The sequence below is a fragment of the Acipenser ruthenus genome, chromosome 1 (genome assembly GCF_902713425.1).
Source record: "Acipenser ruthenus chromosome 1, fAciRut3.2 maternal haplotype, whole genome shotgun sequence".
Classification (NCBI taxonomy): Eukaryota; Metazoa; Chordata; class Actinopteri; order Acipenseriformes; family Acipenseridae; genus Acipenser; species Acipenser ruthenus.
Genome location: NC_081189.1, coordinates 9918540 through 10062718, shown reverse-complemented (window position 1 = coordinate 10062718; position 144179 = coordinate 9918540). Strand labels below are relative to the sequence as shown.

At 40.2% G+C, this 144179-nt stretch overlaps 5 protein-coding genes across 9 annotated transcripts in view; 4 read left to right on the top strand and 1 right to left on the bottom strand.

Moving 5' to 3' along the window:
* Positions 1-16292: 16292 nt before the first annotated feature.
* LOC117404140 (repulsive guidance molecule B) lies at positions 16293-35598 on the top strand. Its single transcript, XM_034006897.3, has 3 exons — positions 16293-16901; positions 26855-27372; positions 34565-35598. Exons 1-3 carry the CDS (start codon positions 16790-16792, stop codon positions 35276-35278), a joined length of 1344 nt encoding a protein of 447 aa, XP_033862788.3. The 5' UTR covers positions 16293-16789; the 3' UTR covers positions 35279-35598.
* An 11948-nt stretch (positions 35599-47546) lies between these two features.
* LOC117404051 (endoplasmic reticulum aminopeptidase 2-like) lies at positions 47547-66758 on the top strand. Its single transcript, XM_058996553.1, has 19 exons — positions 47547-47662; positions 48471-49134; positions 50386-50524; positions 51390-51524; positions 52600-52720; positions 53369-53523; positions 54557-54670; positions 55350-55481; positions 56273-56404; positions 56790-56858; positions 57390-57565; positions 57665-57744; positions 57994-58177; positions 62032-62188; positions 62491-62675; positions 63130-63291; positions 63948-64088; positions 64280-64361; positions 64906-66758. The coding sequence occupies exons 2-19, from the start codon at positions 48641-48643 to the stop codon at positions 65050-65052; spliced, it is 2805 nt and encodes a 934-aa protein (XP_058852536.1). The 5' UTR covers positions 47547-47662; positions 48471-48640; the 3' UTR covers positions 65053-66758.
* A 2298-nt stretch (positions 66759-69056) lies between these two features.
* Positions 69057-82792, top strand: LOC117963047 (endoplasmic reticulum aminopeptidase 2-like). 3 transcript variants are annotated; one of them, XM_058996205.1, is made up of 19 exons: positions 69057-69390; positions 70538-71210; positions 71588-71726; positions 71843-71977; positions 72409-72529; positions 73053-73207; positions 74065-74178; positions 74474-74605; positions 75026-75157; positions 75388-75453; positions 75729-75904; positions 76252-76331; positions 76450-76633; positions 77671-77827; positions 78951-79135; positions 80414-80575; positions 81238-81378; positions 81507-81588; positions 82248-82792. In XM_058996205.1, the coding sequence occupies exons 2-19, from the start codon at positions 70705-70707 to the stop codon at positions 82398-82400; spliced, it is 2820 nt and encodes a 939-aa protein (XP_058852188.1). In that variant the 5' UTR covers positions 69057-69390; positions 70538-70704; the 3' UTR covers positions 82401-82792. The 3 variants fall into 3 exon arrangements, with proteins under 3 accessions (XP_058852188.1, XP_058852232.1, XP_058852300.1); XM_058996249.1 differs by having other exon boundaries at positions 69057-69430; XM_058996317.1 differs by lacking the exon at positions 75388-75453.
* A 2081-nt stretch (positions 82793-84873) lies between these two features.
* On the top strand, positions 84874-120306 carry LOC117403961 (leucyl-cystinyl aminopeptidase). Of its 2 annotated transcripts, none has more exons than XM_058996125.1 (19): positions 84874-85304; positions 96736-97585; positions 98621-98759; positions 99494-99625; positions 100709-100829; positions 101367-101518; positions 102311-102424; positions 104723-104854; positions 105443-105574; positions 106055-106206; positions 106885-106976; positions 107508-107691; positions 108484-108640; positions 109443-109627; positions 112606-112767; positions 113493-113633; positions 115076-115157; positions 116147-118151; positions 118308-120306. In XM_058996125.1, the coding sequence occupies exons 1-18, from the start codon at positions 85286-85288 to the stop codon at positions 116276-116278; spliced, it is 3078 nt and encodes a 1025-aa protein (XP_058852108.1). In that variant the 5' UTR covers positions 84874-85285; the 3' UTR covers positions 116279-118151; positions 118308-120306. The 2 variants fall into 2 exon arrangements, with proteins under 2 accessions (XP_058852108.1, XP_058852061.1); XM_058996078.1 differs by having other exon boundaries at positions 106882-106976.
* Positions 120307-134116: 13810 nt separating this feature from the next.
* Positions 134117-144179, bottom strand: part of LOC117403918 (urea transporter 2) — an 18323-nt gene continuing 8260 nt past the window's right edge. For both annotated transcript variants that reach the window (XM_034006411.3, XM_034006412.3), the window contains exons 6-9: positions 143924-144071; positions 143401-143535; positions 143166-143215; positions 134117-134836 (exon numbers count right to left, since the gene is read on the bottom strand). In XM_034006411.3, coding sequence (XP_033862302.2) covers positions 134654-134836; positions 143166-143215; positions 143401-143535; positions 143924-144071 — 516 coding nt within the window. In that variant the 3' untranslated portion in view covers positions 134117-134653. The remainder of the gene's footprint in view (positions 134837-143165; positions 143216-143400; positions 143536-143923; positions 144072-144179) is intronic.

Sequence of the window (144179 nt, the reverse complement as noted above, 5' to 3'; positions counted from 1 at the left end):
ACTGGAAACAATTGCTCTAAGCGTACTGTGAATCTGAAATAAGAACTGTGGAAGATTTTCCATTTTACAATTGGCCATAGTGTCAGACATCTAATCTTAATGATCTTACTAAAGATGGCTGTGTACGTATACTAGTAAAATCCCAATGAAACCATACCTGTTCATTAGATTGGAAATTTGATAGGAGTCCTTTCACGTGTAGGTCGCCGGATTGTCATTTCAATCAGGTGGATGTCTCAGATAGATAGGTAGGCTATTTATATGGTGGCGGCTGTCAAGCAGGTGTAAGAGCTACACATAAATGAAATCATGCATCCCCTAATCCTTCCTTGATACTAAAGAGAGTTAACCTAATCTAATAGGAAATCAGAGGCAGCGAAACACATGTAACTTCTGCTGATTACATCAACACAGCTGCTTTTGTGTCTTTTCAAGGTGCCTTTCTCGAGTTGAGGGAACACTATGGGAGCGGAGTGACGGCAGCCCCATTCAGGGCAGTGCAGTCAGAGACAGCAGCTGCAGCAGGAGCAGGGGGGCGTGGCCCCTGGACTGTGCACTGAGTGTGTTCATTCTCATTGCTTGTGTTATCAGGGGGGCGTGGCCAATTTACACCAACCATCAGCAGTGTTTATCAGTGCAGTTACAGCACAGTATTGTTTGAAGCTAAAAACACACTTTTATAAAATGGCTTTCTTATCTTAGTGGGTTTTAATGTAACTTTAAAATTGCTGCTTTTGTATTATTATGTGTATACTGTTATGTAAATGGTCTGACTGTGGCAGTTTTATGTGTGACATGCTATAGAAATGCATTGTGGTTTGTTTCTGTTATGTACTGTACAGTGCTTTGCGATACTTTTGTATAAAAAACGCTATATAAATGCATTATTATTATTATTATTATTATTATTATTATTATTATTATTATTATTAATTCTCCACTTTGAGGATTTAGCTACATATTATCCTAAAACACAATGTAGGTGATCAGTCCAAGGAAAGTATTATGGTTTTATGTCCTAACCACAAGAGTGAATAAATGTAATAAAATGTGGGACAATACTGGCTCAATAGACTGTAAAAAGGGTTAATAATTGGGAGCCCCTCGTGGATCACCCAGTAACGGCACTACTGCACGACTGCAGGATGAGAAACATTGGAGTCGCTGGTTCTTGGCTGGGGGCTTTGGGCTCCTGCGGGTTGGGAGTCCAGGATGCGTTTTGGTGCTTTATAAATTTGGAGTGGTTCACTATAATACTCTACAGATACTGATTTCAATGGATATTTTTCATATGTTAAACAAAGACAGCATGCCGTCAAGTTTTCAACACACGCAGGTAAACATACATTTGTGTGGTCGACTAGAAAACCCTGCTGGAACCCACTGCCTGTCCTGGCTATTGTTAAAGGGAAGTAAATGTCAGCAATGAGAATATTATTACAACACAATGTCCTGCAAGGCTTTATTTAAGCTTGTTGAATATGGCACAAGAGCAAATGAGAACTTTTTAATGGAAAAATGCAAAGCATTCCATCACTAAAACAGTGCTCTTGAAATATGCGCTTAGGCAAGAACCTTGTTTTTTTCAGTGCTGGCAATTAAAGACAAGTGCATCTTCCAACTCTGTCAAACACCTAACAATTATATTCCCTGAGAGGAGACATTTGTTTTCTTTTAAGTACCAGGCTTCAGTTTTCCATTTTGTTCTGGATAAAGTTTTAAACTAGAAACACTACACTACTGGTAAAGCATAGTTAAGCATTGTAAATGCCAGAGAGGAATGGAAAATCATATTAAAAAGCATGGCAAACCATGGTAAACAATTTTAAATAATATAGCAATGAAAAAAGAATGGGAAAACTACAAATGTACTGCACAGATTTAGCCATGGTAGACTTTTATAAGGGTCAAACCACAAATAGTGTTGGGGCCCATTTTATTGAGCTGGTTGACGTTCCCTTGATATCATTTACTGTACACAAAGTCTACATTTAGAATTCATTTAATTTAGCAAGATTTAAACTATCAGAATCCATTTGTTACACCACATCTTAAAAGACCTGCCATTTTCTTCTCAGTGTTGAAATATTACTGCACAAGTATCGGTTTGTCTTTTCCAATGCAGTGAAATGGCTGGCTTGCCGTTGACAAGCCCTGCTGATAAGGCGGTGCCCCTGTGCATGCATTGTTAAATGTACAGCGCAATCTATCAAAGCGCTTAGATCTTTACAGGCAATGCATATTGCTGAATGCCAGCACTTAGCACTGTTTGTTCATGTCAGTTAGGACAGAAAACCAAATAAAGCTCTCAAGGAGCTGCCTTTACACAATTCTTCTTCCTGCTAATGCAATGCCACCTAAAAGCCTTGACACCAAAGACCTACTGTGTATTCAAATACAGTGCATTGTTGTTATTGATTTAATTAGATGCCTTGAATTTCTAAAATGCATATCTCATCCCACATAGATATGACTAATTGTGGATGGGCTGGATCAAGAGATATTTTAAAATGGTATGCTTTACAACAAAATGTTAGTTTTAGCAACTTAAACATGTAAACACATAACAGTTATAAATTGACCTCTGCAAAACTATAAATTATGTTAATCAGTTTGCATTGTGTGCACAAGATATTAAGGGGTGAGCGTGAGCATTAGGTTAAGTGGTGCGTACAATATACTTATTGGTGAGCACAAGATAACAGTACCTCATTTCCAAGCACCACTCAACCCAGGTTGAGAACCCTGCTGCCCCTGATACTGCGCTTCCATGTTCATTCAGCAGACCCGCATTGGCAGCCAAGCCGAGCTGGCTTTTTTCAGACCCTTTCCCAAAGTGAAGGGCTTTTTTCAGACTCTTTCCCAAAGTGAAGGGCTTTTTTCAGACGCTTTCCCAAAGTGAAAAAGACGATTTTACATAAAACACGTTGTAGGTTTTAGTTTTTTTAATACAATTTTATAACTCTGCTGTACGGTTACTGACTCAGGTACGTGATCGTACACGCATATAACACTCTGTGCCAGAAATGGAAAGAGAGGAAAATGGGTTTAACACCAGAATTGTGCACTATGATGTAAGCAATAGATTCTACGTTAACCTCCATAAACAACAAATCTACACACAGTATGTGAATCAGACAGGGATGTCGATAATTCACAGTATATGAATCAGACAGGGATGTCGATAATTCACAGTATATGAATCAGACAGGGATGTCGATAATTCACAGTATATGAATCAGACAGGGATGTTGATAATTCACTGTATATGAATCAGACAGGGATGATGATAATTCACAGTATATGAATCAGACAGGGATGTCGATAATTCACAGTATATGAATCAGACAGGGATGATGATAATTCACAGTATATGAATCAGACAGGGATGTCGATAATTCACAGTATATGAATCAGACAGGGATGATGATAATTCACAGTATATGAATCAGACAGGGATGTCGATAATTCACAGTATATGAATCAGACAGGGATGATGATAATTCACAGTATATGAATCAGACATGGATGATGATAATTCACAGTATATGAATCAGACAGGGATGATGATAATTCACAGTATATGAATCAGACATGGATGATGATAATTCACAGTATATGAATCAGACAGGGATGATGATAATTCACAGTATATGAATCAGACAGGGATGTCGATAATTCACAGTATATGAATCAGACAGGGATGACGATAATTCACAGTATATGAATCAGACAGGGATGATGATAATTCACAGTATATGAATCAGACATGGATGATGATAATTCACAGTATATGAATCAGACAGGGATGATGATAATTCACAGTATGTGAATCAGACAGGGATGTCGATAATTCACAGTATATGAATCAGACAGGGATGTCGATAATTCACAGTATATGAATCAGACAGGGATGATGATAATTCACAGTATATGAATCAGACAGGGATGATGATAATTCACAGTATATGAATCAGACAGGGATGACGATAATTCACAGTATGTGAATCAGACAGGGATGATGATAATTCACAGTATGTGAATCAGACAGGGATGTCGATAATTCACAGTATGTGAATCAGACAGGGATGATGATAATTCACAGTATGTGAATCAGACAGGGATGTCGATAATTCACAGTATATGAATCAGACAGGGATGATGATAATTCACAGTATATGAATCAGACAGGGATGATGATAATTCACAGTATATGAATCAGACAGGGATGTCGATAATTCACAGTATATGAATCAGACAGGGATGATGATAATTCACAGTATATGAATCAGACAGGGATGATGATAATTCACAGTATATGAATCAGACAGGGATGACGATAATTCACAGTATATGAATCAGACAGGGATGACGATAATTCACAGTATATGAATCAGACAGGGATGTCGATAATTCACAGTATATGAATCAGACAGGGATGATGATAATTCACAGTATATGAATCAGACAGGGATGACGATAATTCACAGTATATGAATCAGACAGGGATGTCTCACAGTTAATTGACTGTTTTTTTTTAATTTTAAACGTTTTGACACACGTTTCAACATCTCATTTCATAGGATTGCAATACAGAGTGATTGACATTATTGACAGGCTTTACTTTTAGCTGTGTTTATGGATTATAGTTTTAAGCAGATTAAGAGGGAGAAGGCAGATGATGGGACAAAACCCCAAACATTCAATTTCCCAAAGTAATTACACCTATAAATAACTTACCTGTAATGTCCATCTCTGAAGCAATGAGGTTTTTCATTTCTGGTGATGACACCTAGGTGTTGACTGCTATTGGTCGAGTCTAGACACGTTGGACGAGCAGGCCGTCAAAAATTGCTTTGGGAGAAATCTGGATGTGCCACTCCTAGACGGGATGCTAAGCAACGCCCTAGTGTGTGAGGGTACATAGGAACCATTATATCAAAAAGTGACTCTAGGTGAAGCGAAGCCTTCAGTAATGTCTAGAGAATCAGTCATCTAATTGTAGATAGACTTGGTTGGGACATTCATTACTGCAAGCTGATAGTTCATTGATAGCATTCGATGTGTATGCGTGTTCATGAGCAATGGCTTGTTGTTTATGGCACTCATATTAGTCTGACAACATGTTTAAAGATATGGCATTGACTGTCCAACAATGCAGCTTTGAACAGAAACTTGGCTATGGCAGCTGGACAAAACTGAATGTTTTTATAGTTATAGATCATAAACACCTTAAACGGGTTACTTAATTTACAAAGCAATTTGACAGAACCATTATTTGCTTTTTAGTTACATTACCATTTATATTTCCTGGCCCTGAGTTCTCTGCAACTAATACTAAGCAGATCTCTGGAAGCCTAAGACTGTTAGTTAAATTACCATTGGACATCATCCATAACTTTAGTCAAAAATAGATTAGAAGGTAAAATGAAGTCAAGTAAACAAGCATTTCAGCTGAAGGGTTACCATTGGACAGTTGGTGGCCCAAGCTCAATTTCAAAATCAATAAACAGCTTATTAAATGTCCAGCATATAATAAGATGGGGATTTGTGGTGCACAAAGAACAGTTTTAATAACCTATGCATTACTGCGACTCATACATATTTAAATACATCATTACAAAAGTAACAGTGATTGCAGTGGTCTTTAAGTTAACAGCAGCTGTGCTTTAAACATTGATAAGCTACTGAAAGATCTGATTGCTTCAGGCTGGTTTGCTACAATTCATCTGCATGCAGAAAGGAAGTGCAAAACCCCTGGACGTTTGGAAGCGAGAGCTGACGTGGGCTGTTACTAAAATAACAGAAGAATTCCATCAATCTTACCTGTCGGGTCCTTCCATTTGCTATTTATAGGTCTCAGATGTGTAGTTTTGAAAGAGACCCATGCTATAGTAAACATGTATTTTAATCTGTTACTACACTAGGTTTAGAAATGTTTGCACACCATGTTTCAGGTAGTGTTGCACTAGAGGTCCTTTCACCTAGAGTGTGAAATTGTCCCCCATTCCTTCAACGCCTTCTTTTCTGTCATTAACCAATCGGCTGCTGCTTCCCCTAATGACTGACATGCTGTCAGCCAGTAAAGTGCTTTGACCCCGTGCACCACATGAGGTGAAATGACTTAAGAAGTAAAACAGTAACAGACTTCCTGAGAGGCGTGGAAACTAAGAGCGGTTTTAACCCTGCTGTTGTGTAATACCAGATATATGGGTTAAAATCAGAAAGACGTGCCTGTTATAACAGGTGTAATTATGGACTTGTTTTATTAGCTACAAACATATAAAAAGTTTGTTCATTTATTAATACTTTTAGGAAACTCTAGTACATTGTGACATGACATTCCACTTTACAAATCAAGCTGGAGCAGTTAATTATTGCTTTGCATTGTTTAAACTGGATGGGCTACTGCTTTGAACAATTGTCTTTAATCATTTTGCAGTACTGGACCATTCATTTAAAAAAAAAAAAAAAGATAATCTTGTCCATCAAAAGTCTCCTGATAATGACAGAAAAAATTTATTATTATTATTATTATTATTATTATTATTATTATTATTATTATTATTATTATTATTATAACGCTGTGAATAAAACCCAGACGGAAATTAAACAAAGATGGAAATTATGTTAGTTAGCGAGAAAACTGAATCACATTTTTGTATGTTTTGTGTAACTAATGTTTAACAGTACTGTAATCATAAATCATCTCTCCCATTGTTGGTAGCATTTTCTAAGAAGCTTTCACAGCCTGCTTGATGCACTTTTCAGGAGGCTCATCCTCTTCCTGACGCCCCTTTGAACCCTTCATCTTTTTTCATGTGCTGAAACTTCTCCCTGCTTAAAATAAAGTCTGCCTTTAGCTTTCCTGTCAAATCCAAGACAGTGTTTTCAGTTCTGCATTTCAAACGATGGAATGTCTCATGCCCTTCTGCACTTAGCAGTGAGGAGTCTTCATTATCATTAAAAGCGTATGCTGTTTGCAATGGGAGAACATCCTTGGCTACACTTACTGTATCTGCTGCATGCATGATAATTGCAATTCCAAATGTCAGATCTAAGGGCTGTAATAAGGCAGCTCCACTTCAGAAGCCCAACATACTCCTGTCCCTGAGCTGTACATCAAAAATCCTCCTCATTATAACACCACTTTTTTTAGAGACAAGCATGTATTATAAAATGTCATTTTCTTACCTATCAGCCTCTTTAGTTCGTTTCTTTCTATAAAAATCTATGAAAAAAAAACTCAAAGATTCATACTGTAATTGAATGATTTAAATGAGAAACAGTATTTAGATCCAAAGCTGTTTTGATCAATTGAATACACCCCTTGTATTTTGTATTACTCTTGGTGCACTTGCACTGAGGAAAAGCTTTCCTCACACTCCCTCCAAATACATGTAGCTACCTCCGAGCATGTCTGTTCAAAAGTAAATGACACTCATAAGAAATTCCAGAACGAGTAAAAGCCATTCAGCCCACCTATGGTCGCTCGCTTTGGTACCAGTGTGGTCTGTTAGCACTCAGGAGAAGAAAAACAAAAAACTCTAACCATTTAGTTAGTAGGGAAAATGAAACCTCTGGGAATCCATGGCTAGACGGACCACCTTTCCTCCAGGCAGCTAGCTAAAGGTCTTATTGGGGTCACAGAGAGGGTTATACAATATTGTTCATGACAGAATCCAGTCTTTTCTTGCAGGATCCGATAGTCTCTGCTTCAACAACTCTGTCTGGCAGCCTGTTCCAATGGTTCACCGCCCTTTCTGTGAAAAAGCTCCTTCTCCCCTCGGCTCTGAATATGCCCTTCTTCAGCTTCCAGATGTGGCTCCTAGTTCTGTTCTCTGTGACCTGTGAAAAATAATTCTCAGCAATTACTTTGTTAAAACCCTTGACCATTTTAAATACAGTACCTCTATTAAGTTGCCTCTGACTCTCCTTTTTTCTAGGCTATATAGATTCAGCTCTTTCAGTCTATCTTCATATGCCTTTTAATCCTGGAATTAATCGTGTTGCTCTCCTCTGTACTCTTCCCAATGCCTCTATGTCTTTCTTATGATATGGGGACCAGAACTGTACACAATATTCTAGGTGTGCTCATACTAGTGCATTATATAATTGTAATATAACCTCTAGATTTGAATTAAACTGTCTTATCTATATAACCTAACATTCTATTTGCCTTTTTTTATAGCTTCTCCCTACTGTCTAGTTGGTTTAAGAGATTAATCCAGTACTACCCCCGGCCTTCTCACACATTGCTTCCTCTATTTCATTAATATTCATACTGTACTTGCCTCTAATGTTTTTCTGCCCTATGTGCGAGACTACATTTATTCACATAAAATGTCATCTGCCATGTGTCAGCCCAAGCTTGAATCTTGTCTAAATCTCTTTGTATTACTAAATTTGCTGATAGGGAGTTGGCTACCCCTCCCAGTTTTTGTGTCGTCTGCAAATTTGCATAGTTTACTGATTATGTCTTGGTTCAAGTCATTTACATAGATTATGAATAACAGGGTCCCAATACTGATCCCTGTGGTACCACACTTGTTATGTTACTCCAGTTTGATGCCTGGCCTCTAATTATAACTCTCTGCTTTCTGTCTTCTAACCAGTTATGAATCCATGCTGCTACTTTACCATTTATTCCAAACTGATTTAATCTTTAAGTATAGTCATTTGTGCGATACTTTGTCAAATGCTTTTTGAAAATCATAAATATATTTGTAAAACATAAATAATTGGACAAAAAGTTTGAACCTGTATATACTGTAGAGCCACTGTAGATTTTCTACACCCATCATTCTAGTCACAATCCTGAGATTCCTAGATGGTCTATTTTACAGCAAGACAAAGGACCCCAAAGGTACAGGGGGAGTTTTCCCCAAGTACTTACAGTGGGAACATACTTGAACACTACCTATCGTATTGTGCAGGGAATCCCAGATGTTGGAGGTATGAACCACCTCAATATTTGGCAGGTGTTGCCTCTTTCACCCCAATACCTAATACCTTGGCATCCCTGATTAGATCCTCCTCCTCTATTGAAATGTATGCAGAAGATTCATGAGCAAGCCTTCTCATAATTGCATGGACCCATTGGGTTATTTCATTTCATTGTCATCATTGCAGAAACCCACTGGGTTATTTCATTTCATTCGGGAGAGGAGTAAGTCAATATGCATCCTGTAATAATATTTTGGAACCGGTACTGCCACACTTGTAGGTTGGTTTACACAATAAAATAAATATCCCTGTTCTGCATACCCCAAATACACTACCCAATCCCCAGTCAAAAATGATAGCATTCTGTATTCGTAAAAAATGACAACATTTCGGGTACCTCCAGTGCACTGGTGAGATGGATGGTTCATTAAAATCTTTTGCATATATTTAATGAGGCGTTGATTACTGTTACTGTGTCTTTATCTGAAATTGTAGGCAGTTCTCATGTTGTTCTTAAAGATTATAGGTAAAAATCAATACAGCCGCAATGGTTTGACAAAGCATGTGAACAAAATGCTGAAACTTAGACACAAATTAGAACCTATGGGGTCAATTGACAAATTCCATTGATAGATGTTCCTTGAAGTAATGGAAAGGGCCGAAGGGCAAACAGGAAATTTAATCATTAACGTTATAAAGCATCAATAACCCACTGAAGAAACAGCAGTTCAATTGTTCTTTAATGCCACAGCTGGGTGATTCCTTCTCAAGTGGATCCAGTTCTGGGGAGGTGCCTCTCTCATTTGGCTGACGACACATATAAATGGTGCCAGGGCAGATGTCATGTGCTTGCAAAGGAAGAGCTGTGTATGGGGGGGCAATACCCACTTGGATGACCTTTGAACTCATTTTGTATATATGTGGGGGATAATGTTTTTCTAATTTGAAAGCATGTTTGAAGGGATTTCCAAAGATATTGAAATGATATCAGTCATTGATGTAAGAGGTTGAATAACCTCATGTGCTAACCTGAGTTCGTATTCACATTTTGCACTAGTTTTATACCACGATAATACTTGTATTCCACACAGTTCATTTGCTTTTGCACTTGCTTCAAAATAGGGTGCATAAAATGGAGACTACAGATTCAATGAAAAAAATAAATGTACGTGTAAAGGTAATTTTGAAATGTATAAATACAATCTAGAAGCTGGAGTTAAAACAAATATAGCAAATTATAAATTCCTGGATTTACCAGTGTGTTTGGTACACATGCATGCATTTTACATGCATGCAAAATATCTTACTAGCTGTGTCCGCTTTCTGCTTATTTACAGCATAGCTTTACCTCAAATCTGGAAATTCATCACACTGTTTAGTTCTGTTGTCTCGTTTTTCATGAAAGATTCATGGAAGAACGAATCAAAGCATTGTATTCATTACTGCGTCAAAATATTTTAATAATGATGCACCGAATGACCTTATTAAAATATCATTCTTTGTGAAAAACGAGGATATTTAGTATAATATTATTTACACAGTCGGTCCCCAACCCTACTCGTTCCAGCAGTAGCCTTGGCAACCACAGTTTCAGTAGTGGCTTGCCCTTACTGACACAGACCGTCATGTGAAGAATGTGCACCCTTAATTGGAATGTGGACCTTGGGGATCGCTAACTTCAGAATGTTATTGTTATTTTGTGCAGTGCTCTGGGGGTGGACGGGTGGGGGGGGGCTCTTATTTTCCTAATATTGCAAACAACTGAAACAGCTTAAAATGACCGTCGTCCATCAATGGTGATGCTTCTTGATTCTTAAAAGGAAACTTAATGGAACAAAATAAATAAGACAAGTTGCATTGCGCAGGACATACGTGCATGGTGCAGATAACAGAGAACAAGGCATAATGGTGCCCTAGGACTGGAATAAGTAGGAAAGATAAGAAACACAAGAGAAGTTTTTCAGCATAATGTGGTTAAGTTTAGAGTAATCAAGTGGCTCCACCCAGGAAGATTTTCTGGAGCTTTGTACGCTGCTTTTTCCACATAAACGGAATTCAAGACCTCACTAATCCAGGCAAAGGGGTGGCGTAAAGGCTTTACTAGGCTCACTCAACTTTTTTGAAGGTTTAAAAAAATGCTAACATTAAAAAAGCTTCATTGTACAGAACTTCAGGTTCCATGACATATCAATAAGTGGAAAGTTTTATTTTCTCTCCAGCTGTGGTCTTGGAGATGACAGTCCTCATCTCTCTTGCTGATTATAAACATGGACTTCATCTCAACATGCAGGAGGCACAATGCTTGGTGCTGATATTTAATTAACCAGTTTGATAAAGCGTTGTGAATGAGGAATGGAAGCGCTACACAATTACCACATCAGCTTGTATTAGATGTGCAAAACAATTGCTTAGGGGATCAAACATTTGTTTTTTTTTCCACTGGTAGACTCCTTAGAGAATTAATACAGATGATGAAAGAATGATGAAAAACACAGAAAGGTGTCATCCAGATTTAACTGACAGCTTTTATTCTAGGAACTAAGCATCCTGAAAGCTAAATATAATGAAATGATGCAGCTGTACGCTTTATCAGAAAGAGCAGCCAAACATTATGATTAAAGAAATACTGCACATCATTTTGTGAAGTGGTTTGGTAATGATCAGCAGAGCTAGATTGATAGCACATGAAACTTTCTCTTTATTTTCTTTGAACAGTCACAGAGGACTGCCTGGCACAGGGCTCTGTGTTATGATCCTGGTCTGAGTTTGGCTTTGATCTCTACATCCAGAGCCAGAACATTCACATTTCATTTGACACTGGTATTCACCATTAGAAAACGTGTATGAAATTGTTAGCATGGGCATCAAAAACCCATCAATAAAAGACTTGTTCCGTTATTAAATACAATGCAATAGTAGACAGAGGCTAGTGCTTTAGTAGCCAGATCCTGATACTCGTGATGGGGATCTGTGGGTGAAACCCACATCTATAATATCACCTTCTTCAATGACAGATAATTCAATGCTGCCTCACTGTTGCACCTCACTTACCGATCAGGATGCCTGAGTATCAAAGCTCCACTCCCGCTGTCACACCAGCCGCTTCGTTCCACCAGCTGAACCCATGCTACCAAGCTACTGAGCCCTGGGAAGTCCCTGGCCAGCAGTGGTTGCTGGAGCGTGGTGAACTTGGCCATTAGGTTTCCCTCCCTAACCTTGTGGGAACGCAAAGGCCAATGCTGCTCTCATGACTTATCTGCCATTCAGGGAACCCATGATGTAATGGCTGCTATTATATATGTTTAGCTCCAGTATAAACTTATTTTATATAAGCTGCTTCCTAATACCAGTTAAAGCAATGAGCGTTGGCTCTCATTACAACCTAAATGAGTAAGAAGCTATGCATATTGCTAGAGCAGGATATGGGTCTACACTTGAGGCTGTAAATGATACTGGTGTTTGGCTTGATACCCCCATTGTCTTTTGGTTATTGAGAATATCTTAACACAATTAACCAGGGTTCTTGTACAGAAACAAAGCTTGCTTTAACTATCAGGCAATATTGTCCCTTACAAGATACCACAATGTAACAACATGTATTACAGTAGATTACTGTAGCATATCCACCTTGGCATGGCTCAGTCTTTGGAACAACTGGAACAATTCTATTTTTAAATGATAACCTCACTGATACTACAGTAGATGTGGATTAAGATCAGGCGGTGTGCTTACTCTATCTGTCACCCAGCTCAAAACCTCAGACAAAGAGCTTTGGCTTGTAAAGCCCTCATAATTGCCTGCAAGCTGGATACTTTTGCCATTGACTGTATGGCACAGTCTCAAACAAGGAGGTAATGGTTTGTTTAGGTGTACTTTTAACTAGTGCTGGTGCTGTTGCTCTGAAATGTGTAGCTTATTTGTGGTTTTAATGATTAGATTAAAAGACTGTGTGATTGTGTGCTGAAATGAACAGAAAGAAACCTCTGTACAGCCCCGCAAACTGATATTCCCAATAACTGCTACTGAATAATCTTAATACCAAGTTTCATCCCATTTTAATAAGTGGTTACGCAGATATACAGACATACGCATGTACATCACTAGGGATAAAGATGTATGCTAGGTCATCCAACCCTATAATACCTCTTAGTCCAAGGGCAGTGGTATAAAAGAGGCTTCACAAAGATTCATTGCATTCCCTGGAACACAGAATGCTTCTAATTTGTAAATGTGCAAAATGAGGCAGCTCATTAACCAAGCTGTCTTCCTCTGAGCAAGAATATGTTTTCAGAGGCACAAATTAGATCACCATTAACCTCTAATGATACCAATAAAATGTTAATGTCCATTGGAACAGCAACTAATTTACACAGATAGTGCCATGTATTGCACAGACAGCACCATCTAGCCAATACGGTGTGTTTGAAGTGCGGTAAATAGGAGAGGTGGTCCTGGAAGCTGTAGTGTCCCCCTGGTAAGTGTTCACGTCTGGGCAGTTACATGTGTACAGCTGAACCAGGCAACCACGAAAAGCAAACACCAGGAATTAGCATTGGTCGGTATAGGGATGACTTTAATGTATTCTAGGGCTTTAGGCCATCCAACAGCACCAGATATGCAGCATAAACTATATAAGAGGGGGTGATTAGCCCTTTAAGGGTGCATGTGTCACACATATACAATGATGCAAACGTTCTTATTTATGCAGTGAGGTGCACCAAACAGTGTTTAAAATGTTCAGGTTGGATCTGCTCATCCAAATGGTCAGTTTCCTCTTGGTAGTCGAGTCAAATGTGTTTTAAGAAGAACCCGTTTTCAGAAGAAACCGTTTGATCAAGCGCTCAATTCCTTGTGTACCTTAAGGGGTTAACCCACTCTGTTAAAGAACAAAACGGTTCTTTGCACAACCCCAATCTCTGCCTTCACCACAGCTGTTGTGTACTTGTGCAGTCCCGTGGGAACTTTCGAAACAGTCTGTCTACTAATAATACAAAAGGATTACAAAAAGAAATGTATTCTACAAAAACATGTAGAAATGAAATGTAGTTCAAATCAATTCAACGACTCAGTCATGAGCGATACAGGAGAGAGACAAAGAAACAAAAACATAACCTGCATGAAAACAGCAGCTGGACTGAGCAGGATGCTTACAGAAGTGGTTAGGGAAATGGGCCTCAACATAATAGTGAGATTCTTTTACAAAGCAGTGTATAGAAACTGTGGTTTGTATTAGAAGGATGAAGCAATAGATTTGTGATAAGAGTTAGTGTGTCTTTATCAACTGTCAAGATAAGTAATAGAATATATTACCAAATTTAATAGCTGAGATTTCAATCAAATGTAGCCTCTTTCTTTATCATGTATTAGTTAATAATGTCCTAATACATTAGTATAATAAATAAGTGCTAACTATAGATGCACTGTACTGATGAGGATAACATTCAATCTACAGTTTCTTCTAAACTGTAATTATGAAGGGCAGAGTTAAAACATAATGAAACCCTTGGGCTGAAAATCAGTCATTCTTTTGGCTATGCCTCTTCCACATGAACCTAGAAACAAAGCGAGACAAGGTCTAATAGTTTCAAACTGAACAGCAAGCTGAGACCGTTTTAATTTAGGCTGCTCATACCCTTCCCATCTACGCTGCGGCTGTCTGATGACGCTTTTGTGCCCCCTGTAGGCTGAAACAGTCATTACATGTCACTGTCTGTGCTTTGCAGAACTGGTTGAAGTACTGCATTGTACAGCCTGTTTGTTTTTCGATAAGATGGTAAGATAAGATGTACAATTGTACCACGTACTATGATCATCTGTATCTTTTTAGTGCAGTGGAAGAGCGTCTAAGTTTTACTCGCATGTGGTCGAACTAAACGTGATGCCAATAGCTGCGTTGTTGTGCAAATTCATTTTCAAATATGTAATCCATATGCTGTGATGAGAGAGCACTTCGCACCCAATCACGATAACTATTCACTGTTATTACAGATAACTATTTATTATCTCAGTTTAAAGTACAGTAACCCCATATTAAAAACACCCTACTCTATTGTGTCCCTCTTTTAACAAAGCCGATTGTTCGTGTGGGATATAGTTTAATAGTTTATTGCCACTAGATAAAATACACTTAAATTTCATTCACACGCCGCCCAAAATATCCAGTTAATATTAAAAAGAAAACGAATTTGCAATACTCAGGTGTAATTATAAGAATATTATAAATACTACTTTATTAGTTGCCAGTTTATTCTGTCACACTGTTTGCTATGTAGATGTCTCGACTGTTTATAAAGCCTACAGTAGTAGCTGTGTTATTGACTGGTAAGTTTGTGATTAACTTTAAAAGGATGCTGGATTGATTCAGTTTCTCAAGTTATCACTGCTTTGTATCGGTAACTGCGCAACCTACCTTGATAGTCCAGTTGCGGATGAGGGGAGTGATGACTGGCATTTACTTCAACCAATCGCGAAATGCGGACAATATCGATCCATTGTTCATATTCTGAACCCTGGTTCGTCCTGTTGGCGTGTGTGGCGCAAGTAATGGGGGCATTGTATTATTCAGTGTCAGTGGAGATGTTTTATACAGCAACGCATGACTGTAGCTATTGCTGATACAATATATCAAAGTGAGTATTTTACAGGTCGGGCAATGTATTTACAATGGATATTGAGTTGTACAGTATCTCTGATATCAACTCAATTCAGCTATTTCATTATTAACTATGTGCGTCACTTGGTATAAAGTCCCACAGTTGCCCAATAATATAATCGTATATGAGACATATATGAAAGGGGCCACTGTCTTTTGTGCAGGCTGCAATTTTTTTCCAAAATGTAGCACTTACATTTAGGCAACATGTTAGTTTTCCATATGCCTAAGGCTAATTAGCCTGCAGTAGCCTATGTCTCCCACACACAGCCACGTCTACCCAGGCAGAGTGGGTAATATGTGGCAACTTCTAGTTAAGGATTACATTGTGAGATTTATACCCTCAGATTGCCCCCACACTTTCTTTAAACGGCACTCATGTGTTTCTAGTTAATCTTTGGGCGTGAAAAAAGATCGGAATATACGTAGATATATGTCAGATATAACATGTTTCACCTGCTCGGTATGCAATATGCAATGTGTGTTTATTTATGCATTTATGGATTTGTTTACATGTTCAGTTCTATTCATTTATCTATGTTTTGTTGTTTTGGGGGATAATATTATCTCTGTGTTTTTGATAGTAGACTGGGGATGTTAAAATAAATAAACCATGTTGTAGAAATCAAATCACGCAATATCATCCGCTATCAATATAATCTCATGTAATATTCCCACTAAGGAGATACAGTCTGCTTGCTCCGCTGACACCGGCCTCCAAGGAATTGTCAGTCTGTGGCTGGGCGTTGCCTTGTGTTTGCGGGCGGGTGTTCCGTTCAAGTGTCAGATATGGTTTGGTAGATTTGCAAGTGATCACTAGGAAAAGGGGATGGATTTTGCAAGTGTGCATGCCAGAGAGAGAAAGAGAGTTAGTGCACAACTGAGATTGACCGCAGTAAGAGAGGTTCGGTCGGATTAAACAGCAACGAAAAACAGGCTCAGAATACTTCTGGAGAACCGATACAATAAGAAGTAAACCCGAGAGCTCAGACGCGCAGTGCTGTCGATTGGGATTTCAACAAGCATTCGCGTTTTGTTAGTATTGTTTTACTTTCCTTTCCGTCTGTTTATGCCATTGCGCGATCGCTTACAGAGAAAGCGGAGAGCAGAGGCCCGATTTCCCGGCACTGTCGCAGCTCCAGCTCTGTCCCTCCCGTGGTGTATTTGAGTCCCGCAACGCGACCTGGATGGATGGGTATGGGGAAAGCAGGATTTTACTACCCCGGGGCTGAACGCCTCCGCTCCCCGCCTCCTGTCCTAACTCTTCTGGTCCTGATCGTCGTCTCCTCTTGGGTCCACATAGGTAACTTGATTTTTTTATTAATAATTTATAGCCGCTTAACACTATTGAAATATATTTCAAAAGAGATCATTTTGCGAAGTTAAGTGCTATCGAGCTAGAGGCATACTCCACCAACTAGCACGGATCAAAACGGCATGTGCGTTAAAATTATGCTATTTAGAGATAAATTGTATATACAGACATCAAAGTTACTTGACTGGCTTCATTGTGTCCTAACATAGCCGTTTATCTGTTTTATATATTAACATATTGAAATGTGCACTTGTGTACCGGTATTTTTTGTTTGTTACTGTAATGGATTTGCGTCCTGGTTTTCTGGTCGCCGATGCTGTTTACTGAAAGTCAGGGCTGGGATCAAGTTACCATCCCCAACCTACACAGACAGACTCGTGTGTGTTAGTGGAGGAAGCATTTCAACTAAATCAGCCTTGCGCGTTCCTTTCAAGGTTTTAGTATTTCTGTACAAAGTAATGGTTTTCAAGCCAGTAAAAGGCATTTCGCTTCAGCATATACATCATGCGTTGTATCCGACATACCCTGGCTTGTAATAACCAATAAGTCTGCCACGTTATAGTAAACTTACTTTTCACGGTTACGTTTCGATATAAAGTCTAGCATTTTAATTTTTAAAAAATTATTTCAGATGCACATTATTGAATGTAGAAAATAGCTGCAGTGTTAACTGTTTGAGAAAGTATTTAAGATTTTAAAAGTACACATTTTCCCTGAATGTTTCAATTAAAATATGAACACCCATATAATTTACTATACTAAGGAAACCCTATTATATTGGTAGTCTAGGGTTAGAAGATTTAGTGATGATAGACTTTATTGTTTTTACTTACCTGCTGAAAGGAGCGTTTTGTACCCATTTCAATCCACTGCATTCCTAAACTCTCCGAGGTGACATCGTGTATCCTGCAAATTGTAGCCCTTATTCTGGACACTTTAAATAACATGCTTTAAGTGGAGCTGACTGGATTCAATGTATCTATTTGAAAGTGTCCCCAGTTAAAAGATGGATTCAATGTATCTATTTGAAAGTGTCCCCAGTTAAAAGATGGATTCAATATATCTATTTGAAAGTGTCCCCAGTTAAAAGATGGATTCAATGTATCTATTTGAAAGTGTCCCCAGTTAAAAGATGGATTCAATGTATCTATTTGAAAGTGTCCCCAGTTAAAAGATGGATTCAATGAATCTATTTGAAAGTGTCCCCAGTTAAAAGATGGATTCAATGTATCTATTGAAAGTGTCCCCAGTTAAAAGATGGATTCAATGTATCTATTTGAAAGTGTCCCCAGTTAAAAGATGGATTCAATGTATCTATTTGAAAGTGTCCCCAGTTAAAAGATGGATTCAATGAATCTATTTGAAAGTGTCCCCAGTTAAAAGATGGATTCAATGTATCTATTGAAAGTGTCCCCAGTTAAAAGATGGATTCAATGTATCTATTTGAAAGTGTCCCCAGTTAAAAGATGGATTCAATGTATCTATTTGAAAGTGTCCCCAGTTAAAAGATGGATTCAATGTATCTATTTGAAAGTGTCCCCAGTTAAAAGATGGATTCAATGTATCTATTTGAAAGTGTCCCCAGTTAAAAGATGGATTCAATGTATCTATTTGAAAGTGTCCTCAGTTAAAAGATGGATTCAATGTATCTATTTGAAAGTGTCCTCAGTTAAAAGGTGGATTCAATGTATCTATTTGAAAGTGTCCTCAGTTAAAAGATGGATTCAATGTATCTATTTGAAAGTGTCCCCAGTTAAAAGATGGATTCAATGTATCTATTTGAAAGTGTCCTCAGTTAAAAGATGGATTCAATGTATCTATTTGAAAGTGTCCTCAGTTAAAAGGTGGATTCAATGTATTCATTCAAGACGACATGGAACAAATCGGATACAATGGATGTATTCCTCGAATGTGAAACAGGAGGCAATGCACGGGACCGATTTATTTATTTTTGTTAGCATCTGATTGTTAATCCCTGTTGTGTTAAACCTATTCCTAACCCTGTCCTTATCCCTATCCCTCACCCTAACTCTGTCCCTCACCCTCACCCTAACTCTGTCCCTCACCCTACTAACCCTGACCCTATCCCTCACCCTCACCCTGTCCCTCACCCTACTAACCCTGACCCTATCCCTCACCCTAACCCTGTCCCTCACACTAACCCTGTTGTATTATCTTGTTTCATTTACTCCTGTGCTTTCCTATTTTATTGGCTACCCTAACATCTTTTTACAGAATACAAATAAAAAAGAATAAAAAGCGCCATGCTCATCAGCAGTGATTTATCTTAGCACTGTTTTTTTATGTCTGATGCTCTATTACACCCTACTAAACGACTCCCCTCGGGTTGAAGTGGCTTGTGAATAAGACTCTCTTGTTATTTGTACAGATGTGGTGTCCAGTTTTCACCTGGCCTCTTGACAGCTGCTCCACTCTGGTATCCTCACCATTAGATGGAATGGTGCTGGGTGTCTGTCGAATGCTCGCACCTTCATATTGAATATTCAACATGGTCTCGGGCAGCTGAGCATAATGGACTTTGATTAGTTTCACTTTTAATGAAGAAACACCCTCTTGATTTGAGAGCCCAGCGGATACTCCCAACTAAACATTAGAGGAGTCGTTTTAATCGGGCTTAATAATAACCATGCCCCCCCTCCCCCCGGTTGTCCTTTCCAAATGCCTAAGGAAAGGCTTCTCAAAGCTGCTGAATCTTGTGAAGACCGAATGAGCAATGATGACACAGTAAAATGCAAGTCGGTCACCAGTGCATTGTAGAAAAGAAGACAGTTGAGGTGTATGATTATAGGTTGTGATGATTATATGAAGATTTCTAGTTGAAAGATTCTCGCAGTAATAGAAACCTGAGTCTGAAATGCATTACCCCCCCCCCCCCCCCACGCTCATTTTTTAAAAATGCAATCCATCAAGTACCATCATATTTTGTACACAACTGAGCATTAGGGTTACATGCCTACAGCATGCTGCTAGCCTTGCTTTCTGATTCCTAGAGGAAGGCGTCTAGTCATTTTCCTCTTGTCTGCAGACCTTCACAGTCTGGTTTACTTTTCTGCATCCATCTCTGCATCCCACAATCTCTTTAAGTACGCTTGTGTGGTGTTGCACAGTGAAAGAGAAAGACACCATTTATTTATTTATTTTTTTTAATCATGGATACCACTATTCTGCCCTAAAATGGAGAGGGGGGGGGGGGGGGACTGAAGATTTTAATTTTTCAATGCCCAGTTTAATCCTGTAATGCCCATTTCTGTAGCAGATATGATCCCTATGTATTATTTTTTTTTAAATCCAGCTTTACAAGTCAGAATTGTTCATATACAGTACATTGCGTGTTGCCAGACAAAAAAAAAAGAAATGAGAGAGAGAGAGAGAGAGAGAGAGAGAGAGAGAGAGAGAGAGAGAGAGAGAGAGAGAGAGAGAGAGAGAGAGAGAGAGAGAGAGAGAGAGAGAGAGAGAGGAACATTTGCGCTTCAGATGACTGTCAGAAGATTACCGCAGATAATACATCTGATCATCATTTCAGTGCAATGAATAATCGGAACTAAACAAATGATCAACACTGTCATGATCATGTGTTGTTCTAACCTTACCTTGAGTAAGATGGCAGTTAGGCATCCAGATCTCCTCCATGAAGTGACGGAGAGCTGTAACTCAGTGAAGCTTTGCATAGGGCAATGATCACTCAGAAACGGAGCTCTGCATTAACACTGGATCTCTGTCTTATTAGTGTCATTTAGGATACTTGGGAGAAAATTGCTCTGCCGATGCTCCTGGTGTATATTTTTAAATAGCTTGCAGCTTCATGGTACAGGGACTTAGACTGACCTAGGAAGAAATAGGACAGCTATTTAAAAAAAAAGCTGTTAAAGGAGATCAGGGGATGGAAGTTATGGCTTTGGCATTGTGGGCACAATAGCTGTGGACTGTCCCAGTTTAAACAGGGTTGCAATAGCAGTGGACTGTCCCAATTTAAACATGGTTACAATAGCAGTGTACAGCACAGCTGGTGGTCATTCCAATGGTTTTAATAGAAGACTGTCTTCATTTTTTAACCCAAGCACTTGACTGTCGAATGAGTGTGATAGGAAGAGATAATCGAGTGCAAAGCCATTTGCTGTTTTTAATAGGATGGTAAAGAGAGATGTGGAGCAAGGTGCAGAACAGGGTCCCTGTGTCCCAGGGCAGAGTGTGGAGCTAGGTGCAGAGCACAGTTTGTTATTTCCTAATTGCTTATGCCTCAAAAGTATAGAAAATGGCTATTATTCCCCACAAACTTTGCTTTTGTGACCAGGACAGTGATATTTTGAAATTTACCTATTTTCCAGAACATTCCAGATAGATTCAGTGCTGAGTAAACTTGGAGTAACTTCTAGAACTTTCTAGAACTTTCCAGTAATATAAATAGTAGTATAAATACAGGGGCCTTAAGCCCACCAGTTCAGTTTAGTTCCAGCTACCTAAGTGGATACATATCTGCATTTTTCTGAGATGGCATCAAGGTCATAGGAGACTTCAAAATGGTGGCATTCCTGATGGGTCTCCAAGGCGGTTTTACCAAGTTTCCCTGCTATCTTTGCCTTTGGGACAGCAGGGACACCAAGGCGCACTACCACAGGCGGGACTGGCCACAGCGGACCGAGTTCTCTGTGGGGAGGAACAACGTCAAGTGGGATCCACTGGTGGACCCCCGGAAAGTGCTGATGCCACCACTGCACATCAAATTGGGCCTTATGAAACAATTTGTCAGAGCTCTAGATAAGGAGTCGGCAGCCTTCAAGTACCTTCAAGACTTCTTCCCTAAGCTGTCTGAGGCAAAGGTCAAAGCCGGTGTCTTCGTCGGACCACAGATAAAGAAGATCCTGGAGTGCAATAAATTCCCCAAGAAGCTCACTAGTAAGGAGAAAGCGGCTTGGAAGAGCTTTGTCGCAGTGGTTCGGGGCTTCCTGGGCAATCACAAGGCCGAAAACTATGTGGAGCTGATTGAGACTCTGGTGAAGAACTACGGCACAATAGGCTGTAGGATGTCCCTCAAAGTCCATATCCTTGATGCTCATCTTGATAAATTCAAGGAGAACATGGGAGCGTACTCGGAGGAGCAAGGCGAGCGCTTCCACCAGGATATACTGGACTTTGAACGCCGCTACCAAGGACAGTATAACGAGAACATGATGGGAGACTACATTTGGGGGCTGATTCGTGAAAGTGATTTACAGTATAATCGTAAATCTCGAAAAACTACTCACTTCTAAATCTTTTGTAGTCATTTTTGTATTACTTTAGTATAAATACATGTTAATTTGGATACATATGTTGTTTTTTTCTGACTTTATGTGAACGAAAAGACACAAATTCGCCGGTTTTCTCATTGGAAATAGATAAATTTCAAAATATCACTGTCCTGGTCACAAAAGCAAAGTTTGTGGGGAATAATAGTCATTTTCTATACTTTTGAGGCATAAGCAATTAGGAAATAACACTTACTACCCAGGAACAAAAATTGTGTTACATAGTGCTATTAAAGTTAAACTTGGTCCAGCAGACACATGTTGTGTCTTTTTGACAAATTCTTATTTTTATGATCAAGTGTTCAGGACACACATATACTGTACTTGGATATTCACAGGTTGAAACTGTTTAAGGGAGGGAGATCAGGATAAATAAAAGCATTCATGTTTTTGTGTATGAGTGTGTGTCTGTCTGGCAGTAACCTTGGTAACTAATAAAGTTAGATCCAGTATAATCCTGCAGGAGGGGGAAAAAAATTGCCTTTTTTCTTTATTCTCAATTAACATGTGGTTCCTGCTTTTGGGATGGGGTCTGTGCACAGAGCACGCCTTAATGCAATTAGCTTACTGGAGATATTTACACAGGCTAGCGCTTTGAACAGTCATGCTCCTTTCCAAAGGGGCCCAGTCAGTTACTGTGTGCTGGAGTGAAATTTCAAGATGTGGAATTTGGTCAGGGCACCAGGGGTCAAGAACCGTACAGAGTGAATTTTAACAACTGTGAAACAGGAGGGGGTTGGGTTTTACAGGGAGGTTCATCCCAAAGCCATCTCCTCCAGCAGAACACTGGCCCCAAACACCATGGCGCTGGGAAACAAAGGGCATTATTTCAAGACCCTCTCTCTGCATTAGTACTGTAGGGATGTGACCCTTCAGCGTTGGAAGGTGAGCATTTTACAGGACAGAACCAACCCTGGGGCATTTGGTGGATATACAGTAGTGTGTACGTTTACAATAACTAGTGTAATTATAATAACATTCATAAAAGAATTCCCAGCTCAAAAAAGAGACCTTGGGTGTTAATAATGTGTTTCCACAATACAACAAGTCGCAAGTATATTATATACAGTAGTGTGCAAAACCGTGATTCCAACTTCATTGTGACCCGAATCCCACCAGCATGTCTTCAGAACTGACAAAACCGTGATTCTAACTTCATTGTGACCCGAATCCAACCAGCATGTCTTCAGAACTGACAAAACCGTGATTCTAACTTCATTGTGACCCGAATCCCACCAGCATGTCTTCAGAACTGACAAAACCCTGATTCCAACTTCATTGTGACCCAACTTGTGTCTGATTCGGGTTTTTTTCAAGAGCTCGAACAATTTTCAACTTTGTGTAGCAGGAGAAACAGCGGTGCATTTTGCTGTTTGTTTACATGCCGTTTTGTAGCGATCGAGGTGCACTCGTGGAAATCAGAATACAAAACGAAAGATTGAATAAACCAATCCGGGTGCCTAAAGACACTCTTGTGATGATAAGTCACTTTTGAAAAGAATGTAAAAAACATTTTAATTTAAGTTTGTTGATGAGGAGTTATCAGGTTACAAAACAGTACTGTATCCGTTGTGAATGAATTGCTGTTGGTGCCAAGGTGTTCTTTTAAGTGAAGTTCCTGTTCCTTTAGCCGGTGCATTTACAATGGGAAAAAATCAGTTTCACCACAGGGATGTTCTCTTAGGCAAAGTGGTCTATTAGGAAGTGTTCCTATACGCGGTAACTACTGTATTAATAAAGCACTACCACTCAAGTCACTTGTTTCTGACTATGACTGTGAGGATTTCTGTAGTAATTATAGTGTGTTATGTTTCTGCTGCCACCTTCTGGTCTGCTGCTTAAATTACATGTTACATTCTGTATAGATTGGTTCCAGTAGGTAGAGTTTATTCCTCATCAGATTTCAAATAGTGTGTTGGCTGAGAGGAGAATGGGGTACTGTATCTACAAAAACATAAAAACAATTGTGAAATGATGTAGCGTTTGGGTTTATTCCTCTAACCATTCCCCAGTTGCAGTGTTGTATTTGATCACAAGTTCTGAAATAGTTGATGATGTAAGTCCAAAAAAAATAAAAATAAATAAATAAATCTGCTGGTCTACAAGTAAGTGTTCCAGAAACAAACGGCAGTGTTATTGATTGCAGGGCATGTCTAATGTGCGGCTCGACTCAAGCTTTGTGATATAACTGCATTACAAGTCAATAAGTGAGTAAGTATGCTAGTGACGGAAGGCAATGAAGTGCACTTTACCCTCGTTAAAAGCTTCTCTCTTCAGTTCCTGCCTCTGATAAAGCTGCACTAGCTTGCCCTCGAACCATAGCTTGGGTTTCATGCACATCAAAACCTATTTGGGTCTCATTTGTTATCTGTAGTTTCAGTTAAATGCAATACAGGTTCTGTTTCTGCACTGTATCTAGATCTCTATATACTAATGGTTCTCTTTGTGTTGTTTGTCTTGGCTAATCAGCGACTGGATATTGCCTGCAATGGTGGGGGTTAGCTAGCAATAAAGAGGTGGGTTTGTTAGTCACTAAAACAGTAATTTGCTTAATATGGAAGATAAGGTAACTGAAAGAGTGTGAAATACATAATCTATAGAAGGAGTTTATTCTCTAGTGTATTTCTGCAGCTGTGTAGCTGTGGGAGTTTAAATGGGAGTTTTCTGCATGTGGTTTCCTAGCAGTCAGTTGATACCGCACTGCAAGAGATGTTAACGACTTCATACCTTCTCTTGCTTGAAATGACTTTCATGTTCTTAGTCAAACAAAAATGGTGGGGGGGCTGCATATGAACAAGTGGTCCAGATATAGCTTTCTTGTGGGGAGGCGTTTTAGAATGGGCTTTGCTGGGCGCTTTTTATTCATAAAACCCCAGCTGCAATCTGCTGACTGTCATTTTATTCATTTTATTTATCTGCAATTCATTCATTCATTCATTCATTCTTTTTTATGAGCTTGTGTATTGAAGCTGGAAGTCATTTGGACTCATTTTTACTGCTGCTCATTTAGATTAAAGAGGATTTCACAACCACTTTGAAGAGATGTTGTAAACATGTCGAGCTTCTGAAGGTATTGCTGTCGAGATGAAAACTTGAGTGCTGTTAGACTGAATTGCCGCTGAAAAGCCTGTGTGAATAAGTCTAAAGCTTCCTTGGTCCCATTAAAAAGTGGTAAAGCACATAAAAGATGGGTAGCATTTTCTCCACTGCATATGGAAATGAATGTGTCAGGCTGTTATGTGACACACTGTCACGTTAATTATTTATTTAAAGTGCAGAGTATAACACTACTTTTTTGCACAGACTTCCAGGTATTACAACTGTACATTGCCGTCTAAGAATTGTTTTTGGCAGACACCAATGACAAACTCAAGATAGTAGCATTATCTACCAAAGATGTAACCCAGGCCCTGACTTCTAAATTAAAGAAGTGGAAAACAAAAACAGCTTCTTGCTGCAGCCATTGATCCCAGGCATGCTACCCATGGATATTTAGTCCTAACATAGGCAGAGTGCTACATTTCTTTCTCTTTTGGATGCTTTAATGTTCGTGCGATCTGCCAAATATATCCGATTTCGTGAAGTTTCTTCTTGGCTGGAGTGACCATAGGTTTGAAGGTAGTCTCCTGGGCTGACAGCAATAGGATCTTCCACTTTTTTTAAAGCAGCCCTCTGAATTATTGGATTGCTTGTCACTGCAGGACACTTCCACAAACACAAACTGGACAGCCAAAAGGAAGTGCAGATGAACAAAAACACACCAGTAAGACCGGGTTCTGACATTAACAGCCAGTGAATGAGTCAGTCCAGCAATGGCACTTGCAAGGGATCCAAGGAAGTGCAGGAGCCAGGTAATCCAACCCCGGGTTCACTCGGGTAGTTCCATGTAACAAGTCTGAAGCAGGATTGATGTCCTTGCAAACACTGTTCACAACACAAGGGCTGGCAGAAAACAATTTATATATCTCTGTGTGTGGCTCCGCGCCTCTCTCCTGGCATCCCCTAGCACGACTAACTCCCGAACACGCACACCTCCCATATATACTCCAGACTCCACCCCTTGAACTAGTTCTGCACCGATCCCTAAGGAACAGGTGCAGTTAATCCAACAATGACTCATGGAAATGGTGTCTGTAGCACATGCGGTTTTCCTCTACCAAGATGGCCACCTCAGACACTAGACTTAAGGTCCACATCATCACTGGTAAGGAATAGGAGTTAGTGAACACAGCATCCCCACCTGTCGGGAGGCCGAACTCCACCAGTAACTGAGGGAGAATACTTTACCGTGCCATGGCTGTTTGATGCTACACAATATTTAAAAAAAAAAAAAAAAAAAAAAACTAACTGGGCCTACCACTTTATTACCTTGTCATATGTGATTTATATGCATCTATTTTCCTTTTTGTAAATTATGATTGTGGATAAACTGATACTAGTTTAACTTTCTATTCTTGTGTGTTGTTTCTATGACTAAATATCCCTTAGTGGGTAGCATGCCTGGGATCAACGACTGTATTAAGCCTTAATCTGCCTTACCTGAGAAACCTTTTAAAGTGTTGACAGTTAAGACATGTTAACTGGAAGTATCTACTAGTTTATTATTTATGTTTATTTTCTCTTGTTGGTTCTCAGGAGAGTGTCAGCCACAGGCTACGCAGTGTCGAATCTCGAAGTGCACGTCGGACTTCGTCTCCCTGACGTCCCATCTCAACTCGGCCTTGGATGGATTCGACACGGAGTTCTGCAAAGCACTCCGGGCCTACTCGGCCTGCACCCACCGCAACACCAAGACGTGCCGCGGGAACCTCGTCTATCACTCCGCCGTGCTGGGCATCAGCGACCTCATGATGCAACGCAACTGCTCCAAGGATGGGCCTACCTCCTCCACCCACCCCGAGACAGCCCCAGAGTCCTGCAACTATCACAGCCGTCACCATGGAAGCGGAAGGGAGTTCCGGGCAGGGGACCCAGGGCAGCCCACCTACCTCTTCTGTGGCCTTTTCGGGGACCCCCACCTCAGGACTTTCAAGGACCAATTCCAGACCTGCAAGGTGGAGGGAGCCTGGCCCCTGATTGATAACAACTACTTGTCTGTGCAAGTCACAAACGTGCCTGTTGTGCCAGGCTCCACTGCTACAGCAACTAATAAGGTGAGCTTCATGTTTTGACTTCATTTTATTTTATTTTTGGTGGTTTCCTGAAGCTTCTGTTACAGCTCCTTCATTAGAGTTCCCATATGACTCCATGTACACCAGGACAGTTCAGGCTTTTCAACTCGCATTGCAATGCATTCTTTTATGTTGTACCTGTCTCGGGTACCTTTCACAGCAGGACTACACTTCCCAGAATGTGAAATGAACTGTCCCACACTGTCCTAGTGTACGCTGAGTCTTATGGTAACCCTATGCTTCACTGACCACAAGCTGTCCTGTGTTTGACCAAAGCGCTAACAGTTCTGAAATGTATCCATTGAGTGAAATGAGTTGTAACTGTTGATTTCTCAAGTGTTTTATTTGAGTCGTTGAACTGTACAGCCTGCAGTGGTGATCTTCAGTCTCTGTAAAACAGTACAATCCATTGCCACGAGGGGGCCGATCCAGAAGCACCTGCTCTAATCTCTGAGCTGTTTGGTTGATGTCTTGATGGCACCAGAGCATTTCAAAACCTCCTGATTGCATCTGGTGGTAAGCGGGGCTTAAAAGTCATGCCTTGTTAGCATTTACTGTTGCTAAGCTTTATGATCCATTTCCTGTGTGCACTGTAGCAGAACTTAAATAAAAAAAAATAGAAAAGATTAGATATGGGTTAGAATCTTTACCGCCCAAGGGAAATAAATGTATCTCAAGTAAGTGTACTTCTATTAACATTCATTAGCATAATACATTCTCGCAGGTCTCTCCTTGTTTTTGCTGCTGCTGGTTTTGTTTTCCAAGCATTTTATGTTGACATTTTTAAACCACAGTGAGGTGTTATTCTTTATACAAGTTCCCATCTAAGTCTGCAGTTGAATGGTCAGTTCCTACAGTGTGTCAGGGCTTGACCCAGTGACCCACAGCATCCCCACTTGGTCACAAATAATGAAAAGCCCTTTTGAGACCAGTCCCCACTCCATTTGAATATTGTCACTGGGTACAAGTTTCTCCAGTAACAACTTGGAGGAAAATAGTAGGTGATAAATTACAAAGAGTAGTCTGTACTTTTATGACTTGTGATTTAAGGGAAAAAACTGTGAGAGGGCACCCTAGGCTTGAACACCTGGGAGCCCCGAGCCCCTCCCCTACCAGCCTGTTCAGACTCCACAAGCCTGCAAGATGCTCCAAGTTCAGCTCCACTGTACAGTGCTTTATTGCTGGAGTGCTTGGCTTTGACTCGTACTGACTAGCCTAGATCCGGATGTGAATCACCAGGGCTTGGAGGCTACATTTGCATCTTGCAATGGGACTGATCTGAAAGAGATTTGAAGCGAGTCCAGGTTGCTTCCTTGTGTGGCTGAAGAAGATGAGGCTGATTTGGAATCTTTCACCTCCCATTAGGATTGAGGACTGACAGAAGTCAGCCTCTCCTAATTGCTTTAATAGAGGATGGGACCGAGTGAGCCTCCACTTGCCAAAGACAGGCCTCCACAGGAGGACTGAACTGGACTGAACTAGTGTAGAAGTGGTCTGCTTCTTGTATTGGCTTTTGCATTTGGAATGCACAGCAATCACTTATAGTAGTGCTATTAGTCAGTGGCAGCTTGTGGCCAAAATATTGGGGTGTTCACACCTGAGATGCAGGTGAGGGTGTGGGGTCCAGGGGACCAACCTCAGCGGTAGAAGCACTGTCCAGTGGATCTGTTTCTTGTTGGAAGCGATGCAAAAAGTTTGCTCTGTGATGTCTTATCATGGCAAGTTTTTCGATTTACTTTACTTTATTATTTAAATTTAAGTTGTTAAATGTGACAGTTGAAGTTAAAGAGTAAGTAGCGTGGTTCAGAAAAATATAGCGTTACATGTTCCCAAATGTTACCTCAGCTGTTTAAATAATGTACCTGCAATTTTTCTTTTCATTAACATCCTGACAACCTTTTACACTGTTTCTAAGCTCTTTTCAAAATGTCCGCTCTGATAGTGTAAGGATTATTGCCCACATTGTCAAACAGGTAACACAGCAATAACGATTCCTGATGTGACACAGAATAGAAAAGCCAGAGCCCTTACGTTTTTTTTAATTTTTTTTTTTTAATTGCACTTCCTGATTTGGAGGACAGCTCTCAAACCCCAGCTAGAGCAGACATTTTGAAAATTGAAAGTTACACACAATTAATTTTGAGTTGTTCAAATCAACAGCATATCAGAATCTCATTAACACATGTACAGTATTTAAAGGAGTGGGGTTGATGCTCTTACACACAGTCCATGCCTGTCCTTCCTAGTGCTTAATGGGGCCAGATCTTGGGAAATGATAACAAAGCAGTCCTACTGTATTAGTGGCTGCTGGTTATAGCCAGCCTCATCCTCAATCAGTTTATGTCACCGGATGGCAATTGAATGCAGGCAAACTGCCAGTGAAGTGTAAACCTCTTTGCAGCATTTGTGTTATTTTATTACCCCAGTTGTATAACGCAACTCCATTCCATTTAAAGCTGGAGTGTCCATCAATGCGTATTTAACGTAGTCTGTTTACACCATCCTTCCTCGAGTTATCCTTCTCTGCACTCATTTAGCACAATGACAGCCTTGTTAATAGTCTAGGCTCTTCACATTCCCCAAATGTAGGTTTACTGGAGCTGTGGGACACCAGCTTTCTCCCTAGGTTTGGCCTGGACATCAATTAGTAACCTTTATTTTGACTAAAAAACTAGTAGTTTACATCAGTGCTTGTCTGAATCCTCTTAGCTAGTAGATCTCAAAACATTGTCGTCGAGTCTTCAAGGATCCTAGTGATTCAGTGTGAACAACATGACTTGGTAACCCATTCCATCCCCTCACCACTCTGTTTAAAGAAGTGTCTGCTATGCTCTGTCCTATAGTCTCCACTTCCAGTTCCAACTGTGTCCTTTGGTTCTGGTTACTGTACTGAGCTTAAAGTATTGGTTATGGTTAACTTTTTCAACTCCTTTTAAGATTTTAAAGACTTCAGTCAACCCCCCCTCCCTTTCTCCCTCCCTCCCTCCATCCCTTAATCCTTTGGTTCCTGTTTAGTTGTGCCTGATTAAGCCGATAGTGAACCCTTTATTCCCTGCAAGTCCCTGTTGGTGTCGGTATGAAACGGGTCTGGCACCGTGCTAGGGTTAACAGTTTTATCTTCTCATTCTTCACAGCTGTTGTACAGTACATGTAGGAACCTTTTCTTTTATCTTGCTGATAGGGTTCGAGTTCATATTGCATGCTAAAGGAGAAACAAACAAAAAAAACTAAGTGTAACAATGAATGCTTTGTTCTCTGTAGCGCAGGTGTATTTGTTGCTTGAGTTGGTCTCCTTATAGATAGTCATATTGACTTAAACCTGTTTTTTATGGCACAGTATTACTCTTTTGGTACTTTTATACTGCATCAGCTTTTTTGAATGATGAATGTAGTCATTTGCTGTGAAATATTAGTTTGCATTGTTGATTTCTGTTTGTTTTTTTGACTTTGCACTTCTAATATCGTCTCTAAGAATCACATGTGCAGATTTTATGACTTGGACTCAAACAGCTAGAGCCATTTCTTGGAGATGCTGGTTAAATGCATGCCTATTGCTTAAAAATGAAGACTATTGTACTCCATGCATTCCCTATTCTTTCTCAGTTTTAACACTGTCATTCTGCCCAATGGAACGCACCCTATTCCAACGTGGCCTCACAGCTGGTGACCTTTCTTCCTGCGGCCAAGCTTCTCTTTCCTCTGGCAGTGGTTATTTGTTAATGGACGTTATTCTATATACTGTAGGTACAGGACATGGTGACCTGCTTTGTATGGTATATTTTCCTAGTGTTATTTACAGAATACTCTTGAACGGGGTCAGATGTACTGTATGGTACTAACTGACATACTGTAATCTAGTCTGTGTCAAGCTATTTTTAGTGTTGCCAACAAATCGTACATGCTACTTACATGTTACTGTAAAGTGCTTTGAGATTAAAAAAAATCAGCTCTACTGGGGATTCCAGTCAGATATTCAACAAGGCCTTAAGTGTGCACGTGAAGCTCCAGGAGGCCTGGGGTGTTCTGCCCACGTGAAACTCCAGGAGGCCTGGGGTGTTCTGCCCACGTGAAACTCCAGGAGGCCTGGGGTGTTCTGCCCACGTGAAACTCCAGGAGGCCTGGGGTGTTCTGCCCACGTGAAACTCCAGGAGGCCTGGGGTGTTCTGTCTATGTGAAACTCCAGGAGGCCTGGGGTGTTCTGTCTATGTGAAACTCCAGGAGGTCTGGGGTGTTCTGTGCACGTGAAACTCCAGGAGGCCTGGGGTGTTCTGTCTATGTGAAGCTCCAGGAGGCCTGGGGTGTTCTGTGCACGTGAAACTCCAGGAGGCCTGGGGTGTTCTGTGCACGTGAAACTCCAGGAGGCCTGGGGTGTTCTGTGCACATGAAACTCCAGGAGGACACAGAATGGCCTGGAATGCAGCATATGGTTCTCTTAATCTAGTCTCTGACTAGTATTTTCAGACAGTATATATCTTTGTTGTACAAACATCACAGAGTGGTCATTTTACTGTCCCAAATTGAATAAGCTTTGGTCTATTAATGGGATTAACGTCTCTGATTGTAGAATGGTCCCATGCTACATGTTTGAAGTAAATTGGTTTAACTGAAGAGTGCCGCTGATAGGAATGTTTTCAGCACTGATCCATTGGTGCGTGTGGCATTGCTATTTGTAATTTCAGTATGTAATTGTCTGCATGCCATGTTTTAACTGACTGCTCCCCGGTCCTGCTATCTGTACAATAGCCTGTTTGTCTGAATCACAGAATCTGTAACCTTATGACAAAGACAAAGCAGATGAAACCCATTACTTAAGCAAAAAGTCTCATGATGCCACTCAGGTCATTTTGGCTTTCAGGCATACTTTGACTGCATCATTTGTTTTGTTGCATTATTACAATTAGCTGATGCTAAAGGGTCAGCGGACCAGACTTTTCTTAATGTACTGTATGCTGTCCAGGGATTTGGATTAGAGGCCTACAGGAGATCACTGATGAGAACATAGAGCCTTTCTGGATATCAGCCACAGCTGAAAATGTATTAGCTAGATTTGCTTTATATACTGTATATATAATATATATTAGTGTGCAATGTATTAGAACACCCAATTGCTTCTGTTTTGATTTGTTGTGCATATGAAATCAAACCACTGGAACTGAAAGCCTTGAAAAATTGTTAAAATAGGCAAATTGGTGATAGTCTAATTTTAATTGATGACTGTAATATGCCGCACATGCAATTAATTTAAAATAGTAAGAGAAAAGGAACACACAGCCACAAATGGTAACTTTTAGAAGTTGTTTAAGATGCCTAATTAAACACAAAGTGGTCTTTCCACACTAGTGCTTATTGTTTCTACTGTATATCACTGATGACCAGTGCTCCAGATAAGGCTGTGGGTCTGCGAATAACTTGCCCTCTAATTTTAACACTGAGAGATTAAAATTTTCAAAGAGTAAAGTGCGACATTACCTTGCAGTCATGAGTAATCTCGATAAATACTGTACAATCTGTAATGGTAATGGGGTAGGCATTAACAAAGAGCCTTCCATTTTAACTGCAATATTGCTTTGAACTCCTGTACAACCACGCGTGTGCTGAGTTCTTTATCGGCTCAGCACATTTTTTTCGAGGTATCACACTGACTCTGCAAATATTAATTACGTTACTTATATTTTAACATTAAATTCTTAAACTCAGTGAACATGTTAAAACTTCAATATAAAGCCAGAGAGATAAATAAACTAAGGACATGCATTAATAAGTTATGAAACAGTTGGTTTAATATTATAGCTGGACTGGGGTGTTTACGCTTCATCCTGTGTAGCTTTGAATTATTCTTATTCTTACTGTGATTGGCTGCAAAGACAACAGGGCTAGCCAGAGACTGAATCATGTTTGTTGGCTTGGTTTTGCTTGTGTACAGTTTCCTAGTAACTGAAGACATTGTATTCTGAGAGATGAAGTTTTAGGGGAGGCAGACAAGTTGTTCAAATATGCGATGCATATTTTTACTCATTAAATTTAATTGACTGACCAAAAATGTTAATTCTCGGGGGCTCCCGAGTGGCGCATCCAGTAAAGGCGCTCTGCGTGGAGTGCAGGATGCGCTCTATAGTCTGGACGTCGTGAGTTCGAGTCCAGGCTATTCCACAGCCGACCGTGGACGGGAGCTCCCAGGGGGCGGTGCACAATTGGCCGAGCGTTGTCCGGGGGGAGGGAGGGTTAGGTCGGCCAGGGTGTCCTCGGCTCACCGTACACCAGCGACCCCTGTAGTCTTGCCGGGCACCTGCAGGCTTGCCTGTAAGCTGCCCGAGAGCTGCGTTGTCCTCCGACACTGAAGCTCTTGGGTGGCTGCATGGTGAATTCTTACATCCAGAGGTTTTCATGCAGGTAGGTATATAAATGGCAAATCTTGAGATGTTCTAATAAATTTGCACGGTACTGTATATATACCTCCCCAAGTTATCACACCACAATGCTGACCTGAGAAGCCGACCTTTAGTTTCATTCTCAAAAAAATAAACAAGGCTTCAATTCCTGAAATCCTTTTCAGTATTGCTGAACCTTTATTACTTCCTGCTGGGGTCCATAGAGACTAAGAGCAGTGTTCTGAAGTAAACTTGCGACGTACACAAAATAATGTTCATTTCAGTTATAAAAAACAGTAACAAGCCATTGAATTAACCTGTCTGGCCAATTGGTGCTGCTCTTGGTCCATTGAGAGTTGGCTGAATTCCTACATACTGCTTTACAGTATGGTGTGTGTGTGTGAAATCCTCACACAAACGCAGTGTCTGAGGAGAAACAAGGACCCCATTCACTCTACATACAGTAATGTGCACAGCAAGTCTGACAACAATTTAGGAAATAAATTCCTAGAATTCTGTATGTTGTGCCTTCGTTTACAGTATAGCAACTCATGTTTGAATTCCAATTCCATACAACAATAATATTCTATAGCTTAATAGAGGACTGTGTTCATTGCAGATAAAAAAAAAAAAAAATTCTTCAAATTATGTTTGGTAGTAACTTTTGATGTGAGGGGAGAAAGCAGCCAGCTCATTTTTTATCCAACACCCTTCACCCTGCCAGTAGCCCGAACTACTGGTAATAGTAATAGTGAATACGATTAATACAGTAAAAATAAACACCTTTTTATCATTGTGTTTCTCAGATAACGATTATCTTCAAACCTTACCAAGAGTGCACAGAGCAGAAGGTGTACCAGGCGGTGACGGACGACCTCCCTGCTGCCTTCGTGGACGGCACCACCAGCGGAGGCGACGGCGACACCAAGAGCCTGCGGATCGTGGAAAAGGAAGCCGGGCAGCACGCGGAGATCCACGCCCGCTACATCGGGGCCACCGTCATCGTGAGGCAGGTGGGCCGCTACCTGACCCTGGCCGTGCGCATGCCCGAGGAGCTGGCCTTGGCCTACGATGAGACCCAGGACCTGCAGCTTTGCATGAACGGATGCCCCATGGCGGAGCGCATTGACGAGGATGGGTACCTCCCTCTGCCAGTCCTGGGGCTGCACCACCCCAAACACCAACACCAACACCAACACCACCAACAGCAGCAGCCACACAATATCCCACAGCATCCACGTGGGAGCTTCTCTCTGGGAAGTGCCACAGCCAAGTGCCGGGAGAAACTCAAAGTGAAGGACATCTACTTCCACTCCTGTGTCTTTGACCTCCTCACCACTGGGGATGCCAACTTCACCTCTGCCGCCTATAGCGCCCTGCAGGATCTGGAGGCACTGCACCCGCAGAGGGAACGCTGGCACATTTTCCCCAACCAGGCAAACGGCGGACCTTGTTCCTTTCCCCGCACTCCTGTCTTCAAACTTGGACTCCTTTGCTTTATCATTGTGTTGCTTTTGTAGTTGTTGTTTTTTGTTGTTGTCTATAGACAAAAAAATAAATATATATTGTCATAATATATTGAGGAAGTAAAAAAAAAAAAAAAAAAGAAAAAAGTAAATATGTATATACCGTGTATATGAAGGGATATCCAATCCTGAAAAAGAAACAAAACAAAGAAGCTCCACATTTGGACTGGACTTGGGTGTGTACAATTTATTTTCAGGTATGCTGGATGTGGTAGAATTGTTCTGTATGATTTTATTTTGTTTTTTGTTTTTTTGTTTTACGTCCCTAAAATAGGGTTGTTGTTTTTTTAAGCAAATAAAAGCACTTTATTTAATTTTTTATTTTTATTTTGCAACTACAAAAGTGTTCTCTCTAGGTAAAAAAATGATTTTGTGGTTGTAAACGGTTATGATTTATTTGTTTTTGAAAATGGGGGAAGAGAGCACTTAACAGCAAGTGGATGCTAGTTCTGTTTCATGGTAGTTTGTCGCACGATTGGGGTGGTGTCAGGCCAATTTTTAGTGGACAGCTGCTGATGTCAACAACTTTGTCCCTTTTGGCAAGAAGGTTCAAGATATATATAAGCAATACGTGGCTGACCTATTCCAAGACTCCTGGAAACTCTTCATCTGAAAGAGGTTGCTTTGGTACAGTATCTACCTTCATGTTTTATTTTCCATTGTTCTGGACCTGTCCTGAAGTGCAATGGTTCAATACTAGGCAGTTAGTAAGTCCCTGTACCCCTTTACATTTTTCCCCCTCTGCACCCCTGACTCAATTTCACTTTGAACCACATTCTAGACTGTAATCCTTTGAACAGAATTAGACCAGTAGAACCAGAGGAAAACTGCCACAGAGATCTAATCCAGTATGAAGTGAAGCAGTGCAGGGCCCACAGTAACCCTGTTCCACAGAGAAAGAGGTGTTGGAATGACAGTGCTGAGGTGTGTGAGTGCATGTGTCTGTGTGTGTGTCTCGAAGCTGAGACTGCAGCTACCTCTGCAGGACCAGCACATTTCACAAGCACACATTCTCAATATAAAGAGAACAGTCCAGGTGCAGTCCAGTGGATTGCCCTTACAGGTAACAGTGTTCAAGTCCTCACATACCAGTCGCTTGGATTTCTAACAACGTGCTGCTTAGATCCATGTTTTCTAAGCGGTGGGTGTCTGATACGTTAACGAGACTGTTTACTGAATACTAGGTCTTGGTTATCATGTTGTTTACTGTGTCTTGAGTTATTTAGATGCTAGCTGTGCACGCCCCACTTCAACGCTTTGGTTCAGCTTTGCTCATAAAGGAATGTCAGGTTTTGATAGTTTTCACCCTCTTCCCCAGGCTAAAATGTTTATTCCTTACTGTAACATTCTGGAAATACTTTCTTTATATTGTCTCATTCATCTACTGTATAAAGAACCCATGCATCGACCTGGGCATTCATTTTAGTATAGAAAATGATGCTGCAGTGATATATACAATTAAATTTGTAAACAGAAGCACTGGACTTCATCCACTTAAGCAAAAGGTGTATCTGTTAGTTCTGCAGTAAAACCAGGTAGTCTTTTTCAATTGATCATTTAGGTTTACTGTGCAGTCTTTTCTTTCATGCAATGTGAAGGTCATTGCGTGCCAATTCTAAACTCAAAACTCTGCTCAGTAGCAAGGGGTAGTGTATTAAATATGTGATTTCTTTTGTATTAATATTTTGCACTGGCTGCAAAGTAGTAATAATAATGTATATGAATATGTATATTGTGTACTTGGGAACATCAAAAGTTGCTGTTAAGTTTTGAGAAAGGCAGAAGCTAAAATGCTGTGAAAGTTTATTAGGTGAATTGATCTATTTCTTAAAGGTCTGTTGTCAAGGGCTTTACCTGTTGCAGCCACCCTTCAGTTTCACATGTATTTACACTGCCATCAATAGCAGGTACTTGCAGGGTGCAGACTAGTCTTGCTCAGCATGTGCTGCTGTACACAGGGCTGGAATCCGAGTCCTGCTGCTCTTCCACTCATGCAGACATGCAACCGTGTTGTGAGAAGAGTTCTGTGCAGCTTTTCTTGGAGGGGACACTGGTAAGGAAAAGCACAGACAATGACTGCCTGTAGAAGCCTTTGGTTTTTCAGTGCAATTTACCGCTTCTTACGCCTTCATGCCTGTGTGTCTCCCACTGTTCTTTTATTCTTTATTGTGGCGTATGGATATTCATGATCTGTTTTTGTGTAAAGAGTGACTGCTCAGTGTGTAAATACTTAAATTATTTATAAACATGGTGTCCTGTTAGAGCAGGGGTGGGCAATCCTGGTCCTGGAGGGCCGGTGTTCCTCCTGGCTTTTGTTCCAACTGTGCTCTAAATTACTTAATTGTACTGATTATTACCAATTATTGGTCTAATTAAGTAATTTAGAGCACAGTTGGAACAAAAGCCAGGAGGGACACCGGCCCTCCAGGACCAGGATTGCCCACCCCTGTGTTAGAGGATTCAGAACTCCTTAATCTTGCTGTTGGAACATGTTTCAGATGTGATTGTACTGCCACCTAGTGGACCGCAGTTGTTACTTAAGTGTTGCTATTTTACTGGCTGCAGTTTCAAAAAAATGGAGTGTGCAAGTGTTTTATTTAAAACATAATAATAAATAATAAAAAAAACAAGATTTTGAGCTTGCTTTTCTTCATTTTGAACCCTTTACTGTTCTGGTTCTGTTCTGCCCATGTTTAATTTAAGGTTTAGCCTTCACTCTCTTGATTAACAATTACTTGGGCCATCTCATTTTGTAATCTGTCTTTCATCTCATTCAACTCCAAAGACAGAATGCCTGGACGAATCACACTGTTCCAAATCCCAGCACTTCAGCAAGCAGATATTGATCCAAGGAAAGTAACCCCCTGAATTCAATGTGGGTTTAACATACTTCTCCTTCCATACATGGTCCTTGTTTCAGAGTACTAGAATACTCCTGGGCTGTGGGATGCAGTGTGTTGCACATTTGAACCCCTGTTTGTGATATGAGGTTAAAAAGTGGACGTTAGTGAGAAAGCGTTATATTTCTGGTTCAGTGAGGCACACATCCTGGTGCAATGCAGTTCTTCATGTTGTAAATATCCAAATTGTGACGGATGGCTTTTAAATACACCATCTGGGGTGCAGGAGGGGTCTGGACATTAACAAACATTAACAAAGATGTAATCATTCATATTTGTGTTTATTAAATTATTTGTGCTGTGTAAAGCCACTGGGACGTGTGTCCACTTGAGAGCCTCTTCTCAACAGCAGCACACATTATTCACATTGCACTGATGAAATAAAACAGACAGGCTAATTGCATCAAATAATGAATCGGTAATACCATCACCAGTATTCCATAGTTCACAGTTCAAGCAAATGAGACCTGGTTGCTACTAAAAGTAATGAATCTGCCTTCTCACATGATCATATATTAGAATGAGACCTTGTGAGACAACAATTATTTCTAGAAACTCGTTTTACCTAGTACAGCCTCTGACTGAAAATACCACTTTGCTTATTTGGCAGGTACTGTAATACGGTTCACTCCTTGGCTAACTCCCCTTAGTGCTGAGTCCACTTGTGAGAGACACGCTGCCCTCTAGTGAGAGACTCTATGACCAGCATGTACAGCAAGGGTCCAATCACACATGCTTCATTCAGGCAGTTAACTTTGAGCTTTGAGTTAGCACTCACAGAACAGGTGATTTATAGAGTTATGTTTTCTTAAAGGAAGTTTCAGACACCTGAATGGTCTTACTTACTAAAGTGATGGCATGAAACCCTATTATCAGTGAGAGAGCTGTAGTGACCAAAAATAAGACTCTTAAACACAGCAGTCTGCTGGAAAATAAAAGTCCACTGTAATAACAATGACATTAATAATAATGCACACAGGGTCCCAGTGCTTGCTGCATCGCTAGTCAAAGGGAAAATGAAGTCTGGAACGCAAAACAATCCACAGTGAATACAATTATAGGAGTATAGACATTTTTTAAAGGCTTGACTTTTTGAAACATGGCCCCCATCCCAGGTTAATGCCACAGAGGGACCTCACTGGAAAGAGAGCAACATACTGTCAAAGCAAGCCTGTTCAAGGTGCTCAACATACATTCAGCATCTCTGAACCTCTGCGATAAGACTGTACATAGCCTCTGTCCATAATAACAAACCCTTTCATCCTACATACACTGCCTTCACTGACAGCCCCAAACCAGAAGGACAAGCCTGCCATATCTGACAAGTTAGATAGTTGAGTCGAACTGGAAACTATAGCAAAAACAAGGACTGCACTACAAACCAATCCCGTTTGATAATGTCCGACTCTGCACATGGCTGTGGTATTGATTAGAAGCAGCACTCTTGTCCCCTCTTTGAAGAGAGGGGCTCAGGTTTGATAATGTCAGACTCTGCACATGGCTGTGGTATTGATTAGAAGCAGCGCTCTTGTCCCCTCTTTGAAGAGAGGGGCTCAGGTTTGATAATGTCAGACTCTGCACATGGCTGTGGTATTGATTAGAAGCAGCGCTCTCGTCCCCTCTTTGAAGAGAGGGGCTCAGGTTTGATAATGTCAGACACTGCACATGGCTGTGGTACTGATTAGAAGCAGCGCTCTCGTCCCCTCTTTGAAGAGAGGGGCTCAGGTTTGATAATGTCAGACTCTGCACATGGCTGTGGTATTGATTAGAAGCAGTGCTCTCGTCCCCTCTTTGAAGAGGGGCTCAGGTTTGATAATGTCAGACTCTGCACATGGCTGTGGTATTGATTAGAAGCAGCGCTCTCATCCCCTCTTTGAAGAGAGGGGCTCAGGTTTGATAATGTCAGACTCTGCACATGGCTGTGGTATTGATTAGAAGCAGCACTCTTGTCCCCTCTTTGAAGAGAGGGGCTCATGTTTGATAATGTCAGACTGCACATGGCTGTGGTATTGATTAGAAGCAGCGCTCTCGTCCCCTCTTTGAAGAGAGGGGCTCAGGTTTGATAATGTCAGACGATGCACATGACTGTACTATTGATTAGAAGCAGCGCTCTCATCCCCTCTTTGAAGAGAGGGGCTCAGGTTTGATAATGTCAGACTCTGCACATGACTGTGGTATTGATTAGAAGCAGCGCTCTCATACCCTTTTTGAAGAGAGGGGCTCAGGTTTGATAATGTCAGACACTGCACATGGCTGTGGTATTGATTAGAAGCAGCACTCTTGTCCCCTCTTTGAAGAGAGGGGCTCAGGTTTGATAATGTCAGACTCTGCACATGGCTGTGGTATTGATTAGAAGCAGCGCTCTTGTCCCCTCTTTGAAGAGGGGCTCAGGTGGCAGGTTTCATGAGGTCACAGCCTTTCACATGCAATGACCTTTCCTGGGGTCATTTTTTCAAAGCTTGTCATCTGGATAACAGTGATCCAGATTTTGTAATCCTTTATTTTGTAATCCTAGATTTTGTCATTGAGATTACTTTTATCTGGATTGTTTTGATCCGGTTTTTCAGAAAATGTCGCTGCTGGATTACATTTTTTTTTTTTTAAGTAATTTTGATTAGAAAATATAGAGATTACAAGATTTGAAAAAACATCCCCTGGTGATTTCTTTGATTGTCACATGTTTTAGAGTCACTGGATTCAAGGAGGAGATGAAATTAACACTAGAACGACCGCGTTTATACACATACCTAGAACAACCATGAGCGGTCAATTTGACCGGCATATTAAAAACAACATAAATATTATAATGAAAGGACAAACAATTGTCTTATATACATAACAAAGCGCATATACACAACCAAAGCTATGCGTTTATACACAGACATACTATAATCAAAATTACATGAATAAATAAGCATTTGAACAGAATGGGCTTCATTTACAATCATTACAATCTAAGTGCTGGCACAAATCACACACATGTTGCTCTTTACAAAATGCAGTGCACTTACCAATAAACTGTCTATGCGTATTTGGCACAGCTATCAACAGTAACCCAGGCTTCTGGCACCAAATGCTCCACGGGCATATACTAATTCCTCCAAAGGCATTGACCAGGAATCATCTTGTAGTTGTTGGTGGGCTTCTGCTTCAGTGCATCGTTGTACATGGTGAAGCGTATGCATGTCACTCAAAAGGTGAAAAGCACTCAATGCGCTCTCATCAATGTTACGTTTTGCATATGCCATGGGCCCTGGAACTTCCCTCACAATATTATGTTCACCCCTTCTACCTGGATTTATAGTGTTCCAAACAGTGCCATCATTACCAGCCTCTTGAGCCTCTTGACTTCACTAAGGCATGTCACCACAGTAGCTTTCCTCTAGATGTTGACAGATCTAGTAGTGACTTCACTAAGGCATGTCACCACAGTAGCTTTGCTCCGCATGTTGTGATGATTTCTTGCACTTTACCTTTACCTCTGTAGCCCTCGACCGGGGGAAGCTTGGGCTTCATGTTTGCAGACCTGATAGGTGCTCAGGATACAAACAGTACTGCAGCCAATCTTATGTCAGCCTACCTGCAGGCATGTATGGGAAAGCATGTTATGTATAATGTGTTACTCCTCTTATGTAGGGATGATAAAGGCAGTGAGTGTGCCTTCCTGAACCACAGGTGTCAGTCACTCCCACTGATGGATCACAGTAGGGGACCATCACAATTTAAAGCAGTACATGGTGTCCTTTTTTTTAAATACAGCTTTATTTGTTGTTACTTGTTCGGTCTGTTTAATCATATTGAAATAACTGCATTTGGTATTGTATTTATATGCCATGGTTCTGTATCAACAGCTTGAAAAAAGTTTTTTCTAAGAACTTCAAAACATAAGGGCAGCAGTGTGGAGTAGTGGTTAGGGCTCTGGACTCTTGACCGGAGGGTTGTGGGTTCAATCCTAGGTGGGGGACACTGCTGCTGTACCCTTGAGCAAGATACTTTACCTAGATTGCTCCAGTAAAAACCCAACTGTATAAATGGGTAATTGTATGTAAAAATAATGTGATATGTAACAATTGTAAGTCGCCCTGGATAAGGGCGTCTGCTAAGAAATAAAGAAGAAGAAGAAGAACTTGCACTACATCAGAATAGTCAACTGTGGTGCATAGGGTTAAAAACAATATCCAAATAAATTAAAGAAAACCCCACAATTCACATATCAAAAAAATACTTTATTGGTTAAAAAAACATTTTAAAAAAACAAGCGTTTCGGTTTAGCATGAACCTTCACCAGGGTAAAAAACATTTATCCATTCCCACCAGTGTAAATGTGTTACTCAAACAAAAAACAATTTATACTGCTAGTGTTTTAAACAATCAATTACTTAGAACAGTAGATCTTTAGATAACAATGAATGAAGTGTTACATGCCAGCCTGGCATCTCATTTGCAAACACAGAAGAATAAGGTGCAGCTACACAGAATTGGCTGTTACAATGTGTGCAGCTCTGCGTTTAAACACCTGCAATTCAATATCCAGCTGCTGTGGTTCCCCTTGTAATCTGTATGCTGGCTTTAACACTAACTGAACAAGTCTTAAAACCACAGCCGGTGTTGAGCAGCTTGTCATGCATACATGAGGGGGTATGAAATGAATCGAACAACACTGACTTTCTGTTTGGTAGGCCAGAGTATATTGTTCTTGGTACTTCTAAAGTATTCAGTCTTTAACTCCACCGCTTTCACACAAGAAAGTACCAGCCTGTTCCGTATTCTTCTGTCATGGCACTCTATGAACACTGGTGGAATTCAGATGTTAACAAAACCATGCACTATACAGTACTGCCAGGCTTCAAGAGCTTGCTTTGATAAATGAAGTGTTGTCAAACTTGCTTTCTGCATAGTCCTCTCAGTTTGGAAACTGCTTGTTCATGTTTCATACAGGTAGCCTTTTGGGATTTGTTCAACCATAAACTGGCACAGTCTTCAGCTTAGAACCGTCTTCAATATGAAAACTCAGCGCTGAAGAATAACACTTGACCATCGCAGATGTAGTCTTTTTGAGGCTTTCTATCAAGATAATAAATAAACCATACACTGAGTAGCTATACAGTTCATATTGTATAACCTAGTACCTCACCCACAGAATTCAGCAGTATCTACAGTATAGCAGTGCCATGCTTTCAGAAATACACTGCTAACAAACAAACCCCGTTAGTAAAGTGTACCATAGAGTGCTTCTGTTTCTTCTAGCTGTGTTTTGTGTCTCGTATATTAACAGGAAAGCTACATTAAAGAGAGGTATAGGCCTGCCACCAGGTATAACAAGATCATAATAGAAAACACTTTTCTGGTGCCTATAAACGTATCTTTCTTTGCATACACAGCAATGACTGAGTTTAAAAATACAAGATATGACAAACACATTCTAGAATAAGCGTCTCTCCTTACTCCTTACCATTGTATAGTAAGTTTCAAAGTCATCAAAAAGTTAAAGACAGTGGTCTTCACAAGCACAATTCGGAGCACCAACAGTACCGCTGCATCTGTCTGATTCTCAATCTCTGTGAAGAACATTGTATTGCTATGGGTTATAACAGGGTACTGTGCTGTTCGACATCAAGCTGTGGTCTGAATGAAAATACGAGTTCTCACCATTCAGTATGCATTTACAATAACTAGTGTAATTATAATAAAGGAATTCCCAGCTCAGAAGAAAGACCTTGGGTGTTAATAACGTGTTACCACAAGAGAACAAGTAGAAGTATATTATATACAGTAGTGTGCACATGTATTCAACACTTCAGTATGTGTCATTGTATCCTTTATATACCTGCCTGCATGAAAACCTCAGGGTGTGAAAATGTACATTTTTGATCAGTAATCAGTGATATAAAAACAACAGGCACTCATGTGAAAATGTTAGACCACTTTGTGCTTTAATTAGGCATCGTAAAACAACTTTTACTCTTACTATTTTAAATTAATTGCATGCTATTAAAGTCATCAATTAAATTAGACAATCACTAATCTGCCTATTTTGACAATTTAATATTGTCAAAATAGATTCAATATGCACGGCAAATCCAAACTACAGAAGCAATGGGGTGTTCTAATAAATGTGCACACTACTGTATAAAACAGCCCCTCACACTATTTAAGTATAAGTCAGGAGATTGTATTACGCTGGGTGTTAGGGTATATCAGATAAAATCAAAACACAAACAAACACAGGGTGTTTACCTCCAGTGCCAATGCTGTTATCTTCATAGCAAGTGTTTTCCAAGTCTTCATCTTGTAAAGCTAAAACAATGTTACAGTGTTTGTATTGTGCATTGTTAAAATCCCTTATACATGACTTACTTTAATATGTGTTTTTTTATTTTTTATACTAGTTCACATTTTGAATTTACATTGTAAGAAAGATTATCTCTCATGTGTGTTTTCTGAATGTATGAGTGTTAGACTGTGCTTTCTGTTTTAGGTATTTTCTTAATTAGATTGCTGTGAAAATAATCTTCAAATGAACAATTAAAGTTTCCTTGCACTTCCTTGTATTTTAAACACGCCTCCACCTAAGACATCTCACAAGATTGTTCCCAACAAGGTCAAAACCAACCCCCAAGTGGCCAGCAGGGGGCAGTGTGTTTTTTTAAGAGAACAAACTTGTTTTTTGTATTTTGCACCCTGTTATAACCTTTACGTTTAACAATATATATTATGACACAGAGACATCTCATCATTGGTACATTACAAGCTATGGTAATATGATAAGGTCTTTCGTTAAAAGCAGTGAAAAGGTCAAACAGAATTTCTTACCAGCCATATCCAAGTAACTCTTGCTGATGACCATTGCTGTGCTCCTGTGGTTCACCCGGCAGGAATATAACTCCCATTCCTTCGAGGGGACTGATATGAGAGAAATAGCACTGTGGGTCTCGTCATCCTCCTTAGCAACATTGTAGGTTATGTACTCGGAGGAAGTCTCTGTTCCATTGGACAGCCACTTCACTTCCACGTCGTCCAGCAGGAAGTCACTGACCAGGCACACCAGGAGGGTTTTACTGCTGCCATACCCATAGTACTGGACAGGGGGCGCTAGTGTGGCAAAAGGCACAGCACCCAGTCTCACTGGTTGAACAGATTAATGTTAACATCTCCATGTTTGCATGAAAAATGTTTTAACTGAGATTTAAGTCCACTGTTGAGTAGATCCAGTCAGAAAATACTGCATCACTTAATGGCCCATGCTATTTCCTTGTTTTATTGGCATTATTCAATTAAACTTGTAAATTTTGGCATTGCAGGCCTATTGTAGAGTTCATGAGACAGCACTGCTAATGCGAGAAGAGGCTTCTCAGCAACATGTATGCAGATATACAAGTACATGCTCCAAACACATCCATGGGCAGAAAAACATCTCATTTTTATGGTAACATTTAATAAGATCTTAATTGAAAACATGTAGGCTGATATTTCCAGAAATCATACTGGATACAGTCGATCGGTTTGATGGATAGACGGCTGCTTTCACAGACCTGATTAGCACTAATCTTTTGCTTCTTTCCAATGGTACAGTAAGGCAGTCCAAGATAAGTGCTAATCAGGGCCTGTAAAATTGGGTGAATAGCCACATTTGATGTAATACTGTAGTAACAACAGAATTAAAAGGAAAAGGTAAATGCTCTTTAAGTAAAGATAATCCTGTAAGGGTTCATTCAGCAAATCCTAAAATACAAATACAAGTTTCAATATAACAGCAATCAGTACTCACTTGCCATTAGTTGAATGGTGAGGAGGTAAAGAAGCATCCTGCTGAACCATGCAGGTTTATTGAATGCCGGAGCCACAGCCAGTGAGCAGTGATGTCATCGAGTCAGGGTTAGGGGATGTCACTCCAGATACCGTGCAAACTCCACAGAGAGCAGCTCAACCAGGCAGTCTGCCAGCTTCATACATCTGCTGAACTTGTTGTGGGCACAGATGTTAGGCATCACCAGTCTGATCAGAGGTAAGCCCTCTTTACCTTGTGACCTTGTGATCCCCCCCACCCCACACACACACCACAACACCTGCTCCTTCTTCAACTGTACACATTCTACAAGCCAGTGTCTTCACTGGAGGAATGGCCCTTGTTGTATAATGGTCTGCCGTTAAGGATATTCCTGACCCCTGCACATGAGATGAGATCATGGGTTGCAAGCTCGACCAAAAAACTTGTCCAGTTGGATCGACTGACTCCTTTGTACTGCGGTTACAGCAGATCGACTGATCCCTTTGTACTGCAGATTGACTGATCCCTTTGTACTGCAGCTACAGCAGATAGACTGACCCCTTTGTACTGCAGCTACAGCAGATCGGCTGATCCCTTTGTGTTGTGGTTACAGCAGATCGACTGATCCCTTTGTACTGCAGCTACAGCAGATCGGCTGATCCCTTTGTACTGCAATTACAGCAGATCGACTGATCCCTTTGTACTGCAGCTACAGCAGATCGGCTGATCCCTTTGTGTTGTGGTTACAGCAGATCGACTGATCCCTTTGTACTGTGGTTACAGCAGATCGACTGACCCCTTTGTATTGCAGTTACAGCAGATCGACTGATCCCTTTTGTACTGTGGTTACAGCAGATCGACTGACCCCTTTGTATTGCAGTTACAGCAGATCGACTGATCCCTTTGTATTGCTGTTACAGCAGATCGACTGATCCCTTTGTATTGCGATTACAGCAGATCGACTGATCCCTTTGTACTGCAGATTGACTGATCCCTTTGTACTGCGTTTAAAGCACTCACATGGGAACCCCAAGATTGCCCGTTCATGGGAAACTTGAACTGAAAAATATTTACAGAAGAAGAATCCAGAAAGAAAAAACAAACAGGGACATAGCCAAGACACAATAAATGCAGGTGTGAAAAAGTGGGTATTATCAAGTCCTGTCTGTACAGCATGCATAGAGTGAATCAGACTATACAGTACTTGGTTTCCTCACTGGTGTTTTTATATTGACTCTGGTCTCATCTCAGACACCTGAGATATACAGTACATATGTTATGGTAAATGTCTGAATATTGCTAAATGTCGACATTTATAAAGTAAAGCAGCAAATGTCAGAAATAAATATACCACTTTACTAGGGACATTTACCGGTACATCTCAAGAATAACCAAAAAGCTTCAGTAAATGTCTGAAAAGCAATATTTTTCTTCATAATCCGGACATTTATCACCTTACTTGGTACATGTTGACAGTTACCGTTAAAACTTAATATTTACCAGAGCTGAACTTTTACCGTAACACATCCCTTTATAACATCAAATAATACAATAAAGACGTGCATGTTTATTCATTCTTCATTCATACGAGCCAGGAGCAACAGATTAGAAGCTCAATGGATTGTGGGTCACAGAAATGAAAGTGAAAATAAAAGCAGGACACACTGAGAGGAGAGAGTGCAGGGCCTGAATGATGCAGCACAAATAAAGGTAATTTGGTTCCTAACATGGTGCTTTCTACACGATAAGAAGCCGATTTCACATGCACTGCATGTTGTTGCTAACAGCGTTGTGCACGTGCTTTAGAACAACAGTGTTTCATGTTTTATTTTCTTACGTGGTGTCTGAGGCACTTGTGATAATAGCTTGTCAATGCAGCCTACTGTTACCTTGAAAATGGAGGCTATTTAGCAGGTCAGCTATTCAGTATGCATATAATTATTACAGTAATGTAAGATACATTGTTTTGAATTGCTATTGCATATAATTTAAGTACTGTGTATTGCTATTACATTCTAGCTTGGAATGCACTGACAGTGTACTGTTGTACAGTACAAGGCCAACCATTAATAAGAAAGTTGTATACAGCAATCAATAACGCTCCATCCTTTCACAAATTTAAAAATGTCAAACTTGCAATGCTGTCATGTCGTTGAACATTGTTTTTTACTGTCCTGCAATATTACTTGCATTTTCGCCCCTATTTTAAATGTAAGCTCCTGCAGCTGAAAGATTATATTCCTGAAAAGAAAAGGTATTCTGTTATTTCAGCAACAATGCAAAATCTCTGACTACAGTAAATGCAAAATGAATAGTATGTAGGCTGAACATGAATGCTGCCAATTGAAAACAAGTTTTTTTACATGTTGCATATCAGTTTCTCTGGCAGACATTTACCTTTATTCCATCCACACTCTTTTTTTAATTTTATGACTTTTAACAATCTTTTTGAATCCACAACAGTTCAACAGTTGTGTTTTTTAGGTTAATTTTCTGTTTCTTTGTTTCTTTTTTTCAGGCTGCACACACTTCACTGTCAAGTATTCTTAATTACCATAACTGGGCTCTTCAGTCGGTCAAGAAACACAAATACGCAGCAACATCTCCACGTGACTGCAAAGCTGTTTAGATCTTTTTTTTTAACCACTTATTTCATAGATATATTTTTGAATCCTAACGATAGTGTTAATGGTAGTATTGGCTTTTGTTCTGTGTTCTGTAATTGCCCCAAATTATGCCCAAGGCAGTCAAAGATTGTTTCAGGGACTGGCTCCTGTGGCTACAAACGGTGAGCCATTTCCCTGGAACATGCTGAGACTCCCAGATACTGTCATTCCTGCCCACTATCACCTCCTTGTGCACCCCAACCTCACCACTCTGAACTTCAGCGCCTCGGTCAGAATTGAAGTGGATGTCATGCAGAGCACCGACTCCATCATCCTGCACAGTAAAGATCTCCTAATCACCAAGGCAACCATTGAGGAAGAGACTGGAGCCAGCCAATCAAGAAAGCCGCTGCAGGTGCTGGAGTACCCGCCCCACGAACAGATAGCCCTCGTTTCATCTGACATGTTGCTTCCTGGAGGAAAGTACTTTATTTGTATCGATTATGCAGCCAACTTATCTGATGGCTTTTATGGTTTCTATAAAAGTACTTACCGCTCAAAAGACGGCGAAACACGGTAAAGCTAAAACCTTTAATGAATTACACCACTTATAAAATGTAAAAGGCTCTAGGCATTAGTTAAAACGAGAATCCGTTACCATAGTTTTGGCGTACAGTCAGAATTAGGTATTAAAAATCAGTATGAATATCAAAATGTGCTTTCTATCTGTGTACTTTTGCAGTTGGGATGAAATTGTAAAATTGAGTTGACTTTTATCACAGCAGTGCATAACAGTCATATAATAATATTTCTTGGCACATGCAGTAGCTGCTGGTGGCCCCAAAAATTGGGGAGGCATAAAATATTGGCAGCGGGTCCGACTTTTTTGCTATTACATTTCACTATTTCATTATTCTTTAGAGTTCTGTTAAAGTGACCTCATGGGTTTTCACTATTCTTTAGTGTTCTGTTAGTGACCTCATGGGTTTTCATTATTCTTTAGTGTTCTTTTAGTGACCTCATGGGTTTTCATTATTCTTTAGTGTTCTGTTAGTGACCTCATTGTTTTTGATTATTCTTTAGTGTTCTGTTACAGTGACCTCATGGGTTTTCATTATTCTTTAGTGTTCTGTTAGTGACCTCATTGTTTTTGATTATTCTTTAGTGTTCTGTTACAGTGACCTCATGGGTTTTCATTATTCTTTAGTGTTCTGTTAGTGACCTCATGGGTTTTCATTATTCTTTAGTGTTCTGTTACAGTGACCTCATGAGTTTTCATTATTCTTTAGTGTTCTGTTAGTGACCTCATGGGTTTTCATTATTCTTTAGTGTTCTGTTAGTGACCTCATGGGTTTTCATTATTCTTCAGTGTTCTGTTAAAGTGACCTCATGGGTTTTCATTATTCTTTAGTGTTCTGTTAGTGACCTCATGGGTTTTCATTATTCTTTAGAGTTCTGTTAAAGTGATCTCATGGGTTTTCATTTTTCTTTAGTGTTCTGTTAGTGACCTCATGGGTTTTCATTATTCTTTAGTGTTCTGTTAAAGTGACCTCATGGGTTTTCATTATTCTTTAGAGTTCTGTTAAAGTGACCTCATGGGTTTCCATTATTCTTTAGAGTTCTGTTAAAGTGATCTCATGGGTTTTCATTTTTCTTTAGTGTTCTGTTACAGTGACCTCATGGGTTTTCATTATTCTTTAGTGTTCTGTTACAGTGACCTCATGGGTTTTCATTTTTCTTTAGTGTTCTCTTAAAGTGACCTCATGGGTTTTCATTTTTCTTTAGTGTTCTGTTAAAGTGACCTCATGGGTTTTCATTATTCTTTAGAGTTCTGGCATCTACTCACTTCGAACCCACATCAGCACGGATGGCTTTCCCCTGCTTTGATGAACCTGTGTTTAAGGCAAACTACTCAGTGGTAATAAGAAGAGGCGATAAACACATCGCCCTTTCCAACATGCCCAAGGTATTTGCTGTTGAACTCCAGGATTGCGTTTTGTTTATCTGGAAATAATCCCATATATGCAGGAGAGTAACTGAATGGATTCACAAAGCGTATCTCTTTTCTCTTTCACAGTTTGTGCAGGCTTTTACAGCACATATGTATGTAACGCTTGAAAGTATTTGTACAACAAACTGTACACACACACACACATACAGACTGTGCACAGTTGTACAGTCTAAACATATTTTTATTTGGTTACATTTTATCAGTGATTGGTTAATTTGAGTATTTTATCATTTGGTAACATTGGGTAAATAATGTTGAAACCTGTTTTTTTTTTTATTGTATTCTGTGATATGTGTAGTCCTGTAGATTGCTGGTTTTGGTACTGTATATAGAAATGGGTACAGTACAGTACAGCTGTCTAATCTGGAGGCTAGTTAGGGACCTCCTGGGATATTCTCACGGAGCACAGTTTGGGAAATTTAAGATTAGGCAGGGTCTATTAGGTTTTGTGCTGTGTAGCGTTTTAAAAACTTGGGTCCCAGTTCCCCCCGGCTGTTAAATACACTGGAAGCTCTGTTTCAAGAGAGTGTTTTGTGTGTTAGATTATGTGAACCAGCATCAATAACAGTACTTGTGAGTCTCCTCAGTGTATGTCTTTCTGTTAAATAGCTTCAGATGCCTCTGTGATGTTTACTGATCTGTTGCTCCTGTTCTGAATTTGAATAGTTTTTCAGTGCCTGTAGAATCCTAGTTGCAAGCACATCTTTGACCTAACAAATCTGCCATGCACTCCTTCTATTACTGTGAGTCCAGCATTACTGTTGGAGTTGAAAAGTCACATCATCAGATACTAATGTTAACTTTGTCTTTTTTCCAATAGTTGAAAACAGTGGAGTTGGGGGGTGGAATATTTGAAGATCACTTTGATGTGAGCGTGAGGATGAGCACCTATCTAGTGGCCTTTATTGTGTGTGACTTCAAGTCAGTCAGTCAGATAACTTCAACTGGAATAGAGGTGGGTTTTTTACAGCACTGAACTCTAACATCCATTTCTAATGTAATGCTTGTGAAGACAAAGGGTTTATTGAGTTCCATTGGAAGCATCATCAGTGTCAACCTCACCCTCCAATAAGGCTATTGTCTGTTCTATTTGTACACATTCTAGTCCTTCTGGCGATTGCTGGGATGGCTTATTCCACACATGCAGCCAATGCGTTTGTTCTCTGTGTGTAGCCAGTGCTACAGTGTTTGTAACCGCTACAGAATACGCTTTATTTACATCTAGTTTGACATTGGCATGCGAAGACATTGAGTTTTACAAAAGGAAATGTGCTTAAAGAGGTACGAGCAGTCTTGAATAACATGTTTATTAAGAAGTATAATTCTTTGAAAAGCTTTTGATAGGGATAGTAAGTATTTGATCTACAACACATTTTCATTCAGCTTGAAGAAAACTGAGCTACAGTGTTTAAAAATAAATTTTAAAGTGGGGAAAACCTAGCACTGATATACAGAGAGTGCAGCTTTATCGGGACATGTAAAAATATCCTGAATAAGTGGCTGTCCCAATTAAATGAGAGGCATTTGAGAGGACCTTAGTCACACTTACATTCATAATTTACAACATGTGCAAGAGTGGAGAAGTATTTGTACTGTTTTTTTATTTCTAAATGAAAAGAAACAGAATGAAATTACATCATATTATCAATAAATATTAAATAAATAATGTAAAACACGTCAATTGTTCTTAAACAAAATGAATCGCTGTTTTTAATTTCTAAATTAAATGAAATGAAAAAGAATGAAATCACATCTTATCACAAGGCAAGACACGCCAACTTTCTTTGCCACAGCAGCCTGAGAAACCACAGGAGACTCCAGCTCCTTCAAGAGTTCAACGTGGTTTACATAATTTCACACCATTTGAAAATACTGTATTCCAATTAAATGAATTAAATTAAATTGAACAACATAAATAGCATAGGGAAGAACCGTCTCCCAGAGTTGTATCCCATTTAAGCAGACATCCCGATTAGGCAGCGCTGACTGTACCACCTTCATCTAACAAAGTTTTGAACTTCCTTATGCAGGTTTCCATTTATGCTGTGCCAGACAAGTGGGACCAAACCCATTATGCTCTGGAAGCAGCAGTGAAACTCCTGGAGTTCTACGAGCAGTACTTCAATATCTACTACCCTCTGCCCAAACAGGGTAAGCTGCGATTCGCCAGGCTGGGCCAGCTGGCACACAATGCTGTTTTTCATCTTAGTACCTAAATCATTAAGGCAGCCACTGGAATGTGCCTTTAAATGTAATTTAAATTGTATATAAATGCTAGAGTTCTAACATTCCCCAATGTTGACCAACCCCAGCACTCCTTCATTTACTGTACTATACTGTCTCTAAGTAAAAGAAAAAGATACATGTGAAATAGAGTAAGAAGCAGAGTTGGCTGTGTATTTTGTGAAACTAGCACAAGCATGTGTATTCGTTTTGTACAGAAATATAAAGCGCAGATGGAACTGACAAGGCGCTAACCTAGATTTCCAGCATTGCCTGCTCCTCTGAGCTCAGTGATCTCAACATACTGTATTGTGCATTTAATTCTAACTCATCTTTAGATCCTGTTATATTTAGGGTTTGTTATACCACCCCCCCCCCCCCCCTCCACTTATAAAACAAGGGGTCATGGAATAAATACAGAAAGACATAGACATACTGTTTAAAGCACCTGCTGGCCAAAGTGTATGTGTGTAAAGCATGTATTTATGTGTGTTATTGCTGGATAAGATGGGTACAGAGGTTTGTTCTGTGATTTGCAAGCCGTATCTACAGAAAGCCACCTATTGTATTTATTAGATCTGGTTGCTATTCCTGACTTCCAGTCCGGTGCTATGGAGAACTGGGGCTTAACCACTTACAGGGAGACCTCCCTGCTGTTCGATGCTGAGACCTCCTCGGCCTCAGATAAGCTCTGGGTCACCATGGTGATCGGCCACGAACTGGCCCATCAGGTAAACATCTCCTGTGTCTTCTAGCTGTGCTGTTAAGAGCTTGTGAAAAATGACACTGTCAGGATAGAATACGGGGTAATGGTTTACAGTAGGTGTCTGTAATTACTGAGTATTTACATAGTAGTTACATAGTGCATACATGTGTACTTGTATATGATTACAATGTTTTTGTGCATAGTTACAATGTACTTAACGCGTCAATCTTTTTGCATGATATATGTAAGTACACAATTGTATCAGAAAAGAGTTAGGCTTAGAGTTCGGGTTAGGGGGTTAGGTTCAGAGTTAGGGTTAGTGGGGTTAGGGTTAGATCATGTAGCTATGCATAATAACATTGTAAGTATGTGTAAGTACACATGTGTTTATTAAATAACTACTATGTAAATACACAGTGATTAGAGACACTTACTGTAAAGTGTTACTGTATGGAAAGGCAGTTTGTGAATGGTCTTGTATTGTCAACACTGCATAGTGACTTGGATTCATCCGTATATGGTACAAATATGCTGATTCCTCTGAGGTACCAGTAAAAAAAAAACAAGTTTAGACAGAAATGTACACTTTAAAAATATAATAAAGTATTTAATAAAGGTACAGCATAGGTCAGGACCAGCCAGGTTTGTAATGCATTAGCATCAGGATAACTGCATAATAGTCTGTTGTTTTTGCTGGTGAACTGATACTAAATAAATTCACCAAAGTTGACCAAAGTTGTCCCTTCAGGGGCTGTGTAATTTGCAATTCCTCAACACATGGTTACAGTTAGCAGCACGAAAGTCCTTTCTCTTTGCAACATGTTCACAATTGATTTTTTGCCTTTTCTCATGTTTTTGTATTTTCTGCAAAAAGCCATCTATAGTACATTGTTACACTGGGTGGTGACTTTGTCGCTAAATAAAACAGATTCATTCTTTCCTGTTTTTAGAGCCGTCAGAAGTGATTTTCAAGAATTGTTGCTTCTGTTTCTAGAAGCATTTGTAGAAAGCCCTTTCCTTTGGGTATAACCCCCTCCGTTTCCTTTGTTCCCCTCCAGTGGTTCGGTAACCTGGTGACCATGCAATGGTGGAATGACATCTGGTTAAATGAGGGGTTTGCCAGATACATGGAGTTTGTCTCAGTGGATGCCACTTATCCTGAACTGCAAGTGGTCAGTACTACTACCCTTTACTTGGTGATCTTTTGTCTTTTTAAACCCGAAGGACAAGAACAATAATTGGGAATGGATAGCACTACATAACAATTAAACTTCAAGTCTGTATACTGGTTGTGTCACACCATACTACACCTGCTCAGTGAATAAGAACATAAGAAAGTTTATAAACGAGAGGAGGCCATTCAGCCCATCTTGCTCGTTTGGTTGTTAGTAGCTTATTGATCCCAGAATATCATCAAGCAGCTTCTTGAAGGATCCCAGACACAATTCTCTGTGTAAAAAAAAATGCCTCCTATTTTCTGCTCTGAATGCCTCTTTATATAATCTCCATTTGTGACCCCTGGTCCTTGTTTCTTTTTTCAGGTTGAAAAAGTTCCCTGGGTTGACATTGTCAATACCTTTTTAGAATTTTGAAAGCTTGAATCAGATCGCTGTGTAGTCTTCTTTGTTCAAGACTGAACAGATTCAATTCTTTTAGGGATCTGACCTCGAGGATGGAAGCGTTTAACTTGTAAGAAATGAATTAGAACAATCTGTGTCAGTTATGTATCGTGTCAGCAGCAGATCCGTTGTGTATAGTGTATGCATGTATGTTCTGTATAGTAACACAATGGGCTGTGGAATCTAGATGATACAAAGTAACCCTAACTTCCAAGGCTCTCTTCTCTTTCAGGGGGACTACTTGCTGGACACCTGCTTTGCGGCCATTGGAAGGGATTCCATGAACTCGTCCCGCCCCATATCCAGCGCAGCAGAGAACCCCACGCAGATAAAGGAAATGTTCGATACTGTCTCATATGACAAGGTGCGGTCACTGTTTCCATGCAGCTGGCATGGAAGCCAGAGCATGCATGATTGTAGGGTGTTGTACGATACAAGCTGATCCACATACCAGGGGTCCACGGCTGGACACTCTGACCTTGAGTGGGGTACACATAATCTTGTGTGTTACAGCACAATGTATGGTCTATATGTGTATCCAGAATTAAACACAAAGAAATAAACAGTATAGCTAATCTTAGTGTAATGCCATTTCCATCTGATACAAACTATCTGATTCCAGTCTGTTCGGGATTATGTTGCAGTTCCCAGTCACTCTTTAACACTGTTTAATACAGCTTTCGCTGCATGCAGGAGATGGCACTATTGGGTATAGATATATGTGTGACAGGTCTGCACAATACACAGCTTTGATTCAGCAGCAGTGAAGTGTGCATCTCTTTATGTTGTCAATGCATCAATCTACTACACAAGCCTTCTGATTCAAAGACATTTCAGACTGCTGTAGCACACCAATGTCAAGGTTATATATATATATATATATATATATATATATATATATATATATATATATATATATGTGTATATATATATATATGTGTATATATATATATATATGTGTGTATATATATGTGTATATATATATATATATGTGTGTGTGTATATATGTGTGTGTATATATATATGTGTGTGTATATATATGTGTATATATATGTATGTGTGTATATATATAAAATTACAGAACTGTTATATAACTTGTTTATGAAACTGTATCAATATACTTAATTGAATATCTTGTTGTATTTGACAACCCAGGGGGCCTGTATTCTACACATGCTGAGGAGCTTTCTCACTGAAGACATTTTCCAGAGTGGGATCGTTCGCTATCTGAAGAAGTTCAGCTACAGAAATGCCAAGAATGAAGACTTGTGGAACAGCATTGCAAATGTACTGGAAACCCTTTTTATATCCTCAGTCACCACACGCCCTCTCCACCAATACACAGCCACTTCTCTCACTGTCTGGAAACCCTTTTTATATCCTCACCACACGCCCTCTCCATCAACACACAGCCACTTCTCTCACTGTCCCCATTCTAAACAGACTAACCTGATTTGACAAAATTGTTTGTAAAATACTGAATGGATGAATACAAAAGTCAGAATTACAAAAATATTGAAAGTAACTGAATTCAAAAGTGTCATTGAATCTAGCAACAGATTCCACATATTAAAGTTTAGAAACATGCCATTTAAAAATGTATGCCTAAAGTTGATGAAATGATCAGATACAACACTTTAAATATTGACTGTTATGTGTCTTTTATTACCAGACCTGCAGTGAAGAAGACTTCACATCAGGTGAATTCTGCTATAGCAGCAGTCAGGCTTCAAAAAATGCAGTAAGTATACTGATACATTTGTTTAATCAGTTTTCAGACAGATACATGGTTGTATCTCTGTGATTCAAGTCAGTTTTCAGACAGAAACACGGTTGTATCTCCCTGATTCAAGTCAGTTTTCAGTCATGCTGGAACCTGATCAAATAGGTTCTGAAACTGGGGGTCCAAGGACCACTGGAAGGCAGCAGCAGGTGACCAGGGGGTCCCCAGGAAAATCTAGAAACTTCTCTTTTGTAAAACAACATATTTAATGTACAGAAATATGTTCTTTGACTGTCGCGGTGAGAGACAGGCTTTATGATACTTACAACCAATATTATACTTAAACATTTACACTTACTCGGTTTTCATTTGGTGGTCCCTATTCATAAAGGGGTGCCCTAGACAAAAACAAAAAGTGTGAGAACCTCTGATTAATAGGCTGTTCAGATTGTGAAAATGAACGAGGTTTAAAATTGAACTGTGTCAAAAGGGATGGAGATTCACTGAGAGAGAACAGAACGTTGTTCATGTCTGTTTGTACTTGTGCAGTACCAGTATGCTGGGGAGCACCTGGATTTGAAGGCGATGATGAACACCTGGACTCTTCAGAAAGGAATCCCTCTGATCATTGTGGAGCGCAAGGGGAGCTCAGTCACACTGAGACAGGAGAGGTTCCTGAAGGCTGTTCTCCACAGTGACCCTGTGTGGTCCTCACTGCAGCAAGGGTACAATCCAGCCTGCCACTCTCTGCATTGCTGCTGTGGTTCTGAAGGGCCACATGCTGTTTAATAATCTTCATCTGTCTTTTAACTTCTGTGTTCCAGCTACCTTTGGCATGTTCCTTTGACCTACATCACAAGTAACTCAAAAAACATTGGTAGACATCTGCTGCAGACACAGTCAGGTATTCCATCAATGTAACTGTGTACAGTAAATGGTTTATTCACACTGGTAACACTTAGATTGCTTCTGCCATAAATTGACTTACATTTTGAAGGAAAGCACACTTTGTTAAATTGGTCAATGTACAAAAGTAACTAACATACTGTGTATGTAAAAATTGAGAGCATAATCCGTGCCATTTTAAAGAGCTTTGTAAGAATGCTTCTCCGTGATTGTCACTGCCTGTATTCTTCTAATTGTTGTAATGCAGATACCATTGAGCTGGAGGGAGAGGTGAGCTGGGTGAAGTTCAATGCTGATATGAATGGATATTATGTTGTACATTATGAGGGAGATGGATGGGACTCGCTGATTCACTTACTGGATCGGAACCACACTGCTCTGAGCCACAAGGACAGAAGCAACCTCATCCACAATGCATTCCAGCTGGTCAGGTAACACTGTCTTGCAGTCTGCTCTGTGTTGTGTTGTTGCAATGGATTGAGTCTGCAAGCTCGTTTCCTTATAGGACTTCACCTTCATAATAAGGAATTGGAGAGTCCTGTGATATTTCCTGCAAGGGTCCATGCTCTTAATTCCAAACCGAAAGCCATGCATTGGAAAATACAGAATAATGCAAACCGGTTAAACCACAGAAAATATATATTTTCTCTCCCTGGCTTTCATTTTAAAATAGCACTTTGGCGCCACCAGCTGGAGGTTGTTGAAACCAAAAAAACAGAGAACTTGCACTAAATATTCCATAAGAACCTAGGGAGAAGAAATAACACCATGTAGTACAATAACCAGTGTGCTTGGAAAGACAGGCAGTCGGGTATCTCTGAAACGATTTTATCATAACAGCCTTTCACAAATATATTGTTTTCTAATCCTGTTAAATGATTGTCACAAAGACGGCCAGAGTGGGTGGCGTCAGACCAGACAGGAATTCAAACACAGACAGTGGTTGTGATGAGCTGAGTGCAATGGCTGCACTCAGCGTTTATTAACAAATAAAAGGTTTTAAACGGTACACAAAACACAGGACACGGCACTTGTAGCCAAAATAAAAAGACAGACAAAACGGACTAACACTAAACAAACGGTGCACGGAGAGACAAACAAACACGGTGAGAACAAACACTTTACGTTTACTTTTAATGATTTTAACTCTCCTCTCTCTCTCTCTCTCTCACCCGTTCTCCTCTCTCGAACACCTAACCCCGACTGAGTAAAAATGTGCATCTATATATACTGTTGTGCTGGGATTCAATTACTAATTAATTATTCACTTGAATCCCAGCACGTGAATTAATTCTGTGCAACCCCGTGCTCACATATTACATTTTAAATGCACATGCGTGATGTGCAATCCCGTGCCTACAATTTAAACACACGTGAAACACAGACCTGTTTATATCCCGTGTACCAATCTATACACCAACATTAACATACGCACGCATACATACAACATAGAACACACAAATGCACACAGGGGCGGGGCACTTTGCCACATATACCCCCCCTTGTGCGCAGCACACATGGCCTCAACGGCCACCTCCCCCCTTAAAAATCCAGCAGTCCAGGACAAAGTCTCTGGCTGGGAAGGGAGGCTTCAGTAGGCCCATGGCTGGCAATGCTGTCAGCTCCCCTGCCGGTAGTGGCACGGCTGACAGCATGCTGGTCCCGTCCTGCAGCGAAAAAGCTGCGGGGGCGGGTGGTCCCCCGACCTCCCCCTTCTTCGTAGCCGGCAGCTCCCTCCTGTGGGGCTCCGGCCACAAGACCTCCTGCAGCGAAACTGCTGCTGGGGAAAGTGGTCTCCAGACCTCCTCCCCCTTCTTCGTGGCCGGCAGCTCCCCTTTCTGGGGCTCCGGCCACCGTACTCCCTGCGGAGGTACGGGCAGCAGAGGCAGCTCCTGCTCCTCTGCTCCGGGCGGTGGCGGAGGCAGAGGCAGCTCCTGCTCCTCTGCTCCGGGCGGTGGTGGAGGCAGAGGCAGCTCCAGCTCCTCTGCTCCTGGCGGTGGTGGAGGCAGAGGCAGCTCCAGCTCCTCTGCTCCTGGCGGTGGTGGAGGCAGAGGCAGCTCCAGCTCCTCTGCTCCTGGTGGTGGTGGAGGCAGAGGCAGCTCCAGCTCCTCTGCTCCTGGCGGTGCTGGCTCCCTCTGCTGTGGCGGCTGGGCATGTGCGCGCCATGCTGCCTTCAGCAGCATAGCGAGAGGCTGCTGGGGGACACCAGCATCCTGCCCTTCTCCCCCCCAAAAATTTTCAGGGGGTTGAGCCTGTAACCCCTCCCCTTCCGGCTCTTGGGGCTGAACCAGCAGGCATTTTCCCTCTGCTGGTGGCTTGGGTCCCAGGGCTGTGGAAGCCCCGACTTGCCTCCCTTTGGGCTGTGGACGCACCGACTCCTCCCTTTTGGGCTGTGGACGCACCGACTCCTCCCTTTTGGGCTGTGGACGCACCGACTCCTCCCTTTTGGGCTGTGGACGCACCGACTCCTCCCTTTTGGGCTGTGGACGCACCGACTCCCCCCTCTTGGGCTGTGGACGTTCGGGCTCCCCCCACTCAGGCGTAGGACGTTCGGGCTCCTCCCACTCAGGCGTAGGACGTTCGGGCTCCTCCCACTCAGGCGTAGGATGTTCGGGCTCCTCCCACTCAGGCGTAGGATGTTCGGGCTCCTCCCACTCAGGCGTAGGATGTTCGGGCTCCTTCCACTCAGGCGTAGGACGTTCAGGCTCCTCCCGCTTGGGCTGTGAAGGCAAAACCAGCAGGCATTCACCCTCTGCTGGTGGAGATGGGGACAGCAGGTACTCACCCTCTGCTGGTGGAGATGGGGACAGCAGGTACTCACCCTCTGCTGGTGGAGATGGGGACAGCAGGTACTCCTCTGCTGGTGGTCCTGCTACCTGGGCTGCTGTTCCATTTATGGTTGCCTCCAGGTAGCTGAGGACAAACTCCACACCTTCCTCCAAGGTGTTTGGGGTGTGTTCCTCCTGATAGGCCTCCCATCTCTCACTGTCCATCATCCACAGGGCCCGGACGACTATGGGCAGAGACTGGGCCTCCAGCCCAGCATTCTCCAGGAACCAGCCCCGCAGTTTGATGGCGTCTTCTGCCATTGGCTTTTTTCTTCTTTTTTTTTTCCCCCAAAAACAATATTTGTAATCCTTTATATATATATATATATATATATATATATATATATATATATATATATATATATATATATATATATATATATATTTTTTTTTTTTTTAATCCAGACCCCTCCTGGTCTGACGCTTGGAGGCGCGGCTATCCCACGAAGACACCACGTGTCACAAAGACGGCCAGAGTGGGTGGCGTCAGACCAGACAGGAATTCAAACACAGACAGTGGTTGTGATGAGCTGAGTACAATGGCTGCACTCAGCGTTTATTAACAAATAAAAGGTTTTAAACGGTACACAAAACACAGGACACGGCACTTGTAGCCAAAATAAAAAGACAGACAAAACGGACTAACACTAAACAAACGGTGCACGGAGAGACAAACAAACACGGTGAGAACAAACACTTTACGTTTACTTTTAATGATTTTAACTCTCCTCTCTCTCTCTCACCCGTTCTCCTCTCTCGAACACCTAACCCCGACTGAGTAATAATGTGCATCTATATATACTGTTGTGCTGGGATTCAATTACTAATTAATTATTCACTTGAATCCCAGCACGTGAATTAATTCTGTGCAACCCCGTGCTCACACATTACATTTTAAATGCACATGCGTGATGTGCAATCCCGTGCCTACAATTTAAACACACGTGAAACACAGACCTGTTTATATCCCGTGTACCAATCTATACACCAACATTAACATACGCACGCATACATACAACATAGAACACACAAATGCACACAGGGGCGGGGCACTTTGCCACAATGATATAAAGATTTCATTTATGTTTACTACCATTTACACATTGTGATTGATCAAGTCATTTATTTAAACTAATCTTTTGTTTAAAAACTACAAACTAGGGGCCTATTTTAATAGGGACTTCTTTAAATGCAGTAAAGTGGTCAGGTTATACGCAGTAGTCACAGTAAATTACCAAACAAATTAGTTTCAATATGTGATACGAATTATTGCACTTTGCTGCAGATCATGGTCATCTTTGGGAACTGTTTTCCAGAGTCTTGGGGTATAGTACCTATGTGCCTGGTTGTGGTATTTTCTGTAAGGTGTAAAATGAGCAAAGAACGAGTGTTCATTAATCAATGAAAACATTCTAATCAGACTTGTGGTGAGGCTTCAAGAAGTTTCTTGTCTCCAGTGCAGGGAGGCTGACTCTGGACCGAGCCCTTGATCTGAGTCGCTACCTCAGACACGAAGCCCATAACATCCCCCTGCTGCAAGGACTGGGCTACCTGGAGGCCTTCTACCGAATGATAGAGAAGAGAAACATCACAGACGTGGCTCAAAACTTAAAGGCATGTTTAAATCAGTTTGCAAAATATACACACAGTCTGTGTAATGTTAACCATTGAAACTCACAGGGGTTTGTTTAATAATGCAAACAGGTTTTGGGTCTTAATACTGCCACCCTAAATCTCTTCCCACTCTATTGTATTGTATTTAGTGGCTTTTATAAATGGGTCAATTGCTAGGAAACTTCAGATGGTTTCAATCTTGGCTAGATGCACCATTGATTTGCTCATTAAAATAGACCCCAGCATATGAAAAACCACCATTGATGTCTTCACTGATTAATCTGAGTACTGCATGTGTCCAGAATTATATCCTGCAGTACTTCAAGGCTGTGATCGACAAGCAGACCTGGAGCGACGAAGGCTCAGTGTCAGACAGAAGGCTTCGCTCTGAGGTCCTGGGACTGGCCTGTGACCTCGGCTACCCTCCTCGTGTTAAAAAGGCACACCAGCTCTTCACTGATTGGGTTGAATCCAACAGCACTCTCAGGTTCTTGGACTTGTACTCTTGTTTTCTCTCACTGTATCTGTATCTAGCTCTGCAGGCTGAGCTTCTTTGATTCCAAACTGCTGGCAGCATTTAGAAGATCTCCTGTAGGAGATACTGAACATGTGGCTTTATGCCTTTAAATAATATGGCGATAATATTTACATCAAACCTACAAGCATATTATTTAAAGACCTAATGCTTCTGATAAAAACATACAATAAAACAAAGTGTCATTTCTTCAGGGAGCGATTCTGCTTGGGCACTAGGAGTAAAATCCACAATTCACAAGCAGTTGGTAAATGCATAGGGGATAGCACACATTGGCACGTATATGAAATAAGTGAGTGTAACTGCTGCTGTAGTAAAGCAATGCTATATGGATCTGTATTGCATTTCTACAACTGCAGTAAAACCCTTTTGTGGCATGATCCCCAGTAGCCTCTTGTGCTTGCAGTTTACCCACGGATGTGATTGAGACAGTGTATTCTATTGGAGCTCAGAGTGCTGAGGGATGGGCTTACCTGCTGGAGAAGTACCAGGTCTCAATGTCGGGGGCCGAGAAGAATAAAATCTTGGGAGCCTTAACAAGCAGCAAGGACACCGGGAAGCTGTTAAGGTATGTACAGCAGGGTACAAATACAATCCACTCTGGTTTTGACGAACATGGATCAAATGCAAACAAGTTGATTTTTTTTTGTTGTATGTGTGGCTGAATTCAAACTTAAGGTGTATGTTGTTGTTTTTTTTTTTAACTGTCCCCTTAGCCTTTTCTGATGTTTCAATCATTCCGAGTGGTTCTTCTTGAAATTGCTGATATGCTGTGTTTTTCACAGGATCTGCTGATATACTGTGTTTTTCACTGGCTAACCTGATATACTGTGTTTTTCACAGGATCTGCTGATATACTGTGTTTTTCACTGGCTAACCTGATATACTGTGTTTTTCACAGGCTCTGCTGATATGCTGTGTTTTTGAGCAGTTATTACCTTAACACACACTTAAAAACAAAACACTTTAAGAACACAAAAGAAACAAACAATAACTGAGTTATATTTAAGACCACTCGTACTGATTGCAAATTAATAGTACAGAAATAAATAATGAAAATGTAATTGGGAGAAGCTGATTACTCTTTAAGGACAAGCGTCACGTCTTCATTCTGGGTGAGCCCTAGAGATCGATGGCTATGCTGGTCTATGGGAACCTGCAGGCCCTATCAGCCCTGAACAGGCTAGTCTTGTTCATTCATTCTGAATGTTTTTCCCATTCCAGATTGCTGGAGCTGGGAATGGAGGGGGATGTGATCAGGACACAGGATCTGTCCACAGTTATCTACAGCGTGAGCAGGAATCCCATCGGACATTTCCTAGCATGGGATTTTGTAAAGAAACACTGGAGTGAACTTGTGGAAAAGTAGGTATTTTCCATGTCATAGGCTTGCTTGTTTTCAGATGTGTTCATTGTGATGTTATTAATAGATTACATCGCCTGAGCTGATCACTGTAAAGAGACACTGACCTTTCTCTACCTGTAATACAAGGTGCTCAAGCTTCCCTTGCTTTTAAAAGGGAAATACATTTAAATGATCTCATTTTTCTCCACAGATTTCATCTGGGATCATCCTGTATAAGAAATATAATTATTGGCACAACAGCTCAATTTTCTTCCAGGGAAGAACTGGAGGAGGTACAGTCCTATTTATTCATTTTTTAAAAGCTGGTATTCCTTTAATATATACTGTAGTAAAAATATTTTCCAGACCATTTTCATTTTGATGGGTGAAACCTATTCTTCCTGCCACAACACTAAGTACACTTCCTGTGCAGTGAGTGTGTGCACAGGACATTAACATGTAGTGTTGTGGCAGGCTAAACTGGCTTCCTCTGCCACATTGAAAATAAAGTCTGGAATATTTAGTGATCTTAAGCAAAATCATAAGGGGACGCAGTAGTTGTAATGACGTACTGTACAGTAGGCCCTGCGACAGGTGCTGGCATCATTTCAGAGCAAAGTAAAACAGCTGTAACACTATGAAAGCAGCTTGACACAGCTCAGGAAGGAGCAGCTACATGTATCTTTCTATGTAGTTTATTGCCTTGGCAACTGTTCAAAATACATCTAAATATTAAATGTTTTTAAAACCACATACTGTACTTTGTAACATAAAGCTTTGCACAATTAGGATGTTTAAGCAATTCAACAAGGCTCTAAACAAGCTTAACTTTTTCAGGTGAAAATGTTTTTTGAGTCCATAAGAGAGCAATCTTCCCAGCTCAGGGTCACCCAGGTTGCCATAGAGAACCTGGAGAAAAACATCAAGTGGCTGGAACGGAACCTGGAGACACTGAGAGATTGGCTGCTGAAGAACCTGCAGTGACTCCGCCTGTACTGAAGAGGGGGCACTGTGGCTAGACTGGTGACATCAGAACAGCACTGAAGAAAGAGGAACCTGCAACTGGAAATGCTGGACAACATGTTTTCCATCTGTTTGTTAATGGTGTGAGATTAGAAAAAAAGGCTATTTTTAATTGGAGTGGAGTTGAAAGAATGTGTTATTAGTTATTCTATGATTTGTGGCTTCAACCCTAGTCACTAAGGCCCTATATACTGTACTGTAACGTGCCTGAACTGACTCAAAACGAAGAATTCGTCAATGGGTGAACTGGGCTGTTGCACTCTACTTAGGAGAGTCTACTACCCCTTCAAAGTCTCTATGATTGAGTGGTTCTAGAACAGCACTCTGGAATGCATCAGCATTGTACCATTCTAGAACAGCACTGTGTCAACAATGTACCTTCAACAATGTACCATCTTTGATTTTGACACCTGTTGGTAGATGAGGTAACCATCCCTTACTTTTGTGTGCAAAAATTCGCAGTTGCAAAACTAGTAATTATTTCACCTGTAGTACCCATATATCCATGCATAACATGGAAGCACTGCAGCTTGGTAAGATGAAGACTGTGAGCCAGGAGCTCAATCAACCCGGTCAACGAAGGGCCCATGAGAAATGAGCGTCACTTACTGGTGCGTCTTTAGGGGGCGCTGGTGTTACGTGTCAGGTCGACAAATTGAGGATTAAGCAAACAAACACCCACACAAATAACCCCATAAAATGTGTATGTTCTGGATGGAATATCACAAAATATCACTTATCACTTCTCTCAATCCCTCTCGTTTCATTGAATTCAATTCAGTCCTCCCACATACTCATAAACCACACTTTCATACATCACATCATGAAATATACCAACACATACTGTAATAACAGAAATGAAAATGTATGAAGTCATCCAGATATAATTTAGAACTCCCGTTGCATTGCAGTTTTTAATACATGTTAATACAGCCTCACATGAGATTAATACAATTTACCACACGCCTACGGTACAGGTAGGTAATTTACAAGAAATGTTCACAGGAAAACAAGGAATGGCTCAAACAGCTATGCAATGGGAGTCTTCATGTTGCACACCGTAGCCATTTTGCATATAGTTTAGTGCAGTCAGGATAATCCAGTGCAATCTACAGTACATGTAAATCAATATCTCAAATTAATCCAAGTTACCCTTGGATACGGCTAATTCAGCAGTAAAGGGTCCCCAGCACTGGTGTCCAACATGTGCCAGTTTCTTTTATATGTTTAAGAGTGATTTTTGCATTATGGTCATTTTATTTTTTTGTTCTGCTGTGCAAGAGATTGTATAGGTAAGAAACCAGTTGTTTTAGCGCATGTCTGATGCTTTCTGGTGTGGAAAGGAAAAGCATCACTCAGGGTGAGCTGTGTTTCTGCAGTTTTTGCACTAGCTGCTGTAACTACTGTACACCCACTAACAGTTATACTCAGAAACAACACTTGAGGTTGTTCAGTGCACGAGTGTTCTGTCTCAATATAAACGATGTGAGCGTTGCTCATGGTTGCTGAATATGGATGTTGTATATATGAAGGAGCACCATGGTGCTTCCCCTAGTCGGGTTTGTAACTGGTGATGATGTGCTCTTCCATTTGTTTAAGAGGACCTGTTTAGTTAGCTCTATGTTTAAAGAAACTTAATTCAGTAAATTCATGTATTTTTGAATGCACCACTATCAAGTGTTTTGTAATCACGGATAGTATAATGTTTCATTGAACAGCACAGCGGGCCTCTGTGTTCTCTTTTTCTGCACGGAGGATGAACAATGGTAATGTTATAAAGCTAGTATCGTGTTAAAATGGTTTGTCCCCTCACAAGACAAAATAGGGGCACTGTTGCAAACAGAACAGCAGTCTCTTCTAAAATATGTACTTTTTTACTTGTCGAAATCCTATACCATCGCGCTCTCTGTTGATGCATCGTACCTTTCCATACCTAACCGAACCTAACATTTTTTGTTTTTGTTTTTCTGCTGTTTAAGTCAAACGTGTTGAAACTGTTTGAAAACCAATCAAATCATGTTGTTTTATCAAATCAAATCAAATCAAATCATGTTGTTTTCTAAAATCAAATCAAATCAAATCATGTTGTTTTCTAAAATCAAATCAAATAAAATCATGTTGTTTTCTAAAATCAAATCAAATAAAATCATGTTGTTTTCTAAAGCTTACTGTTTTTTGTCAGCTGCTGACATGCCTGGCCTGCAAAGCCAGTCGGCTGTATGTATTTGCAAGCTTATTTTTCTCAAGACCAGATTTTCAAAGATCAAAACTGGGACACATTGTTAAATAATTGATAAGACTAATTAAACCATTCAGATATAGGGCATGTTAATGGTTATTTAAACAGCCATCCTCTCACTCTTATTATTATTATTATTATTATTATTATTATTATTATTATTATTATTATTTAAGCATCTACTTAATTTTAATACACCCCTGGGTGTATAATTTGTGGCTAATTAGTTGTAGCCATATTATACGTATTGCATACTTTTATATTGAGTTTACTACTACTACTACTACTACTACTAATAATAATAATAATAATAAATGAAATCATTAAAATACATGTACGTTTTGTTATTTTTCTTTCTTTCTTGATTCACTGCGTCAGGCTCTATTTATTGACATTGTTGATGTGTGTTGTGGTTTAACCGGGTGGATTCGGATGCTTGCTGTCTCTCGCTGCTCTGTCTGGGCTAAATCCAGCCAGAACTGAACAGCTACAAAATGGCCCTATTACACGCAATTCTTGATTCATATGGAACATAAACTAAATGAAAACGCAAGGCGCACTGAGGAATAAGCTCGTACGCCTGTGTTAATCACTTTATAAAAATAATGTTCTTGATTACCCTAGTAGAGATGAACTTTTTTTTATTATTATTTTATTTAGTTTTCACTGCAGGTGCCATAAACGTTATTTTGATAAGTGTTATTTAGAGTGTCGCGCTACATGAAGTAGTTGTAACCGATGTAGCATTATTTTCAGGTACGCTGTAAAAAACGATACGCAGCACAGTGGCTTGCTCGCGCATACCTAAACAATTTAAACTAAGAAAGCAGGGACCCGCGCATTCAAATCTGGTGCGTTATGCTGTTTTTGAGTCTTTTACATCTTTTTTTAATTGAATTGATCCTATTTAACATCATCGTTGTTAATGTAATGTATCATGTTTTTCAACCATTAAAAAAAACAATATGGTCTTTACATCTTCTTAAATTTAATTTATCATATTTTCTAGTCTTTTAAATCATTGTTAATGTAATTTATCATTAAGATAATATGCAGTCCATTGGGTCTTGTACATTTTTGTATTTGTGCAACTTTGCGGTGGACTTGTTGTGAATTGTTTTTTTCTATTTATAGAAATTGATTGTCTGTTTCCAGTTTAAGTTTGCAAAAAACAAAAACAAAACAAATCAAAAAAATTAATAGTAAATGTACCTCTGTTTGACAATAGGAAAACACCCATCAGATCACAATTGATTGCACCTGTACCAAAACCTGACAGTGTACCACTTTCAACGTGACAACGCATCGCTTTCTGAAGTTACATGGCTCAAGGATCTGACGATGTACCACTTTCTAACACTACACCGGGACTTTTGAAAGATTTTGAGCAAAATGTCGGGACACCGTGACGTCTGGTCACCCTATGTGAAGTGATGGTGTACCGTGTTACCTACCAGGTTGAGAAGTAAATCTGCAGTAGACGTACGTGTATAATACTAAAACTAACTTCAGTAAATTACCTTAACTGTGATACAATTTTGTCTGTCAAGAACCTCGAGCCTTCTGTTTACATTTTAGCTTATATTTAATAAAAAAACAAAAAAAGTAACACCTTTATTTCCAATTCCCTGAAGATAAGTAAGAGTCGTTTATAATGATGGTGCAGAAATATTTAAGTGTTACTGTAGCTTTAAGCGCGAGTTGCTACAGTTTGTATTCAGGAAGTTACTGGTAGTAAGTGTAAAGTTTATGTTGATAGCATTTTTTTTTCTTTTCTTCTGGTTGCTAAAATTAAAACATTCTGACTAAATATAAGCGACTATAGAGATCATGGAGATCTAATATAATTGTAATTTGTACAATTTTAAACTTAACGTCACAAACTGGCCCTTTAAAACAAAAGTGAAAGTGCTGTAGTACTAGAGGCAGAGTTTGGGTGACGACTGCTCCTATCTCGTCCATTTGTAATTGTAATTTACCTCTGCAGTAGCCCGTGCTGAACTGGATGTGTCCGGGTGCTGTACTCCACTACTGAACATTGACCAGCAAGAATATTTACGGTATTATTTTGAGCGGCAAAGCCACAGCCTAGTATATATTGTATGTATTTGCGTGCTTTTCTTTTCAACTGTTATTTTAACTTTAGCGGTATCATCGTATTACAGAAATGCCCCTTGTAAAACATATTGTAACTGACCATAGTAAGAATGCATATTTATAGAGATTGTGTAACAAACATCGTGTCATGTTCTCCAGCTTGATGTGCTGAATTTTCACCTTTTGCTCGCACTAAAGCACCCTCCAGGTGGTAATATGTAATAACGGCGACCCGCCCGATATTTTGAACTGCTGACATAAGTGCCTTTAAAAAATGTCTGGCTAAAATAGAATTTCTTTCAGTAGTCTGAGCCCTCATACATGAATAATGTGGCCACTGTTTTACCCAATTTTCCACAAGTGGGTTGTGCATCAGATGTGCAACACTATATTTTGTTATGGGTATTTTTGATGTCTGTTTCCCAAATACTCTTCTCAGATTATGCCAGTCAGTCTGGCTGTGCTGTTTACTTCTGGTCTGCTGTGGTGACACTTCCTGACTCCTCACTAGTTTTATTATAATTGTGTAAATCATTCACACAGTCTCTTTATTTTACAGCTCAGCAAAACCATGCCAGATAGATAAACACATGAACTGTATAACTAACATGAACCTGCATGTGACATTAATTATCTTGCCACCTGGGCCCTCATGGTGTGGTGTATGGATTGGATCTCAAATCTGTAATTAGCTCATTTCTTATTAGTGTCTACTGGTTATCCCATATTACAGTACTTAGTATGCCAACCACTGTGAGATTGCAATGTGCATTTCCCTCTAGATTTACATTATTTGGCTCTGTCTTTAGTCAACGAAAATACAAAACTCTGTAAACCTGTCTAAAGTTGAAAATGATTCTTATTTTGGAGCAGATTCATGGCGGTTCTTCATTAATGACTTGATATTTTTATACTTTACACACGCACACTGGTCAGCCAGTTTATCCACACTGTTCAGACGGAGCTGCGGATGAGAGAGGAGTTCAGACTTCATCCCTGGAGTCCATGATTATTAACCCGTTTCCTCTGCCTAATTAATGTGTGATCATCATGTTTCAGCATGGATGAGTCGGGTGGAGTTTTTCTAATTTGCTGTCGCTATTTCTTTAGGATGAGCACTGGCAGCCCACATGTGAGGTCATCCCCTACCAGACATTTCACACGTCACAGCACTGCTTGGGTTTCACACCCAATTAGCAGAAAGTGACTGGCAACTCTCAGCTTCTACTTTCATTTCCACAATATAATTCTAAATTGCAAGAATAGGCTATTGAACTATGTCTGCTATGGGGAAAATACTAATCCTCCAAGTGCTGAAAATGTCAGCGTGGTTTCAGCTTGCGCTTATTTGCAAAGCACATCAGGATCCCATAGCGACTAATGGTCATCTATTTCCCTGGAACAAGGTGAGACTTCCTGATAAGATTGTACCAGTTCACTATGACCTCCGAATCCACCCCAATCTGACCAGTCTGAACTTCACTGGGACTGTGAAGATTGAGGTGCTGGTCAAAGAGGAAACCAGCTACGTCATCCTGCACAGCAAAGACTTAGAAATCACCGGAGCAACCATCATCCCAGGACAGGACCTGGAAACTGACAGTCTAGGAAAGAATGTCAGTGTTCTGGAGTACCCATCTCATGAGCAAATTGCATTGCAGGCTGCTGAGCCATTAGCAGCTCACAGAAAGTACCGCCTCCGCATTGAATTCCAAGCCAGTCTGGCGGAAGGCTTTGATGGCTTCTACAAAAGCACATATCGGACAGTAGATGGTGAAAAAAGGTGTGTGGTTTATATAATTATTAATATGTGTTGGCTAGGAAATAATACCTAGTGAGATGCAGGTATATATCAACCCTTGCCTCCTTATCAGTGCTTGACTGCATGTAGTGCTGGCACTTACCCTTGGTTATAGAAACTAATACAACAAATTATTTAACTACGGGTGTGCCCATACTCGCATTTTCCAACTAATTGGTTTTATGAAATTTGAAGTTAACTATTCATTACATGGAACAAAGCAATGAGATTCCTCGTTCCCTTGTTTACTCAATTGTTGAGAATCGATCAATAACAGTCTGACAGTGTTATTCAATATAGAACTTGTCATGATCAAACTCATTTTAATATTCAGCATTAACGTGTCCATTCATAAACAGGATACTGGCGACCACAGATTTTGAGCCCACAGCAGCCCGCATGGCATTCCCCTGCTTTGATGAACCGTCTTTTAAAGCCACGTTCTCAATTAAAATATCCAGAGAAAGACAGCACCTCGCTCTGTCAAACATGCCCAAGGTAGGATGCACCATCCGTACTGAAGCTTTTTAGATCTCACTTTAGAAGCAGACCACAGTAGACTTTATACAGATTATTACTGTGCCATTGTTTGAAGTATCTTATTTCCTCCACAGATAATGACCCTTGAGCTTGAAGGGGGGCTGTTGGAAGACCACTTTGATAAGAGTGTTAAGATGAGCACCTACTTAGTAGCGTATATAGTGTGTGACTTCAGGGCTGTGAGTGCTGTCACCTCTTCAGGTATCAAGGTAAGCAAGTGCTTTGGCGCTTGGAGATACACACTAGAAGAGAGCATTCTTTTCTAATTAGATGTACATTTCATTGACATTAGGACTCATTTGCAAGGATGTGTCACGCTCTGCAGAAAGTTATTTGAAAAGGATTAGCCCATTAAGTGCCATTGTCCTCATTTGAGGACAGGCTACTTTGTAATTTTTTGGAGCATTTTTAACTGGCATCTACTTGTAGTATAAATGTTTCTCTTTATCGGTGTTGTTAAGATAACTTACTCTCTTTTTGTTAAGCGCGAAAGTTAAGTCTATGCGTAATGTACTGTATCAAATTAGATAAATACAGCTTGTCTTTACAGGATTTTTAGTTTGTAAATTGCACCAGAGTTTTGTGGGACACGACTATGCTGTAGCAATGATACTAGCTTTTTTCATTGATCTGTTAACAGGTCTCAGTTTATGCTGTTCCGGAGAAGTGGAATCAAACCCACTATGCTCTTGAAGTAGCAGTAAAAATACTGGAGTTCTATGAGCATTATTTTAATATAAGCTATCCTCTGCCTAAACAGGGTAAGTACTGAACACTCTTTAATTCAAATGCAGGAATGTCTTCTGTGAAGACGTACCTATAGCCTATAAGCTATGACTCGAGTAAATATAGCAGCAAGCAGTATGTTTGATAAATATCTGGTTTACTCTTCAGTGCTGTAACTGTATTTCTATTAGATTATTCATGGTTCACTCACATTTTACAAAGTCTGTGTTGCATTTATTTTACACTTCAGGTTTCACTGTAGTGAAAGCAATGGGTCACGTTTTGAAAGATTTTGTTCCAGTGCAAAGTTGCTCCACCTTTTTCAAAGTCAATTAAAAAAAAACCTACTATTGATTCAGAATTTGAAAATAACGACACATGTGTGTGAAGGAGCCCGTGAATTAACATTCTCATCTGTTAGTGTCAAGTCTTGTATTTCTATTTGATTAAAGTAGAGCAAACTTTGCCCAATATGTTGACAAGTCCCTTTTTATTTATTTGATATATTTTGCTGTATCAGATGCTATATTAATGCTTGCATTTCCTTTTTTCTTTTAGACCTTGTTGCTATCCCAGATTTCCAGTCAGGTGCCATGGAAAACTGGGGCCTGATTACCTACAGAGAGACGTCTCTGCTTTATGACCCTCAGACATCCTGTGATGCAGATAAACTGTGGATTACCAAGGTCATAGGCCATGAACTGGCTCACCAGGTACTGAGGCACTGGCCATGCATGTGTAACATTAAAGATTGTCTGCCTTATGAATTCATAATTATACCTGCAGGGATGCATATAGTGTAGTCGCTCGTATGTAACACATTCATATTGTGCCTACTGTCTAAGGGAGTATTTATGAGTCATCTGTGCTTCTTGCAAGAAGCAGTCCGGAGTGATAGGGGCCATGTGCAAGCAATCGACAAACAATGGATTCCACTCCGCGAATCTCCTGTTTTATATGCTAGCTCAGGTATGAGGGTCATTCTGACATTTGTGTTTGATGAATGATACATAAACCTTGTGCCAAGACAGGTGTCGTATGCAGGGGGTCAATTCCTGCTTTTCAATTCCAATTCCCTCTTAATGGATTCCAACACGTCGTGGATCACAATTGCAATTAGCAGTATTCTGTTAAAATGAGCTCACAGGGGCAACAAATTACTTAAATTAAAGCCGCTGTTTGTTAGTCAATTAATTAGCTTCAAATGAAAGCAGTTGTATAATCGCAGGAATTATTATGTCTGTAAAATATAAATTCCCAATTTCAATACCGTCATTGGAATTGGAATTGGAATTGGAATTGGAATTTGGAATTGATTTTAAAAAGGAATTGGAATTGAAAAAAACAGCAATTGAACCCAGCCCTGGTGAGTGTGCATGCAAAAGAAGAGCCGTGTTACTTCACCTGGTGAGAAAGTGACAACCAGACGAATACACCATTCATTTGATTGTGTTAGTCTGGGCTGTGTATAGGAAAGAGTATCCCGAATGTTGTACAGTAGGTGCTTCTGTTTTTTGTCCATCCCTGTCCCTGTGCTTTCTAACTGTTCCTGTTGGACCCTTGCATTCAGTGGTTCGGTAACCTGGTTACAATGGAGTGGTGGAATGACATCTGGCTGAATGAAGGCTTTGCCAGGTACATGGAGCGTGTATCTGTCAACAGCACCTATCCAGACATTCAGATTGTAAGTATGCCTTCGCTTTCCTCTATCCTTTTTGCTGCACTAAACATTTCCAAATAGAAAGCTGTATGATGCATGTTAGTGTTAACCAACAAACAAACAAGATTACTGTTACATACCACAATAAAAGAGTAGTAAAGCAATGTGAAAGCCAGGTAAAGACCGATCAGACGGACAAGTATGGACCATAATAAAATCCATAAGCACGAGGAAAGCATGGCAAACTGCAACAACACCATGCAATCTTCCCGGGGTCAACTCTTATACAAGGAATTACTGGAGCTCTTTGTGTTTCCAGGATGACTACTTTTTAAATGTGTGCTTTGGAGCCATGGCAAGAGATTCCCTAAACTCCTCTCATCCGATCACCAACCCAGCAGAAACCCCAACTCAGATCATGGAAATGTTTGATGCAGTCTCTTATGACAAGGTGCAGTATGCAGTGTGTGTGTGTGTGTGTGAAGGGACACATTTACTTACAGCTTGATGATTTACCTTTTACAATTGGGAGGAGTATTATAGGGGACAAAGAACAGTGAAAGTCTGGGTTGAAATATACCTCTGTGTATCAACTACCCCTGACTATTACATGGATCCAGTTGTATATACATTGCTGTATTTGTCCTGTATCCTTTTGTGCTCAATGTGTTATTCAGGGAAACAAATCAATTGCTTTCCTGAAAGACCAAGAAGCATCGCCATGGCTGTTTAAGCATGTCTTGCCCTTATTGAGATGCTTACTGTTAATAATCATTGTTTGTTGTTGGGTGTACACAGTTCTGATCTGAACCCAATTGTCAGAATCATCAAATAATGAGGCAATTGCCTTATAGATGTTTTCTTGTGACAGGGTGCGTGTGTGCTCAACATGCTGAAAGACTTCCTTACAGAAGATGTCTTCCAGAATGGAGTTAACCGTTACCTGCGCAGGTACAGCTACAAGAATGCAAAGAGTGACGACTTATGGGACTCCATGGCAAATGTAAGCTGTTTCATTTGAAATTACATTAACTGGCACTGGAACCACAACTTAGGGATAACAGTATGTATTCAGTTTTTTTTAACTTAAATTTACATTTGAATGTATCAAGCAGGAGTGCTCCAGCTCCACTATAAAACCTACAAATTAAAATCGGTGTCAAAAGCTGTAGATAACAAAGAGGCTGGTCTTTCAACAAATCTGATACGGCTATTATTATTTATCCACAACAGACTTGTTCAGAAGAAGACTTCACTGGAGGATTCTGCTACACACGCTCACAAGCACAGACACATGCTGTAAGTGACTGTGAAGGAGCAGGAGGGGGTTCGCCTTTCCCAATGCCTCAGTACTTACACACTCCAGTGCCTGACACGGGTGGGATAAATTTTGAGTAGCATAGTAATCATAGCCTATCGATCTGACTACTTCAGTAATAAGCTAGTGTATTAAAACAGCACCAAAGGCTAGGGCAGTTGTGCCTATGTAGAGGGTTTTGCATTGTACCATGTATAAACTACTTTCAAACGAACAGCCCTGAGCTGCGTGTTGTCGTTTTTTACACATATTTCAGTACCACCATGCAGAAGAACACATGCATCTAAAAGAGATGATGGACACTTGGACCCTGCAGATGGGGATTCCTCTCGTTGTTGTGGAGCGCAGTGGCAAGCAAGTCCGAATCCGTCAGGAGCGTTTCCTGAAAGGAGTACTGCAGGAAGACCCTGAATGGGCTGCGCTGCAGTCTGGGTACGATCGGTTCATAACGTGTAAATACTTACATCAGCTCCTCGGTGTCCTCTGTTTCTAAAGCTGAGGGAACATGAAACCACTTTGTGGCTTGGAGCTTGGTTTCAGGAGACTACAGTAGGTTTCAGGCTATTGCATGGCACACCAGGGGAGACCAGTAGGTTTATACAGCAAAGTTGCCTCAAACTAGATCTCCCGGTCTCTTGGAACCAGGTTTCAAGCCACTGTTCCTGAAAAAGTGTCTTTGTGTTCCCTGAGCTCAATGTTGATTGTTGTAGGACAGCAATGAAAGGCTGGAGATCACAATGGCCATCAACATGCTAAAAGTGTTCTCCTGTTCCTGATAGGTACCTGTGGCATGTTCCTCTCACCTACTTTACCAGCGGATCTGGAAGTGTTGGAAGACACTTACTGAGAACAAAATCAGGTCTAGTTACCTTTCTGCAATTTTAAACTTGTATTCGACTCAGATTCTATGAGTTGTATAAGTCACGGATGTTATGTACACAATTATGTAATGCACATAACCGCTTGTTCTAATGCAGATACCATTGAGCTGGAGGGAGAGGTGAGCTGGGTGAAGTTCAATGCTGATATGAATGGATATTATGTTGTACATTATGAGGGAGATGGATGGGACTCGCTGATTCACTTACTAGATCGGAACCACACTGCTCTGAGCCACAAGGACAGAACCAACCTCATCCACAATGCATTTCAGCTGGTCAGGTAATACAATCCCATGTTGTTGTTTCTTTCTCATTTAAAAAAAAAAAAAAAGATTGGGCTCACGTGAACAGCACTGGAGACTCTGATAAGTATACAACAAGAATCACAGAATAATATTGTAGTTGCTGTAGGTAGTTTCTGGAGCTGTTGCGTCATGAACCTTGGGGCTTGGTGGCCCAGCAGGCTATTTCATCCCACTTCACTTGGTTCAACTCTTCCCTTTTGTTAACCTTGGGGCTTGGTGGCCCAGCAGGCAAATTAATGTGCCTCTCAAGGGGTTCAAATCTAGCTTAGGTCACAAGTTGATCATTGTTTAGGGTTTCCAAGCCACCACAAAATGTTGCACCAAAGCTGAATGTGATAATCCCTCATCTTTCATGGACACTACATTCACAAATAAAAACAAAAAAGCCAAAAGGAAATGCTACCGAATGTAATTCAGACCATGATGCGCCAAATCCATATGCTATGAGAAACACTACTCCTTTCCAATTGGATGTTAATAGATATGCTATGAGAAACACTACTCCTTTCCAATTGGATGTTAATAGATATGCTATGAGAAACACTACTCCTTTCCAATTGGATGTTAATAGATATGCTTTGAGAAACTCCACTCCTTTCCAATTGGATGTTAATAGATATGCTATGAGAAACACCACTCCTTTCCAATTGGATGTTAATAGATATACTATGAGAAACACCACTCCTTTCCAATTGGATGTTAATAGATATGCTTTGAGAAACACCACTCCTTTCCAATTGGATGTTAATAGATATGCTATGAGAAACACCACTCCTTTCCAATTGGATGTTAATAGATATGCTTTGAGAAACACAGCTCCTTTCCAATTGGATGTTAATAGATATGCTTTGAGAAACACAGCTCCTTTCCAATTGGATGTTAATAGATATGCTTTGAGAAACACCACTCCTTTCTAATTGGATGTTAATAGATATGCTTTGAGAAACACCACTCCTTTCCAATTGGATGTTAATAGATATGCTTGTTTCTGTTTCTATTACAATGTGCTCAGTGTTGGGAGGCTTTCACTGGACCGGGCCCTTGACCTGACCTCCTATCTGAGACAGGAGTCAGAGAACATCCCGCTGCTGCAGGGCGTGGGCTACCTAGAGGTGCTGTACCGAATGATGGAGAGGAGGGGCATTTCAGACGTGGCAGAAGGTCTGAAGGTATATACCTTTTTCACCTTCTACCTCCCAGCAACTGGCACCAGTCCTCCTGTGGCATGGTGCTGGAATGTAGTGATTGTAAGGGTGCTATAGAGCAGGATAGTAGTAAGGATGACAATTAAATACAATACACAGCATAATGTTGTGCTAAATGTAGTGGGGTTTTAACCATCTACATTATCTCTAGCCCACAATTTGGTAATTTGTCATAGTTTTTAAATGCAGAATCTCTTTGTTTATTATTGGCAGACTGGGGAATTATAAATTATTGCTGTTACATCTAAAGTCCCAATTAAACAAACTTGCATTAAATAAGCAGCACTGTTATTCTTTAGTCTATGCAGTGCTGTTATTCTTTAATAAGCAGTGCTGTTATTCTTTAGTCTATGCAGTGCTGTTATTCTTTAATAAGCAGTGCTGTTATTCTTTAATAAGCAGTGCTGTTATTCTTTAATAAGCAGTGCTGTTATTCTTTAATAAGCAGTGTTGTTATTCTTTAATAAGCAGTGCTGTTATTCTTTAATAAGCAGTGCTGATGTTCTTTAATAAGCAGTGCTGTTATTCTTTAATTAGCAGTGCTGTTATTCTTTAATAAGCAGTGCTGTTATTCTTTAATAAGCAGTGTTGTTATTCTTTAATAAGCAGTGCTGATGTTCTTTAATAAGCAGTGCTGTTATTCTTTAATTAGCAGTGCTGTTATTCTTTAATAAGCAGTGTTGTTATTCTTTAATAAGCAGTGCTGTTATTCTTTAATAAGCAGTGCTGATATTCTTTAATAAGCAGTGCTGTTATTCTTTAATAAGCAGTGCTGTTATTCTTTAATAAGCAGTGCTGTTATTCTTTAATAAGCAGTGCTGTTATTCTTTAATAAGCAGTGCTGTTATTCTTTAATAAGCAGTGTTGTTATTCTTTAATAAGCAGTGCTGTTATTCTTTAATAAGCAGTGCTGTTATTCTTTAATAAGCAGTGCTGTTATTCTTTACTCTATGCAGTGCTTGCACAACATTCGCTGTGTTTTGTTCCAGTTAAAATGTAAAATAGGCCCATAGTTAAGTAGAGTTTAGACCCATTGATATCCCAAAGCAGGTATAAAAGTTACTCTCTCAATAATGTTGTGTTTCAGAGATACATCCTACAGTACTTTAAAAGTGTGATTGACAAGCAGACCTGGAGTGATGGAGGCTCAGTGTCAGAGAAGAGACTTCGAACTGAACTCCTGGGGCTGGCCTGTGTCCTGGGGTACCCTCCCTGTATTGAAAAGGCAAACCAGCTCTTCACAAGTTGGGTGAACTCAAACGGCAGTGTCAGGTCAGTAACCCGCTAGGAGTACCGCATGACAAACGAGATTCGCTTTTAACATGGTGTGACAAGGATGGCGTGTGTGTGGTGACGCCAGACCAGGAAATGAAACCACACACCAGCAATAGCAGACTGGGGTACAACTGCGCTGTGGCGTGTTTATTATTAAATAAAACATTTAAACAAAACACTTTCTCAAAACAAGAGGGCACGTGGGCCAAAACAATCAAACAAATCAACAATAATGATCACAGGTATCGTGCTGGTATTGAACCAGCACGCGTAGCAATTGTTTTCTTTATAGTTATTCTCTTTACCTCCTACTCTACTCCCATTCTCCACTCGCCAAACACTCAACTCCATGCAGCCAAAGCTGCAGGTTCTATAGTGGTGACCGAGGGATTAACTAGCTATCAATTATCCTACTATCACCTCGGGCACATTCTGCACGGGTTTAGTAATTCTGTGTGACTGTCAGCTAATTAAATAATCAGTGGCTGACAGTCACGCATTCTCATGAGATATTCTAACCACAAAACAATAACAAATAATATTCCTGCCAAATAATACAACAAAAACTAAATACAAATCATAATATGCACAGGGGCAGGGAGACCCCGTCACACATGGGTAAAAGAAAAACTGAATTCATTGATTGCTGATGGATCGATGTTAGAGGAGCCTGTTATCTAGGCTTCATTATCCAAAACATTAAACAACGGTAGTGTTTATATAAAAGATCATTAAGAAATTAATACCAAAAATGGATTATGCGTATCATAAAGTCCAATATTTTAATGCTTCTTTCATGCTAAAGTATATTTACACTTTAATTCCCATCTATTTGGTGACCGATCAATAAAGTAATTGATTTCACACTCACAGTATATATGGGAGTTCACCAAGCAATGCTGTGATGCATAACTCAGACAGGGTTTGATGATCAGTCACTTATTAGTTGAAAGTTCATTTTTAAAAATACATTTGCACGAAACAAACATGTATATATTGGACTAGAATTGATTTCCTAACTTTTAATCAGGACAGCATGTTTTTACATTTACAATACTTGCAGTTGCTTCATGTTTAGTACCTCGCTTGCTGTTTGAAAATGTGCCACAGAATGGGACCAATTAATTTGTCAGGATGCAAGTGAAAATGCAGGTCAGTATTGTAGTCCCAAAAGCAATACAAAAAGCATGAAGTAAATTGTATTGCTGAAAAACCTCCAGATTGCTGCAATATTTTCCCAGAAAACCCCAAAGTATTTGTTAATTCCCCCCCCAGCCTGCCTACGGATGTCTTGAGGACAGTGTACCTTATTGGAGCCCAGACTTCAGAGGGGTGGAACCAGCTCCTGGAGCACTACAGGGTCTCGCTGTCTGCCACGGAGAAAAATAAGATTCTGTCTGCACTGACACAGAGCAGAGATACCGACAAACTCACAAAGTAAGTATAGCTGCTGGTGGGCTACAGGTACTCTCCTTTTCATTGCTCATCTGATTGATGGAGGTTTGCAATTCTCTTCTTAAACTGGATTGTTATGTTAGTTATCATTTTTCCTGCAGTAGGTCATGGTTATCATGATGTAAAAATAATAAAAAAAACTGACCATCTGAATTTGCATCAGGTTACTTTTCTGATACATTGTTTAAACGTGTAAGGGATACACTTACTTTTATGATTCATCTTGCAATAATGGTGTTGCAGTGACACAGCAAAACAGAACAACTCAATCAAGTTTGTTTGGTATACTGTTGCTCTAACCCTCTAGTGGTGTTTTAATGAATGAAGATACAACACTGAGTGCTGCACCACTGGAACCCTCAGCACAAATCTTACTGCGTAGTCCACAATTGTTTACGTTTATAGGCATTCTATAAGTTTGGTGGAAGACCAAAACATTGTTGAGTTTTTATTATAAGAGTTCAAAAATATAGATGTTGGATTGGATAAACAAGGAGACTAAACCATCCCACTGTGACGGGGTTGAGACTTAGAAAAGATGTGGTGAATCCTACACTGTGGTCCTCAGGGTCGTATCTCCACTATAGCGGAACTAGGTTATGCAGTAAATACAGTACATAAATATGCATTTTATTCTGCTGCAGGCTAATCGACCTCAGCATGGAAGGAGAGGTGATTAGAACACAGGACCTTGCAGCTGTCATTGCAACCATCAGCAGAAACCCAGCTGGCCAGGCTCTGGCCTGGAACTTTGTGAGGAATAACTGGAGCAAACTATTAGAAAAGTAAGTGTTTTGTTTTGTGGCTGTAATAAAGCTTCACTTTGGTATGAGTCAAGCCTCTGGAAAAAGTGTGTGTTCATTCCTAAAGAGATGTTTAATGCAGGTGTCAATACATTCTTTTTGATTTCCAGGTTCCATTTGGGGTCATCTTCTATAAGAGCCCTCATATCTGGCACAACATCACATTTTTCTTCAAAAGAAGAACTTGAAGAGGTCAGCACTTTACTGTTTGATGTACTGTGTAAGGTCTCGTTTTGCATTTGAGGAGTGTACACTGATTTTGGTGTGCCCTGTCTCTGCATTAGGAAAGCTAGGTAGAATGATGCTACTCATGGCACTTTTAACCAGGTTTAATCTATTGTGTAACACAGACGGCCTAAAAACCTCTTATAGTAAAGTTCCAGAGAGTTTTGAACACTGCCTGGTCCCTTTATTAGGACCTGTCTACCTGATGGAATTGGCATCGTCCTCAATTAGAGATGCATAAGCTTGATCATATGAGGCGACATGTGATCCCTGCAGCTCTGCAGATCTGTCCCTGTTTACTTCAGCATCATTGCAGATAAAGATCAAACAATAATGCATCCATCCCCTGTGCTAGAATTCTGCACAGATGCTTTGAGGAGCATGACAAAGGATTCAAGTATCTCCTATGGCCTCCACATTCCCTGGATCTCAATCCAGTTGAGTTGTTTGTTTGGAAATGAAATTAAACAACACATTGTCATCATGATCCTCTGCCTACCTCTCTGCACACATTGTGTTGAATATTAATGATCAAATGGATTAACATGGATTAACAGTATATTTCTTTAGCGAAAAATATGATCATCAATTTAAATGTTCATGTTTTTTTTCTCATTGTTTTGCAGGTCAAGGTGTTTTTCGATTCATTCGAAGGACAGGGGCAAGAACTGAGGATTATTCAAGTTGTCCTAGAAGTGATTCAGAAGAATATCAGGTGGCTGGAGAGAAATCTGCATGTGTTGAGAAAGTGGCTTGTGGACAATGTTCAGAGAACTTAGAACTCAGGGAAGCTAGAACTCAGGGAAGTTAGAGATCTTGGATTTGTCTCAAAGAGAGTGAAAACCAGAACAGAAACTGATCTGGATCTACTTTAATTGAACCTGGTTCAGACAAAATGATAATGGTAGAAATCGAGCCAGAAGCTACTCAACAATAATGTTACGCTCCATCTCGCAGTACTGTTGTAACTATTTTATACTTGGACTATACTGTTTGTGACCAGTATAAGCTCAGACATTCAGCATTGTGTTCAATTGAACTGTTTTCTTTAACAGCCATGCATGTACAGTATAGTATATGCTTACAGATGTTGCATGTAGTTTTATTTCTAATTTAGTTAGTAACAGAAAAACGAATCACTATTTTTGTGAATAAAATACAATTTGATTGACTGTGGCTTCATACTGTTGTTTCTGAAAATCACACTTTATTTAAGACATGCTTTAATGAACTAAAGTTTTGTGAATAGGGCTTGTTATTCTATGTGGGTAAAAGCTTTGTGAATAGGATACAGATAAAACTGGTCAGGCAGAAGCACTGCTGTGTGTGTGGGAATGTAAGGGTGGCAAGGATGGGGTTAAATGTAGCCCTACCAGCAATCACAGGTGCGGCCATTCCCTAGTTAGGTAATTGGTGCTAACTGGAGAGTGGCCACGTGTATAAAAGGAGCCAGAAAGTCTTAGCTTGTTGGAGGGAGTTAGGAGGGCCAAAATAAAATGTTTAAACAAAATAATACATCACTTGTAGTCTGGGCAGTCACCTTCACTATAACATTCACTAACGTATCAAAAACACTCACTTAGTTTCCTCCAAAGGGCTTTCTGCTCCTTTTATACACGTGGCCACTCCCCAGTTAGCACCAATTACCTAACTGGGGAATGGCCATACATGTGATTGCTGGCAGGGACAGATTTAACTCTATCCTTGCCACCTTGCAATCCCACACACACACTAGTTACAGTCCCACACACACTATTTACAATCCCCCCCACACACACTATTTACACAGCAGGGCTTCTGTCCTACCACAAAAACAATTAAAGAACTCTTATGGGGAAAATAAATCTAGTATAAAGCAAGACACATTTACATATTATCTACAGACAGTAACACAGACTTTTCAGACAGGGAAAGTCACCAAACCAGAAGTATACTACTCATTTAATTGTGGTGGCACTCAGTTTGTTATCATCAGATATAATAATCAAGTTCAATTAGGGTTCATCTCTGCAGGTACTTCATTGTGTGTACTGTAACCTTTTGTTTTTAGTGATTTTCTGTTTTTGTTTAGGTAGTGATATTAAAAAACAAAGGCATTACATTTGAAAGTGTAAGTAGCTGTCTAATGTGATTGTATATATCTCTATACACTTTAATGAGGCTTAGGGCTCAGCAGTTATTGTGTGGTAATGTAACCCGTACTATTGTGAATGGAAACCCAGTGTTCCAGTCACACGTGCATAACTGCTGAACATGCACACGACATGACATACGCTATACGCTACACGCTACACATGTCTGGGTACTGCATAGCTGTATGTTCATTTCCTTTACAATGTAAAGAGCCAGTTGGTAGTGGTGAAAACACACTGCATTTCACTTATTCACATGTTGTCCCATACAAAACAAAAAGGGTACTCTTTTAAAAAATACATTTGTGTAGACTTAGTTACATGAACAAAGTAACCCTCTTATTCCTAACCCTTTCCAGCCCACATCTATTTCTACACATCAGAAAAAAAGTCATTAATAACATTATTTTACAATGCCTTAAATATTACAAATTTTGACATTTTTTGCAACTGCACATTTTATTTTAAGAATTCAACACGAGTACATTTGGCATCATCAAGTTGGAAGTATATGAGTTACTCGTCTTCAGTTCATGCACTCTAAGTCACATGACCATGCAAGCCCCCTTTCTCTCATATCCCTTACCATTGGTCCAGATTTTAACCAATAGCTGCCTTTATTACCACCAGTGTTGACAAATGTTTATTCTGAGCACAAGTACTGAAATCTAAGCCCCTAAAACAGTGATTCCAGTTGGCATCACTGGGCTGGAAAGGGCAAATCAAAAATATATTTACAGCAATTCAGGAGTGTGATGGTTTTGTATCAAAGGTTAAAGCAGAAATAAATTCAGATGCGTTCGATTTATTATTTGATTTATTGTGTATTATTACCATGCGCTTTCACTTTCTTGGATTGAATATATTGTATTATTTGCTTTTTGTATACTTTAATTTGGAATATGCAGTTAATTCAATACAGGAATTAGAAGTTGCATCCTGGTACCAAATTACTTCCTGTACTTTGGGTGCTTAAAACAACCTGTACTTAATAGAAAGAAAGAAAAAAACAGTCGCATCCATCTTCTTGCTGTCTACAGGAGTCACAACTCTTCCCTTTCCTATCTGATAAGAGTGCAATTAAGTACATACAACCTGACTGAAAGTATACAGTTATTGAAAGAGGTTATTGTGGGCCGAATAGGCAATCGTTTGCTTCGGTCTAAGATCATATCAGTATCACATGGTTGAGAGAAAAGGGAAGGAAATGTTGTCGAGATGAACATAGTCGGTACACCCTGCTCTGTATAGGCGATCCGAGAATTCGTTTCAACTGTTCATTGGTTTCACTTTAACAACGAAAATATTCCGGGACCTTATAGCTCCTATCTGCTGTACTCACGTGATCAGTGACCTGCGTTGTTATTAGAAAGTGGCAATGCAAAACGAGATAAAGAGGAATGATCAATCCTGTTAGACTGGCTGGAGGAGGTATTTGTGATTGTGAGTGCTGTGTTGTTCTCTGATTTAATTGCACACCCAAGACAAAAAGTTGAAACCTACCGAAGAAGAAAACACGGGACGTGTACAGAATGGAGTCCTTTCAAAGCCGTGAGTATAAGGACATGAATATGCTAGTTGATTTCTTTGCGCTACTACCTAGCAAACACAATACATAAAGTGGTCGGCTTGTTGCAGGGCACAAAGTTGCAACTGTCAGGGCCCTAATTAAATGTAGGTACAGTAACAGCGGATCAAGGGAAGGTCAAGATGCGTGCTGTTAATTATCGACATAGAAAACGATATTAGAAAAGACATGTAGTACGAAATCACTACGCCTTGTGCTGTGAAGCTGGATGACGTGGTTTTATTAATACAAGGACGTGCCGAGCAGGACAGCAGGTGTTTTCGAAAGTGTTTGTTGCTGTTATTTTTGCGAAGACTGTGAGAGGCGGGGCTATACGCAGCACTGAAATAAACCAACTGATGCATGTGTGTGTGTGTATATGTGTATATATATATATATATATATATATATATATATACATATATATACATATACATATACATATATATATATACATATACATATACATATACATATATATATATATATATATACATATACACACACACATACAGTTTTTATATATATACTTTTATTTATTTAAAAAAAACAAACACACAGAAAGTGTAATAAAATCGTGAACAAATCATGACAAAAAAAACTGTAAATATCTATGTGCAACGTACTTTAACTATGAAACAGTAACGATTAACTTTTTTTCAAGTTTGCCTATTTCATTGATATGCTTGACTGAGAGTTGAGATTCAATAATCAGGACCAAGACAATGTGACAAAGTCCCTTTCATCTTATGAGCAAGCGTAGCCTTTTCTAGAATTATTTAGATGGCTTAAACCATTCTAGAGTTGGGGCACACGATTTGTAATTCTCACTTATAAAATTTGTATTTTTCTGAAGAACCATGCTATGAGATTCACTGGTCAATAAATACAAAATTCACATTGATATTTCCTTATGCTGTGCATTGACGAGTTACTGAAAAACACCTACACTTTTTTTTGTTGAGCTAATTGGTGCCGCACTGTTACGTGGGTGCAGCTTGTATGCACTCGGATGCACACCACACGTGTAACAACAGTAACTGGTGCCTTTAGTGACAGGGCATCAAATTCGTGTTGACGATCACTTTGAGTCATGTCTTATTGAGCGGGAATCTCGGTCAAGTTGCAATACAAGAGGTGGTTGGGGAATAGCCTTTATGGATATTGCTATGTAATACCTGCATACCCTTTCTGAATAGTGAAACTGGAACCATGGTTCATAAAGTGTATGTAGTGTAGTTTTGTAGTTGCTTTTGTTGTGTTTCGTCTTTGGGTTGCAGCATTAACAACCTGTCATTGTGTACAGTACTTAACTCTGAAGCAGGTAAGCAGGCGTTTTCCCAATGAAGGTGCACCAGATTCTCATGTACCCCTGTTTCTGTCTCCTTGTGTGTTGAGAGGGCCAGTTAATCAGGTTAAGCGTTAGATTGTAAAGTGTGTGTCTGTGTAAGGATGCAGCTGAGGAGTGCACCGCTAGGGTGGCACAGTTAATACAGCATCCAAGCAGCAGCCATGCACAGTAGAATGTGGAATCTGAGCTTCAAGAAGCATTCTGAAAGATTCTCTTGTATTAACATAACCATCCCAGGACAGCTAATACAGTACAAATACTGATGCCTGTGACGTAGGGAGGAGGGAAGCACACTATTATGCTAATATTTACTGATCTGGAAACTAGCAGGAAAATGGCAGATGCTGATGACCCTGCACACCGTAATTGTCCGCATCAGAACATTTGGCTGTGGAACAAATCCTTTCTTTTTTCTTTTAATGTATTGGGTTTGCTTTGAAATCCTGTCACTTGAGGCCCACCATTCTGATTCTTTGCACTTGTAAAGTGTGTTCCAATGACTCACTTTGGGCTTCTAGAGTGTTCATGATGTCAGCGTGGTGTGTTTGTCAGGTGCATGTGTACCGGGTCATTTCTTTAACAATGTGTTCACAGCAGGCGGTTGTTTTGTGATACTATTGTGCAGATTTTGTTTTGCTTGAGACGGCAGTGTTCCCAGTTCACCTGAAGTCATGTCCATGTTCTTTATGTAATCTTTAAATCTACAAGACAGATGAACTAGAATAAAGCTATAGTCTCTCTGATTGGTTACAAATGGGAGCTTGTGCTGATAACATACAGATAAAATAGTTTTCTGTGTTATTCTTGACATTAGTCTAGTACAGTACTAGTCCAGGACAAATGATTGATGATCCAGAAGACAGAAAAGCAACGACACACACACACACACACACACACACACACACACACACACACACACATAGAAGGAAGTGAATAAGGAGGGATGCTCATGTGGGTTTGAGTGAGTGTTGGGTGTCTCTTGATGTTGTTAGAGATGTCATCTCATGGAGTTTGGCGCACACACACACACACACACACATAGAGGGAAGTGAATAAGGAGGGGTGCTCATGTGGGTTTGAGTGAGTGAGTGTCGGGTGTCTCTTGATGTTGAGTTTGGTTGGTTCTCTCAAACTGTTCAAAATTATTTAAAATAATAGGCGCCCTTCATGCAGCGTATTAACGTCAATCAGAAAAGCCAAGATTGCACACAGGAACTACTGTTAAACTTGAAGTCGTGCTGTTTCTTTACTTTCAAATTGTGTTCTATGCTCTTAGCACAGGGTGGCATCTATACACAAGGTAAGATGTACTGGGATCTTTTGAATTGTGTTCTATGCTCATAGCACAGGGTGGCATCTGTACACAAGGTAAGATGTACTGGGATCTTGACGAATGCTGAACAGAGAGGGGTTGATTTCTTTAAACCCTGGTGTTGATCACATGACTCCTCTCGCACTCCGCAGGTAGTCTTTACCAGGTGAGCCACCGGGGACGCCGCCTAGATTTAAAAAACTGTTATTGCATTAACTGCTCCAGACACATTAACTGCTCCACGACTCCAGACACATTAACTGCTCCACAACTCCAGACACATTAACTGCTCCACGACTCCAGACACATAAACTGCTCCACGACTTTTTATGGAGCACTTGCACCTGTCATATTATACTTGATATTTTTCTAAGTGAACCACCTTTTTATTGCGTACTGTAGCAATCTGTGCAGCTGTCAATTTTATTAGCAGAAGAATTGGGCCCTACCTTAAAAAGCTCAGACTTTATTAGCTATAGTTAAAAATCAAAGTACCTTTTGCTTATAAGCGTGTGAATCACATGCTTGTTGATTCATATCTCCCTTCCATGTGTTAGACCAAAACTAAAACACTGAACGAAGAAGTAGCATCTCCATATGCACATCATAACCATCTCAATTCACACTATTATTATTATTATTATTATTATTTCTTAGCAGACGCCCTTATCCAGGGCGACTTACAATCGTAAGCAAATACATTTCAAGTAGTATTTGATACATTTCAAATACATTTCAAGTAGCAAATAAATTTCACGTAGTACACTAGTACCATCTCAGTGTTTTCTGCAGTTATTAATACTATCTCAGGGTAGTTATTAATAACATCTCAATGTATTCTGCAGATTAATACCATCTCAGTGTATTCTGCAGATATTAATTCCATCTCAGTATATTCTGCAGTTATTAATACCATTTCAGTGTAGTTATTAATACCATCTCAGTGTAGTTATTAATACCATATCAGTATATTCTGTAGTTATTAATACCACCTCAGTGTATTTTGCAGTTATTAATACCATCTCAGTGTATTCTGCAGTTATTAATACCATATTGGTGTATTCTGCAGTTATTAATACAATCTCAGTGTAGTTATTAATACCATGTCAGTATATTCTGTAGTTATTAATACCATCTCTGTGTATTCTGCAGTCATTAATACCATCTCGGTGCAGTTATTAATACCATCTTGGTGCAGTTATTAATACCATGTCAGTATATTCTGTAGTTATTAATACCATCTTGGTGCAGTTATTAATACCATGTCAGTATATTCTGTAGTTATTAATACCATCTTGGTGCAGTTATTAATACCATGTCAGTATATTCTGTAGTTATTAATACCATCTCCGTGTATTCTGCAGTCATTAATACCATCTCTGTGTATTCTGCAGTTATTAATAACATCTCAGTGCAGTTATTAATACCATCTCGGTGCAGTTATTAATACCATCTCTGTGTATTCTGCAGTTATTAATAACATCTCAGTGCAGTTATTAATACCATCTCGATGCAGTTATTAATACCATCTCTGTGTATTCTGCAGTTATTTCCAAAGTGACTGAAAGGTAAGACCAGCCCGTGACATTGCTCAGGTTAAAAACACGCAATTTGATGAACGGCAGTCTATCTGATAAAGCGCGTGGGTGTTATTTATTTCATTTGAAAAGCTTGAAGTCGCTCGACAGGTTTCCACATGCAGCAGGATGTCTGAATGCCTCTGGTGCTGCCAGCTACAGTACCTGTTCATTTAAACAATACAAATAATGTTTAAATCACTTCATGTTTGAGCTGAGCTCTTATTCATCATAAGTCAAGTCCGCACACTGTAGCGGCCCAGATAAGCTGCATACCTGCTGTTTTTTACGCATTAAAAATCAGAAATACGCACTAAATTTAAATTGAATGCGTAAAATACACATAGCAGTTTTCCTGCACAGCTTGTCTGCCTCACCTAAAACCTCCACTAACAACTACATCTCCCAGAATGCAATGTCTTCAGTTAGGAAACTGTACACAAGAATAACCAACCTAACAAACATTATCCAGTCTCTTGCAAGCCATGTTGTCTTTGCAGCCAATCACAGTAAGAATAAGAAAAATTCAAAGCTACACAGGTTGAAAAGTAAATTCCCCAGTCCAGCTACAAATCCAACTGGAACCATCGTTGGAGGCAACCACTAAAAAAAGGTGCCTATAATATTAAACAAACTGTTTTATAACATATTAATGCATGTCCTTATTTTATTTATCTGTATGGCTTTATATTGAAGTTTTAACATGTTCGAAAAAAATGCGCTGAGCCGATAAAGAACCATGTAGAACACATGCGTGGTTGTATAGTAGTTCAAAGTAATATTGCAGTTAAAATGGAAGGCTCTTTGTTAATGCCTAATCCGTTACCATTAAAGATTGTGCAATATTTGTCGAGATTACTCACGACTTCAAGGTAATATTGCATTTTGCCCCCTGAAAACACATTTTAATCTCTGTGTTAAAATTGATAAGTTACTTCCAAAACCATATCTGGAGCGCTGTGTATTAGTGAACGAGGCATCTGTCTTTATTCTTAAAATGATGCGAATAGCTCAGTGCTCTTCAAGACTCCCTCAAAACACAGAAACTGCATAATGACATTAAATTAAGCACAAAGACAGGACGTTAATGGCATTTTACTGTAACCTAAACCAAACTGTGTTCAGCTTCACAAAGCCAATAGCTGTCCAGCAGGTCTTGTCTTTTTTAAATGTTTTTAGATAGAGTAATGATACTGTCCTTGTGGCATGCTGAACTCTTTAAGACTCGAATTGCACTTTGCTGCCTAGTAAAGTGTGTTATCCCCTCCCCCATATGCTGCACTCTTCACTACATGAAGAGCCACACATCAGACTGCCTCCCTTGTCTTGCTGCAGCCGAGCCTGTCCCGTTGACTGCACTCCTCTTCTGTGTGGGGAGTGCCTGGGGGGATCTCATTGGTCATTTCTTTCCATGGGATCCGTGACACTCGAATTGAAAGAGATGGAGTTTGTCGACCTGCTGTTTGAAATGTATTCCTCTTCCATGGGACGTACACATGACGGACCACCTCGTTCCCGGTGCCCTGAGCTATCATTAACCTCTCTTTTAATTGATCTTATTAACACACCAGTGTTAAAGTTCTGGAGTTTTCATCCCCGCTGTCTTGCTTCAGTAGAAGCTTTCCGAGCCTCGTTCTGTAATTTGCAAACGCAGAGATCCAGTGCCAGTGGTTTAAGTGTGATCTGTGGGCTGAGACATTGTAAGACATGGTGTAATTCATACAGTACAGCAAGCAAACCCCGGCAGTCAGTGAGTGAACCATTTCACTTCATGAAGTAGGGTTTCATTTGAGTGATGCCAGTGCCAGTCCTTTGGATAACATGCACTGTTGCTGCTGCTAATGTTCGTGGCCTGCTGGTTAATAGAAGTAGGGACAAGTGATTGTTTTCGTACATTGATTTGGATGGAGGGGGTATTCAGTGGGCTCTTGTGTAGAACTTATAGATTGTGATGTTGATTAAACACGTTATCTCTGTGTGTGTGTGGGTGGAGGGATGGGCTGTAGAAGGTTAAAGTAGCTAACTTATATGCACTAGCTGCCTGGAAGAAAGAAAGGGACGTATTGTTTAAGACTACACTTTGTTCATCTGAGGCAGTTTCATAATGAATAGCCTGGAGCCAGTCTGTCTGATAAGCAGTACAGCAGCTGCTGTCCTCTGTTTACACATCATACAGATAAAGACCGCAGAATACAGTAACGAAGCCTTTGAACACAATAGCATTGCAATTGTAATTTCAGCAAACAGTTCTGCTGCTGTTCTGATTGTAATTGTATGCTCTTGTGGTTTATTTGCATCATCTTCTACTGGAGGGTTCTGTCCCCAGTGATGGACGTGCATTTCACATTATCACACAGTGTTTTATGTACACAGTTGTAGGTATTGATGAGTTACCCAATATGTTTCTGCCTGCTTATTAGGAATCCCATATACTGTATCAGCTGTGTTTTGTTGTTTTAGTTCTAGTCAATATTAAAGTGCATATAATAGTTTCAGGACACAGTTTAAAAGCTGCATTGAATTGAAACCCTTGTGTTCAAAGCGTTACAGGGCTTTTGCTGTACTACCTTGTGTTTTAAGATTCATTCCAAATTGCATGAATACACTCTTGTAGAATGAAGTGAAGCTACTGTTCCTTTTTTAAAAACCACGAGTTCAGCGTGACATTGCCTTGACCTAACCTCCGTGGTTGTTTTTAGTGTATTTATAGCCTGAGAACTGCAAGATGCACACCCAGCATTATCACTGGGGCGGCATTTAAAATCAGTAAAACCAAGACGGCTTGAATTTCTTAAATATTGTGCTGATCTTAACAGCCATTGAGATAAACAGTGAATTTACAGACATTCTGTATCCTGGTGGCAACAGCCTGCAAGAAGGCAGGTTTCAGTTCATCGCAATAAAACACAGTTCATTTAGACTGCAATCAGTTTACACACGCACAGTACACTCTTTGTTAAAGTCAATAGTAAAAGCTCTAAAGACACTTATACCTGCTCAGGGTGGTATGTTTGTTAGCAGTTGATAAGCTGTTCCAAGTACTACTTGTATATGAGCTATATTTAATTGTCTATATATGAGCTATATTTAATTATCTCCAAAAGACCAGTTGTCACCTAGCAACCTGCTGGCAAACATATGCCAGGAATCACCTTGCTCGTAATGTGTGTTGTGTTTTATTGGAGCTTATGGTTCTGCTATAGCAGTGAATCTTCATGTTCCAGATAGCAGAAAGGCGTACAGACTCCGAGTGAGAAACAGGATGTGCAGTATGTTGTGTTGCAAGATGACCTAGATCTGCTGTTGAATACGTCTCTTACTGGAACTGCTGGCTTCAGTGCTGCACAAGTGGAACCTCTCAAATGGAGCACAGAAAGACTTTTGTCTCTGTGTTTAATACGTTTGCCATGTCCTGCACATGCACACAGCTTGTTTGCCTGAGTTGCCTGTTATCTTGGCTTGTAAAAATACTTCTGATGTATTGGGATGTAATACTGTAACAGAGCAGCTTTTAACTTTAGCCAATTTAGTAGGGTTCCAGATAAACACCCAAATTACTGTCTAATAGTTACTATTACAGAAATATTTTAAACAGAAAAAACTGTCTGACAGCGTAAAACACCAAGGTTACACTGATTCTACAAGGTTTTTGTTTCCATATGCGCACAACAGCAGTACATATGTATAGTTAAACAGGAACTTGAATGACAAACAGACACATGAGTAATGGAGTTATCAGTTTCTTTATATTTGCTCATAAATGCTGACTAGTAACAATTCAATTATAGCAAATTGACAATTCACACAATGACTGTGTCAGTCAGCAACTAATATACAAACCAAAACAATAATCACAAGCAACAGAAATAGAATAAAAATACACACAAGCAAAACATTTCAATGAATTCAGATGGAAGTTAGTAACGGTGCTAGCAGCACCAGGGAGAACCAATAGTACAAAGCAAAAACAAATGTTCTGTACATCCAAACGCTGGAAAAACCCCAGATGTATCCACAATGAATAAAGGAAAACAAGCAAAAAGTAATGTCCCGAACGGGATGAAAGAATATTATCCACATTATTCCAAGCAGAACAAACGAAAAACCCCAAGCTGTCAGCGTTACTTCGGCCAGTAACTATGGATAACAAATATAAACCAGCTTGATCTCCCCCGATGATTTGAAGAGTCGTGTTGATTGAATTTAAATTCCAACAATGTCCCGCTGCTGCACGATTCATTGAGAAAGAAAAGCAGGTCGATCCTTGAATGGTAATACCCAGACCAGTTGCTTCATTGTGGCGTTTATGGTAGTCCAGCAAAACATTTTCTCTACTAAATGACTTCCAAATGAATAAACTAAATTACACCTAAAGCAAACTAGAAAATGAACTTTAAATAACTTCCACCAAACAAACAGTGCAGTGAAGCCGCAATGTGTTGCTAGAAGGTGGCGTCACACGGAACAGCAGACCAAAAAATGAGTTCCGTCACGGATGAGCCAATAAAACTATGTTAGTCCTCACTTCTTGTCCCAAAACATCCATCGCCCTATTATATAGGCAATGAAAAGGGAGTGGCCATTAATTGATCGATTTTAAAATTATTAGAGCAATGAACATAACACCTGGCCAGGCTTCCTCATAAACAATTAAGGACAGACAGTGACACGCTTATTGTGCCACTTCGTTATGTGGGCACGGCCACAATACAACCCAGAGATCAGCTTCGAAGATAAATCTACAGTAATACATTTTGTAGCAATAGCGTTGGTTGTCATAGTGTCACCAGTACCCAATGCTTTAATACTGCAGTATTGTTGCACAGGCTGTTCAGAATTGCAGCCTGTGAAGCAGATCAGGCGCTGGTATTACAGTGTCAGTTAGGAGGCAGACAGAACCTTCATTTAGTGCTGCTCTCCTCTGGGACTGCTGTGCTGCCAGCACATTGCTCAGCTCACATGTTTAAAGCATGCCTGTTTTCTGCTCCAGTGCCACACAGTGGGTCTTGATGACATTTTGCTTTCTTGTCTTAAAAGGGCTTACACCAGTGGTGTAGCGCTAAATCTGAAGGTCCCGGAACACAACTAAAGATAGATTTTTCTTAAACAAGAATGATAATACAAATTCACATTTGTATTTGTATACTGACCTTCTAGTAACACGTATAATAGGTAATGCATGTATCTCGTTATGTAATAAGTAGACGCCTCAACTGTATGCCATTCCGGGAAGAGCTTCGCTTGTGTTTGTGTTCACAGTCATAGTCGATGCGCTGCTGCTGTCGTCTTCGTCAGCAGTTTTAGTCTTCTTAAAGAAGCAGATGGTAGTAGAAGACGTTCCTGATGCTCTTTTCATTGCATCAAGAGGACTGCTGACTGAGTCAGACACTGTGGGAGATGTGAGTCATGTGACTTAGCTTGCCTATCATGCGAGTTCCGGCTCAACTACACCACAGTGCCTGTGGTTATCCTAGGATTACTCCCAGAATAAAAGGGGTTGATGCAACACTAAAGTAATCCAATTGTGGTTTATCCCAGGGGGAGAAAGGATGAGCAAGTCAGGGGGCGTCCAAAGTTATCCTCAAATACAGCAAGCATACACAACATTTTCAAACCAAAAAAAGGGCAAAAAATATGTTGACTTTAACAATAGAAACAACATTTTCCATTTTCCTGTGATATGCACTCTTCTGTTTTATTAATAAAATTGAATTTAATCTGATTAACTGGAGCTGACTCACTATTGCCTTTTAAATTCTTTAATCCCCGTGCGCTGTGTGAAATATCATGAACTCTGACAAAAGTGACATCTCTGCTGTCTGTAGTACTACTTCAGACAGACATGTGAACATTTCATGCGCTATACAAGTGTCATCTCCCATTGCGTGCTTTGTACACTTTCAGAAAATATTGATCATGTTGAAAGGCACCCTGAGCCTATTATGTATGAAATGTTTAATAGTTTTGTTAAAGAAGCCTCCAGCAATCTGCTAAAGCATTCTTCAGACTCGTGAGTTAAGGGCTTGTGACTGTGGGTTAATTTGTCATTATTCAAGCTCTTGTTCAATTGTTGTGCTCACGAGGTGAAGATATGTCTTGGTTGCAAGTTTCCATCTCCTCTAAGATTAGCTGAATATCGATATTTGCTAAATGAGAACCCACCTTGTTTTTTGTAACACCCTACTTGTAAGTCATATAAAAGCCCCCTTATTAAACTGCAGGGTTGCTGTGGTCACAGGTCAACCTGCAGTGTCTGCTCATTCTCTTAAGTAATTAAGCCAAGTGAAGAAGGCCCTGTCACAATGAACACATTACAAGCTGCTGTCATTGCAGGTGCATTCTGGGTTGTTATTATTATTATTATTATTATTTATTTCTTAGCAGACGCCCTTATCCAGGGCAACTTACAATTGTTACAAGATATCACAATTTTACAAAGAATTATTTTTTTTTTACATACAATTACCCATTTATACAGTTGGGTTTTTACTGAAGCAATCTAGGTAAAGTACCTTGCTCAAGGGTACAGCAGCAGTGTCCCCCACTGGGGATTGAACCCACGACCCTCCAGTCAAGAGTACAGAGCCCTAACCACTACTCCACACTGCTGCCACTGTTCTTGTTGTTATATCAAGCAGGTGCATTGCAAGCATCCATAAACAGTGCTGGTGGCTTAGATGTGGTAAACTGTGCATGCTGGTGCGTTTTGCGATTCAGTGTTATTATTACTACCTAGTTTTTAACGAACAAGAATAATACATGTTTTTTATTTGTGTAGCACCAACGCTGTATAAGGAACCTTTTTTTATTTTTTAGGTAATTTCTTGATGCTTTCTTCTTGAGCATTAATATTTTGGTGTTGGAGTCTCTGTTCCCAGCTCCAGCTATGGACAGATACATTTCTGACAGACAAAATGAGCCTCCTTTCCCCAAGGGCCTCCTGAGAGATCCGTCTCCAACAAAGTAAACCTGCGTTGATTCAGTGCAAAGTACCCACAGCATCTCACAAGTTACTTTTAGTAGAGAAGTGGTTACATTCTCAAATATAAGAACACAAGCAATGACTATATTTAAAAAAAAAAAAAGTTTGTTAAAAGACAACTGAAGGTATCCCAACTGTTATTTGCGTTCAGGTTTAATATTTTTGTGTGTTTTTTTTTTTTTTTTTTTTTCAGTTTCAGAATGTGCCTCTCTGCCCAGGAACATGATTGAAAACAGCATGTTCGAGGAGGAGCCTGATGTGGTTGACCTGGCCAAGGAGCCTACCACGTACCCCCTGGAGCCCGACGATGTGGTGTACGAGCCCCGGAGCTCCCGGCTGCTGGTGCGAGGGCTGGGGGAGAATGAGCTCGATGAGGAGGAGGAGGACTATGAGTCTTCAGCCCGTCTGCTGGGAATGTCCTTCATGAACCGGAGCTCCAGCCTGCGCTCCAACTCGTCTCCCTACGGCGGGCAGGTGGCGGGCAGGGCCTGCTCATTCCCATCTGCAAGGAGTTTGTTGGTTGGGGCCTTTGTCTTGGTGGTCGTCGCCTCGGTCGCCATGGTCATTTATTTCCTGCCCAAGTGTACCTTCACCAAGGAAGGCTGCCACAAAGCCAACCAGTCAATGGCACTCATCTACCCCATAGCTTCCAAAGGTCACCTCTTCCCTTGGACCAGCATGAGATTACCTAGAGCTGTCAGCCCGGTCCATTATGACCTAACGCTCCAGCCCAACTTGACCACTATGAAGTTCACAGGCTCTGTTACCATCACTGTGAAAGTCAATGAAGACACCAAGAATGTTGTGCTCCACAGTTCTGGCCTTGACATCTCTAAGATTTCCATCAGCCCTGTTGGGGAAAACCAGCCCAAGCCGGCCCAGTATGTGGAGTACCACCCCTGGCAGCAGATTGCAGTCCGGTGTCCCGAAACTCTTCAGAAAGGGAGAAGCTACGATTTGAAACTTGAGTACTCTGCTAATCTTTCAGACAGCTACTATGGCTTTTATAAAAGCTCATACCGAGACAAAGATGGGGAACAAAGGTAAACAAAAAAAAGTGGATTTTAGTGTACTCTTGCTCCTCAATATAACAGTCCCTGTCAGAATCCACTTGAGGGTGTACATTTAAAGTTGGTTAAAGTGTTTTTCACAGCCTTTCTCCCTCTATCAAAGAGCCCCAGCAGGGTATGCAATGGTTGTACAGTCTGAGGTTCAAAGTTGTTGGGGAAAGGTTAGCATTTAGAACAGCAGAAATGGCAAGACATCCTGGATTTAAGTACCAGCATATTGGACTAGATTCCCAAATTTCACTTTTTTTTCTGAAAGTAAAAAACACCAATTCTGATTCTAAAAATGAAGAAGAAACAACTTAAGACTACTTGCTTACAACCCCAAGTCTGTGTTGTTTGTTTCTGGTTCGCAGCTGACGATTTGTTAGTTGTGGATTTAGGGCAGGGTGCCCCCCCCCCCCCCCCCCCAATCTCATTGAACATTTGGGTACCAGTATTGAACTGCCCATGTTCCCCATATCCTTTTAAGCTTTTGAAGCATAAATGAGACACATACTGTAGGTGAGCCCTTTCTTTTTAACCACTCAGCTGCTCATTTATTTTAGCAATTTCCATGTTAAAAATGCTCTCTTTTTTTGCAGATTTATCATTCTTAGCCCTCAAAAAAACAATTTTTCCTGTATTTCTTTAAATACACACTTTTTTATTCTGATTATGAGAAACGGAAATACAGTATTTCAGTAGAACTTAAATAACCAAATATCAGCAATGTGTTTACAATTGTAGCATTATAATATAGATCACAACATAACGTCTCACGGGATAATATACTCCCGGGAGTGACGAATTTGGACTCACATGCGCTCCACGTGGAAATCGCGGGATAAGCAGCTGGGTGGTTAAGTTTAAGTTCAACATTGTTCCTCGTCACCTGTCTCAGTCCAGCTCTGCCTGTTAACTACTCAGGTTTATTCCGTTAGCTAAACTACCCCACTTTGTAACAGATGCATATTGATTTTTCTTTTGATAATGCTGTATGATTATTGTTTCGTTCCTTGTTCTCGGCAGGTGGCTCGCTGCGACGCAGTTCGAACCTTTAGCTGCTCGGATGGCTTTCCCTTGCTTTGATGAACCAGCATTTAAGGCTACGTTTCTAATTAAGATAAACCGAGATAAGGAATACATCAGTCTCTCAAACATGCCAAAGGTACTCCTTAATCTTCTGTTAATTAAACGTATCTGAAGTGCTGACTTTGAACCATCCAGGATGTGTTTCTTATTTGTAACACTGAACTGACTGAAGTAGTTTGCTGTGGTTCTATATTTAAACTCCATTGCAGTATTGAGGTTGCAGGCTATTGGGGTCTATTTTAAATGATGTATAAAAACCTAATTTTATCATTGGGTTTGTATTTACCTTTGTGATGTCAAGGGGGGTCATAAAGCACCCCTATTGGAAACACAAGCAAGGCCTGCTGTATTTAGATCTGCAGTTGTTTAGTGCACTGCAAGCATGTCAGGGTGAAATGGCATCTTGCCAGCATAGGAAACAATTATTTTTTAACTAGAAAACTGTCCTGTATGAGCTGCCCATTGTTTAGTACCCCTGAGTTTAGATCATACACATTACTCCATTGTGACTTCATTCATGTGTGGTATCTTTCTGCACATTAGAACTGACCCCACCAGCCTCTGCATCATAAATCCAAGCACAAAAGCTAAATGCATTGGTCTTCTCCGTATTTAAGTGCTTCTGCACACATGAATTTGCCAAATTTAGTATATTAGTAGATACGATGAAGGCATTCCATTTCCATCGTGTTTGTAAGTAGCAAAAGCAGATTTTATATTAAAGTTTGATATGGTATGAAGTTCTGTACTGTACCTTTAGTGTTGCAATGCTAATTAGGTTTGTGCTAATCTTGCATGTTTCCATTGCAGAACAAGACTATTCTTGTGTCTGGTGGATTTTATCAAGATGTGTTTAACAAGAGTGTTACCATGAGCACCTACCTTGTGGCTTTCATTGTGGCTGACTTCAAAAATATCAGCATGGAAGCCAATGGCACTCTGGTAGGTAACTGGTAACCCTTGGTAACTGGTGCCAGTGCTGGTTTACTTAGTTAATATGTGCTTTGCAAAGGATTGAGTGAAAGCTGTACATGAAAACAATTGTTTTTGACCTTGATTTGGGTCTACAGTGGCAGTAATGTATCTGTAAACCCCTAGGATTTTGATTTGGGTCTACAGTGGCAGTAATGTATCTGTAAACCCCTAGGATTTTGATTTGGTAATACAGTGGCAGTAATGTATCTGTAAACCCCTAGGATTTTGATTTGGTAATACAGTGGCAGTAATGTATCTGTAAACCCCTAGGATTTTGATTTGGTAATACAGTGGCAGTAATGTATCTGTAAACCCCTAGGATTTTGATTTGGTAATACAGTGGCAGTAATGTATCTGTAAACCCCTAGGATTTTGATTTGGTAATACAGTGGCAGTAATGTATCTGTAAACCCCTAGGATTTTGATTTGGTAATACAGTGGCAGTAATGTATCTGTAAACCCCTAGGATTTTGATTTGGTAATACAGTGGCAGTAATGTATCTGTAAACCCCTAGGATTTTGATTTGGTAATACAGTGGCAGTAATGTATCTGTAAACCCCTAGGATTTTGATTTGGTAATACAGTGGCAGTAATGTATCTGTAAACCCCTAGGATTTTGATTTGGTAATACAGTGGCAGTAATGTATCTGTAAACCCCTAGGATTTTGATTTGGTAATACAGTGGCAGTAATGTATCTGTAAACCCCTAGGATTTTGATTTGGTAATACAGTGGCAGTAATGTATCTGTAAACCCCTAGGATTTTGATTTGGTAATACAGTGGCAGTAATGTATCTGTAAACCCCTAGGATTTTGATTTGGTAATAGTCAACTATCGTTAATATGAATTTCAAGAAACAAGCAAAAGCATTCGCTGGGACCTAGATTTAATTTTGTCATGTAACGAAACGTGTGTAATTTGAATATTTTTAATAGGCGACCGCAGTCTACTAAAAAATACAGGGTGATATAATGCAATTGTGCACCAGTGTGCTCTTTAGTTATTCTATTATGTCATTGTTTTAATACCTGTGTCACACTGCCTCTTAGGTCTCTGTCTATGCTGTTCCTGACAAGTTGGACCAAGTGAATCATGCCTTGGAGACAGCAATAAAACTGCTGGACTTTTATAATTGCTATTTTCAAATGCTCTACCCTCTTCAGAAGTTAGGTAATTGACTGGCATCTGTGATCCTTGTGTTCATTTTTTTGTTAAGAAGTATACATTGTTACACTGAATTGATAGAGTGGAATGTTGAAGTCTGATGGACCAGGCTTGCAGAACAAAGGAGTTACAGCAGATGAGAAATGTGTTTCCATGACATCTCTGTTATTAATGCAATAAAGGGTTTCAAACAACATGTGCTTTTCTACTGCATATGGGATAGGTTCTTGGTGATCAGTGTTTCTTTGGGTCTGAAAAATAATTGGGTAAATCATATTTAATGTAATTTTCCTTTAAAAACTGACTGAAAACATATTAGTGAAAGCGAGTACATTTACAAAAAATGAGCCATATACAATATTTCTGTCAATCATAATTTGAGCTGAAATCCCTTTAACCAACTATAGGTTTACGCCTTCCCCAGTGCAAGACACACTATCCTTTCAATAGACTGATAATTACTGCACAATACTCTCTCTTGAATCGCTATCTTGAGTTTGTTTTATAGTATTGCCTTGTTTTTGTTCAATATCTTGCTGGTAGATTTGGTGGCCATTCCTGACTTCCAGGCTGGAGCCATGGAGAACTGGGGCTTAATCACTTTCCGAGAGACATCCCTCCTGTATGAAAACACCTCTTCTCTGCTGGACAAGCAGCTGGTTACCATAGTGATAGCTCATGAACTGGCCCATCAGGTACTTCTGTACTTCCTTTGCTCTAATCTGAATGTCCTGTCCTGCTGTTTTACTATCTGCTTTGATTTACATTGCCAACTTTAAATGGGGCAGTGCAAGCATTTGTTTAGCAGTTCTCCTAGCCTGTGGAGGACCTGTCAGCCTGGCAGTGTGTCAGGTTCACCTGCTGTATGCCACAACACATAACAAACAAAGCCTGTTCGTGCCATCAGGGCTGGGGACCATTTCCATCTTAAAATTAATTTCCAATTCTTTCAAAGGAATTGGAATTGATATTTTAAACACACAATAATCATTGTGATTGTCCAGCTGCTTTCATTTGAAGCCAGTTTAATTGACTAGCAGTGACTTCAATTTAAGTAATTTTGTTGCCACTGTGAGAAGCTCATTTTAACAGAATGCTGCTAATTGCAATTTTGATCACTGATGTGTTGGCATTGATTCAAAGGGAATGGGAATTGAGAAACAGGAATTGACCCTGACCCTGCTCTGTACTCCCCTCTTCAAGAAGTGCAGAAATGCTTTTAAAATGAGATGTGGAGATTAACACGACTGTGAAATACTTAAAACTGTTTGGGATATGGCGGTTATTATTGGTATTAGATGCACATTCTAGCAGTGCCATGCTTTATAGTTACAGTAAGCTATTGAGAGAGATACACACCTGCATTGAATGTAAGCCAGCTGGCTGGTTGTAAAGGACCTGGAACCACCTCCAGACTTCTTCATCCCCTCAGTGAAGCTACATCGATTTTGAGGTGTTTCAGTGTTGTTGTGTTCTTGTTTTTTCAGTGGTTCGGTAACCTGGTCACTATGGAGTGGTGGAATGATCTGTGGCTTAACGAAGGCTTTGCGACTTTCATGGAGTACATGTCCATTGAGAGAATTTTCCCTGATCTAAATGTTGTAAGTATACCTGGTATAAAAGCGAATGTGACGTGAGAGAGAGGATTTATTCCAGGAATAAAGGCACGCTTCTGTATCGAAGCACTGCTCGGCAGCACAGTGTTTTATGGTTTAAGTGCTGCCCAAGGTTAATTCCAGCATGAATCAGTGACTGGCACGAGGAATTTATTTCTATTAGAAATTTAAGAAAGATTAAAATGGCTGTTGGTAAGGGCTACTGTTCAGGCTTCTCTCTCTGTGCTGTTGGTAAGGGCTACTGTTCAGGCTTCTCTCTCTGTGCTGTTGGTAAGGGCTACTGTTCAGGCTTCTCTCTCTCTGCTGTTGGTAAGGGCTACTGTTCAGGCTTCTCTCTCTGTGCAAGGTGATTGCTAAGTGCAGAGAACATTGAGTGATTCAGCCAGTCTGAGATAATGGACCTCCGATTAGATAGTTCACTCGGCGACAGCACTTTCAAAGTCATTTGAGGTCCATTATCACTCGGTAGTGGACCTGGAGTTTGCTGATTAATCAGTTGCGGACAGAAGTTCTGATATGTCTGAATATGTATGAAGGACAGGGTTATTTGTTCAAGAAATGAAGACGTTGGTTCAATCAGCCTTTACCATGCTAGGATAAGCCACAGTGCAAATACTGAGTGAAGACTCGCGGACCAGCATGTCCCAGGTAACACTTCTAGATCGTGCTGTGCTGTGTGTAAAAACAGCTGGCCTGCAAGCAGCATTGCACGAGAAACATGAAGATCCTCAGTATACAAAATACAGTCCTCAATAATGGAGCAACCAAATGATTTCAAACTGAAAAAGGGGATTGGGAAAAAAAGAAACAAACAAACAAAAAATTGGGCATTAGTAGCGAAGTACTTTAATGTAGACCCCTGCTTGAATAATGTAACTGACATAATAAATGGATGGATTAGATTTAGAGCTTGAGTTCATGGTATGGTATACGAATGGTTGCAATGGTCTCTCTTGAAATAGCATAGTCTAAGGTAAGCCAGGTAAGAGAATTACTGAATGAATTGGTTTAACCCTTTAGGGTCCAATTTATTTTCACCTGTTTTTTACTGTTAGATTTGTGGCTGTAACTCTTTAACTATAAAGGTTACAGGTACATGTCATACATGAAATGATTGCACACACAAAAAAAAAAGTTAAGTAGTCTGAGACTCGCCCTGTTCAATACAGATAACAGAAACCACAGAAAAAGAGAGATGTTTTTTAGAAAAAAAACATTACTGTTTGTAAAAATAATTTTAGCATGGGCAGCTCAAATGTGACAGTGTACAATGAAACTACATGTAGGGAAAATGGAAAAAAATGTAAACAAACTGGATAATAAATAAAGGAATTATGGCCATATATACAAAAGGGACCAAAAGCAACCAAAAAAAACCTAATTATTTGAATATGTGCCAAAAAAAAAGGCATTCAAATTATATGTCCCAGTGACCCTGCTAATGTGGCGCAAGATGGAGCTATTCACTGGCTTGAATGGCCAGCACGGTGGTGACAATGGAAACCCTAACAGTTTAACCCTAACAACTCTTGTCTCGTGCATCTGATCCAGAAACACAAAAAACAAATATCTATATTTATCAGAAAATAGGTCCTTGTGCCTTCTATGTCACCATTTCTGTTATTTTGTAAATATTTTGTGTGAAAATGTTTGTTTACTGCCCCGAGGGTAGGTTTGTCTTGCAGCGCAGCAGCAACAATGCAAAACACTCGCCTTGACTGCTCTCTCCTGACATGGTTCTGTACCAGAAATAGACGAATAGGACCTTGTTTTAAAGCTCTGACTGCTCTGTCCAGTGGTGTATCGCTTACAGTCTCTTACAGCGCCTGAGTAAAAAGAGTTAAGGGGCCAGGTCGCCGGCAGGATATTTAAAATTGGGCGGACCTTATATAAAAAATGTATTGGTATTTATTTTAAATATATACTTGTGGTATAAACAGAATACTGAGTTATCGTTTGTGCTATACAGTTTTTGTTCCCTTTGGAAGGAGAATAAAAAGTGTATACCACGAACGATCATTCAATATCCTCTATTTATGTCCCTTTTCTCCACCATATCACAACTTTCTATACCACATTCTATTTGCACAGTCATTTTTAACATGCTTTTCCCTTGCTTATACGAAGTGTTTACCTTGTTACTGCCCTCTGTGTTTCCCAGTGATTCGCCATGCTTTCTCAATGCATTTACTGTAGTATTTACCTTGCTTTTCAATACTTGGCTGTACCGTTGCCACATTTCACTACAAGCGTCAATGATTTCTCCCCTCTTCTCTCTGACAGGGGGACGATTTCCTGGCCATGCGCTTCAGGGCAATGGGTAAGGACTCATTAAACTCCTCCCATCCCATAACGAATCAGGTGGCAACCGCCGAACAGGTGGAGGAGATGTTTGATTCCGTGTCCTATGAGAAGGTAATGCTTGGGTTAGGGTTAGGGTTATATATATATGAGAAGGTAATGCTTGGGTTAGGGTTATATATTTGAGAAGGTAATGTTTGAAACATTGAGTTAACTTAGGAATTCAAAATGGTCTGTCCTTGTGAAAATATTAAAAGTGCTACAACTAAAATGCAGTAGCTTGAATTGAATGATCATTATGTCATCTGTTGGTGGAGTAGATAATGGCAAAACTGCACCTGTCATACTGTTACTAGGATCACTTAAAGAAACAGGTTCAGTCTGTGGCACTGTCAAATCTCCCAGGGCTTAATTAATCAGCCGCAGTCTTGTTACTGTACCTACTTGTGAGCATAGTAGTGGGATATTAAACAACACAAATATGGTAACACTGGTAGAGTAAAACGTCACACCTGTGATTTGTATATGTATCACATATATTCACATGCCTTGATATTCTCTTTTTAATAAGCTCTGTTCATTTTCCATACTACATTTCTGTAATATAGAAGTGAAATAGGTCATTGTGCCTCTGGGTTGTAAAGGCTTGCATCATTAGTATTGCTTGTTCACCTGTTCTCTTGTTTACGTGCTTTGATGCAGGGCGCCTCCATTCTGCTGATGCTCAAATCGTCGTTGACCGAAGAGCAGTTCCAGAAAGGAGTAGTTCATTATCTAAGCCAGCACAAAAATGCAAACACACAGAGTGAAGACCTGTGGGCCAGCATGTCCCAGGTAACACTACGGTGGTCCTTTTTATATCGTATAGCCTGCAAACAGCATTGCACGAGAAACATGACCAATACAATCCTCAATGGAGCAACTGAATGATTTCAAACGGAAAAGGGGATTAGAATAAAGAAACAAACAAAAACAACAACACGGCATTAGTAGTGAAGTACTTTAGTAGAGGCCCTGCTTGAATAATGCAAAGCAGAGGGAACACAAAGCCACTTTTTCAGGAACAGAGGCTTGAAACCTGGTTCCAGGAGACCGGGTGATCTAGTTTGAGGCAACTTTGCTGTATAAAACCCCAAGTCTCCCCTGGTGTTCCTTGCAGTGGCCTGAAACCGAGTCTCCTGAAACCAAGCCATGATAAATGGATAAATTAGCAATGTATACCTTTAGAACTTGACTTTGTGGTGCGGTATATGAATGGTTATCGTGGTCTCTTTTGAAATAGGTGATTACATTGTTGCCATGTGCCTTTAACAGTTTACAAAGAAGGCTAACATCACAGAGCTGATGAAATCGTGGACCCTTCAGAAAGGCTTTCCATTGGTAACAGTCACCAGGAACGGCACGAAGATGACACTTCAGCAAGAACGCTTCTTACTGAGTGTGGACAATTCATCTAGCAGCTCCAGGTGAAACAAACTGCCTCCCTGAAACTCATAAGGGGAATCTATACCTGCAGAAAATACTTGGCAAAGTTATATCTATGTGCTTTTATTAAGCAAACAACAGCGAAGATATACTGGGTACTACCTTTGTCAATAATTAGATGACCTAGAACTTTCTTGTTGCATATATTTTGCAGTAAAAATGTAGCTGTTGGTTCATTCACAAGCTCATAAGACTGTTTGGGAGGGTCATTTTCTAGTAGCATATTTATATATTTTTTTGTATTTACTTTTGTTTTGCTGTCTGTGTGCAAACAAAGACGAAACACCATTTATTAGTTTGGCTCTGCTGCCACCCTCTGGTCAGGGGGTTTAATAACTTCTTGCCGATTTAGTACCGGTTTCAGCAGAAAGATTACCCAAGGGTAACACATGGCAAAGTTTCAGCGTCTTGTATTGAAAGATAACTCTAAATGTATAGATATACATATTGCCACATTTGTTTTCTATCTTACGCTAGTGTTTCTAGCTGATAAATCAATTCATATGGAGTTTAATAATAATAATAATAATAATAATAATCATAATAATAATCATAATAATAAATCGTAATAATAAATCATAATAATAATAAAACAGCATGTGAAAAGCCTCTGCAGTCTCTTTAAACAGATACTCTTTTTGGTTGTGATTCTTCAGCAGCTACCTGTGGCAGGTTCCCCTGACATCCATCAACAGCAGCTGCAGTAATGCCTCAAGCTGCAAGAGTGTGATCCTGCTGAAGGAGCAGTCTGGTGAGCCTGTGCTGTGTGCTGTTCAGTACAGCAGCGTGGTGATCCTGTGATGTGTGCTGTTCAGTACAGGAGCGTGGTGAGCCTGTGATGTGTGCTGTTCAGTACAGGAGCGTGGTGAGCTTGTGATGTGTGCTGTTCAGTACAGCAGCGTGGTGAGCCTGTGATGTGTGCTGTTCAGTACAGCAGCGTGGTGAGCCTGTGATGTGTGCTGTTCAGTACAGCAGCGTGGTGAACCTGTGATGTGTGCTGTTCAGTACAGCAGCGTGGTGAGCCTGTGATGTGTGCTGTTCAGTACAGCAGCGTGGTGAGCCTGTGATGTGTGCTGTTCAGTACAGCAGCGTGGTGAGCCTGTGATGTGTGCTGTTCAGTACAGCAGCGTGGTGAGCCTGTGATGTGTGCTGTTCAGTACAGGAGCGTGGTGCAGGTGTCTCTTACCCTGCTACTCCTCTGCTCCCTGCTGAACTTCGCATTTGGTTTCATTTCATGAAGTCGTGTCCCATCACTGACATGCTCTATTCTCTCCTCCACCAGCCACCATATACGTTCCTGAAGAGGTGCAGTGGGTGAAATTTAACATTGACATGGAGGGATTCTACATGGTGCATTACGGTGAAGACGGCTGGAGAGACCTGATTATATTATTAAAGAGCAATCATTCAGCTCTCAGCTACCAAGACAGAGCGAGCCTCATCAGTGACATATTTGGACTTGCCAGGTACAGAGGATGTTTGAGTTTGAATGAGTTACAAAGAACAAATAAGGATTAGGGGAGACTATTGAAGTTTTTAAAATCCTAAAAAGAGTTTACCGCAACCAATGCGTTAAGCACAGCACAGAGACCAGGAGTGGAGATTATTATTATTATTATTATTATTATTATTATAATTATTGAGACTTGCTAGTCTGTCTGATCATGTTTCTAGAGCTGTTGTTTGTAAATGTGATGCTTGTGAAATGTTAAAGTTGGGCAAGAGATAAGGAGCTGTCATGAGTCCCTCAAAGCCCTACAAGTGAGGTCAGTGCTGACCTGAACATCCCCCGCCATTCAGCCCAGTGTGTCTCTCAAGCAGACGCTGCCAATAACGGCATAGTATGTGCTGGCTTTGTGATGTGGACTACTGACCGCTGGGGCAAGGTGGACATTTGAACCAAGGCCTCCAGTAAAAAGAGGCATGAGAAGCTATGAATGCACCCCTGCACCACCTGCAATAATAGTTTAACCTGTTTCTAGTGTTTACAAGCGAGTGGAAGCAGAAGACTAGCTGAGCCAGGGCTGGATCAGGTACCCAGGGTCCTTTGCTGTACTTGATATCCAACCTGCCACCCAATACATTCAGCACTTACACTTTCAAACAGCTGCATGCATTTATGACCATGACTATGTGAGCAGTAGCAGTATTAGTACATTACAGTCTTTGAATTTTGTACGTATGACTTACTGGGCACCAGATGATTTTGAAAACAGTACCAGTATTTTTTGTATCTTTTATTATTAATGATTTCCTAGGCTGGGCAAGGTGTCTATTCAACAGGTGCTAAATCTTACCTGTTACCTTGTCAATGAGACCAGCACCCCCCCAGTGACTGAGGCACTGCTTCAGCTCAACCATATCTACAGACTTCTGGACAAGAGAGGATTACTGCAACTTACTGCAAGGATGAAGGTGAGGCTGGCTTTGAGTGGGACTGCAGAGCTTTGTGATACAAACCATTTAGATACAGTAGCCTATAGCCCTTTTAAGATACAAGGGACATATGTGTCTAAACAGATAAAAATGATGCTAGCTTTCTAAATTTTGAGATTTACTGACAGGTTGGATCCGGTCATCCAAATTTCCAGTTTCCTCCTCGTGATAGTTGAGCCGCTCTCAAATGTATTTTAAGAAGAAACCGTTTGAACAACCACTCAATTCCTTGTGTACCTTCAGGGGTTAAACCCTACAATACTTGCAATATTTTACAACTGTAATGTGTTGAACACAAATTTCTGTCTGGCTTTATCTTTGTCTGCCTGTCTGTCACTTGTATTTTGATTTACCTTTGGGATGTAAGATTGAATATTTGTATATATCTTGGTATAAAAAATGGAATGAGAGAAATGTTGTTTAGTTGGTATAAAAGTGTTAAGTGAAGAAATGCAGCATCTTCAGATTTCATTCTTGTGCTATGTTAGGGCTCACAGTTGGTTATTTCTTTCTGCTAAAAACATCATCACCAGGCTTGCATGTCATTAAGCAATTTGTGCAACCTAATTAATGAAAGACCACTAAAATAATCATATTGTAAACTCAGTAGAGTAATGGCTTGAGGTTTTCTATCCAGTGCCTAAAATCGGGGTTTTATTATTAGAAACTAGTACACGGTGCCTTTTTATTGGTGTTTTAAATTACAAATCTTTACATTGTGTCTGTCTGTCCCTCCCTCCCTTCTGGATGCTTTTTTTATATAATTGTTTTTTCCTCTAAGGCCTATATTCTGGAACTTTTTGAAAAACTAATTGCTAACCAGAGCTGGAATGAAGAAGTATCCATTACTCAACAAAAGCTCAGGTCTTCACTGCTGGGAACTGCCTGCTCTTACAACCACGAGATATGCATTGAAAAAGCCAAGAACATATTCTTGAACTGGACAAAATCTCCTGCCAACGTGAGGTAAAGGATAAGAGATATTAAACGGCTATGATGCAATACATTACCAACTACAGATATTTGCCACAGGACCCTACAAAAACAATGGACTTTATTTTAACCCATTAAGTGCAGTTGTCCTCATTTACCTGTTTTAATTTTCTCTTTAACTAAATTGTAATGATAACTTTCTCTAATTTTGCTGACTGCAATAGTTAAGTCTAAATGCAGTACACCCTCGCTGTAACAAACCTGTTGGGGTCCCAAACTGAGCTTTTTTCCAAATCAACCTGACATGAAAAGTTCATCAGGTCCTCCTTTTTTTTTTTTTTTTTTTTCTTGAATCAATTTTGCTTTGCCGTATGGTTGCTGAACAAGCCAAAAAACTAGGGGTGTGCCGGAAGGTTCATGCAAAATTCTGTCTTTTGATTTGTATAATGCCTATTTAAACAAAAGTTGTTATTAAAATCCGCTACCAAATCGTTATACATTACGTACAACGTGGCGCCGCTGCCGTGTATGGAGCAGGATATAGTTTCCAAAGCAGTGGGCTTGTACCTCTAGTGGCTGTATTGCTTCAGTATATGTACTGAATACCTAGTGTACAAGACAGTGTAAGAGAAGTGCTGTGGTGGAATATGTTTGAAACATACAGAAAAATATACGGTAACACTAATAATTTTAATTTCGAAAACTGAGCACCGTCCTCCCCTCCTCGCTCCAGCTCGTGTTATCCAGAAGCAAACCTTTAATTTATTCATTCACCATCTCAACAGCAAAGCGTTGTATAGCGTAAGCTTTATTGAAAGAAATGTCTCAAAACCCCTCTACTGTTTGGGATTTTTTTTGCCCAGACGACCAAAAAAGAAAAAAGTTTAATGCAAACTGTGCAAGCGAATCGTATCACGGAGGCATAACCAACCTCTGGGGTCACTTGACAAGCGTAAGTTAATATTATTAGTAGTAGTATTAATATTTGTAGTAGTAGTAAAATGTGACTGATAACCTGCTTGGTGGCATCCAGTGCGTACAGACCAGGATTTTGACAGTGTATGTTTATATTATCTTTTTTTGTTTTTTTTTATTTTAGGTCTAGGGGCCAGGTTCGTTATAATGAAGGCCATTATAGCGAGGGTGTACTGTATAAAATAAGAAACTGAAGCCTAAAAATTATACATTTTATTGGTGTTTTCCTACCCACAGTGATGATTAAAGCTCAATTTTCTTTGTGTTGAACTTCATAGCTGGCATGAAATTGCACCGCCCTGATTTACGGGCACATTCAAACTTAACTGTCCTCAAAATAGGACGCAGCAGTTTGTAGCCAAAATGAAAGAATGACATTTATTTCTGTAAAGAAACATCAAAATTAGAATGTATCAATGTGATTCTTTCAAAGAAAACAAGTATTTGTCTCTTAATGGATTAACAACTGAGGGGTAGATGTACTAAAATGTTGCACCTGTCGCAGTAGTCTCAAACGAGTGGGAAGTCTAGGGTGAAATGTACTAACATGTGCAATGCTGTTAGTGACTTTTTAGGGAATGCTTTTTTTTTCTTTGCAGTAGTTTCTCTTGCGGATCTACCTTAGAAAAATATGTAAATATGGGCGTTCCTGCATAAATTTGCAAAAAGGGGTGGAGGTAGTGCAACGATTATAATGAGATGTACTGAAGCTGCTTACAATTGCAACATTTACAATTGCATCAATTTGTTAAGAACTTTTGAAAGCATGTTTTAAACAGTCGCAATTGTTGCTGGCATTTCCCAGTCTGCTTTTCCCGTGCGTTGCCAGTTGTGCTCAATGCATTTTTGAATTTTTGCTCACTGAATGGTACCCAGTTTCAGTAAAAGGCAGAATAATCAGGTTAACACTTTTTTTTGGGGGGGGGGAACTGACAAATTGCTGAAACAGAAAACCAAACAGTAGGGTGTTAATTCTTAAAACTTAATTTATGAATCTTTGGAAACCCTCATGTTCGCTTTCTATTGGGCAAAGTCATTCTAAATAATACAAAATAGTCTGCACTATAAATGTTTATTACATTACTATTTACTTCCCACCTCAGCATAATTATGTGTTCCGTTTAAAATGTTTACAGTACCCTATCAAAAGTATTAACCTCAAGATAAAACTATAATTACTAACAGGGACTCTACTCTTGTGTGTTCTTCCTTTGTTTTTCTTTTGCAAGTAAGAAATCAAACACCGAAAACATATTCAACCAGCCGCTATTGCTGTTAATAAAATGCAGCCGCGGTAATAAATAAAACAAAAAACGGCAAAGTATTGTGATGACTATTTATGTTTACCGGAGCATTTACACTTTAAAAAAAAAAAACGCAGAAACACTGTGCTTCACTGATACGACAAGTTGAAAACAGCAAAGATCATGAGCAGCACAGAGCGCTCTCCAGGCACAATCGCCAGACGCCTGCTTCACCTGCATATCGGAGTGGAAATCCATGCAATCGAAATCACACATGCGTGCACGTGGAAAATGTGGACGTGATAGTCTGTTTTTTTTGTTTGTTTTTTTTCCCCCTCCCATCTGCGTTTCACTTTGAGCTGCTAGACAAAGATTAAATAAGTATACACCGTGGTATAGAGAGTATGTAATACCATTAAAAAAAGAAATTCAAAATCATTATTTTCTCTTACTTTCATTTTTATTTGTGCATTTCTAAGTCGTCCTGCGTACCCCCTATGACCCTTAAAAGCACCCCCAGGGGTACGCGTACCCCTGGTTGAAAATCCCTGCGCTACATGATTACTATTTGGATAAATTGTTTTATATTTATCTACTGCCTCAATTACACCCTGACGCTTGGTTCTTTACAGCAGTCCATGCTGCTATCCATTCCTTCAACATCCAGCATTAAACCACTAGACTGATAAATATTCCTGTGCTCTGAAGTGTCTTGCCATGTTATCTAACCTAAGCTGTGGTAATGCCTGCTTCATGAAGCTAACGTTCCTGCCCATGTCCTCTGCTTTGCAGCATACCGGCAGATCTCATGAGAACTGTATTCACAGTCGGCATCCGACACTGTGACGGCTGGGACTCTGTGCTGGAGGCCTACAGCAACTCCTCATTTGAGGCAGAGAGAGAGAAGATGTTGCAAGCATTGGCAAGCAGTGCGGATATTAGGAAGCTAATATGGTGGGTTGGACGAAAAGTAATGATGTGTAACATGCGGCTTTGAAAGAACACACACACAAGAATAACTTGAACACATTGAGGCTGAGAAAAGAAATCAATACAAAAACTTTCTTTTAATTCATTCATTGTTTTTGGTGTCATGTTGCAGCTTAGAATACAAAAACAAAGTAAGAAAGGTGTGTTGGAATCCCGAAACCTGTTCTTTATAGTTGTGCTGAACTTGAAGTAAAGGTAATGGCTTCATTTGTTGTCTGTGGGATCGGAGGACACTCTTTGGTTCTCCGAGCTGCTATGGGCATTGCTGCGTTGAGGGAATATGCAGGTAACTGGACATTCGGGATTGTGGACACGTAAAATATTTGGACACGTGAAACAAAAACAAAAATACTTTAATGGAGAATGTTTTATAAATGAATAATCGTGTTTAATAATATTTAGAATTTCAATGCACAATGCGATTGCAGTGAGATATTGAGTGTGCATTAGCACTAGTTGATTTATTTAACTAGCTTCAGTCTCTTTAGGTTTAATATTGAAGGGCAGGGGTGTACATAATTTATCAAATCAAACATTTAAGCTGCAAATCCTCAATAATTGAAGATGGGACCTGGCATAGCTTCACTGTGTAACTTACTGTATCAGTTTTTACAGGGTGTAGCCAGCAGAGGGCACATAGTGTCTGGCTCCAGTTCCATTCTCTTTTTACAAGTGTTGCTCTTACCCAGGCTGATGCAGACCAGCTTGAATGGTGAAGATGTTCGGACACAGGAGCTCCCTCTCATCCTCACTACCATCTCTAAGAACTTCGAAGGACACCTGTATGCCTGGGGCTTTGTCAAAGAAAACTGGGATAAAATTATAAAAAAGTAAGTTCTTATATACCACAAAACATTTTCCCAATTCTTTCATTTCTAATACCCTTTCTGGTAACAGAGGCATCACGCCATAAAACATAGATTTGACAAACAATAAATGGCATCTTTGGCAGTCCTAGTTTAAACGTATTTTTTATAAATGTGTTTGTGTGGGTTTATCTTACTCCTCTTAACCTGATTTTAAGGATAATTCAATTTTTGGTACCTTTTATAGCAGAGAATGATCCATATATATATATATATATATATATATATATATATAGAGAGAGAGAGAAGAATAAAAGAAAGTAAATGGATAAATAGACTGAACACGATTATGCCAGCGGGACTCAACAGAAAAGAATGAACTAATTAACTTCAATAAATATATAACATTTAAATAAATAAACAAAATTCATTCAAAAGTTGTGCATGCTGATGCGCTGGGGAGGCCAAATCTAGACTGATCCTTAGAGCCAGCATTGCATGATATAATAAAAATATAAGTTTATATAAAGTAGTATTAATTAGAATTAATACAGATTCAAAGATAGAAGTAAAAATGATGTCACAATATATAGAACACCATTACATCATGTAAGAATAAATCATGGATTTGAATGTAAACAATAACAAGTAGTTGTCATGCTGTCAAAAACCTATAAATACCTCCAATGTTTTGATTCAAACACAGGCTGCCTTGAGAAAGATATGTACAACATATCGAAACGTTGGGCAGCTGGCTCATTGAGCTAAAATATATATATATATATATATATATATATATATATATATATATATATATATATATATATATATATATATATTACATTTTATAATGCAACTTGTAGTCCAGCAGTTTGGGTGTGAACTGCATCCTGTTTCCAAAGGGATGGGGACACACTGATTCTTCCAAGTGTACTCTTAAACCTTGTGCTCCATGTATCAACAACCACACATCCGGGAATTCAATACAATCTTACTATGAACTTCTTTTAGAAGCTGTGGAATGGGGGTGTTGCTTCCTAGTTTCAAGGGTCAGATATTTTAGGGACCCCAGAGTGAGCCACCTTGTAAAGGCATGACTGTGTGCTGTGCAGGGTGAGTCATACAGTCAGGGGAGACCGTTTCGCCTCCTGGCTGTGCAAAGTTGCCGGCCTTCACTGGATATTCCTCAGGGAGCGGCTGTTCTCAATGCTCCTAGAGGACCCAACTGTCCTGAGCTCAAAGAGGGCACCTGCAGGGCTGACCTTTGTCCCCCAGAGGACGTCCACTGTGTTCAGTTCCCTTGAGCTGTTGTGGGGATCGCTGTGGTGAGGGTACATAACTGGACATTCTAAATGGTGAAGTAGGGGTGTACTGGGGTTAAATAATAGGGCATACTAAAGTGTATATTATAATAGGAACCTGGAAAGGCTGTGTACGTTGTGTTGACTGACCTTGTTCTGTTTTAGATTTAATCTCGGCTCCTTTGCAATTCACAACATTGTCATGGGAACAACATCCGAGTTTTCAACACAGGCGCATCTGTTTGAGGTAAGAAGTGACTTCCAGTCTACATGTAGAAGACCAGGAACAGGGAATTCCTACCAGCTTACACTTTGGGATTTTTTACCAGACGTATCAGATTTCTCTTAAATGTAGCAAACTTTATATGGGATAGTGTTATGTGTGATTGTTTGGGCTTGTTCATCAAACAGACTGCACAAGGAAGTAAAAGCAGAGATAACATAAACATTGTTCTGTGTTGCTTTAGTAACTTTTTTATCCCAATACAAACCCTTTGAGTTTACATTCTCTTTGTAAGGGTGACATGACCTTAACACGACTTACAAACGTACACAGCCAGAAAAAAGCAGAAACACATGAAATGTTATTCTTGGACATATTTAGATCATAATGTCCAAGGGGCCTGGAATCACACTTATTTATAGCTTTCAGATCTTTGTGGCTTGGAGCCTGGTTTCAGGAGACTAGGTTTCAGGCCACTGCATGGCACACCAGGGTAGATGAGGGGTTTGATGCAGCAAAGTTGTCTCAAACTAGGTCTCCTGCTCTCCTGAAACCAGGTTTCAATGCTTGGTAGCTTATGTTAAGTACATCTCAGATTTTTTTTAATAAAGTTCTGGTACTTAAAAAGATAACTGCATTTGACAAATTGCACTGAGAAAAATGGTACGTTACATTTGAGTTGAAATGTAAAAGCAAAACAAGCTTTTTGAAATTGATTGCAAAGAATAAATTGACTCTAAATCCAAGCTGAAAATCATCCCCTTAATCATTAGCGATTCTTCCTAATATTAATCTTTTATAAGTCTTACACAGGACTTGAGGTGAGGAGGATTTAAAGAGGCTCTGCCCCCGAAGCACAGTAATGAACTTATTGTTCATGACATGCGCACGCACTAGAACCCTTGCGTCCGTGTTTCTTGTGTTTGATTTGGGTTGAGAAGTGAGCTTGGCAGCTCTGCGGTAGATACTGATTGGACACACCACTCCCTGCTAATGCTCACCTTCCCTTGCAGGTAAAGAACTTCTTTGGGTCTCTCAAGGACAAGGGTTCTCAGCTAAGAAGCGTCCAGGAAGCAGTGGAGACGATACAACTCAATATCCAGTGGATGGACAGGAACGTGGAGGCTCTGAGTCACTCTCTCTGAGCTGAGAGCAGTGCTGTGCAGGACACAGGAACGTCCTGCTCTGCTTGGGTTACAGACCAGGAGAGGCCAGTCACCATGGCAACAGCAGCCTTTGCACTTGTAGGAGTTCTAGCTAGCTCAGGGCCACTCTGATCCCTTTTATTTATATAGAGATTTTTTGTTTTGTTTTGTTTTTGGTTAGAACTTTCTTTTCATTGTTAATGTGGGTATGTTAAGCTACAGACCAAAAAAAAATAAAATAAAAAAAAATATAGTGTAAATATGGAGGGAGGTATTTGTTATATAAAGATAGTGTCATCAAAATAGCATTTTTTTTTGTTACAGATTTATGACAAAGCACGAGGATGGCGGAAAATGTTTACTGTATGTGTGTTATTGTGTGGTGTGTACTTATTACTACACCTGTAATGTATATACGCACTGCGGTACAGATAATGGATTGCAGGACTGAATCAGTGTACAGGCTAATCTAGAAAAACAGTGAGGGGACTTGTCTGTGATGGATCTTCTCTCCCTCAATCAAATTTAAAAAGTGTAAAACTGCCTGTTCTCTGTAGCTGCTTTTTTGTATGTAGGCTTCTAAAAAAAACAGCCCATGCTTTATTAATTTCCAGCAGCAGTCTCCAGAATGACAAGAGCTTCCCTGGATGGATGTGTTCTTCATAGAGTCCTGGGCATTTGTTTTTCATGTGCTTAAAACAACGGGATTCTGAATTAGAACTTCTTAGTGCGTCCTCACCTCAATCTCGGAAAGATTGCTTGGGCTCATCCTCAGTTAACCCCTCTGTACTTTTGATGGGGTCATAACCTTGACGTTGGTCCTAACTGAATGTACACTATGCGGTGGCTTTATAGAACAGCTGAGGGAAAGTTGTTTTGTTTTTTTTCTTTTTCTTTTAAAACCAAAGAATTTGAAGACAGATGAAATTGCACCACAGGCTCGACTGCTGGCTCACACAAGTCTTTATTTAAGTACACACTGGTGTAAAGATGTATAACCTTTATGGCACTCATGTTTTTTTTAGATAATAAAGAACACAAGGTTTATTCATATCATTTGACCTTAAGTAAGGATTAGCATGCAATAACTACTCAATTCTAAATATTTCAGATCTGAAAGAACTACTTTCAGTTTCTTTTAATGTTCCTTGTTTTAATTCAGTATGTCAGTTCTGTAGGTATATTTTAACTAGATTGGTTTTATTTAATGGGTTTTGCTCCAAGAGTGGCACAAATCATGTTAAATTGATTGAAGATTTACTGTGAGTTAGCTATGAACCACTTCTCTAAAGTAAATGAGGGGAAACCTCAGTAGTAGCTTTTATGAATGAACAACACAAGCACGTTTTTATTGCATGGGGGTGGGGGGTGTCAAACCTTTGCGGCGGTCCCATTATAATTTCGATCACATTTCTGAAGCTAAATTCCTTTTTCAGGGAGTTTTAAAACGTTTTTTTTTGTTTTACATTCAAACTAGGTACTCGCAGGGTATACTCTACGATAGAGTAAAACATTGTTTTCGTAATAATGTTCAGACCTTTAGCATTTTAGAAAGGTATAAGACTGTATAATGTAGGTGGATATTTGCACAGGTACAAGCCCTACAGTCAAGCTATGTCAGGCGGACCTGGAAAGGGGTGAGTTTTCAGAGTCCGCAAAAGGTTAAGGTAGGCCCCGAAATCCATTCAAATGCCTTGAAGGCTTGCCAAGCCTCGGTGGAGTTTTTAAAATGGAGTCTACAGTAGATTGACATTGAGAGAATGGAAATGCATTGACAATGGATATGCAAGCTCATGAAGCACTGCTGCTTTTGCGGTACATTTGTTTCTGTTATGTTGTTGTTGTCCTGCTGCACTGCCAGGGTTTCAGGGAGGTTTTTTTTTTTTTTTTTAATGTTTGGATGTTTTCAATTGGACATGTTGGTTATCTTAATTGTGTGTCTATATATATATATATATATATATATATATATATATATATATATATATATATATATATAATAAATAGCACTGTTTCAGAGCTTGAGAAGGTGTCAGAGGGGTCCATATAAGACTGTTGTCCAATCTTTCTTCTTTCTGTAGATTTGAGGATTGTATTTTGACATGGAATGACAAGCAGGACTGTTTTTTTTGTTTGTCGTTTTTTTTCTGGTTTGCTAACATAATGGTCCAGATTATTAAGTGTTTTTGTTTTGTATTATTGTTTTCTTAATGCATCCCTTGCTTATTCATACATCCATTTTGTATAGCTTCAAGTCATCACAACCTGCATGTTGTAAATCTTTGTGTTGAAGTGGTCAGTAGTTCCTGAGTGCGCCGCAGTTAGGTATGACTTATCAGACAAGACTATTTAACCTGACTGGTCTCCTCAAATCTTATCTGGATCCCCAGAGATACCTATTGTACATAATTACTGTAGTTGCAAAGCTTTATTCTTGCTGGAAGTGATGTTGGCACCCATGCATTCAGTGACTTTGTTGTTGCACTGCTTGGTCACTGTTTCTGAGGCAGCTTTTATTGATATTATGACCACATGGCAGCGCCCCGTTTGCTAGTATTTAAAGAGGAAAGTCATTTATTTTAAAGGTTTTTTTTAACTTTTTTATGCTGTTTTTCAGGTATGTTGAGCGATTGTGCTATTCCAATATTGAGTTCTGTCTTTTTTTTCACTCTATCTATCTGTATCTCTGCGAGCTTGTCTGGAATGTTGTGACTACCTTAGACTTCCTCGTTCCATTGAGGTCCTGCAGGCTGTCAGTGCACCCTCACCTCTCATGTCTGAGAGGACATCAGATTTGAAAGGTCACACCTGGTTTGAATGGAATGAGGAGGTCTATTCAGTGCTGGGAAGCTCTCCAGACAAGGTCAAAGAGAGTTTAAATCCAGGTAAAGACTGATTTAGATACAGACTCTGTATTGGAAAGTCAGAACCCAGAAACACTCTGAATGGATGAGAAGTGGGATGAATAACTATGATGACAGCATGATACTGTACTTTCTCTTTAATAGGCATAGCCAGTGATTGATATCCTAAAGTGTTTAAAAAAAATAAAAAAATAAAATAAAAAAGATTTATAAGTAGTGCTGGAAAAACACCCGGGGGCCTTTATTGTTTTTCATGTTAGCTTTCTTTTCTTTTTCATTTGTGCCCCTCCGCCTTGAAAGGAATTAAGTGGCTTCAATAAACATGTTATTTTAATTCTAACACTGGAAGGAAAGAAAACCTTAATGTGGTACAATACTGTCTTCACAGACAGGCCTGTAATACTTCGTGCCATCACCATTAATCTCTCAGGTTGTAAATAGAATCTTATTGTGTGGTGCGACTACAGAAGAGATTGCAAAGAGAGCACAGTTACAGAGGGGAGAGGGGCAACGCTGTTCACAGTACAGGGGCAGTGGAAAGACATTTGCTAGTGCAGCTACCAGGTCATATGGAATCTCAGTAAAGCGTTGTATACAATTTGCAGTTTTGTTTACTTTCTCAAAAAAAGCTGCAAAACTCTGCACACTGGAGTGGAAATCTGTGATGCATCAGGCCTGTAGTGTTTCAGAGGAGGACATTGACCATTATTGCTAAATTAACACTCCATAAGCCAATGTGTCATACAGCCATCACAAATCCACACTTCTGTCATGGAGGGTAAGCACAAGTGTTAAGACTCCTGGTTCCTTTTGTGTGCGTGGCAGTTTTGTTTCTTTTAAACTTGAACGGTGAATGTAAACTGTGAAGGTTATTTAAAACGCCTTTAACAAAAGCAGTTTATAAAAGTAAAATCAAAGTAATAATAATCTATATATAATTATACATAAAATATGTATTTTCTTTTATCTCTTCTTTTTTAAGGCTATTTGTAGGCTTGCAGCTCTTGAATTTGCCTTGTACTGTACTCTTAAGTTCCAGGAAAAGCCTATATATATATATATTTCTTTTTTATTTCAAACTAATCGTGTTTTGAGCACTGATATTGAGGCATGTAAAAACATAGTGTGGCTTTTTGTGATATGGAATAAATATTTACCTAAAAATGTGTGTGTGTAGTTTTTGCTTAACGGAACACGAGAGAATATTACCGGTGAAAAACTCAACCATTGGTGAGTATATTCTGAAGCTAATTTATCTTGTATGGCCCCTAAAGGTAGGCATGGAACTGAAGTTCCATGTGTGTATAAACCCTCCCACGCAATGCTTATGTTACCTAGACCTAGCAAGAATCTGGTAACCTCATTTACAATTGCAAATGCCATGAACAGGCTTTGATAGCTTCCAATGATACAGCACAGCACCTGGCTCTTGGTTTAATAGATGGTACAATATCTGAAAATAAGTGTCCTGCGTCTTCATTTTGTGTTCATATACAGTACATGATTTCCTAGCATCCCAATACATATAAAAAGTGTGCTTTTATAAGAATGGAACTCCAGCCCTATTCTACTTGCTGGACTAGATCACTGTATCGGTGACTGGAGCTACTGTAGCAGTTATGCAGGAGAGTAAATCCATTGGGAGAAAAGTATTGTATACTGTTATAGACCAAAGTAAGGCAATCAGTCAGTGTTACAGTAAGTTGTTTTAGAAAAACAATGCACAGCAGTTAGCACCAGCCCATAGATTCCCCCCCCACCCCGCAACACTTCCCTATTGGTGCTTGCAATCATAATGAGCAAATGACATCTGAAGCTTCTCTTAACACAACGACTTGTGTATCACAAGCTGGTTGGTAATGTGTGTTTTAATACATAGGAATCTTTGAACTGCTGATTTAGACCCTTTGATTTGTTAGTTTTTATGGACTTGAAGACATTGAAATCATTAGCAGTGGAGACATGTAAAATAAATAGTCATAAGCAATACCCGATGAAAACATCTGCATTGATTTCTAGACTGCCACTAAAAACATCATGATTAACATAACACCTGGTTAAAAATAAAACCAAACCCGCTATAAAGTGGTTACAGACCAGTTTAAACTAATTTAACATCTTTAAAAAGCCTTTGTGAGCTTTACACGTGACAGCTTCAGTGTTGTAAATGTGTTTATAAATCTCACTTGCAGACACTCTCACATTTTTACATACTTCAGATTGAATTCAGTACTTCTCACACAATTAGAATTCGATTATCAACGTAACATTTGAAAGTTAACACGTTAACGTAATGTATTTTCAAGATACATTACCTGTGTTATGAGGTTTTTCTCTTTGGGTATGTCACCTCTGAGAGGAGCAGTCCATATATAGCTTTGGTTTCCGTGGTGATCAGCAAGAAAGTGAGTTCAGAGAGGCAGAAGGGTAAAACGCTAAAGAAACAGCTTTGTTTCCATCGACAGCAGAGCAATTCCATTGTGGGTTGAACAGGTACTCTCAACAGAAGGTGTTTGAAATCCGTACTGAAAAAAATTCCCTAGGGCCCAGTCGCTTTGATGGAGGAAATCATTTCATTCAGAAAGGAAGACGGAGCACACGATAGATTTCAATGCTTTATCTGGTAATGCACACACATGATAAATTGAGACGATGGCTTTATTGTCCTCAGCCTCGTTCAGAGGAAGTTACCCTCTAATTGGGACTGGTAGGACACGAGTTGATTCAGAATGATTTAGCAGTGTTCTTAACAGTGGTAGGACATGGGCTACCATCACTGTTAGATCGGTGGCCAAGCCACCCTTCCCTCGTTGAACGAGGCTTCCTGCAAGGTGCTGGATTGGTGGCAGCACACATCTCTAGTTCGCTTTATCTGACTTCTACATAAATACCCAAGTAAGAATAAAATGATCTGCCATATTTATATCTCAACGAATATGTGATTTAAAAATGGCCAAATGGTGTTTATAGCTGCATGATTTCAAGTTACTCAGAAGTTACCGGTACTCTTTGCTGACTCCCTCCTAATTTCTATAAGAGAAATAATAAACCAATTTTTATCTGATGCACAACACTTACCACTGATAGGACATTGGCTATAGCTGATCCCAGGTACGCACAGAAAAAAAAAAAACTTTTTATAATCAGTAAGGTGATGAAAAGGTATTCTCAAAAATAGTATCCATACTCCACCTTCATAAAAGCAAACATAAGAACAAATTGCAAAGCTAGAATCACAGATGACTGTTCTTACTACAGTAAATGACTCTTACCACAGGCAACTGCTAGAAGATGAGCCTGCCATGTCAGGGCATAGAACATCCCTCCTATTGTTATACAGGAACGGTAAGACATGGCAGATGGAGGCACCAGCCAAAGGGAAACAATATTTTCAGTCTACCACCATGGCTCAAAAGACCTCTCTACTGAACTTGGTATAACAGAAAAATACGTATCTTTTGCTTACATTTTGTGAGCAATAAAGAAACAAGCAAACATTCACTGGTTTTGTTAATGATCTATTTCTATTAAAAGCCTTGGAATGCCAGCTGCCGAGCCAATTACTACAAGCAAACAGGTAACTGGAAAATGCCCCCTGTCCAAGGGTAGTCAGAGCTATACACCTGCCCAACACTGACTGGCACCACCTTTAACAACTGGGGACACAAGAGAAAAAAACATATTTAAATATTGAATAATATTATATGGGCTGCAATCATGGTTGTAACTAGGTATGAGGACACAAGGTCGTGTCCTTGGTTGTTTTTTTGGGATCATAAATGCTGATGCTCATGTACAGATTCTGGTAGATTACAAAAGACTCTTTAATTTTCTCTGTTGGTTTGCCGTGTAACATTGATTTGGAGGCTGAATAGTAAATATCAAGCAGTCATATAAATACTGCAGCTAGAGCTTGAAACCTCAGTTTCACCTTTTAGAATGGCAGCTCTGGTTAGGGCCCGGGCTGCAGTGCAATATTTAATCGAGGGGTTATGAGACATCATAAATCGCGAGAGCAAAGCTTGAAATCTCAAATAAGTTTTTTATAACACTTTAAAGAGTTAAAAACAGTCATAAATGCTTGGCTGCGGGGTGACATCTATGACATAAACTCTTGGCTGTAAAAAGGGTTCAAGGTTTAATGTAAAACTATCTGTTTTCACTTTAAATGTTTACTTGAGGACAAGGCTACTTGCCATCTTTGTTAAATGACCTGTGAACATGCCAGTGCAGAGATATGGGACATTCATGCTTGAAGTAGCTCTAATGTTCAGTTATTTTGTTGTTTATTTGATAGTTATTTTGATATGGCTGAAGCATACGTAATGGTCATGTGGTAAGTGGCAGATGCCCTCTCAGCCACGTAGTTTTGATTCTATGGCATGATACTGTACCTGGTTTAGTTTCTCTTCCTTAAACCACGTGTTGGCATTAGTGAACAATATTTAAAACATTACAAAGATGTATCTTGACTGTTAAGATCACAGTGGTTAATCAAGGCCTAGAAGACCTGAAAAGCGCAGTCAGAGTGCTACAGGACAAATCCACTATACCCAACAACAATAAAAACAATAATGGTATAGTACAGGCTTCCTATGTTTCATAGACTACCTGCCAGCTTTTTGACATGCCCCACATGTCGACCTGTTCCTATCCAGTTTTTTCAGCATAACAGAGGCAGAAGTGTGAAAGGCACTAGTAGCTCTTAAAATAAACAAATCCTCTGGACCGGATGAGATACTCCCAATAGTACTCAAAGAAATTAAAGAAGTTATTTACAAACCATTAACCAAGATCATGCAACAGTCTCTTGAGACAGGGGTTGTACCGACAGACTGGAGAATTGCAAAATGTAATACCGAGCCACAAAAAGGGAGACAAAACAAAACTAGCTAACTACTGACAAATAAAAACTGACTTCTATTATATGTAAACTTATGGAAACTATAATAAGATCCAAAATGGAAAATTACCTATACAGTAACAGTATCCTGTAACAGTAACAGTAACAGTATTGATCCTGCAATCAAACTGAACGCAGTACGTGAGGTGGTTAAGCAAAAAACCTTGGCACTTTGGGTTAGAAGCTTGAAATTTGGTACAATTATATATTGACCCATGCTGAATATTTCTGGATATGGAACTCAATTGGCAGTGTCCTCTGGTCACCGTAATTGAAACCAATACGTTTTATCAATATTTATTTTTTCTAAATCCTGTATATATACAATCAAATTGCCCTGTTTAGACTACAGATATTGCTTGATTAAAAATATGTTTAAGACCATAAATAAATATAGAATATTGTTTCAGCTTCTATCTGAAAATGATACTCATTATTATTATTATTTGTTTATTTAGCAGACACCTTTATCCAAGGCGACTTACAGAGATTAGGGCACGTGAACTATGCATCAGCTGCAGAGTCATTTACAACTACGTCTCACCCGAAAGACGGAGCACAAGGAGGTTAAGTGACATGCTCAGGGTCACACAATGAGTCAGTGGCTGAGATGAAATTTGAACTGGGGACCTCCTGATTACAAGCCCCTTTTCTTTAACTACTGGACCACACAGCCTCCTACTCATGTCTTGCAATAGATTGCTGCCTTCTTCCTGTGTGAACAGATGCTTTTTTGTTCTACACTAGTATGGATTCCTAATTTGAAAGATTTTAATATATAATACTAGTTTTATTATACATTCTTAAGGACACTTCCCAATTTACAGAACCTTATTTTATAATTTTATATCATGCATGTGCATTATGTGCATTATGTTCATTAACTACTGAGGTTTAAAAAATAAATTAAGTTTGGCAAAAGCCCTTCAGTTTTGTAGTTCAGTTTTATTTTTTTATTATAAATTTAGTAGTTGCCAATTGATTTTACTCCACTACAGCGTTGGAGGACAACGCAGCTCTGTGCAGCTTACAGGCAAGCCTGCAGGTGCCTGGCCACTCTAAAGGGGTCGCTGGTGTGCAGAGAGCCGAGAACACCCTGGCCATTCTAAGCCCTCCCCACCACGTGTGGCGTTCAGCCAATTGTGCACCATCCCCTGGGAACTCCCATCCACGGTCGGCAGTGGACTTGAACCGGCGACCTCCGGGCAATAGGATGCATCCTGCACTCCATGCGGAGCGACTTTACCGGATGCGCTACTCGGGAGCCCCCGAAGAAAATATTTTTTAATCATTTAATAACTGTGTACTATATCTATATCTATATCTATCTATCTATCTATCTATCTATCTATCTATCTATCTATCTCTATCTAGAGAGAGAGAGAGAGAGAGAGAGAGAGAGAGAGAGAGAGAGAGAGAGAGAGAGAGAGAGAGAGAGAGAGAGAGAGAGAGAGAGAGAGAGAGAGAGAGAGAGAGAGAGAGAGAGAGAGAGAGAGAGAGAGAGAGAGAGAGAGAGAGAGAGGCTGTGTGGTCCAGTGGTTAAAGAAAAGGGCTTATAACCAGGAGGTCCCCAGTTCAAATCCCACCTCAACAACTGACTCACTGTGTGACCCTGCGCAAGTCACTTAACATCCTTGTGCTCCGTCTTTCAGGTGAGACATAATTGTAAGTGACTCTGCAGCTGATGCATAGCTCACACACCCTAGTCTCTGTAAGTCACCTTGGATAAAGGCGTCTGCTAAATAAACAAATATTAATAATAATTGCAGTGTACAAAATTGAAGGCATATGAAAGAAAGGTTTTTAAAAAAAAAATACGCGAAAAGTTTAAAAGATTAAAAAATCTTTTATTTAAAAAAACAAAATGTATGTAGACATATGTGCATGTAGCTTATTTAATGATTACTTTTGTTATTATTCAGCACAAATAATTATTTAATATTATATATATATGTATACTTTATATATATATATATATATATATATATATATATATATATATATATATATATACACACACATATATATAGTATACATATATATAGTATATATATATATACAGACGTGCTCAAATTTGTTGGTACCCCTCCACAAAAAACGAAGAATGCACAATTTTCTCTGAAATAACTTGAAACTGACAAAAGTAATTGGCATCCACCATTGTTTATTCCAGATTTAATAGAAATCAGACTTTGCTTTTGATTTTTTATTCAACATAATATTGTAAATAATAAAACAAATGAAAATAGCATGGGCAAAAATGATGGGACCGCTAACCTAATATTTTGTTGCACAACCTTTAGAGGCAATCACTGCAATCAAACGTTTTCTGTAGCTCTCAATGAGACTTCTGCACCTGTTAACAGGTAGTTTGGCCCACTCTTCCTGAGCAAACTGCTCCAGCTGTCTCAGGTTTGATGGGTGCCTTCTCCAGACTGCAAGTTTCAGCTCTTTCCATAGATGTTCGATAGGATTCAGATCAGGACTCATAGAAGGCCACTTCAGAATAGTCCAATGTTTTGTTCTTATCCATTCTTGGGTGCTTTTAGCTGTGTGTTTTGGGTCATTATCCTGTTGGAGGACCCATGACCTGCGACTGAGACAGAGCTTTCTGACACTGGGCAGTACGTTTCGCTCCAGAATGCCTTGATAGTCTTGAGATTTCATTGTGCCCTGCACAGATTCAAGGCACCCTGTGCCAGGCGCAGCAAAGCAGCCCCAAAACATAACCGAGCCTCCTCCATGTTTCACTGTAGCTATGGTGTTCTTTTCTTTGAAAGCTTCATTTTTTCGTCTGTGAACATAGAGCTGATGTGACTTGCCAAAAAGCTCCAGTTTTGACTCATCTGTCCAAAGGACATTCTCCCAGAAGGATTGTGGCTTGTCAATATGCATTTTAGCAAATTCCAGTCTGGCTTTTTTATGTTTTTCTTTCAAAACTGGAGTCCTCCTGGGTCTTCTTCCATGGAGCCCACTTTCGCTCAAAAAGCGACGGATGGTGCGATCAGAAACTGACGTACCTTCACCTTGGAGTTCAGCTTGTATCTCTTTGGCAGTTATCCTTGGTTCTTTTTCTACCATTCGCACTATCCTTCTGTTCAATCTGGGGTCGATTTTCCTCTTGCGGCCGCGCCCAGGGAGGTTGGCTACAGTTCCATGGACCTTAAACTTCTTAATAATATTTGCAACTGTTGTCACAGGAACATCAAGCTGCTTGGAGATGGTCTTGTAGCCTTTACCTTTACCATGCTTGTCTATTATTTTCTTTCTGATCTCCTCAGACAGCTCTCTCCTTTGCTTTCTCTGGTCCATGTTCAGTGTGGTGCACACAATGATACCAAACAGCACAGTGACTACTTTTCTCCATTTAAATAGGCTGAATGACTGATTACAAGACTGGGGACCTGTGTGATACTAATTAAAGAAACTAATTAGTTTGAAATATCACTATAATCCAATTATTTATTATCTTTTCTAAGGGGTACCAACAAATGTGTCCAGGCCATTTTAGAATATCTTTGTAGAATAAGCAATAATTCATCTCTTTTCACAGCTTCTTTGCCTTATTCTATGACATACCAAAGGCATGCAAGTATACATGATAAAATAGCTTTTAATTTCATCACTTCTCAGGAGGAATGAAGCATTATTTCAATGAGCTGTAAGGGTACCAACAAATTTGAGCACGTCTGTATATATATATATATATATATATATATATATAAGTATATATATATATATATATATATATAGTGACAACTCTGAAAGTGTGTGTTATGTTTGTCACTTCCTCTGGACCTTTTACACTGACCTCTAGCATAAAAAAGTCAAACTCCCAGGAATGTGGTTCAAACAGGTCGGCACCTGTGAGTTTATTATTTGCAGTGCTTAAAAAAAAACATCCAAGCTAAACAAACAAAAGCCTAACTCCTTTTTGGATTTCTAACTAAACAAGCAAGTATCCCTAACTAACAGTCCGGGCAGCTAAGCTGTTTACCGTCTCCAAAACACCAGGACTTTTAAGTCCTGCCTTGCACAAAAGACTCGGTTCTTGTTTCCCTTTTCACACAGCTCACAGCTCATTCTCCAACTCTCCTCCACCAACAGGTTGACCCTGCCCTTTTTAAAAGGCTCCCAATTGTTTAATTGAAGGCAGCTGTTGAATCAATTACCCAATCACCTATTTTATAATTATGCCATCTAAAATGGCTGCCCATCAGTCCCATGGCCTCCTGGGAATTGAAGTCCTGTTGTGCCAGACCAACAGGACTACATTTCCTTAAAAAAGGTACAGACTGCGCAAAAGCCGTGGCCCAAAATACCGGCCCTCGACCACAGTGCCCCACACTTCATCACAATATCATAATTTATATTTATAACATTAATAATTAATTAAAAATATTAATAATTAATAAAATATCATTCGTTCTATAATTAATATAATATCATTAATGTATTAATATTATTATTCAAAAGATAAAATTAGTCATCTGCTTACAACTTACTGTTAGCATTCAAATTATTCAACACTATGTGTCCCTGTTTTCCATCTAAATTACAGTTATTCAAGGGTCTTCTTTTGAATCCTGGCTTATCCAAGAATTTGAGGACACCAATAGCAGCAAAGAATCCACAAAACACCATGAACAAGTATTAAGTGTACAGGTATCCTGTGCAAAGGAGGTTATAGCTCTGGTCAACTCTGGGCAACCCTTTCAAAGAGGATAGTGGGCATCTTCTCACATTGGACACCAAAGACATCATGGACACTGATATAGTGCAAACAGTCAAAGATGTGCTCAAAGTGGGCCAGGCACAATATGACCTCTTTGTCAAGGAGAGATTTATAGAGAAATCCAAACCAATTACAGAACCACTGCACAAAAACAAGTTACCACTGTTTACCAAAAAATAGCTCCTTCAAAAGAGAAAAGGCAGGTAGCAGCTTTGAAGGATGCCTGTGCTTTAATCTCTCGGCTGTACATTGCATGCCAGTCCCGGGATGGTAATCTGGAGCAGTTTTTCACACATGAAAATCAACCTTCACCCCCATCACTGTCTAAGCCGGGTGAAATGCGATCTGGCACAAAATCAGATCTTGTGTCACTAGAGGCTCTTTCCCATGCTCCAGAAGGCACCCCACAAGTGAATGCAACGGTATTGGATTGTGCTGTAGTAGTTCAAATGCTGTCACCAGGCACATCAAAGACATTCCAGGATTATATAGATACTGTATTCATGCCATACATCATAAGACAGCTCCAGTCAGTGGACAGGTTGGACATTGTTTGGGATGTTTATAGACCGGACAGTCTAAAGGCAGCTATGCAAGAGAAAATAGGTACAGGCATGAGAAGAACGGTGGTTCCCTCTTCACAAGTGCCAGGAAATTGTGTGAATGAAAACAAAACAGAACTGTTCCATCTTCTAGCAGAACAATTTGCATTGATACATGTGGATGACAAAGAAGTGTACAGTACTCTTGGTGAAGTAGTACTGAGTCCACCCGTTAGGGAGGACAAAAGTACCATAGAGCCATGTATGCACGAGGAAGCAGACACTCGCAACATGTTGCATGTGTCAGATGCAGCACACCATGGACATCAATGGACCATGGTCAGGACAGCAGACACAGATGTGATTGCAATCATAATGGCTCACATACAACACAATCCAGTTACTGAAGTATGGATATTCTTCGGTGTAGGCAAACACTTCAGGTACATTTCTGCACATGACATTGCAGCAGCATTAGGTTCATGGAAAGCAAAGGCACTGCCAATGTATCATAGATTTACCGGGTGTGACACAGTCTCGTTCTTTGCCGGAAAAGGCAAGAAGACAGCATGGGACACATGGAATGCCTTTCCCGATGTGACAGATGCTTTTCTGACATTAGCTGTAGCCCCACCACACATTCCAGACAATGTTATAGTTCTCATAGAGAAATTGGTTGTATTTATGTATGATAGAACCAGTGGACTGACTAAGGTCAATGAGGCTAGGCAGCAGCAATTTTCAAGGTCACGGGCCTTGGACAACATCCCACCAACACAGGCAGCTCTGAAACAGCACAGCATGCGTCAGCCTAACAGGAAGGACATATATGGGGTCAAGCACTACAAAGGGATCCCAAGATACCCAGTCCTGCAGGCTGGGGTTGGCAGAAGAGTGACGGTTCTGGGTGGAAACCAATGTGGACAACCCTTCATCACGTTCATGACGCATGCTATGAGCTGAGACACTGTAGCTGTAAGAGGGCATGCAGAGGCCAGTGCAAATGCTACAAGGCCAGTCTCAAATGTACCGCCTTCTGTAACTGTTCAGGAAACTGCTTCCATGATTAGTTAAATGGAGATGTCTTGCTTGACAGTACGATTGTGCTCATTTTGTTCTGCCAGGTTACTGTTGAATATGATAATAGAAAATATGCTAATAGGTGAATATTTTGTTGTGTACTGTAAATATTTATGTCTTTTGTAACAGACATGTATTATATCTTTGTTATAACCTGTTTGAAAAACAATGTATGATCAATTGGATAAATAGTTTTAGTGTGCTTGCAGTTTTCAGATATGTACTACACACAAAAATAAAAGCTTAACATTTTGCCACTTAGGAAGAGAGCGTGGTTCCATATCAGAAAATGTTTAGAGCATATTAATGATTATTCATATCAGGTTTCATGCTTCTAACCCAAAGTGCAAGGTTTTGGGAATATCTCTGGTTAACCGCACCACTAGTAGGGATTCAAGGAAACACATGCACATGGATTAGGGAGTGGTTAATATGTAGAAAACAGAAAGTACTGATTAGAGCAGAAACTTCAAAATGGAGCGAGGTAACCAGTGGAGTACCACAGGGATCAGTATTAGGTCCTCTGCTATTCCTACTCTACATTAATGACTTAGATTCTGGTATAGTAAGCAAACTTGTTAAATTTGCAGATGACACAAAATTAGGAGGAGTGGCAAACACTGTTGCAGCAGCAAAGGTCATTCAAAATGATCTAGACAGCATTCAGAACAGGGCAGACACATGGCAAATGACATTTAATAGAGAAAGGTGTAAAGTATATATTGTAACAAACTGTCAGTTTGGAACACTAGGGGAAGATGTCAGGAACGTGGGGATTCTGATATTTGGCCCCTGAGTTCAAAACAAAAACGACGTTTGTTGGTAGAAGACAACAGCGTACACTGTAAAATGGGAGGAGTTAGAAACTTCAATCCCCATAATCCTGAGAGGTAGATTCAGGTGATCGGTCCACGGTAATTGATGCAGGTTTAAAAAGCGGACCGAACAAATGAGGGGGGGTTTTGGATAGAAGGAGTGTATAGAGACGGTGGAGACTACAGATGTAAGTGCGCTGACTTGTAAGAACAAGTTTGAGCTACCGAGTGTTGTTGTCGGTGGAGCAAAGAATAAAGGCCCTGTCCACACTACATAACCGATCTCGAGAACCGTACTCGAAACCACTCTAATTAATCCAGCTCAAAGCGTCCACACTGAAGTACCGTTTCATGTTTACTCAGGCTTAATGCGTCCACACACCATTAGAATAGTTCAGTTACAATTTCCAGCAACGAACCGTGGAAATGAATATGATGGTATCTCACCATGCACTGTATTTTAGTTTAAAATAATGTATTATGCCCCATATTAACAGAGATCCATATTGCATAAATGAAATATAAGTATTGCGGAAAAAAGTAAATCCGAACACACACACACACACACACAAGTAGGACTTGAAGTTTTCAGGTTTTATTTTTAATCAGTTAAGTCCCTTTAAACAAATTGAGCTGATTCCGTTTTATAATTAAACTCAGAAAAGCTGTTAATTACAAAACAATAATTGTTTTTACCTTCATATCTTGCCTGAGCCTAATTCTGGTCCTCTTAATTTTATTTCAAACACAGCTGACACATTACGTAATTTGTTCATCACCGATCCTACTTTTAACTCGCATTTCATTTTTGCAGTCGCCTAATTTAACGTTGTGTTTTTGTTATTTTCCACACTAGTTTAACAGAGATGTCCTGACAGATTTTTTGAAGAATAAAAATGAATACCTAGTGCGGAGTGTACACTGATAGCAAGTCCTTCAGGCGCCTGCTCTGAGTATTTCGCCAAACATACCACAAAGCATTTTGGAATATTATTGGAGGATACATAAAAAATGTATTTTGGTATTACAGCATCCACACTTGTGATAAACTGCACTACCTGATGCGATCTAATTAGAACCGGACTCGAGACTACCGCCTGAGGTGGTCTCGTCCGGTTCTCGAGTACGGTATTAAATGCTGCGCAGTGTGGACGCAAACCATATTTAGCACTTTTAAGCCGGCTTAAATGTAACTAATACGGTTTAAAGGCATAGTGTGGACAGGGCCAAAGAAGCACAGTTACAGCGGAATAAAGAAAGAGCAGCGGTGTTTCCAGAAGCTGTATGGAGACAAGGGTTCGATAGGGCTACAGTATACATTATAACCAGAACCGACTTCAGAGTCCATAACCAACGGTACCTGCGTGGAGGGACGCATACAAATATAAAGCGAGCAGAGCTTTGTTTGGCCGGCCGGTGGAGCTGCAATGTGTCTGCAGGTGAAGTGATCTCGTGTAGGCGTCATACAAAGACCCTATCGTGAGTAACCAAAGCCACATACTGATGGTATTCAATATTATGTATTGCTTTGAAAGAAAGGCAGCATTCTGTGTTGTACCTGTTTTTAAAAACAAGGAAGCCACAAGGATATTAGGACTGTGTTTGTGATGTGCATACAGTACTTACCTGCTGTGTGCAACGTTTAATCTGTTTATGACAAACGGGACTCTTGATTTCAGCTTTATTTCAGAGTGTTTAGTGTGTGCACGCACTGAGGATATAAACGCGAGTTATTTGTGGACTGGTCTTTTCATTTGTTTAAGCAACAGCCGAATTCCTGGGACTGTGTTAATATAATTAAGGCTGGTTGCATCAACGAAATTAAAAGAAACGTCATTTTTATCTTACGGTCAAGGTGACTGTGAGATGGCTATAATTGTCTGGGATTTGTGAATTAAAGGTTTTGTGCATTTAAATTAACGTTTGTTTAAATGGACTGTGTGAGTGGGAAAGAACAAGCAAACCATACGGACTGTGAAAGTTTGTTTTATTACAAATCAGCCAGGAGCCTACCAAGCAGTAGGCTGCGCATTCCAGTGTTCCCCGGCAGAGGGTGCTCAAGGACCACACAGGGTTGCAATCGTTCTGGTTAAGAGGGTAAAACCAACCTTGGATTACGTACCTGTTTACCTGGAAAAGGACCACCAACACGTTCATTCAACAGCCTTGTGGATTGTACCAAACAAAGAACATGGGACACTTGCCTGGCTTGCTATAAATGATCCAAGGCCAGATTAACCCTTGGCAGCCAGCACTGGATAAATAAAAACCATGGACTAATTGTACCATTGCTGGAAGCAATACCTGCTGTTACTTGCCATGAGATCAGCTCGGGCAAGGTACTAGAGAGGGGCGAAGAAGTGAGTTTAACAGAAAGGTTTTCTTTTGTTTTCTTTTATTATTTTCTTTAAGGGTGATAACTGAAAATAATTGCTTAAAAATAAGTGCCTTTATTTTCACCCCGAACTTCTGTCTACTTGTCACCTTTCATAGTCAGTTGGCTACCACAATCAAACTCAGAACGTATCGTTCACTATATATATAGGGCAGCAGTGTGGAGTAGTGGTTAGGGCTCTGGACTCTTGACCGGAGGGTTGTGGGTTCAATCCCCAGTGGGGGACACTGCTGTTGTACCCTTGAGCAAGGTACTTTACCTAGATTGCTCCAGTAAAAACCCAACTGTACAAATGGGTAATTGTATGTAAAAATAATGTGATATCTGTATAATGTGAAATAATGTATAATGTTAAAGTTGTAAGTCGCTCTGGATAAGGGCGTCTGCTAAGAAATAAATAATAATAATATAATGGGATTGGAAGTGCTTCTTTCAGTTGAGAGGGGTAGGTTATTACAGGTACTGTTTTTAAAGCATGTTTTTTCATGGTTATATGAATGCACATTTAGATTGAAAACCTTTAATACAGGGACCTGTTGCCAACTCAATACATGTATACTTAATACAGGTATGGGCTGCCAAAGACAGAACACATCTGTGTGGGTATACAGTATTCATATAAGACCAAAAATGATGATACATGCAGTACAAAAAAGACCAGGTAAAAAAACAACAAAACATCAATAATTTAACAGTCAACACATATTCTAATTATTGACATTATGGTCACAGAGAGTATTATTCATCAATTAATGCCATACAAATTCAAGAGTTATTACTAAATACTCACTGTGCAATTACATTGTTATTAAATAATGTGTCAAACACATGGTAACACCATTCAATTATTTCTATTTAAATCTATTCATGTGTTTGTCATGTCATTTACTGCACAGTTAATGACGTATTGAGTCTGTTTATCTATTTACTTCCTGTATTCTTATGTATTGTACATGATCTAATGTTATTTCTTCTAAAACTATATATAGTATTCAAAAATGTGTTAAGTTTTAAAAGTGTACTACAGGACTTCTTTTAAGACTATGTTTGCACATCTGTCAAATCTGCTTCAGCTTTTCTTATCTTCTTGAAATATTTGAGGTTTCTCTCTGGGTAGGTCACCTCTGAGAGGGGCAGTCTGTATATAGCTTTGGTTTCTGTGGTGATCAGCAAGAAGGTGAGTGCAGAGAGGCAGAAGGGCCAGGTACAAGCAGGTAGCCCAAACTGCAAAACAAGACAAACAACATCTTGTCTTAGGATTGGAAAACCATGAGGCGAACCCCAAGACACCTCCAACAAACATATGGCTTCTTTGTAATCCAATGTATTATCTGATAACAATGCAGTGTCGTGGAAACAGAACCCTTATTTCCATGACTATCATTTCACTGAAGGCTATACTTTTCCCACCTACCCTTATAAAAGTTCACCATAGTAAATGATTAGCAAAATGAAATAATGCATAGTGAAAGTATGTTAAAGAAGGGGTTCCCAAACTGTGGGCTGCGGTAGCAATGACATTCTATGTATTTTTTTTCTATTAATAACGAAAAGCAGGTGCCAGCGTCCGCTGTAACTGTAGAAAAATAAAGTGTAGCAAAGCAGTACTGGCGGACTGTCAATCAAAGCAGAAATTCACAAATCAGAGCTAACAGATTGCCTACCTGTAGGTGGGATGTAAAGCGAGAGCTCTGACAAAAGGGCAGTGTTAAGGTATCTACTCAGCCAGGTGTGTGTAACCCAGTACCATGATATGCAGTCAACACCATGTCTGCAATCCAGCGTGACAGACACTGCTTAGAGGTGCTGTCCTAGGGTCTGTGTTCCGTGACAGACAAAGAGCTGGTCAGATTGACGCAGCGCTCTTGTCCTAAGCACGTAACATCTCAATGCCCGCACTGGGTAGAGAAAATTAAATCTCTCATCCTCTGTTGAAGCAACGGAGGTGGATGAAAAGACTCCAGTTCCACAGACTGGTTAATGTGGAAAGCTGTAATCACCTTGGGGAGGAAAGCGGGGTTGGTGCGCAGCGACACTCCGCTTCCATCCTCCCACACGCGCATGCAGGAGCTGTGCACAGACAGCACCTGCAGCTCACTGATCCGCTTTACGGAGGTGATAACTAAGAGGAAGGCTGTCTTCATAGACAGATACTTCAGCTCAATGGAGTTTAAGGACTCAAACGGGCCTTCGTGAGAGCCTCTAGTACAATATTAAGGCTCCATTCGGAGAGAACAGTCCTCCTAGGAGGGTGTAATCACTGTGTGCCTTTAAGGAAATGGGTAGCCAAAAATGCACACCCGGAGACATAGAATCTACGGGGGCATGGCAAGCAGAGATAGCCGCTGAATACACCTGCAAGGTGGAAGATGACCTTCCAGCACCAAGCAGTTCCTGCAGGAACTGCAATATGACTGGCCTAGGGCAAGTGATGGGGTCATGGTTTCCAGCCAGACACCAAGCTTGAAAATACTTCCACTTATAGGTATAAAAGTCCGCCCTAGCGCTCTGCATGGTACCCACAACTGCGTCCAATAGCCCTAGGGCTAGCCAGCAGTCCCTTACAGGGGCCAGACCCATAGCTGGAACCTGCGTGGCTCCGGGTGCCAAAAAGAGCCTTCCGCCTGACTGAGGAGATCCAACGAAATGTAATCTCCCAGGGCTGGCTATACAACAGCTGGCACAGGGTCGAAAAACACATTCTCCTGGCCACTGGGAGAACTGCTGCTTCTCTAACCCGACTTTTCCTAGAAAAGTGGGAAAGCGTACAAAAAACGCTTTGGACCATTCGTTGGCTGCTCTCAGTTCCCACGCATTATGTCCAGCGATCCGACCAGGGTCCGCGAACTCCTCCACCTGCCCAGACCGGCCCCCCCAACAGAGTTGGCTGCGTCTGTCATCACCAATTGACAGTTGTGTATCACTCCTATGCTTGCGCCTTCGCTCAGAAGAGAGGCTTGCTTCCACCAGCGTAGGGCTTCCCAGCCTAGGCGAGACACTGTCAGCTGACGGTGTCTGTCGCGCTTGGGGTGCAGCCTAAGGCACTGAGCCACACTTGGATTGGGCACTTGTGGAGTAACCCTAGTCGGGTGGGTGATGAAGCCGAGGCCATCAGACCCAACAGTTTTTAACACAACACCAATCATACTGTGAACCCTTGTTGAACAGGGCCAGACAGTTGCAAATGGCAGTCACTCTGTCGTCCGACAGGTAGGCTTGCACTGTGTGGGCCACTGCTCCTTCCTGCGACTGGGCAGATCAACCAGTCGTTCAGCTAATTCATCACCCTGATCACTTGCAGCCGCAAGGGAGCTAGGATGGCATCCATGCACTTTGAAACATGCGGGGGCTAAGGAGAGGTTGAACCACAGCACAGAAAACTCAGGATGTTCCCCTGTAAGGCGAAGCGGAGATACTTCCTGTGCACTAGACGAACAGCAACGTGGAATCTGCGTTCTTTCAGTCCAGTGTGATAAGCCATTCGCCCGGCCAGACAGCCTGCCGAGTACGGCAGATGCCAGCGCGTAACATCCGGGGCAACCACCGGTGCAGGCGGGGTCAGCTCCAGGGCCGGCGCTATTGGCTGAGCTAGGGCCACAGCAAGGGCTTGAGCCTGCTGCTTGGCCAGGCCCAGCGCCGCGTACAGCTCAGCCGTGTACTGAAGCACTCAGGCACCAAGGGTGCAGACACACCGAGGACACTGAGTGAGGTAGAATACAGTACTGGTGCACCGAAGCATCGGGGCACCGAGTGCAGGTGTTATTCACATTCTGTGGCGCTAAGCACTGAGGCATGGAGTATCTAAACACCGAGGGTGCCGACTGGGGGCGCCCAGCATTAACCGCGTGAAGTCAACACAACCTGGGGTAGCGCAAAGCATACACCGGGGTGGATACCCAAACGAGTGGCTGCGGTAGGCAACCAGGAGAGCAGTACAGGGGTGCGCACGGTGCTGCACCATGGTGTAGAGCGGCGATAACCTGGTTCCGGACCGCGTGCAGTCACACAACGTGGGTAATAATAATAAATGTGGCAGCGCATAGCGTATACCAGGGTGGAGCACAGGCTCAAGGAGCAGCAACCTGTTATTTCTTTTTAACTGCAAAGGCAGTAACAGGAACATACAGGCTTATACCCAGCCATTCAGCTATGGGAGAAACACATTCACCATGCCAGGCGGGTGACCAAGCGCGCCGAGTAGGCGGGCTGAAACAAGCCGGTGGATTCAACTCAACCGTGGGACACAGCAGAGCTGGGACCCCGTGGAAGAATCAGCTTATTATTTATTTCTAACTGCCGGGCAGTAAGAAACAAATGCACACACACACCACAGAAGCTGTGTGGGTAAAAATATCAGTCACCACGGCAATGCGGTTAACTGATTTTGTTTTGTTTTTCTAGCCCACCGAGTATGCGGGCTGAAGCAAGCCTGCGTATGTAACTCAACAGCGGGGCGAAGCAGCGCTGCCATTTGATATCATACTACATTTTTTTTTTATTTATTTATTTATTTATTTATTTTTCTAAACTGCAAGGCAGTAAAGAAAAAACACATAACACACACACAACAGCAAGGTTGTGAGGGTAAAATAGCGGTCACCACGGCAGCGCGTGTAACTGCTTTTAAACAGCGCACCGAGTAGGCGGGCTGAGACAAGCCAGCAGAAGCCGCTCAGCAGCGGGGCTAGCAGCGCTGGGTCCCGGTGGAAATAATCGCTGCATTATTTTTTATTTCTAAACTGCAAGGCAGTAAAGAAACGAAAATACACACCCTCCACGCAAGCTGTGCGGGTAAAAATAATAGTTACCATGGCAATGCGGGTAACTGATTTTGTTTTGTTTTTACCAGCCCACCGAGTAGGCAGGCTGAAACAAGCCGGCGTAAGCATCTCGACAGTGGGGCTCAGCATTGCTTTTAAACTGCAACATTATTATTATTTTATTCCTTAGCAGTCGCCCTTATCCAGGGCGACTTAATAGCAGAGAAAAGCAGAAAACAGCAATCGCTGTAAGGTTTTCAGCAGACTGCAATCGCAATGCGATGTAGGCTGTTAAGCAGAAAAAGAGTAAACACAGCATAGTAACTGGACAGGGGTGTCTAGCCTGGACTACGTGCAGTCACACGACCGGGGCAGCGCGTAGCTTACCGCGGAGTGAAGCACCTTCTACAGGCAGAAGGCAACGAGGCACCTCGTGCATCAACCATCCGAGGCGCTATGCGCCCTGATGTACTAAGCACCTGCCTACCGAGCACCATACGTCATGTGGGTATGATGCGTCGCAGGCCGTACAGGGAAGGACCCCGATATGGTGCTGACTTTGTGCATTAGCACTGAGGCACTGCTCGCACTACGTTGAACACTGGTAAGTGTTAACGTAGTGTGTCCACTTACTAGCGTTACAGCAAGGTATGCTGAGCCCCATGCGCACTGAGTATCCTGTTTTCACAGATACTGTGCAGCACCGTGAGCTATGTGCCAGGTTGAGCAGTGCTTACGCAATAACCTGTGCGTCCCAAGCGCACTGTGTACTGCATTCGAGGACGTCTGGCTTGTGCATACCACTAAGCACTGCTTTCACTGCGTTTGACCCACAAGTACTAACACAGTGTAAATTTCGCTAGCGCTACAGCTAAGGCTATTAACACCGCCTACCCTGCGCCGGGTACCATGGGCACAAGTGCACCATGTACTACGCAGCATATGGGCACTAGTGTACAACCAACTACGCCTGCACCGTGTAGTATGTACACCACGTGCAGCGCTTGAGCTGAGCACAGTGCGCACTGGTATTACCGTGCAGCACCACGAGCTATGCGCTAGTAGAGCAGTACTTAAGCAACGAGCGCATTGTGGGATACTGGCGTTACAAGCCGTACAGGCATGGAACCCCGGCATGGGTCTGTTCTTGTTTAGCATAGTTCCCTCCTTTTTTTTTTTTTTTTTTTAGGAACTAATGCGCAACAGACTAGGCTTGCACTGTATAGTGCGTCACCACGAGGTATGCACTAGCAGCTCAGCGCCTACGCAATGCGAGCAACATGCACAGCACTGCTTGTCCTAGAATGTTCCAGATGCCTTGCGCAGCGGGAGCGTAGTTGAGTACTCTGCGCTCTGTGCGTAACTTTTGGAAAGGAGCAACGAACACCTGCGCGTTGTATGCGCTGTGAATATTGTTCTGCGTACACTGCGTACTGGGACCAAGTATCGTATGCGTTAAGCTTCTACACTGGTGTTGGATAATACGCAGCCTGTGACAAGAGAATCAGGCTATTGTGGTGGAATTTTCTGCATACAATGTTGCAGGCACCTGTCCCGTACTGAGGAAACGAATGAGACGGAGACAAATCGGAGCAAATTCACACTTTATTAGTTTGCAAACTGGAGCATTCAACAGAGTAACACAGACTCTGCAAGCAATTCGCTAAGAAGCTCTCCGAACTAAGTCCGGCTCTGCCTTATAAAGCATTTGCTACTACAGGAAGTTATATAACAGGCCCATATTAGGAAAACTTCAAAACAGAGAGGGAGAGTTACATCCAAATAAGGTATGTCACAAAGTGGTATAGCCAGAATTACTGCCTACGTGCAGCTCTGCCTAGCCTAGCTCTGCACGCTAGGCTGATGCAATAATGCATAAACATTTCCATAGAACACACCACCCAAAACCACATAGCGTGATTACAGCACAAAAGGACATACAATTACTGTATAAATGAGTAATTGTATGTCAAAATAATGTGATATCTTGTAACAGTTGTAAGTCGCCCTGGATAAGGGCGTCAGCTAAGAAATAAATAATATAATATAATATAAAAGGCACTGTTAAGCAGAAATTAGATAGGAGAAGTTCACATGCAACCCAACCCAGTTCCTAATAATTATTTGCTTATAGCAGAACTAGATAACAAACATAGTACGTGACTGTGGTACATGTTGGCACATCTTGCAGTTACAGCACTAATCTATTTCTTAACACACCCATAGGTTATTATTATTATTATTATTATTTATTTCTTAGCAGACGCCCTTATCCAGGGCGACTTACAATCGTAAGCAAATACATTTCATGCAAACTAAAAACAAAGAACTATGTGTGGTATAAGACCACACGCACACATGTTTTCTACCTGTCACTGTGGCAATGTGCCCCGCCCCTGTGTGCATATTATGTGTTGTATGTTGCGTGCGTGTGTTAATGTTGGTGTATAGTCATTGGTACACGGGATATAAACGGGTCTGTGTTTCACGTGTATTTAAAAAGTGTAGATTTGTATTTAGGCACGAGGAGGGCACAAATCACTTCACGTGCTGGTTAAATGTAATATGTGAGCATGGGGTTGCACAGAATTAATTCACGTGCTGGGATTCAAGTGAATAATTAATTAGTAATTGAATCCCAGCACAACAGTATATATAGACACATTTTCTTCCACTCGGGGTTGGGTGTTCGGTGAGTGGAGAACGGGATTGGAGACGGAGGTATTTGTGAAAAGTAAAGAATAGTTAAATCTGCTCACCGTGTTTTGTTCGTCTGTCTGTGCACTGTTTAGTTCGTTTTGTTTGTCCTTTTATTTTGGCGTATAGTGCCGTGTCCAGTGTTTTTGTCTGTTCAAACCTTTTATTTTCTGTTCTGATAATTAAATGCTGAGCGCGATCACGCGCTCAGCCTCACCAAAACCCCAAGTCTCTGTTGTTTATTTCCTGGCTCTGGTCTGACGCCACCCACTCCGGTCGTCTTTGTGACAGTCACAAACTCCAAATTTCTACCACACTCTCTATCAGGCCCCACAAAGTTGATTCCCCTAATACAAGAATAACAATCCATATATGGTAATATTAGCTAAGTGACTGGGGAGAAGTTTTTGTCAAGCAAAAATCACAGTTTATAAGAAGGAAGAAAAGGAGAGAGAGTACACCGAACGCACATGAACCGACACACCGCAGCGGTCAGGTTCGGCCGGCGGCTCCGCTCGGACGGGGATACGGTAGTACCTAGCCCCGAGGAAGGGAGCGTGGCTGGGTCACTCTACAGCGGGGATACGGCAGGCCTAGCCCCGTGGAGGATACTTGTGTAGCTCTCTATAGGAAAAGACAACTCGCTCGCGGGTGGCTGCACAGACAGCCGCTCACATAAAACAGACAGCAAAGAGAGAGCGGCCCACCCAGGGGGGGTCCGCTGAAAGACAGAAAGACAAAAAACTCTGTCTTTTTCAAGGAAAGCGGCAAGCCAGACACTCATTATCAATATAATAGACGTATCCCCCCAACTCAACACGACACGACCATCATGACAATAAAAATAGACACAATGAAGCGTTCTTACTTTTGTATAACTTAGTGATCAGCAGATCAGCCACACAAAGAGCACAGCGTGTTGTTTTCACTAAGTACTGTGCAGAATAAATTATTTTTTTCTATGGGTACATATCGGGACTTTCTTCCTATGCATCGGGACCCGGGACATTTCCTAGGGAATCGGGACTGTCCCGACCATATAGGGACTGTTGGCATGTATGTATACTGCTATTTTATTGATTACTGGCTCGTTCACAGTCTTCTTAAAATAACGCTAGAATATGTTTTGTTGGAAAATAATAATAATAAAAAAAACATTTTTGGACTGATTTATTTTCATATGTTTTCTTTTGGTTAAGTGGCGCAGCTATTTTTTTTGGGGGGGGGGGAATGTTGCAAGCCAACTGAATGTGATTTTGCACGTTGTATTTGGTTGTACAGAGTATTGGCGAAAAAAGTAACTTATGCAAGGCGCTCATTTCCTTCTGTATTGTGCGCATTCGTATTTTGTGTGCATGACAGCTCTCAGCATGACAAATAACGGCTGGACGTTTTAGTTTCACAGTGTTCAGAAATTAGGATTTAAGCATTATGTTTTTGTGCACGTTGTACTGGTTTTAATCAAAAGTGATTCCTGTTCAGGTATTTATGAATGGGAATAATAAGAGACATGCACTTTCTTGTTTGATGACCAAGAAAAATAAATGCATTTCTAAAATTCAATTATACAAAGGTACCTCATTTAAACGTTTGATACAAACATCTGTTTAGTTTTTTCAATTTATTTTATTTACTGAAATTAGTGTTTCAGCATTTTTTATTTTCACTCCGTGCATATTCTATGTGATTTTCATCTTTCACAATATTTATTCAAATGAATAAAGGACAGTTTAGATTATGTTTATTTATAATGTTAGAGGGTGTAAACATACAACATGTTTTTAATTTGACATGTTCCCAAGGAGTGCTAATAGTGGGCCGTAGTGCCTAATGCAGCTGAACAGGTGGGCCTCAAAAATTTGGGAACCCCTGCGTTAAAACATAAGTAAGTATTGTAAAGCCCAGAGAGGTGTGGTGAAGCATATTTAAAAACATGGCAAACTCTGGTAAACTATGATAAATGCATAGCATAACCATGGGAAAATTACAGTGCAAATGTATCGAAGTATACTTGCACATGTGGGCCAACACTGAAAGTTTAGATGCGCAGGGATTGCAGTACAATACTGTATTCATATTTAAAGCCTTGTTCTTACCACAGACATGACATTGCCTATAGCTGATCCCAGGTATGCACAGAAAAATGCTAAAAAAGAAAACAAACAAGAACAAACAGAATTAAACACTAGTATAATGAACATTAGAATCAGACACGTCCTGGAAGGCATGGCAAGCAAACTCAGAACTTCTTTTACTTAATGAAGTACTATTTGAAGAATCAAGCATCAAGCATTAACGTCCAGTCAGCTTGCTACAGTAAATGACTCTTACCACAGGTGATTGCTAGAAGATGAGCCTGCCATGTCAAGGCATAGAACATCCCTCCTATTGCTATACAGGCCAGCACACAGTTGTAGCCCCACAGACCGTCATAGATCTTCTGAAAGGGGGATGCAAGGGCCAGACCTAAGAGTCAGAAAAACATACATTGTGCTTTCAAAATAAATGATAGGCTTAGTTCTAAAGACAACCACCACGGCAAGTTTTGATGACATCAGTTAATTTATTAGATAACCCAAGGAGGCTATGAATTCTCTTGGGGAAATTACTGTATTCACCAGAGCACAGAATAATGGCAGGTAGAGGCATGGGTAGAGATTATAGGACTACTGTCAGAGCTAACACCTGTTTGAGGAGGATTTCTGTGCTGGGAATAATATTAAAAACAGGAAATGTTGGCTTTGGTATCATAGAAAATATTGCTTGTTTTGATGTTCAGAATGGGTTGCAAAATTTGTACTGGATATTTCAAATCGGGTAGAAAAGCAGGAGTAAAATATGATAAATATCTTACCTGAAAGCATACCAACTGTGGAACCAATTACTGCATGCAAACAGGTAATTGGAGATGAGATAAACAAAGAGACAATGAAAATGCCCCCTGTCCAAGGGTTGTCACAGCCGTACACCTGCCCAACACCGACTGGCACCGCCCTGAATAACTGGGAACACATAAAGGCTCATTTAGAAAGGCGAAAATGTATTTTTAATGTTTTATTCCATTTATATGGCTTACCTGTAAAATAATAGGATTTTCAATAAAATATAAA

Bases quoted from the DNA above. Each gene is read 5' to 3' on its own strand.
- LOC117404140 (XM_034006897.3), top strand. From the start codon at position 16,790: ATGGGTATGGGGAAAGCAGGATTTTACTACCCCGGGGCTGAACGCCTC. The intron at 16,902-26,854 runs GTAACTTGATTT...GTTGGTTCTCAG, and splicing joins CTCCTCTTGGGTCCACATAG to GAGAGTGTCAGCCACAGGCT. The intron at 27,373-34,564 runs GTGAGCTTCATG...TGTGTTTCTCAG, and splicing joins CTGCTACAGCAACTAATAAG to ATAACGATTATCTTCAAACC.
- LOC117963047 (XM_058996205.1), top strand. From the start codon at position 70,705: ATGTCTGCTATGGGGAAAATACTAATCCTCCAAGTGCTGAAAATGTCA. The intron at 72,530-73,052 runs GTAAGTACTGAA...TTTTTCTTTTAG, and splicing joins CTATCCTCTGCCTAAACAGG to ACCTTGTTGCTATCCCAGAT. The intron at 76,634-77,670 runs GTAATACAATCC...CAATGTGCTCAG, and splicing joins AATGCATTTCAGCTGGTCAG to TGTTGGGAGGCTTTCACTGG.
- LOC117404051 (XM_058996553.1), top strand. From the start codon at position 48,641: ATGGTAGTATTGGCTTTTGTTCTGTGTTCTGTAATTGCCCCAAATTAT. The intron at 49,135-50,385 runs GTAAAGCTAAAA...ATTATTCTTTAG, and splicing joins TCAAAAGACGGCGAAACACG to AGTTCTGGCATCTACTCACT. The intron at 53,524-54,556 runs GTAAACATCTCC...GTTCCCCTCCAG, and splicing joins GCCACGAACTGGCCCATCAG to TGGTTCGGTAACCTGGTGAC.
- LOC117403961 (XM_058996078.1), top strand. The intron at 99,626-100,708 runs GTAGGTAACTGG...ACTGCCTCTTAG, and splicing joins TGGAAGCCAATGGCACTCTG to GTCTCTGTCTATGCTGTTCC. The intron at 105,575-106,054 runs GTAACACTACGG...TGCCTTTAACAG, and splicing joins TGTGGGCCAGCATGTCCCAG to TTTACAAAGAAGGCTAACAT.